Source organism: Eriocheir sinensis, chromosome 61 (genome assembly GCF_024679095.1).
Source record: "Eriocheir sinensis breed Jianghai 21 chromosome 61, ASM2467909v1, whole genome shotgun sequence".
Classification (NCBI taxonomy): Eukaryota; Metazoa; Arthropoda; class Malacostraca; order Decapoda; family Varunidae; genus Eriocheir; species Eriocheir sinensis.
Window position 1 is genome coordinate 164,830 of NC_066569.1, and position 134,435 is coordinate 299,264.

Here is a 134,435-nt window from a genome sequence, read left to right on the forward strand (position 1 = left end):
ATGATATGGGGCTTCATGTCAGGTATTCTTGCTTTCATTTCAGACAATTTGTTTGACGTCAATGTGTCTGCATCTGTATAAACCACCGTTATGTATGGCTTGGCCATGTGGACAAGTGTTTGCTCAGCATTATTAAAAGATGAAGGTACGTGAGGCTTAACTTTACTTACTTTTCGCTGTTCATTTCTTTTTATTTTAGTTGGCAATCCTTTAAGATCATAGCTATATTTACTTATATATTCACCAATCATATGCTGCACTTCTATACTCATATCCTCCAGACCATCAACATCTTTAGGCTTGGATATCACATTACATGCAATTCTGGCATTCTTGAATGACTTAAGTAGTAGTAGAATAACCCCCAGGACTACGTGTCCTTGAAATGACCTGACCCCCCCCCCTCCCTCAGGTTGACCTTCAAATGACCTTGTACCCCCATAACCTCCAAATGACCTTGACCCCCTTTGACACCCTATACCCTTCAAAGGACATTGATGCCCTTAACTTTGCTTTCCCCCCCTTCAGGAGAGAGTTTTATTGATTAAAGCCATCAGGAGCAGCAGCAGACACGTCTAGCAGCGACGACTGTGAATGCTCATATGAGGGGGAAGGGTATTGGCCTGTGTGGGGTGAAATGTGATCCTCCTTCCGGATGGATGGCCATTGAAAACTTTTACGGCTTCACTCCATATTTCACCATATTTATCAAACGTGTTCTGATCATTACGGGTCTGTACATGTCAACAAATGAATAAGAAGCATATAAATATGTTTGTTGTACTAATGGGTTTCGAACCTATACGCCACTGTCACCCCCTTCCGGTCAATTTCCCCCGGCCATATGAGGGAAAGGGTAACGACCTGTGTAGGGGTGAAATGTGAACCCCCTACCGGGATGGACGCCATAGTTTAATTAGGACAGACGTAAGGCTGATAGAACGATAGTTACTGGCTTGTTTTTTATCTCCTTTTTTAAAGATCGGGGTAATATTGGCCTTTTTCCCCTCGAGAGGCACACTGGCCTGTGCTAATGACTTGTTGAATATTAATGTTATGAGTAATTCTAGCTGTTGACTACATTCTCTCAACACGCGAGGAGATAAATTGTCGGGGACCGGAGATTTATTTGGATCTATTTTCTGCAGGTACGCACGCACTTCGCTGATATCAATTTCGGTCAATGCAAGCTTATGTTCTTCAGGGCCTTGAAAATTTTTCTTCGGGGCTGGAATCGATTTCATGTTCTCTTCTGTAAATACGCTACTAAAGGTTGAATTTAGGACCGACGCCATGTCTTTATCATCACTAATCATATTGCCACTTAATGGTAGTGGGTCGATATTATTTTTAACTGTTTTTTGTTTCTTATGTAACTGAAAAATAACCTGGGGTTTTTCTTAGCATCGAGTGATATTTTCATCTCATATTCGCGTTTCTGTTTTCTGATTTTCCTTTCGCACTCTCTCTTGACATTGATGTAATTAGTATGATCCTGTGAATTATGTGACGGCTTATATTGCTTATACAGTTTTCTTTTTTCGACGATGGTTTTTTGTAGGTAATTATTCATCCACAACGGATTTTGATTATCAGTCCTTCGTGGCTGGAGTGGAATGAATTTATTTACACTCGCAGTGATTTGTGCAGTAAAACGATTATACATTTCTTGAACGCTGACGTTGTTGAGCAAATGATTCCAATTTACTGAAGCCATTTCTCTTTTTAGGTCCATAAAATTTGCTTTACTATAATAAGGTATTAAGAGTGAGTTTGCTCGTGTTTTTGTTTTAATATTTAAAACGCATCTGATTATGTTGTGGTCACTGCTTGCAAATGGCTCGCCGACCTCACAGGCGGTTATGAGGTGGCTGTCGGTCGTGAAGACTAAATCCAGAATGTTATTTCCTCGCGTCGGCGCGGTAACTGTTTGATAAAGGAATGTATCTTGCGTAAAATTTAATAATCGAGTTCCTTCCCTGTCGGCAGATAGTGCAGACCAGTTAACAGAGGGGTTATTGAAGTCGCCGCATATTATTGCATTTCTGTTTCTGATAATTTTATTTATCTCTGCGTAGAGATTTCCATCAATGTCTTCATTTGTTTAGGAGGTCGTTAAATTACGCCCAGAACATACTTTTCATTATTGATCGTCGCTTGTACATACAATGAATCATAAGCCTCTGTTTCGGTTGTGTTAAGCTGAATGACTTCTAAATTACTTTTAGCATATATTATTACACCTCCACCTTTTTTGTGTAGACGACACTTAGCAAACGCGTTGTATCCATTGATAGCTACTTCACTTAACTGATGCTTGTCACGCGTATTTAGCCATGTTTCTGTGATCAAAATGAAGTCGGGTTTTTCAGTAATTGCATGAATTATCAAGTGGCTACACTTCTGAATAATGCTACTGTCATTTACAAAGAAGATGTTTTATTTATTCGCCGAGTGTGCGCCATATATCAACTGTCGTTTCACTGGAATAGTGCGTCAGACCCGATTATCTACAACTACCTCTACCTCACCACCCACCTGTGTGGCTGTTGACCTGACCGCTACCTCAGTATCCCCCACCTGGGGGTCCGGTGACCTGACGTCTTCCTCAGCAGTACACACCTCTACTTCCTCCCTCACCTGAGACCTGACACTCCTACCTTCGTGGACCTCACCGTCTGAGTTAAGACTCCTCCCACTCCCAGCCAAGCCGAAAGTTTCCACACCTCGTTCCCGCTGCACCTGACTTTTCTTTAACTCTTTCAAAACCTCCTCATCCAACACTCGGCCCAGCCTCGCCTTGCCTACACAATTTAGGTGAAGTCCATCGTTAGCAAACAAGCTCCTGTCATGAATAAAATGATCCCAGACGTCCACAAACATGACTCCCTCACGACTACACAGATTCCTGACACGTTCGTTAATCCCAAGCATTCTACTGAGAATGAGGGAACTAACATCATGCCGAGGGAGCAATCCACACACAACTGAACGCCGCCTGCTGTCCCTCAACTTCCCGACAAACTTCCTGTACTTGTCTAGAACCTCCTCTGACCTACCCTTAACTACATTGTTTGTTCGACCAGGTAGACAAACATTGTCTCCTCTGAGATAGTGACGACTAAGTCGTCAACCTTCTCAGCTACATGCTCAATTCTACGTCCAGGAAAAACTACATGCCTCTGCCTCGCTCCCTTCCTACAAAACTCCTGGTCCTGCTGTCTAACTAAACTATCACCGACAAGAACGATGCTAGGATCGCTCTCTACTTGGTCTCCTAAGGAACCTGTTCCTCGTCACGACACCACTGTAACTAACATCTGCTGCTACAGCCTTACTCCCTTTTCTAACCTGCTGGAAGGAATCTAAGGTACCTACCTTCTTCTCTACCTCACCTACTCTATCTTCCAACCTCTCTACCTTTTCAACTACCTTAAACTCGCTCTCCCCGACACTACCTACATCCAATCCTAAACCACCCTCCAGAAACTGTACTTTGCTATCTATCGCCTCTAACTAACACTTACCTTGTGTTCAGTTTCACAGAAAAAACATACAGTGTACTCCCCATTTTCCTGATTGAGGAAGTCCTTCGTGAGCTCCCTCCTGCAAGTCAAACACGGGAACCTCGCTGCTGGCGGCATTTGACCTGACTCTGCGAACGGGTCGGGGGAGAGAGCTACAACACGTCCGCTCAGTACGGCTGGCAGAATGCGAGGAGGAGGAGGAGGAGGAGGAGGAGGAAAAGAAGAAGAAGAAGAAGAAGAAGAAGAAGGAGGAGGAGGAGGAGGAGGAGAAGAAGAAGAAGGAGGAGGAGGAGGAGGAGGAGGGGGAGGAGGAGGGGGAGGAGGAGGGGGAAGAAAGATGGAAACATGGACTAGCAGGCGGCAGAAAGCCTGTTGGCTCATTACTTGGCTGCCTGCTTTCAGTGATTTAATCAATCCGTTTGCCATAGGAGTGGCTTGCAGGGTAGGATTAAAGCACTTGTGCACCTAATCTTGGATACGTTCAGTTCACTCCCGTTGCAGCAAAGTGGCGATCAATGCCTTTCTTGAATGAGTTGATGCTATCTGCGCTAACCACTTCTGCAGGGAGGCTGTTCCAGTGGCGAACAACTCTATTCGAGAAATAACTCCTGCCGATGTCGGTATTGCATCGCTTTGCTTGAATTGTTTTTCCATTGTTTCTTGTTCTCAGGTTAGTTTGTAGCGTGAAGAGCTTGCAGTGATCAACGTTGCTGAGCTTGTTCAGGTACTTAAAGACTTGTATCATGTCTCCCCGCAGTCGTCCCTTTTCCAACGTGAAGATGTTGAGTCGCTCGAGTCGCTCTTCATAGGGCTTCGTCCTCAGTGATGGTATCATCTTCGTGGCGCGGCGCTGTACTCTCTCAAGCAATTCAATGTCTTTCCTGTAATTTGGAGATCAGAACTGCACGGCGTATTCCAGGTGGGCCCTTACCAGCGGATTATACAAGGATAACATAACTCCCGGTGTCTTGTATTCGAAGTTCCTCGCTATGAACCCAAGCATTGTATTGGCTCTCTTACAGGCGGACTTGCAGTGTTTCGTTTGTTTCAAGTCACTGCTGATGGTGACCCCGAGGTCTCTTTCCTCTTGCACTACATGTAGTGGTTCGCCACCCATGTGGTATGTGTGATTGCTGTTTCTGGATCCGATATGCATTACTTTACATTTGGTAGTGTTGAAGGACATTTGCCATTTTTCCGACCACCGAGTGATCAGGTCCAGGTCTCTCTGGATAATTTCACAGTCTGCCCTCGTGAGGGCCTTCCCACCCATCTTTGTGTCGTCGGCAAATTTTGAAAGATTGGATATTAATCCTAGTTATAGGTCGTTGATATATATGATGAAGAGTATGGGTCCCAGCACGGACCCCTGTGGTACTCCACTTGTGACCGGGAGCCACTCGGAGGCCTGTCCGTTGAGTACAACTCGTTGTTTTCTTCCAGTGAGCCAGTCTTTGATCCACGCTGTCAGATTGTCGCCTAACCCCGCCGACTTGAGTTTCTTGAAGAGTCTTTCGTGTGGCACTTTGTCAAAGGCTTTTTGAAAGTCTAGATATATAACATCACTGGGGATATGATTATCCCAGTTTTCATAGATACCATGGAAGAAGTCCAGTAAACTGGTTAAGCATGAGCGCTTATTCCTGAAACCGTGCTGAGCATCGGAAATGAAGTTGTTGTCTTCAAGGAACCTAACGAGTTTGTCTCTGATGATCTTCTCGAGGATTTTCCCGGCCACTGAGGTCAAGCTGATTGGTCTGTAGTTTAGGGCCACGCTTTTGTCTTCCTTTTTGAAGATCGGTGTTACTTTCGCTTGTTTCCAGTCTTTCGGGACTTTGTTTTGTTGTAGTGACAGATTGTAGATGGCGGTGAGTGGCTTGAGGATTTGCTGCTTGAGTTCCTTGAGCAGCCTGGGTGACAAGTCGTCCGGTGGATTTGTTTGTCTCGAGTTTGTCTAGGTACTTTTTCACATCCCGTTCGTCGACTGTGCCAGTTTCTAGGGGAGTGATTCCCATCGGTGGGGTAGGGCTCTCGGGTACGGACTGGGTGTTCTCGACCGTGAACACAGACGCGAAGTTTCTGTTTAGGATTTCGACCATTTGTCTGCTGTCCTGTGTTAGTACGTCACTTTCATCTTTTAGGGGACCGATATTGCTTTTTGTCTTCTTTTTGGTTCTTATATACGTGAAGAACTTTTTCGGGTTGGACTTGACTTCGCGCGCAATCTGCTTTTCATAGTCGCGTTTACGCTGGCGAATGAGAGTTCTGCAAGCTCTAAGGCTTTGATGGTACTGTTCGCGAGCCTCGACAGTGCTGTTTTCCCTTAGCAAGTTGTATTTTCTCTTCTTTAAATTAATCGCCTGTCGAACTTGGGTAGTCATCCATGGTGGGCTTGTGGCATTATTTGTTCTCCTAGTCTTCATGGGAACAGGTGTTCTCTCTACCTCTAGGAGTTTGTTCTTGAAACCGTTCCACGCGCCGTCCCAAGTTGTCTGGGTTAGCAGCTCACGAGCGACATTAAAATTGGCTCTTTTGTAGTCTGGAATCCTGGACTTGTTTTCGGTGAGTTCATGGTCTGTTCTGATCTTTAGGCGAATTAGGTGATGGTCGCAACCACTTAGTTTTTCGCCGACCTGACATTCACGTGTAAGATCTGAATCACTCACGAGTACTAGGTCTAATAAGTTATTTTCCCTTGTCGGTTGGGTAACAATCTGAGTTAGAAAAGTGTCCTCTAACATTTTGAGCAGTCTGTTACCCTCCCGATCTCCAATCATCGTGGTCCAGTCAATGTTGGAACAGTTGAAGTCCCGGATAGTGGTATGGAGGAGGAGAAGGAGGAGGAGGGGAAGAAGGAGGAGGAGGAGGAGGAGTAGGGGGGAAGGGGGATGACGTTGAAGGGAAAGATGGAGAGAAGGAGGTGGCGGAGGTGGCGGAGGAGGAGGAGGAGGAAGAGGAGGAGGAGGAGGAGGAGGGGAAGAAGGAGGGGGAGGAGGAGGAGGGGGATGACGTTGAAAGAGAAGGTGGAGAGAAGGAGGTGGATGAGGTGGTGGCGGAGGTGGCGGAGGAGGTGGGGGGGGAGGAGGAGGAAGAGGGGGGAAGAGGAGGGGACTGGGGGGAGGCGGGGGTGGTAGCGGCTGTGGGGGGTGGGGAGGGGAGGCGAGGGTGGAGGAGAGAGGAGAGGGAAGGCAGGGTGAGGCGGATGAGGGGGAAGAAGAGGAGGGAAGGGGGGAGGAACGGATGGGGGAGGGTGGGGGCAGGAGCGAGGAGGAACTCCCGCGAGTGGAACACCTGCTACACTTTGTCGTCAGGAGACCTTCCCTCAAAATTTCAATGTCCCGTGTCAGCGCATGAATGGTATCCTCGAGTTGTCTGATGTTCCTTTCATCGATCGCCCCTTTGCTCGTTTTAAAATACTGGGGTGCTTGCCGGCATCCGCAGTCGACACAGCGTTTTAAGGAGGGCATTTTGCCTTTGTCTATTCCCTGAGATTAGTGACAAAACAAAGGGTCTCTAGGGAATTTCGCCCACCGCGCGGCTGGGTAGACGCCGCGTCAGGAATTTCCGGACCGAAACAAAGAAAGAAAATCAGCCTGAAAAAAAGGACCTCCTAGTACACTTCCTGGAAAACAATATGTAAATTATGTGTAGTTAAGTTAAGAAGAAGCTTAGTACAGTTAGGAAGAAGTTGTATGTGCACCACAGTGTTGTGAGGAGGTGTAGGGTGTAGGCAGAGCGGAAGAGCAAGTGTGCAAGGGAGAATGTGTTTAAGTAAAGTGAATATAACACTGAGCACTTAGCAGAGCAGTGTTGGGCAGTAGAGGTCAGCGAAGCAGCAAAGCAGCAGCAGCAATAGGAAAGCTTCAGGATATTCTGGAGAGCACAAGGAAAGCACAGCTGCCGAGAACAGCGAGCGTAGTTGACATGTGTACCCCCGAGGCTAGGTCGCGGTCAACTGACTAATGAAGAAGATATGGTATCTGGCTTACAGTTTTCTGCACCTCTCGGCCCTAGTGACCATGTATTATTTTCATTCAAATACCACTGCTATACAGATATGACCAAACCTAAAAAAATATTCAGGTACAATAATGGGAATTATGATACTATGAGGCAAACCTTAGCTGAATCCGACTGGGCAGGTAGATTTGATGAGAACATTCTTAACCTAAATACTGAAGATACCTGGCAAATAATTAAAAGTAAGCTTTTGGAACTAAGAAATGAATTCGTACCATCCATGATGATTGGTTGCAAACCTAACTGGAATAATGGTTTTCCCATGCATGCAGAGACAAGAGAATTTCTCCAGAGCAAGAAAAGGGCTTATCGTAAATGGATAGCACACCGATTTCGAGCTGACGCTGACCTTTATAGGCTTGAGTACTTACATGTAAGGAACAAATGTAAACAGAATTCTCGTAAAGCTGAACGTAATTATGAAAAAACGAATCGCAGCACAGGTTAAGACTCAACTCAAAGCATTCTGGAAATTTACCAAGAACAAATTAAAAACCAAGTGTGGAGTGTCACCACTGTTGGCAAATCCCGATGACCCCAATAGCTTATGTCACGATGATCAGGGAAAAGCAGAAATATTGCAAATGCAGTTTTGTTCAGTTTTCAGCAAAGAGCCAGTTGGCCCAGTACCTCAACCTCCGCCTGTACAAACATATTGAGCAACCAATTAATTACCTTACCATATTTGAATCTAGTGTTTTAAGATGTTAACATCTGTTCAAATAGATAAATCTGTGGTCCTGATGAAATTCATCCAAGAATTATTAAGGAACTCGCTACCCAATTGGTCAAGCCTATTTCCATATTGTATCGTACGAGTGTTGAACTGGGAGAAGTGCCACAAGACTGGAAGGAAGCGTCAATAGCCCCAATATATAAGCATGGACTTAAAAAACTACCCTTAAACTATCGACCAATAGACCTTACTGCAATATTATGCAAGATACTAGAATCTCTTATTCGTGAAACTATTATTAGTCACTTTATTATTAACAAAATCCTTTCTAAACACCAATATGGCTTCATTTGGGGAGGCGGTGGCTGAGTCGACAGAGTGACGGCGCCGCGTTCAGGAGGACGCGAGTTCAATCCCCGCCCGGTGCCACCAAGCTGGGATTTTTCAGCCGCCGCCGAGTGGCTTAAAACTACCCACATGCTGTCCAGAAGACCACCTATCAACCTGGACTCTAGATTCTAGGTTTAAAGATGAGCTCCAGGAGGGCATCATGAGCCAATGCAAGATGGCGCCACTATAAACACTCGCCTGCGCCAGAACGGACTGAGCCGACCATCAGGCCCCACCGGGAAGAAGCCTACCGGCGCAATAGGCCGCGACGTAAAAGATACATGGACGTTCAACAGTGTTGCAATTATTGCACTATTTGGAACATTGTTCTGGAATCATGTCTAGAGGAGGAGTACTTGATGTCATATACATGGACTATGCCAAGACGTTCGACTATATTCCTCACCGCCGTCTCCTTTGCAAACTTGAGAGCTGTGGAATACAAGGCCAGTTTCTCAGGTGGATTACTACTTTTTTGACAGATAGGCATCAATCAGTGGTTGTAAATGGGGAAAGATCATCTGCAGCCCTTGTCTTGAGTGGAATTCCCCAAGGTAGTGTCCTGGGACATATCCTTTTCATAATATATATATATATATATATATATATATATATATATATATATATATATATATATATATATATATATATATATATATATATATAATATATATAAATGACCTGCCTGAAACAATCAGTTCACCATTATACATGTTTGCAGATGACGTCAAGATCTTACAGCAAATAACAGAGATATATGATTATATTCAGCTTCAAACTGACTTCAACAACTTACAGCAGTGGTCTGAAACTTGGCTGCTAAGAGTTAATCCACCAAAATGCAAAGTTCTTACATTGGGCTCTCCTAGAAATATTGTATATGAACATTGCTATTATATAAATGATGAGCAATTAGAGCCTGTTGAAGTAATAAAAGATCTTGGTATTATACTGGACTCCGAACTGAAATTTGAGCAACATATTTTGGGTAAGATCAAGATTGCTAACTCGATGATGGGGCTTATTTGACGTGTATTTTCGTACCTTGGTCAATATATGTTTAAATGGTTCATAGACTTCGAATGGTTATATACAGCCTTCGTCCGCAGCCACCTAGAATATGCCCAAGTTATTTGGTCACCTAGATACAGGAGCCTAGAAAGTAAATTTGAACAGGTGCAAATAAGGGCCACCAAGCTAGTTGATGGACTTGGACATCTTGAGTATTCTGACCGTTTCAGGCACCTTGACTTACCAACTTTGAAGTATCGGCGCCTAAGGGGAGATATGATTGAAATGTGGAAACACTTCAGTGTATATGAACAGGGAGTACTCCCTCCATCGTTCACACCTCTGGACAGGCCAAGCCGTCAACACAACAGACAACTGTTTCAGCACCGGCCTACTGATGGTGTGTACGGACCACAGAGTAATAACTTCTATACTTCAGAGGAGTTAATACGTGGAATCGGCTCCCATCTGAAATAGTTGAGGCTCAAGCAATTAATGCACTTAAATGTCGTCTAGATAAGTATTGGGAAACTGCAGACTTTAAATTTGACCCTCAGTTAACTGATGTCAACATCATATGAGCGTAGCATAGAGTCGTTTCATTCGACTGGTCTGCGAAGCGTACTTAAGTGTAAGTGTGAAAACAGCTCTCACATCTCTAATCAGATTCTGGCACTTCACAGAAAGGCTCAAACTATATCTAGTAAAGACAAAGATCCTTCCTAAACTAGACTATTCACCCACCCTAACAAACATGGCTTACCACACCAAGATGTTACAACTACAGAGGCTGCATAACAAACCGCTGAGATTTGCCACGGGACAGAAGTACCCATACACGGAAAACATGGAAGCTCAACACCACCGACTTAAGAGTTCAACTTGTCAGCACAAGGCTACGGGAGGCCGCCGGTAAGATATGGGAGAACCTCGACCAGCAAGACGACATGAACTACACTCACGTCAAGGAGCTTGATGACAGCACGAACTGTACGTGTGGCGACACGTACAGTCATACATACACATGTACATTATAATATACACATTACAACTTGGCCCACCCCTGGTTTACGCCCAGCTTGAAGTCACTACGAGAACATCCGGCCACACACCACTTCACGAAAGTGACACCATAGCTCAGCTTAGCTTTACACACAAACAAATCGAACACACACACACACACACACACACACACACACACACACACATACACACACATCACACCGGGGCTATAAAAATAAGGTGCACGATAAACAATAAACAACACCAGAACAACTAACGAACCTACACCATACAACTGTACACTCCTATCTTTCCTATTCCCCAACCTGTACCTTCGTTACTAACCCACTTCCCCTTCTTACCATACCCTCGATAAAAAAAAAAAAAAAAGTTAAGAATAGCAGTCAACATGAAACTATCGATAGAAGACAGAAAGAAATGCAACATTGCGGCGGAATTTAAGAGGTAGAAAACTGCTAGTAAGAGAAGAGTTGATGAGACGAAGAGCCTTTAACTCCAATCTGTCTAGTACGACTGTGTGTATGGAGTCCCCCCACCCATGAGATACATATTCCATAAGAGGAAGGACAATGCCCCTGCATGTGGACAGCATATGTGCGGGGGAGAAGAACTGGCGAAGACGCTACAGAACGCCACACCTCGAGGAAGCTGATTTAGCGAGAAAAGAAATGTGAAGTTTTCAGTTAAGATTATTTTATTTTTTACAGAAAATGAGACAGTTCAAGGGCGTGAAAAAAGAAAACAACAATGAAAAAAAGCCCGCTACTTACTGCTCCTGAATAGAGTACACAGGAGTGGCCAAAAAGAGATGTCAATTTCGGGAGGAGAGGTGTCCAGCTACCCTCCTCTTGAAAAAGTTCAAGTAGTAGGCAGGAGGAAATACAGATGAAGGAAGATTGTTCCAGAGTTTACCAGCGTGAGGGATGAAAGAGTGAAGATGCAGGTTAACTTCTGCATAAGGGATTTGAACAATATAGGGATGAGCTTGATTAGAAAATCGTGTAGGGCGAGGCCGCGGGAGGGGGGGATGCATGCAGTTACCAAGTTCAGAAGAGCAGTCAGCGTGAAAATATCGATAGAAGATAGAAAGAGAGGCAACATCGCGACGGAATTTAAGAGGTAGAGAACTATCAGGAAGAGGAGGAGAGCTGATGAGACGAAGAGCCTTAGACTCCACGCTGTCCAATAGAGCTGTAAGAATGGAACCCCCCCACACGTGAGATGCGATGCATACTCCATACGAAGGCGGACAAGGCCCCTGTATATGGATAGCAACTGTGCGGAGGGAGAAGAACTGGCGGACACGATACAAAACGCCCAACCTCGAGGAAGCTGACTTAGTGAGAGAGATGTGGAGTTTCCACTTAAGATTTTGAGTTAAGGATAGATCGAGGATATTAAGTGTTGAAGGAGATAGTTATGTGTTGTCGAAGAATAGGGGATAGGTGTTTGGAAGATTGTGTCGACTTGAAAGGTGGAGAAATTGAGTTTTTGAAGCATTGAAGGACACAAGGTTCCTTCTACCCCAATCGGAAATTATAGTAAATCACGCTCGGAGTCACCATCCTCGCCGCCCGTGCCTCAGCTGAGTCCTCCCGCCCCGGCAGAAGCGCCTCTCGTCCCTCCTGCCCTGGAAGAGGGTCTCAGTATGGATATATCAGCAGCTGCAGGTGTTATTGTTACTCAGGGACTGGTGCCCAAGACACGGCGTAGTTTATTGTGGCCCCTCACCACAGGTCAGGCGACGACGGTTGCCAAGCACCTGTGGTTCATGGGACTTCTCAAACAGCACCCAGAGGCCAACCCGCTGTCTAAGGAGGGTAGGAACGTTCCTTTTATCACGCTGGATACTGGGCAAGTGTACGATCAGCTTGTGACGCAGGGCTTTCTGGGGGAGGTCCTGGTCCCGTTGGAAGGGTCACCAGGAACTGTTCTTATTCATGGTGTGCCCACCTATGTGTCGGTGAACTGTCCGTTGGAAGGGTCACCAAGAACTGTTGTTCATGGTGTGCCCACCTACGTGTCGGTAAACCATCCGGGCTTTCTGTCACTGAGGAGGCGGTTTGTGGGTCAGGAGGCGCGCCCACAACTACTTGGTTCGGTGCAGGGCGACATCCCTGATGAAGTGTGGATATGTGGCCTGGGCAGGAAGCTGGTCACTCCTTACCGACATGAGCCTGACCTCTGCCACCATTGCAGTCGCTGGAGTCATAAGAACTGGAAGTGTAGATCCTTGCCTCGGTGACGGTTCCGTGCTGGCCGCCACCTCTCGGAGGAGTGTCAGAAATGTATCCAGGACGGTGCCTCCATTCCTCCTCGGTGCTGCAATTGTGGTGGCCCTTATAATGCTCAATGCAGGGCGTGTTCTGTGAAACCTGCCCCCTTCGGGAGCAGTCGGACCCTTTCACCCGTCAAAATGTCCCTCCTGCAGCCTACTGCCCTGCACCGCCCCCTGCCCACAATGCCTGGGAAACTTCTCTACCAAGCTCTGGACCTCGACAACCCTACGCTGGCACTGTCAGTGAGTCCTCACCTGCCCCTGCTGTCCCCGCTGGGGGTCCACTAGTCTCCGCTTCTGCTGCTGACCTCTCTACTAGTATTCTGCTCTCCCTCCAAAAGGAAATAGCCAACCTCTCAGTTGTCCTGGCTCAAGTTTATGTGCGCCTCACTGATGTGGAAGCTCGCCCTGTTCCCCCTGCTCCATATCCCCCTCCTGTCCCGGCTCCTGTGACTCCTGTGACTGTTGATGCAGCCGATCCCCAGCCTCAGGCAACAGCCAGTACTCCTCTCAGTCCAGTTCCTCCTGTGCAGGCTACGGGAACCCATGTAGCTTCGCACACCTCAAGCAGCGGTGCCCAGATTGTGGGTGACTCTGGCCTGACCGCAGTCTACTCTCGGCTGCTACTCTCGGCTGGATTCGCTGGAGACATCGGTAGCGGGCATGCTTACTACCATGCAGGCCATCCTTGCAAAAATGGATAGCACTCAGCAGTAGCCCCTGGGTATCTCCTTGACCTCGTAATGACCTGCACGACCTATCGCTTCCTGACCTGGAACATTAACGGGCTGCGTGCCTGGTTCACTGATCTCCACTTGTATGCTATACCGCAGAAACCCGACATCATTGCCCTACAGGAGGTCGGGCCCGAGGTGCCACAGTTGAAAGGTTATGTGACTCACTCTCTAGGACCTGGAGATGGTAGCAGTAGAGGGTTAACAACATATGTCAAACATGGACTTCCAGTTACTTTTCATGAGATGGGGGTTACGGGGGGTATGGAGTTTCTTATTGTGTGCTTGTATGTTCCTAATGGTCCCCTGTATTGTATAAATTTGTATGTCCAAGCTTGTGCCTTTCGTGCTGACAACCTCCCAGGTTGCTTCTTGGAAGAAAAATCATTGATAATGGGGGATCTCAATGCTTGTCATAAGGACCGAGGCAGTCATTTGACCACCTATGTAAACGGGGTTCGTTGGAAAGCTTTTCTTGACGCCACAGATACTGTAACGCTCACAGGTGACAGTGTCCCTTCACACACTCAAGGTGGCAGGTTAGACTATGTAGCCCTGTCCAACATGCCCGCGTGCTCTATTGAGACTTGCTTGTTGCCTACTTTACTCAGCGACCACTTTGCTCTGGAAACTACTACTACTGTTCCTGCTGCCCGAGTGCCAAGACTTGTTTTATGTGTTGAGTCTTGGTACACTGTCGCCAAGGCCACCTTTTCTGATGTTAATTCCTTGTATCAGGGCCTTGTTGCAGTTATTGAAGGCTTTGTGTCCCCATCTTATATGGCTCCTAGGGTACATGCCGTCACTCATTGCTCCTCCTCTTATGCTAAGGATCCTGTCATACTTTCTTGCCAGCAAACTCTTGCCACCTACCAGAGGCGGTGGCAGCGTGACCCCACCGACTATGATGCCAGGGATGCAATGGTGACTGACCTTCGTCAACAGACTCGTCAGCGATACTGGGGTGACTTCTTGGGGTGGCTGCGTAAGACTCAGACACTGCAGAGGATTTGGCTCCATGTCAACAGAAGGTTTCACTTTTGATCTTTTTATACATGTAAATACCAATTTGTAGCTTATTTATGCCAAAAAGTTTTAAGGAATTTGTTTCTTTAAAGAGATGTTGTGTGTGGGCAAAGTAGTCACTGTTTTTAATAATTCTTATTATTTTCTTTTGAAGTCTAAACAGAGGTAACAGGTGTGTGGGGTAGGTGTTGCACCAGATTGGTGTACAGTAATACAGGTGTGGTAAGACATGTGCGTTATGTAACATTTTCAAAACATCAATGGGCATTAATTCTTTAATTTTATATAACAGAGATACTAGCCCGGATAATTTAATGATTTGGTTTGTTACGTGATGTTTGAAGGTCATGGTATCATCATACGTTATTCCTAATAATGTATGTTTATTAGTTCTGCTTATAATGTCATGGGAATAAAATAGGGACGGAAGCATTGGTGGTGACTTATTAGTAAATAGCATATAAAATGTTTTGTTTAAGGTTACTGTTAATCTATTACTCAGACACCATTTATGAAAGATTTGTAGGTCAGTGTTTGCTATATGTATCATGTCAGTAGGATTTTCACCAGCAATATTTAGGGTTGAGTCATCAGCAAAAAGGATTGTTTTAAGGTTTGTAAATATGTAAGTAATATCATTTATATATAAGAGAAACAGGATTGGACCTAAGACACTGCCCTGTGGAACACCGTATTGAATAGGTAGAGATGCAGATAGACAAGTGTGGAATTTGGTTGATTGAGTTCTGTGGGATAAGTAATCCTGAAACCAGTCATGAATAATACCTCTAATTCCATAGTAATACAACTTACGTAATAATATATCGTGTCTGACTGTATCAAAAGCTTTGGTGAAGTCAACAAAGATGCTTAATAATGACTGTTTATTATCTAAAGTGTTATAGATTTCTTCTGAATAAGTTCTCAAGGCATCGAAAGTGTTTAGACCACGACGAAAACCAAACTGACTTGGATTAAGTATGTTTTTAGTTTCAAGAAAATGTATGAGGAATTTTTTCATTACTTTTTCAAAGATCTTAGAATAAACATTTAGTAAGGGTATTGGTATATAATTGCTTAATTCATCTTTGGGGCCTTTCTTATGAATGGGGACAACAGTTGCATGTTTTAGGAGTTGAGGAAATTTACCATTATTGTTAGAATTATTAAAGAGTATGGACGAGGGTATTGCAAGTTGTTTTTTGCTGGTTTTTAATACAGATACTGGAATTTCATGCACATTGCACTTTTTGTTTTTAAGGGAATTAATTACAGTAATTACATCTTGGGGGACAATTATAGGAATTGTCATTGAATGAGGAAAGTCACCTTGAAGAAAGCTGAGAGGGTCTGTGGTGGAAGATGGCAGACTGTGATCTAGTTTAGGTGCAACATTTGTGTAAAATTCATTAAAAGCTTGTGCAATTTGTAAAGGTTCAGAGAGTTTTTTACTATTACAGATTATGTTATTTGTGGAACTCTTCTTATGGTCATGACATGACAGCACAAACATTATTGCAAACATGGACGCATACCTCTGCTGTGGCTGGGCTGCCTGCCGCCCATCGAGATGCTCTTGCCAGCCATCAGCTGCGGTGCATGGCCCTTGTACATCATAATGTGGCCCTGGTAGAAGACACTTGTGTTCCTTTTACTTTGGATGAGCTCCTTCGCGCTATTCGGCCTGGCAAGTCGACGGCCCCTGGTCAGGATGGTTTAACCTATGACGTCCTATACCCCCTCCTTGCCCTGCCTGATAAACCCATTCTTGATCTTTTTAACATGTCGCGTATTCCTCCAGTGTTTTGCCTCCTTCATGGAAATCTGCTCTCATTGTTCCCATCCCTAAGGGTGACGGCACTTTTCGTCCAATTTCTCTCACCAGTTGTTTATGCAAGCTAATGGAAAGGGTCATCCTGCAACGTCTCATTTTTAAGGTGGGTGACGATGTCCCCTAATCTCCATGGGTTTATGAAGGGTCGCTCGATCCATTGCCAATTGTTTTGTTAAATGTTTGAGTAATGACACTGTCACCTGCAGAGCTTTTATAGACCTCAAGGATGCTTTTGATAGGGCCAATAAAGATGTTATCATGGAGGAACTCATCACGAAAGGTGTGAAAGGGAAACTTTCAGGGTGGATTAGGGAGTATTTGTATAATAGACGTGTTAGGCCCTAGGGTATGGTTCCAGGGTGCAGTATCAACTGAAGAGTCCTTTGACCTAGGAACCCCTCAAGATGGAGTCCTCAGCCCCATGTTATTCAATATCCTTATGGATAAGATTGGCCGGCACTCCTTTCCTAGGGGCACTGAAATTTTCATTTATGCCGGCGACATCCTCATTCAGTGTGATTCCCCTGGAACCCTGACCACAGCCCTGCAGCACCTTGAAGACCTTTGTGTACATAGGGATCTGGTTGTCAATGCCTCAAAAACTAAATATCAGACAAGTCTCAAAATATGTCGTTCACCGAGCATCAACACTGCCGCATTAGGTCGAGTACAATGTTATAAGTATTTAAGAGTGCAACTTAGTTTTAAGAAGTATACCCATTGCGTTGACTATGTACGCAATCTCTGTCTACCTCGCATTGCCCCGTTACGTGTATTAGCAAACAGGGGTCTTGGAGCAGGAATTCCCATTCTTAGGATGTTCTATCTCTCTGTCATTCGGTCTCTGATTGATTATGCTGCACTAGTTCTGGTGCGTTGTAGCCCTTCTCAACTGAAGCCCTTGGAGCTCATACAAAATGAGGCAATGCGGATTATTCTAGGTTGTCACAGGACGGCACAGCTTGAAGTCTTCCGAGCTGAGTTGGAACTGCCCAGTGTTGTCTGCAGAATTCAGGAAATTACTTGCCGCACAGTCTGCCGCATGATTTGTCATGGGGACACTCAGCTTAGGCAGGCTCTTGGTAACTTTCAGCCCACCCCTAACATTCCAGCCAAGTCGTACCTTAGAAAGCTTCACAAGCTCTTATCTGACCTTGGTGTCCTTGAACCGTGTCTTACCCTCATTAGCAGCCCTTGTTATCTCTCTTGGAAACCTCATAGAGTCAGTGTTGATATAGAAAAAAATAGATAAACCTAAAGATTCTTGGCTTCCTCAAGTCCTGCAGGACCATTTTCTGACCAAATTGTCTGCAAATCCTCTCACCCAGGCTGTCCATGTGTTTTGTGATGGATCTGTCAATGGCACCAAGACTCGTTGTGGATTATTTATTAGGGACTATGCCACCCCCTCTGAATACACTGACACTGAGGTTTCTAAGAGGTTTCCTGATCATCTTATCTTCCACAAGGGCGGAACTCTATGCCATATATGAAGCCCTCCATATCACTGTAGCTCTCGGGAAAGTTGTGTACCTGTTTGTAGATAGTCAATGTGCCTTGTATGCACTTCTGTCTTCCTCCCCTTCTGACTGTGATATAGTCAATAAATGCCTTAGTGCCCTTATAATGAAAAGGCCCCATAATGAAAAGGCAGACAGACTTGCTCGTGCTGCCTCTGATGATCTCAATGTGCACCCAGGTGTTGAATACACCTATAATTATGTTAAGAGTAGACTTAGATCCCTTGTTTGTGAGTCTGTTACCAATCAGCTTGCCTTGAGGTGTCCGGATGGTAGTCCCTCCAGCATTCACTATGCCCAGGTTTCAAGTATCTGCACCCACACTTATGGTAGGCTTAGTGCATCCTCTGATCTGGTGGTGATGCGGCTGAGGCTGGGATACAGATATTACTGGGAGGTCAGTGGGGCTGACCCTGTACCTTGCCGTTTGTGTGCCAGGCCAGGGGGTCACACGCTTAAACACTGTCCTGCAATGTTCTGCTATTAGTGCCTACCGCCCACAGGGCCACTGGGACCTGCCTGAGCTGGTGGGCTGGTTCATCAACAATAATGTTCTTTCAGCTGTGCTTAGTGAGTGTCCTGCATTTGCCCCTAGATTGTAGTTCATAATTATGTCCAGTCCCTTATGTCTGCTCCCTTGACTAAATCAAGGCCTTTATTTTTTGTTTAGCACTTGTCCCCTACCATTGTATCTTTTTAGTTTCCTGGTGCTACTTCCACATGTATCCTTAGTTGTATAATCACACTCTGTACTGCCTGGGGGTTGGGATGGCATGCTCCTCCCTTCTCCTTTGTTGTTTTACTTGCAACAATAAACTATCAATCAATCAATCAATGTTTGCGAGTAATGGCACTTGGTGTGTTTATTGATAATGAAGGGACACATAAATGTAGAAATAAACCCTTTACCAATGAAGTGACATTCTGATCATCCCCAGCAGTGAGGTACAGTCAATTTGACTTATAATATGGCCGTAAACCCCACCATATTATAATATATTATTACCATTATTCATAAATAGCTTGGTTTATGAATTAAATACTGTTAAGCTTGACACTTACCCAATGAGAATGCTTGCTTTCTATATTTGAGAAAAAAACTAATAAAGTTTAGTAACAATGCATGAGTATAAAAAAAATGCATTCTATTAGTAACATTTTGAAAAAAATACCTATCGAGCACAAACGCATAATAAGTTAGGCTTCATGGAATGCGGCAAGTACACGAACGCCGGCAGACATATTGATGACGTCATCACATCCACATTCCACACCCACCACTGAAATTTTGTGAGACACTTTTTTTTAATCTTACGCCATATAGAAAAAAAACCACTCGCAAACCTTTTACGCTCTAGGTAAATAATTCTTGGGCTGGCTCTTTTTTTCTTCTTTACAGGAAAGGAAACAGCTCAAGAGAAAAAAAAATAATAATGAAAGAGCCCGCAAATCACTGATCCTATAAAAAGAGAGTTAAGAGGAGTGGCCTAAAGAGAGGTCAATCTCGGGAGGAGAGGTGTCCTGATACTCTCCTCTTTAAAGAGTTCAAGTCGTAGGCAGGAAGAAATATCGATAGAAGATAGAAAGGCAACATGGTGGAGAAATTTAAGAAGTGGGAGACTGTCAGTAAGAGGAGGGGAGTTGAGAGACGAAAAGCCTTAGACTACTCTGTCCAAGAGAGCTGTGAGTATGGAGCCCCCTCTTACGCGAGATGCATACTCCAAACGAGGGCGAACAAGGCCCTTGTATATGAATAGCAACTGTGCTGGGAAAAGGAACTGACGGAGTAGATACAGAACGCCCAACTTCGAGGAAGCTGATTTGAAATACACTACTACTACCTGAACCACACTACTACTGCTACTACTACTACTACTACTACTACTACTATTACTACTACTTATTAGCATATCGATGCTTACCTGGCCAGCTAGTCATATTCGAAGTTATGTTGCGGCAGGATGGCGGGCTTGGCAACAAGAAGAGGTCTTCCCAGTTTGTTCCGAGGCGATTCTTCACCTCCGCCTTCAGCACCAGGGTTCGGCCACTCTCATAGGCAGCCATGAAGCAGTGGACAACGTCGTGCATCAATGAGCTGACACCTGCGTTCTAAAAGGGGATACGGTTTCATTATTGAAATATGTATTTAGTGCATATTTTTACGTTTGTCATGTTAAACAGTTAAACTGCAGTCATTTAGCTCTTTTTATCTTTAGTTCAGTGCTCCAGGAGAATCAAGAAAGATACTGGAAGCTCATAAGGGAAATGTTTTTCATATACATGCGTCGTTATTGAGCAAATTCATGTAGGTGTAATCTTATTGCATAATTCCAAACATATTTTGCGGTTGCTTTATTCCTTTTTCTACAGATGCAATTTTACTGCTTGGAAATATAATGAGTGAAGCCTACGAATACAGATGTTAGACTGAGAACTGATGACTGGAGACTGCAATCCGTTTGTCAGCTTTGCGGCGGCGTAAACTCCGCCTTGGCCCGTCCGCTATTGCCGACTGAACATCCAACCATTTTGTTAAGATTTTTTCCATATATTTATATATGTTTTAAGGTGAAGAGATATGTATTTATCATATTAACTATATACACGAAGAAAATGTGTAAAAAAAACATAATAACATAAGACTCTATGAATAAATTTCCGATTATTTTTGTGTGCCATCTTGACCTCCGAAACAGGGAAAAATAATGCAAACAAGAATCGCAAGGAAGCAACACTGAGTAGTCATATGGAAATTCATTTATACACCAATGGATTTGTAATTTTCTGGAGACTTTTGAGGCAAATAAAACCAATACGAAAAAAGTGCAACCTGACATGATCCATTTCTCCATGAAAAGTCGACATAGTACAGGCATAGGTAATATAATATGTAATGCAAGTATATATAAATGAAGATAAGGAGGTAGCGAAAAAGAGTAGCGAAACCAAGGAAGACTGAAAAATGTAGGAATGAACGGTGTTGGTAGGAAGACACACACCGAAATGGGCATAAACCCGTTGAGGTCTACATGGGAAGCAATGGGGTGCTGCAAGCCTATCAGACACATTCATTTTTTTCGTTTCCCTATAGTTTCATCAACACTAAAGAGCAGTTCAGCATGGCCTCTAAAGACTGATTATCACACTTTCCACACCACACTTTGTACACGCTACACACACACACCACATCACAAAAATTTCTGAAGATTAATTATTTCTGGTATAAAACGCATGGCCTCGGATTTCCCGATCTTTTTTTTTTTTTTTTTTGGGGGGGGGAGCAAAGCTGCCTGAGTGGACTCCACTACTGGCTTGACGGCCGTGTTACAAGTGTGATGCCATGAAATTGTAGCCAACCCTCCCCACCCCCTGTCGCCTTACAGTCCCTCCCTCCTCCCTGTTTTCCAGACACCGCTAGACATGTCCTTTTCGCTTATGGTTGGCTGCGTCTTTAGCAACCTCATTTTTCCTTCTTACAAAATTTTGCTCACCAAAACAATTAGCCCAAGTCTTTTGTAAACCCTCCCTACCTCACAGATTTGTTCCCGACTTAATTGTTTCCCAGAGAGAGCTAATTTAACACTTCCCTCACCCCCCCATAAATCACGCCTTGAGACACTCCAATTTTCAACCACACACGCGTCCCTCTTTCTCGCCAGGCCCGCGGGCCAGTCTCCGTTCATCCGCCCTATAGGTCCGGTTGGTGATCAGTCAGAGGGTCTCGTCCACTTCAGTTCACACACACACACACACACACACACACACACACACACACACACACACACACACACACACACACACACACACACACACACACACACACACACACACACTTCCGGCCCCCGTTTCCCCAAACGTCTGACCCAAGTATTACTAATATGTAGTCGCGTTCTTGTTACCCTTGTGTGGCAGCCATAGGCTCGACGAGGGAAGTTTGTTAGGATGTAAGGTTTTCAGTAGTAACTTTATATTTTTGTAATTTCACAAAGCCGGCCTAGGGTCTAGAACAAACAATTATATCTTATTTTTGTAACAAATGTCTCAGTAAAATTCCTCTTGTAATTATATTATTCTGTTTATCACTGTTCCTCATTTAATCTTAAGGTTACGAATTGATCAGCCGGACGACACACAAGGAAATCCGTATCTTCACGTCTCCCTCCCTCTTCAGTGTCTACGCTACCCCCTCGAGTGTTTTCTCCCGTTTTTCATCCGGCGTAGTTGAGTGTAGTCAATCAGTCTCCCCATTGAGCAGGGGGTTCCGACCCTCATCGTGGGGTGGTGGCAGCCTACCTTCTATAGTCGTCCGCATTCAATTACACGGGAGTTTATTCAAGTCTTTAATTTGTCCTATACTTAGTAAAATTCAGTAAGATTCAGTAGTTAATTAAAAAGTTTAAGAGCGCCCCCCTCAGATCCCGGGGCACTACACAAGTCGAACCCGATCGTCTTCGGGTCCCCATAGGATGCGTTTAGGGAGGACCGACCAGGTCCCGAAGGTCGGCATTACAAGTAACTAAGGGCCATTCTTACAGTCGTTTCCGAATGATCGGAAGACGGTCCCTAACACGTTCGGGTGGCATCTACAGTAGTAGGAGTATATTAGTAGTAGTCGTACTAGTACTACTACTACTACTACTGCTACTACTACTACTATATTACTACTACTGTAGAAGCCACCCGAACGTGTTAGGGACCGTCTTCCGAACATACGGAAACGACTGTAAGAATGGCCCTAAAGCCACAGTCACACATTCACGACAATGTCTCCCGGCGCTCTCCCGGCGTCAGACCACGCCTCCCACCGTCGGGCCGCACGCCGACAAGAAATTTCAAAACAATAGGGGCACTCCCCGACATCTGTCAGCCGTTACGAATAACCTACGGCCGTCGGATGTCCTTCTCAACAACGTTGTAACAACGTCATTTCGATATCGGCTATGATCGGCACGCAAGGGGATGTACTTACGATGGTCGTTACGTACGTCTGGCTACGCGACATTTCAAAACTGCCAGAGCGTGATCTGATGTCGGGAGGGCGCCAGGAGTCATTGTCGTGAATGTGTGACTGGGCCTTAATATCACGGGCCAGCGGCTGGAGCTGTACAAGGTACCAGCGGAAGTGATAAACATATGAATAAAATTATCGGAATCATTGAAATCCACTTTTTACTGTAGTGCTATGACCCACCTGATGGGGGAGACTTTCATAACTCACTCTGCGAGTGGGGTACATCTCTGGCCTACTGGTTAAAAAGTGGCTTTCCTATCTCGCTGGTCCCCCTTTGGGTCTCGACCTAAGAGATGCCTTGATAGCCCCTCAAACTTTTTCTTTATTAACTTTGCAACATTCGTGGTCTTCGTTCCAATTTTCATTCTGTGGAACACCATCTCTCCTCCTCTAAACCTCACCTTCTCTTCCTCACCGAAGCAAAGGATTCCGGGGCTACTGACAGTAATTTCTACTCTCTTCCCTCCTATTATCTCAATTCTAACCTTCAATCCAAAGATGGATGTTGCGTCTACGTACCTTTTTATCCCCAACTGCCATGTTTTCAGTAAACCAATCAACGGCACGGGGCTGTCGGGCTCCAGGTGCCTCATCCTAAATCGATGAGGACTCTCGTCACCTAAGCGTAAAGCGACTGTGGGTGGTATGTCCTTACTGAAATTTTATTAAACTTAATGTTTAATGCCACCAAGACTTACATTTCGACTAAGTGAGCATTCAGTTGAAGTAAGTAGCGGTCGAGTTTGTTTTTAAACAAATTAAACGTGCTGACTGAACTACTGACGGTGGGAGTTTCTAATATAGAAATATAGAAGAAAAAAAGACATTTCGGAACGTGTCATCGATCAAAAACAATATGGATTTGTCCACATTCATAAAACCATCGAGTATTTTGAAACATTCGATCAGTTTTCCTCGGAGGCAACGTTTCTCAAGAGAGAACAGGTTAAGGGGAAAAAAACTTTCGTCGTAAGATTTGTTGTGCGAAAATGAGAGCATCTTTGTTGCCCTACGTTACACGCCTTCTAATTTTGCAAGATCCTTTGTGTGCTAGGGAGACCAATACTGTACCGCATATTCTAAATGAGATCTGACTAAACTACTGTTCACTGAAAGTATTACATACTTATTCTTAAATGAGAAGGTTTTTTTTAATGAAGCGCAGCATTCCGCTTTGCTTGCTGCGTCAACGTATTACTGTGAGAATTTGAGGCTTGACGTGATTTTGACGCCCAATCCCTTGGCACACTGAACGCTTTTGAGTTTCACGCCACTCATTTCGTAATCGAACCTCTTATTTCTTGTACCAACTTGATGAACTTAGCGCTCATTGGTATTAAAGAGTATCATCTATCTATCAGACCAAGCGGAATTTTTGTGGAAATCTTCTTGGAGGTTTTGTGTCTTCGTCAGCGAGATCCGAATTACCAATCTTTGTGTCGTCCGCAGATTTACTAATGAGATTATGGAGTCCAGCGTCAACGTCATTCATGTGAATTATAAACAGAACTGGGCAAAGAGTTAACCCCTGAGGAACGCCACTAGTGACGGCACCCACTCTTAGTTCAGTCCATTGATCACCACTCTTTGCCGTCTGTTGCTCAACCATTTTGCGATCCATTGGTATCATAATTTCCCATCAATACCGAGTTGCATGATTTTATAAAGTAATTTATGGGGCGGAACTTTATCAAACGCTTTCTGAAAATAGAAAAAAAAATCGAGTTTTTTGACGCGTTGAAAGACACTACGTTCCTGCTACCCCAATCGGTAATGATATTAACGTCTGAAGTTAAGCGTTCTGCAGCCACCAGACTAGAATCATGAAGTTCCTGTTGGAAGATTATTATGTCAACAGATGTTGAGTAGTGCAAAATAGGGTCATGGGCGTTAGAGTGGATAGGACAGTTTGTTGGAGAAAAGTACAGAGAGAATAGAAACCGTAAGAGGGTAGTTTGAAAAGCAAAGATTGGCACAAATCTTTGCTTTCGAGGATGGCCAGGAGTCAATTAGGAACCCAAGAAGATCATCAGTAAAACGCCCTTTGCGGAGTCCAAACTGTCAATCAGAAAGGAGGTCATAAGTTGATAGATGCTTAAGAACTTACCTGTTCAGGATTGCTTCAAAAGCTTTAGAAGGACAAGGACGGTAGTTTGATGGATTAGAGCTCTCACCCTTCTTAATCAGAGGCTGTATGTAGGCGTACTGCCAGCAGGAAGGAAAGGTAGATGTTGAAAGGCAGAAACGAAAGAGTTTGACCAGGCAGGGTGTCATCACGGAAGCACAGTTTTTATGGACAATAGGATGCAATCCATCAAGCCCATAAGCCTTCTGAGGATTGAAGCCAAAAAGAGCATAGAAAACATCATGCTTATGAATTTTGATAACAGGCATAGTGGAGTCAGACAGGGTTGAGTTGGAGGATATGCCCTGAATCGTCTAGAGTGAAGTTTTTACAAAAAGTCTGAGCGAAAAGTTCAGTCTTAGGGACATAGTGACAGCAGTGTTGCCATCAAGAAGAAGGAGAGGAGGAAAAGATGAAGAAGCGAAACTGATGGAGATATGTTTGGCTAGGTGCCAGAAGTCATTAAAAGTAATAGAGAAAACAAGGTATCATCACTTTCTATCAATAAATGAGTTTTTGGTAAGTCGGAGAATAGATTTGCCACGATTCCGAATGTAAATGTAAAGACCTCGATTAGCAGGAGTGCGAAGTGGTATTTTTGAGAGCATCCTCCCTATCTTTGATAGTACGAGAACAAGCGTGATTAAAACCAAGGCTTTTTAGCATGAAGGGTAGAGAAAATGCGTGGATGTGTGCCTCCATTTCAGAGACAATCACCTTAGTAATGCGCTGGGCACACACAGAGGGAAGCAGTAATCATTCTACGGGAAATCGGAAAAGTACATCCTCAGGTCGTCCCACATAGCTGAAGCAAAATGCCAGAAGCACCGCCTGTTCGGTGGGTCCAGGGGCTGTACAGGAACAATAGGACATAATACAGAAGTAAATTTGTGATCGGAGGAGCCCAACGGAAAGGATAATGTACCATAGTAAGCCGAAGGGTTAGGTCAGGACGAGGTGTAGTATATTGGGTGTGCCTCTAAGGTGGTTGGGAATACGTGTAAGGTTGTGAAACATTTCTCTAGATCATTTAGGAGAGCAAAGTTGTAGGCTTGTTCACCAGGCTGGTCAGTGAAGGAGGATGAAAACCAAAGCTGGTGTTGAAAACTGAAATCTCCTATGATGAATATTTCAGCGAAGGGAACGTGAGTCAAGATGTGCTCCACTTTAAGAGTTCAAATAATCAAAGAATTTTACATGATTGGTAGAGTTAGGTGAGAGATAAGAACAGAGTGACAATAAAGTCTTAGCCAGACGGTGGAAAATTCAAGAGACAAGGTCATGGGCAAGTGATGCCGTTGGGTACGTAGACGCAATATCCAGCTTTGGATTGAAATTTAGGATAGAGACAGTGGAAGGGAACAAGGTAGAGTTTACTGTCAGTAGCCTCCGAGACCTGTGTTTCGGTGAGGAAGAGGAGGTGAGGTTTAGAGGAGGCGAGGTTTTGTTCCACAAAATGAAAATTAGAACGAAGACCAAGAATGTTGCAGAAGTTAATACAGACTTTTTTTGCAGAGGTATCAAGACACCTCTAAGTTCGAGAGCTGAAAGTGAAGTCCGCTCTAAAGGCATTTGTGACCCCCCCCCACCCCCGCCCTCCAGACGGGGAATCCGAGGCTGTGTGTTGCCTTGCCCTATTTGATTTTGAATTTTTTGATGAAGAGGTGTGTGTCTAGCGCGTATGTAGTGTGGTGTGGAAGGTAGGAGGATTTGTCTTTAGAAAGCATGCTCAACTACTCTCTGGTGTTAATGTGACAATAGGGAAACGGAAAGTGAAGACACGGGAAGGGTTTTTGGTGGGCTTGCAGCACCCACCTCGCTCTCAGTGTACACCTCACCAGGAATAGTAGGTGTCTTCCTACCACAAGTGTGTTTCTTTTATAGCAAGGATGATTACGATGAGGACTTCCCCGGCTCTTTCCGGGTCTATTATTGCGGTAAGGCCCCTACTGCACCTTCAAAGGACTGTGAGCAGTACAAATCTGAAAGAGAACTACTACCCATCAGTATCAGGGAAAGAGTTATTTCGCTGAGGCAAGCCGACTCGCCCTCAGTATACTCGCCAGCCCCAGAACGACATTTTTTGCCTCAGCCCCTCGATCACATATCCATCACGGCCCTACTACTTTCAGAATTGTCTCTCGCCCCACACCCCTTGTTTTGTCTGCACCGTCTGCTCCATCCCACCTAAAAGTGATGGATACGCATAAATCTACATCTGTTGATGGTTGACCTGAGACCCATCAACAGAAATCCTACGCAGTGAGAAGTCCCTCGAGGACGCTCCAGTTTAAAGTGTCTTCTCCAACGTCTATTTACGGTTCGCTGAAAGATCCCCGGGTGTCGGTTGTGATCGCTGTGTGTCTGCGGCTATTTCTCAGCCGGTCGCCACCAATGCCCAGGCGCCCGTGGACACAACCTCCGGAGAGTCCACTCCGGAGGCTTTCGCAGCTCCTTTACCTCCGGCCGCCGCGGCAGAGTGGCGGACGGTTGGGGGGGAGGAGGGGGGGGAGTAAGGGAAGGAAGTTGCTGGCATCTGGAACGGGGCGGCGACATGTCGGTCCCCAACGCAATGCTGATGGATCCAACGCCCCGTCACCGGACACCGGACAGTACAGGGTCCTAGTACAGGGTCCTAGTCAACAAAACAAGAGTGATGTGGGTGCGGGAAGGTCCCTCTACCGAGGCGCAATGAAACCAATTAAATAATGTCATTCAGCACTGCCGTGGCTTACGTGCTAATTTCGAGGAATAACAGGTTCTTAAAGCCCGCTTTTCACCAGTGCGCATCTGTATCCAGGGTGGGTATGTTCAAACGGTCATACCTCACCATTGGGGACTAACTCCTTGTCATGATTTCATTATTCAAGAAATAGCCCGTGGAAAATACCGCGGGAGTCACCGTCATTTTGATTGAGAGACCGGGAAAATAAGTCCCAGGACAGGCGGGAAAACCAGGCATGCGGGAAACAGGACCTTATTCAAATCCTATTCGTTATTGCTGCCAAAGCTGAACTATGAGTGGGATGCATGACCCACTATTACCTAGTGCATGGTGTTAGGTCATTAATAAATAATAACCCGTAGCCGTTAAAGCCTTTAGTGTAAGTGTTATGCAGAAAGAGAGAGATATCAGTTGTGGTGAGTGCTGGCATCTTGACCGCGGAGCGCGGCAGCTGAGGATTGTGGGTCGGCGGCGCACCCACACCACTTCTTCGAGAGACCCAGCACCATCCAGACGTCCTTCACCAACCTCCCGAGCCATGTGTCCATCGTGGTGGTTTTCCTGCCCTGATAATATCCAAAAGTCAGTGTGACTGCGTACTGCAGGCGAGAGAAGCCTTTGGGAGGTACGAGTAGGCGGCGGTGTTGTTGGAAGGTACGAGAAGAGGACTGAAGGAGGAATCCAGTGAGAACGGACCACGTGGTAGATCAGGTGTGGCTTCTGCTTAGCCCACCTACAGTTAAGTACACTTATTGCATAAGTTGTTTTAAAATAGTTAGCTAGGTTGCTGTGTGCCTGGAATTAATTAATTATTCCTTTTTTTCCAGCGAGTTTTCTTTGTTGTTTTAAATAAACCTAACAGCAGGTTCATCTGGTCTTCCCTTGCCCTATGGTAGTTGTGACTGGTCATAGTAAGAGACGAGAAGGGGCTGTGAGTCTGAGAACTCAATTTTCAGATATTTTATTTTATATTTTTGTTGCTGAGAATTTTACGAGGTCTCAAGAAGTCCAGACCTTTCAAGAACACCACACTCCTCCACTGTGGTCGTAAGTGCTGCCCTGTGCCCTGTGACGTCAGTTTCGCCTCTCAGCCAGGACTGCTGGCGAGCGGGGCTAGTCCTAACGTCCTAGCGTCCTAACCCGTCGCCACTGAAGAAGTGTCTCCGCCTCATCCACATCTCCACCTCTATACACAATATAAGGTACGTGTTTGCACTCCTACATACGTATAGTTTTACATTAAGGTGGCAAGAGTCACAGGAACGTCTTTTACGCATGATGTGTGGGTTAGTTGTGGAGATTTATGTGTAGCCGATTTAGATGGTGGTTTGGTTGGCATACATCAATATTTTTTTTTATCTCATAAAGCTCTTATAGCCTCCATACATGTGTATAGCTTTATTTCAACGTGGCAAGGTGTAGCCAATAAGGCTTTGGCTCGGATAGCTTGGATTAATATTTCTTTTCCCATGCATCTGTAATAGCATTCATGTGTATAGCTTTATTTCAACGTGGCAGGGTCACATAAATGCCACTCATGCATGGTTTGTGCGTTAGTTGTGGAGATTTAGGTGAAGCCAAGAAGGCTTTGGCTCGGGGAGCTGTACTCATATTTTTTAAACAAGTTTCTTTCTTTATTATTATTGTTATTTGCTTTAAGCAAAGTCCTCAATTTATTTTTAGATAACAACAACATTGATATTTCTTTTCCTTTTAAGCGCCATTTAATTAGCTTACAAGTATGTGTCTTAAATAATTACCGTATGTTCTAGTCCTCTCTAGCAGTGTTTTTTTAGATAACAGCAACATTGATATTTCTTTTCCTTTTAAGGGCCATTTAATTAACTTACAATTATGTGTCTTAAATAATTCCCGTGTGTTCTAGTTCATTCTAGTAATGTAGTTATTTCTGTGTTTTACAGATGGAGCTTGTTGCGGCATACATTTTCAATCGCAGACTGTGCAGGGAAAGGAGATATCGGGACCCACTCGACTCACTACACGTCAGTGATGAACACCTGTTGCAGGTGTATAGATTTCCCCGTCAGGAAATCATCAGGCTCTGTGATGAGCTGCTCCCCTACCTGGAAAGGAGAACCAGGAGGGCACATGCACTCCCAACACACGCCCAGGTTCTGGCTACACTAAGGTTTTTTGCGAGTGGCAGCTTTCAAGGTGTTATTGGAAACAGTGTTGGAATGGACCAATCAAGGGCCATTGATAAAGTAACTCAGGTACTTTGTGAGAAGGCCAGTCATGAGATAAAGATGTCAACCACAGCAATAGGTATTAAAAGAATTTTAAGATAGTTTTCATGCATTTCATAATGATACGACTGCCTCACATAAAACCACATTGTCAATGCCACATCATGCTACTTACCAAGCTCGTCTATACATAAAGTCAACAGTAAATGGTAGTGGGGTCCATTATAATGAGGGTCTGGCAGTTCAGCAACTTTCTTAGTCATTATAATCAGCCAGCCACAGCAGGGTTATCGTCAATACAAAAGTAACAAAAGATCGCTGATTTTTTTTCATTATGGACAACACCAAGGAACAGCTACCCTTTCTTAATTTTTTTCTATGCTAAATGGATAATGGATTAATGAATTTTAAATTTCACAGAAGACGGTGAGTATCCACTGGAGCCATTCCTGATGACCCCAGTTGCACGCCCGACAACACCTGGGGAGGAACGATACAATAAGTCATCGCAGGACAAGATGCGTTGTCGAACGGACCTTTGGGATCCTCAAGTCAAGGTGCAGGTGCCTACATAAGTCAGGAGGAAGTTTGCAGTATGACCCCAAGAAGACTGTGAAGATTGCGACTTCTTGTATGCTCCTGCACAACTACTGAGTGGATCGCTGCAGAAGAAGTACCAGTTCAGCCTGTGAGAAACAACAGACTGATTCCTGGTCAAGTTGTCAGGCAGGAAATTATTAGAAACTTCTTTTCCTGATTATAGGTAGGCATATATGTAGACCTTGCAGTTAGTAATAGATTATTTTCAGATGTAAATGTGCAGAACTCACAGTCGGAGGCATAAGAACAAAACAAGAAATCATAATGGCCACATGTTCGGCATTCTTGATCTTACTTTATATGGCGATTATTATTATGTAATTAAAATCAGCTTACACCTGCAGCTTACGTATGGTGTCGAGTGGTCAGCGTGTGGACGTGGTGATCCAGAGGACTTGACTCCCACCGCAAGACACTGAGAGAGTTCAACCATTGACAAAAGTGGCGGAGGGTTACCAGCATGCTGCCCAGCAGAACGTTAGTCAACCCTAACTTCAGCATCTTCGATCAAGAGAGGCACCAGGGGCTACCACTTCCTCACCACACATTCTCATCACCTAGTTTAATACCCTACTTGTCCATCTCACATACCTTATATATTTCAGCACTCTGCACTCTTGACTCCTTATCATCCTCTCCAAGTCTTTAATTGTTGGCCATTTCTCTGCTTCATATAACATAACTAACTTCATATATGCACAGTAGCCATTTAACGTGTTCCTTAACCTTGTGTTTCAGAATGTGTATACGTGGTGATCCAGAGGACTTGACTCCCACCGCAAGACGCTGAGAGTTTTCAACCATTGACAAGTGGCAGAGGGTTACCAACATGCTGCCCAGCAGATCTTCATTCAACCCTAACTTCAGCGTCTTTGCACCACCTCTACACCACACATTCTTATCACCTAGTTTGATACCCTACTTGTCCATCTCACATTCCCCATGTATCTCAGCATTCTGTACTCTTGGCTCCATGCCATCCTCTCCAACTTGTTGCTTCTTATAGCATAACCGGCCTCACGTACATAGAAGTGTTCAATATACCTAGGCTGTAATATTATATTTAAGGACTCTTATACGAGGTATCGCCCCATACAGAGGTGTCGAAGCAAGTCTGTCTGATGGCTGACTGCTGTCGGGACCCAAGCAAGCATGCCCTGGGGGTTGTGTGCGGGAGGAGGAAAGAGGGAAATGGATAAATGGTGTGTGTGTGTCATTCTCAGGGGTAACCACAGTGGAGCGCAAACACTCCCTAGTTGTAGTCAAGGCTTAATTAAGTTGATGAGTGGTGTTAAGAGTGAGTGAGCAGGTTTTTTACCCCATGTTAGTGGGAACACTTGATAGGTTTTCTTCGTGTGTTGGTGCGACTTGTTTCTTGTGTTTACATGTTAGTTTATAATTAGACTAAGTTCTAAGTGTTATGAGCGACAATTTAGTCTCGTATGGCTAAATCATGTCCCTTGACCCTTAGTTCATCATCAAAATCTCTAAACAAATATATTTACTTCAAGTAATATTCTTAAAGTCACGCCCCCCATATTATTTGGTAGATGATAATCCTGTGTACGATAACGGTGCCTTATAAAACTTGGTAAATAAACTACTAATAGAACTCTCTGGTTCAAGGAGAGCGTCTGCCATTAATATTTAAAACAAAAATCGGAAAAATTAAAAAAAAAATCACACGTCTTTGTACACTCCTAAGCTACCTTGTGGCAAAATATTATGAAAAAATAAGCGAAAATGATAAGAGTTATGGTTGAATTCCCACCCACCCCGCCCTCTTCCGCTCGTCACTTAAGGCACTCTAAAACACTTGCCTGCGCCATGACCGGCTGGGAACGACTACCATTTATGCCCCTCAAGAAAGTCTGCCAGTGTTATAGGCTGGCAAGTGACAAAAAAGGAAATACAGTCGTCCATCGAATAGCATGGTTTCCGACAGTACGGTTTCGGCTTTGTACGGATTGTCCCAGATTTTTTTTTCGGATTTTTAAAATTCCCGCGCGTCGCACCAAGTAGCCAGGCGTGAGTGGCAACTCTGTTCTGCCAGACTGCCATCCATGCACTTCCCCTCTGTCCGTGTGTGTGCACAACTTAGGCCACGGTACTCCATTACCACAGAACTTGGTACTCTTTAAAGCACCATGGGCCCCAAGAGACAAGCCAAAACACCTGCTGAAAGCAACCTAAAGCGTTCGAGAAAGGTGTTCACCTTCCAGGGGAAGGCAGAGATTTTGGAGAAGTTGCGTTTAGGAGTGAGTTACGCTGCAGTAGAGAGAGCCTACCACGTGAATGAGAGCAGTGTTCGCTGTATCAAGTGCAGTGAAAAAGAAATTCTTGCTGCAGTAACTGCCAGTGCTACAAGAAATGCCAAACATGTTAGACAAAAGAGGCAAAAGACTTTTGTTCAGATGGAAAATACGCTCTTTTTATGGATTGAAGATCAACACAAGAAAAGTGCAGCCGTGGATTCGAATGTTATTCGAGGAAAAGCTTTGTCCCTTTACAAACACTTCTCTCCAGCATCAGAAGAACCCGTCGCAAGTACCAGTGCTGCTACCACCTCACCTACAACACCTTTTCAAGCCAGTAAAGGGTGATTTCATAAGTTTAAACATCGCTTCGGCTTGAAGAACGTGAAAATGTCTGGTAAAGCTGCATCAGCAGACACCGAGGCTTCGAAAGCTTTCCCAGCCGAGTTGAAGAAAGTAATCGAAGAGAAGGGTTACAGGCCTGAGCAAGTTTGGAATATGGACGAAACAGGTTAGTCACGAATTACATACCCACACTCAGGTCGCGGCCACACAGAAAGAGAGAAAGCTAGCGAGAGCGGCAAGGGAAGTTTCTGTGGCCACACGAAAAGCGAGGCGAGGCGAGGCGAGGGTTGTCATGGCAACGAGGCCCACAGACCAGTATCAACCAGTATAGCCTCGCCTCCCCCACCCCTCCCCCCGTCGGCGCGTCGCAAGCGAGGGTTGAGGTGAGGTGTTTTTATAAATAGTCCCGTGCTTCACTTATTTGGCGTTTTATGAAAAATCTGTATACACCATCGCATTCAGGAGGCTTTTTCCTATAAGATGGAATTGTTTATTTTAGTACTCATTTCATAGCCGCTGCTAAATGGTAGCTATATGTAAAATGTGTTATAAACATTACAGAGTGATTATTTAACTTCAATTCGTCACTATTTATTTAGTTTCTGTTTTATTGAGTTTTCACAAACATATTCGAGTTCTCCAATCACTGCTGCGTCTAATGGTGTTAACCAAAATGTCCTAACTAGTGTATGAGATGAGTTACGGCAAATAATATGGAAGCATGTCTGTGATGTCACACCTTCTGACCGAGCGATCTCGCGCGAGAAAAGTTAATCGTCAACTCTCCTCTCTTTCTCGCTGATCACCTACCGCCATTACCTGCTCGCTGCCAGTGTGGCCACCTCCATTGCTTATTATGTATTAAAGTTTCTCGCTCTCGCCCGCTTTCTCGCTCCCTGTGTGGGCGCGGCCTCACACGTGTGCTCACGTGATCAGTCAGTGAGGACGGGAATCCAGGGCTGGGAAACGTGAGGGAAAACGTGATCTTCATACAGTAACTTTTATGTTTTTATTCCATACATTGAGCTGCACCCATTTTTTTTTTTCTTGTCCAACATGATTGTTCTGGAAGAAAATGCTACAGCCAACATTCATTGCTCAGGAGGAACGTCGTGCGGCAGGATTTAAGGCAGCCATGGACAGATGCTCTGTGCTGTTTGTGGCAATCCTGCCGGCCACCTTATTCGCCCAGGCTTCATTTACAAAGCGAAAAAAACACGGGCATTCAAAGGCCGTGACATGAAGCTGCTGCCTGTGTTCTAGCTGTCCAACGCCAAGGCCTGGACAATGACTGAACTGTTTTTGGATTGTTTCCACCACTTTTCGTCCCAGAAAGTTGGGCGCTACTTGCAAAGCAAGGGTGTTGAATTCAAGGTCCCGCTGTCCCTCGACAATGCTCCCGGTCATCCTCGAACGTTAGGTGTGCTGCATGAAAATGTTGAAGTAATGTTTCTTCCTCCCAACACCACATCATTCATCCAGCCTATGGACCAGGACATAATCAGGATATTTAAAGCGCACTACATCAGACGCGTGATGGCAAGGCTGCATGTTGCCCTGGACGAAGATCCAAGCTTGGGGGTGATGCAGTATTGGAAGACCTTCAGCGTCGCAGAATGTGTCTCTGTGGTGACTGAGTCATTCATGGAGCCGTGAGGCCAGAGACTATGAATTCTTGTTGGAAAGCACTGACGCCTGAGTGGGTGCGAAACTTCACTGTCTTTACTCCTGACGAAGCCATTACAGAGGCAGTGAAGAAAACCCTGATCCTGTCAAGGAAATTAGCAGGTGAAGGCTTCCAAGATATGGCGGAGGAGGAGGTCAGAGAGTTGATCGACACCCATGACAGCGAGCTGACGGCGGAGGATTTGGAGGAAATGATCAAACCACCGGTGTAGCAGTCACCGCTCAAATCGCGTGTTCCTTCCCCTCAGTGACACATAAGAAAATGGTGCACTGCAGAGAAAGACTTTAAAATTCTGTGTTTTCATGTTCATCGTCAGTACTTGTCTCTGTCCGCGTCGTGTCTTCAATGTTTATCTTTCTTGTACTCGTTTACCTTTGACTGTCCGTCTATGTCCTTTTGTTGTTCACCGTTACACATTGTTATACACATACACCAACACTTAAATGTTAACCAACACAAACAACATTCACACAAACGCATACCCACACAAACACTTTTTCTTTTGTGTTGTGTTTGTCTCAATGACGTTGTATTTTTGTCCAATAAAGTAACCCTGACGGATATTGAGTTTCTCTATCCGGGAACCTATTAGCACTTGAGAACACTCGCTACCACCAACACCGGAACAACCACCAGAGACGGAGGAAAAAGAACTTCAAGAAAATACTCTAGACAAGCTGGGGGAAGAGAAACGGTGTCTGGAGACGGCGAAAAACATTGTGTACGTTATGGACCCCTCCATGATTAGATCGCTTAAATTTAAAAGGGACATTGAAGACGCCTTTCTCCCATACAAAACCATCTTGGAGGATATGAAAAGACGACGAAAACAACTCCCCATCACGATGTTTTCAAACGACACACGACACCGACACCAATCACACCATCCATCAGTAGGAGTGAGGAGGATAGACATAGACCTGCCACTACAACCAGCATTAGCGGTGTCAACCCCGTTTTAATGGACGACAATGCCGACGACCCCGATGATTTGCACAGTAGTAGACACTCCTACTTCAGTTGTCAGATATCACCACACACCACCAACTCGGGGATGCAGTTTCTCACTGAACATTTGTGTTTTCGTTGCAGGTAGTGGTAACAGTGGAGGTGACTGCCAAAGTGGAGAGGAAGGCCGTTTTTTTTCTGTTTATTCATAAATAAACCTATTAAAAACATAGATAAAAATTTTCTTACCTTAAATAAGAAAATGGGGGGGGCAGGGGGGGTGAGTGGTTAGCGTGCAGGGCCACGGCCGTGGTCGAGCCCGCATTTGGCGCGTTGTCCATGATGTGGGTTCGAATCTGCCGCTAACCACCTGGGATTTTTCAGTCACCGCCGAGTGGCCTAAGACTACCCACATGCTGTCCTGAAGACCACCTATCAACCCGGACTCTAGAAGAAGCTGTACAGCGCAAGTGAAATCAAGAATGAGCTCCGGGCGCAGCATGACCCAATAATAATGGCGCCATTATAAACAATTGCCTGCGCCATGACAGGCTCGGGCCGACCATCATGCCCCTATGGATAAGCCTACCAGCGCTATAGGCCACATATGTAAAAAAAAAAAAAAAAAAAAAAAAAAAAAAAAAAAGTGTTTCTAGGGGGGCACTAATTTTATACGGATTTTCGAATAGTACGGGGGTCCTGGGTCCGTAACCCCCGTACTATTTGAGGGACGACTGTATAATATAAAAATTTGATTACAAGCAAAAAAATAAAAACAAAATAAAGATAAATAAATAAAAAGCTATATTCATACACAGCTGCATTGTGAGGGCAACTACCAACTTAGCGGGCGAACGACCGGGGCACTGCTGCCGCCCGCCCGCATCTTGCCGTTTGAAGCTGTTCAACTACCGAGGCGCAGCGAACCACCTGCTTCACTCCCGCTGCTCGTTCGCCTGACGCCGTTCGATGCCTCGGTCGACTGAACCACCGAGGCTTCTCAACCCGCTATGGGAGGCGACTTGGTGGCCGCCAGCGCCTTCCACGTCAGACAGCGGCCGAGCCTCGCCCTGAACACTTGATTCTACTAAAGCTCCAGCCCTGCTCTCACTCGGGCTAACTCAGATGCCGTGGGCTCGTTCTAGGTGCTATCTCTCCCCTCTCCACGCCTCGGACTCCCGTTACTGCTGTGAACCTGAAGCCCCTTCTCCTCCCTCGTCTACCACGTCTACACTACTTCCAGGACGAAGCTGTGCTGCCTCGTCATTGCCACTCTGGACGAGACGCCCAGAAGAGGAAGAAGCCGTGCAACAGGTCATTGCTGAGTCCGGCGTACTGAAGCCTTCGTGTTGGAGACTTCAGATTGTGAGGCCTGTTTTGGGGTTTTCTGCTTTACTTAAGTAAACTGGTGTCTAACCATTTATCTTGTTTGTTATCCCTTCCGATTACAGCACCAAACACTGGGACCTTGACATGCATACATAGTCATGCTTACGCGTAGAAAATAGCCTAAACAAATATTCGTATGGTATCTTGAGGCAAGCTAGCATCTGCGATGGCCTTATAGGCAGCAGAGTTGACACATACATCAGTCACCCAGGAGGAGCCAGAGATAATTTTCGCATTTCGGCTCATGACCAGGATTTCCAAGAAAAGGACACCACCAGACACGCGTAGTCCTTCAAAACAAAGATAAAACTGCATTTCAGTAAAGAATACCAACCGGGAAGGCAGCTAAGTTTAAAGGGCAAACTCTATAAATCCACGGACTTAACTCTCTTTCTAGAAAACTGGATTAATTTCGGTTTTTCGGAAATTTCGTCGCCGCTATTTGACTGATTTTTTTTAATAGAAAATGCATCATTGGAAAGAGGAGCTGAAGCGCAAGCTTTTTATCAATGAGTTATGAGTTTTCTTTACAATCAAGGGACAATTCTTGGAAGTAAAATAATATCGTTAGATACACCAACAAAAATGAAAAAAATCTCATTTAACAAAAGCAAAATTGAAGAATTTCATGAAGGATCTTTTGGATTTTGCATTACGTTTCTTTGTTTTTTTTCAGCAGCGTAGGTCATTAGATGAAACTGGAATTTCGCGTTGAAGTTTGTTAAAGTGCATTTTAGTTTTTCCTGCTATTATGTATCGACTTATATAGATTTAAAAAAAGTAAGCGTTTATTACTTCCCCATAGGCATACATTTCACATGAATACAATCAGAATCATACGGTAATTATTTAAGACATGGCGGACGCTCCCCTTAAGTGATTAACAATTGATTCTTCTACTTTGAGGTAATATCAATCATAATATAATTTGTATTTTGCTGCATATCATTAAAATTAAATGTGAACAAATAGTGCGTATTATGATAGTGATAAGTAGGTTATGTTTTGGTTACTTCCCGAGAGCCGCATTAAACTTCCTCGAGGGCCGCATGCGGCCCTCAAACAGTGGGTTGAGCACCCCTGCCCTAGGAGCTTCGTCGTTGGGCGTCGAAACTGAGGGACACACCCGAGCGACACAGCATTGAGCATTGCTCGAAGCCTGGTCGAGACAGCTCCAAAGTTTACCTTTCGACTCTAGAGGTGGTATAAGGCAAGACACAGCGATCTAGTGCGCTACCGCCTCACGCTGCCACCATTACTCTCTCTGCCTGATTCGTCGAGCTGCCTTACACGCTGACAACGCCGGATGTCACTCAGTCACGAGGCAGGCCGCAACGTCGGGTACAGCAGCTCCTTCACGGCGAGGGCGACGACAGCCTAGCCAGAGGCTCAACCCCCTGCTTCCGTCTTCGACTCCACTTCGCGTGCAGCCCTTACGGAGAACTTAAGCTGTGTCATGTGTCTTACCTCAGATGTTCGTGTGTTAATTGGTGTTGGGATTATTTTTGTTGCAATAAAGTTTATACAATGGGTATCCACGCATGTCTATTCCATCGGGGGAGTAGTAACTCGCACGACAGTCTTCCCCACTTTCTGCCTGGGTGGCCATCTTCCTAATGCTTCTTCCATCATACGGCTGAGCTGTCAGCAATTTTACTTGCTCTTATTTTTTATATTTATACTTCCTGAAAATCATTTTATTGTTTTTAGTGACCTTAATTAAGCGCTCGTTTGCTCTGGAGTTTTTTTTTTTAATCACCACACCAACTAGTTTTAAACATAAAAGAGTAGCTCTATGTGCTTCACCACCGCGTCCGTCATAATATTAAGTTTTGTTGGGTCCCGGCACATGTGGGAATTGCGGGGAATGGGTGGGCTGATCGCCTTACCAAGGCAGCGGACGCCCATGATGCACCTCGTCCCAGTGCTTCTAGCCCCCTTCCATATTGAGATATCATTCCTGCCATCCGGTCTGCACTGCTGACCGTTTGGCAGTAGAGTTGGTAGGCCCAGATAGCCTGCATTATGACTGGTGAGATTACGACCAGGTTCTGCGACCCTGGTCTTGCTGCAACATATGTAGCCGCCGCAATGAGAGAGCGTTGACACGTCTGAGGACGGGCCACACACGTTTAACACATGGTGTCTTCATGATCCGGGGAGTACAGACTTACTGCAATGATTGTTTGGTCCCTCTAAATGTTCGGCATTTGCTGTTCGAGTGCCCCAGTCTGGAGGACCCACCAGAGCAGTGCCTTTCCCGATGCCAGGGTTGGGATGGAGCTTTTCATCTCGCCCTGATGCTGGGGAATGAGTGTCACTGCACTGGACATGAGGTACTACTGTTTGTAGAGGGCTGGTTTGCTCTACAGATTTTAAACATGTTCTAGTCATTCCTTACTTTTATTTTGTTTCTACTTAGTTTTTTTTGTTTGTTTTTTTGTAGTTGCTATAATGAAATACTCAACACAGTGTTATGTCTTGAACTCTGATTTTTGTTGCATATGATAAATTGTTTTCGGTGCCTTTTGACTAGTGCTGTTGCAGCGCCAAGAAATATTGACCAATTAATAAACTTATTAACAAGGTAAATAAGTATTTATTAGAAGAGAGACCTAAAAAAACGATATACAATAGCACCCTCAAGATAAATTGCTAGAACTGGGAGTTTGTCGGTAAATGTGTACCTAGGGAAAACTGGGGAAGTTAACTATGGTAACCCAGATGTCACACTTGTCCTGTGTTCCAGGGTAGTGGCCTCTTACTCTGCAAGGCTCAAAGAGATGGAATGAACACAGACTCCTCGTGCAGTATAGCATATACGTGCTGTTACTCATAATTATTTCTAACAATTAGTTCTCGAGGTGGTCACATGACATTCATTCACAGGAAAGGAGATGAACGCGTACACAACACTCTGCTCTGCATGTGGACCCCATTTTTCTTTAACAAGAGTTGATTATTTTGTGGCATAGAGGTTAGAGTTCTGAGGTAATAATTACCAGGAATCGGCTTAATTCTGGAAAAAGGCATTCGGAGCACTACTCGCTCAGCTGGACATCCTCGTTCGTCCGTTGTCGAAAAATCAATAATTGCATTGGGAACCTGACAATGCCCTGAGACCTTGGGCAAGATACTTTTTCACCACATGATCACCGGCAAAAAACGGCGGAGCTGAGCGCCTAGCTGGCACGCAGCTAAACATTCATCTTTCACTCAATCTTGCCACTGATAAACTTTTTTTCCGTTTGTCACACGGCTGTTTTATTATTTTACCATTCGATGTTCACGAATAATCTAATAAATATGATATACATTTTTCTTCTCTTTCACCCACCCGCCACGAGCACACACACGCACCTACCCTGTCTGCTTGGCATATGAGTTTCTTGGCGGTGTGGCAATCGACGGGGTTTTGCAGTGTGTGGAGGCGCTGCTGCACCACTTGACTAAGAGCTGCAGCTTCTCGGTCCCTCCACGCCGACAGCCCAGCCAGACGATCAAGACTTGACAGGTCAAGCTGGGTCACCCTGTAGGCCAGGTAAACCATCGGAATGATGATGATGGTGATGATGATGACGAGTCCCATGAGTATGATGATGATAGGGATGACAATGACGGCGGTGATGGTTATTATGTTATCAGTGTTGTGAACTACCGAATCAAAAGAAAATGGTGCCACTATAAACACTCGCCTGCGCCACAACGTGCTGGGCCGACCATCAGGCCCCCACCAGTGAAAAAGCCTAACGGCGCAATAGGCCGCGACGTGGAAAAAAAAAAAAAGAATATGGACTTGTGCAAAGCGCACTAGTAAACTTTTCGGTATTTAAATTTAAAGAATAAGTATTATGATTGATAATTATTTTTTCGATGTATGGGTTTCTAATATTAATGCTTCACTATAAATAGAAACTTATCTTGAATCGTTACTTGTTAAAATTTGCTGGCAACAACGACGGTTGGATTTTGACCAATCATTACATGCAAGGCAATGGGAATTTAAGACTTTGTTTGAATATTTCAAAAGTAGCAGCTTGAAAAATCTGGTATTGCAGGAAACACTCACTCCAAGCTTTATTTTTTAACGTGTTCGCCTATAGCGACGGTAGGCTTTCTTCAGGGGCCTAGTGGTCGGCCCAAGCCCGTCATGGTGGAGGCAGTTTTTTTTATAGTGGCGCCATTTATTCTCGGGTCATGCTGCCCCCCGGAACTCATTCTTGATTCACTTGGACGGTTTCTTCTAGAGTCCGGGTTGATGGGTGGTCTTCAGGACATGTGGGTAGTCTTAGGACACTCGGCGGTGGCTGAAAAATCCCAGGTGGTAGCGTTGGGATTCGAACCCGCGTCGTCCAGCACGCGTTCAATGCAGGGCCCGCACGCTAACCACTCAGCCACCGCCTTACCCTTACCTTACCTTGACAAGCCGCAGCGTCGAGAAGGAAACCGTCGGGGTAACTTAAGAATCTTGACAGCAACAAAACCACCACACAGCCCAAGTGAACGCAAAGTAACATATGAAAATGTCGATAGCTCATGGTTGACTCAATGTCTATCTCATTGTTGCTGAAGATCTTGCTAGTGACGCTTTTATGAATGCAGCAATTATGGTCACACGGAAAGGTTATTATGTACAGCTCTACACTACTACAGGATGTGTTTGAAACGTAGAGGACTGCTTCACTATCTTTGTCATGTGTCTTTTGACATTGTAAATATGAATTATAAATTACAGGCAGCAAATCACCATGTGCTGTAATAGCACTGATGCTATTTTTTTTCTGACAATTCTGTTCATGAACGATTTATATGTGTAAAACAACAAGGGAAGTTAAGATCTGTTTTCTCTTTTCTTCTCCAAGATGAGCTAAAATGAGGGTTCTTAATTCCTCTTTTCAAATGTCAGAAGGAAACGGGATATTAAAGTTCTGAGCGATATATTTTAAGTCATTTTTCGTCAGTTTTGCCTCTTTCAGCTCAGCGACCGACGGGTTACCGACAAATTCATCCAAGTTGAGAGCGTGCGCCATGATGAATCAAGTTGCCAATCCAAGGAAGCTTTATAGTAAGATGTCGAGGAATCAATCTTATGTACTTCCGAATCCTTACCCAAAGTTAATTCGTGACATAAGTTTCGTTGACTTCGAGTCGAGTTAGGATTAAGTTGAACTTGATTCAATTGAAGTTAGTTTAGTAAGACTGACTCGAGTCAAAACGATTTAAGTTAAAGAGTGACTCGTATTTAGGAGAGTCAAGTTGAGTCAATTGACTCAGGATGAGGCGAGTTGAGTTGCCTGGAGTTGAGGGGAGCGACCCCTAAGTGTTTGCTTTTTAAGAGGTAACGAACCAGTAGAATATTAGCAATAAATCGATAACCCGAGCTAACATTAAGTACTCTTGAGAGTTTGAGGACTGTGAAAGCTACTTTCAAGCTTAAAGATTTGATTTGGAACGTCGCTAGTTCCGATAAGTTAGTCGGAGTCTCGAGTTTTAGGGTGAAAGGCAACATCACTGGGGAATAATCCGACGCGACGTCAACACTTATCTCTTACCGTGTGCACGCGCGAAGATGTCTAACGCCTCTACACCAGACCTTCGTGTAGTGAAAAATTTAAAGGCACAACTCGCACGATCACCAGCAAGAATGTGAACAACCAGAAACACTATGGGCTGAAAGTGTAACAATGTGTAAGTTATGTGTATATCCCGGACAGAGGCACCCAAATGTTATGAATACAGTTAACTGACGTCTAGGGGTTGAGTTGTGTTGAAAAGAGAGCTAACTGTGCCATAACATAATTGTAAGGTTAATTGAAAGTAAATGGTGATTTTACTTATCATTAATACTTAAGCTAATAAGAAATATCATTAATACTTAAGCTAATAAAAAATAATTATTTGACATCAAAAGAGAACATATCAGACAAAATAGGTAATGCTACAATAACAAGGATAAGTGGTTTGGTTCACTGAAGTGCTTAGTTAGAGTTAAAATTACAAATGAGGAACCAAATATATATACACGTGAGAATGTGTGTGTGTGTGTGTGTGTGTGTGTGTGTGTGTGTGTGTGTGTGTGTGTGTGTGTGTGTGTGTGTGTGTGTGTGTCAGACCCCTTGGTGATTCCCGGTTGCTCACGACAGTGAGGAGTCCTTGCGTCCTCGGGAGAATGAGCTACAACCGGTTGAGACTACTGGGGTGAGCAGTGGAAAGTATATTTATAACCTTGGCGGGCGAGACGGTCCGCGAGGGTGAGGCTTCGTGACATTCAACTGAATGGTGGGTGAAGCTTCGATGTGGAGAGTCACGAGTCCTCGAGTGAATGAGCTGGTGCTGTTGGAGCTTCGAGGATTCGTGCGTGAATTAGTTATTGGTGAGGTGATGTTTTTTGATAGCGCGCTTCGAGGCTCGGTTGGACGAGGGTACCATAACACTAAGTAATTACTTCAGTCCAAATATGTTTAATGTGTGGGGTTCTTGAAAAAGTCTGGACTTCTGAAGATCTCTTAAAATTCTCAGCAATAAAAAAATATAAAATAAAGTATCTGAAAATTGAGTTATCAGACTCACAGCCCTCTTTTAGTCACACTACTAATAGGGTAAGCAAAGGCCAGATGAACCTGCTCTTAAGTTTATTTAAAACAACAAGGAAAATTCGCTGGAAATAAGGAATAATTAATTAATCCACGCACACAACTGCCTCGCTAACTATCTTAAAACATCCTAGGCAAGGTATCTACTTAGCTGTAGATGGGCCAACCTGTAGACACACACACTGCTGCCACGTGGTCCGTCCGCGCAACGTTGAAGTCCTCCTTCAGTCCTCGTGTAACCTCTCAACAACACGCCGTCTTCTCGTAGCCTCCCAAGGGCTTCCCTCGCCTGCAGTACACAGTCATCTGACTTGTGAATACTTGAGGACAGGAAAATCACCACGATACACGTGGCGCGGGAAGCAGCGAAGCGACGTCTTGGTGGGGCTGGGTCACTCGGAGAAGTAGAAGGAGCGGCCGCCGACCCAAGGTCACTCAGCCGCCTCAGCCCGCGGCCAGCACTCGCCACAGTTGACATCTCTTGATCTGCATAACACCCTAACGGCTATGGGTTATTATTCATTAATAACCTAACACCATGCACTAAGTAATAGTGGGTCATGCATCCCACGAATAATCAGCATTGGCAGCGATAAACGATAAGTATATGAATAACCTCCTGCGCCCGCTTGGTCTGGGTCTGGGTCTGGGTAGGTAGAAATTTCCCGCCTTCTAGAGACTTATTTTCCCGCTCTAAATAAAAATGGCGGGGACTTCCACGGTATTTTCCACGGGCTATTTCTTAAAATAATGAATTCATGACAATGTGTTGCTAATTTAGAGCAATACGTCAAGACCGAACTCACACCCAGCCAACTCACCTCATAAATAGTGTTAGATCACCTTGCTAAGCGCCCATGAACAATTATTTCTTCCCCCAGGGCCCCGCAAGAGAATAACCTGCGAGTCGCTGAGCTTCGATGTTGAGGGATTTCAGGTTTAGTGTTCTGAATCGGTCGGCGTTGTGTGAGGCCGGCCCTTATTGTAGTAGCAAGTTGTAGCCATGAGCGTGCTGCAGCCGAGGCAAGGAAGGAGTTATGAACAGGCCGCTTGCTATGAGAGACTGACCAAGTGGTAACGAGTTGCCATCTCATCCTTTCCGGAACAACCTCAGAGCCTCCTCTCCGAGCCCGGTTGCAGTGTCAGTAATACTTCTTTTTAGATATCGAACTACCCGTACCTCCCTAAACAACCCTTAATTCCTAACACATTCCCCACAAAAGATTGCAATTCTAAAATTGCATTGAACAATTTGTGGAATTAGAGATTTTCAATGAGTTGCTTAAGTCTGAAATGAGAATTAGGACTACTTAAATTTTGACTGAAGTTACTAGGGTCTCCTTTATTGTGGGAAATGGCACCTTCCTCCAAATAATTTTTATGGAGTTGCATTAAATGATTACGCATCTTTATTTTAAAGTGAAGTGAAGCTTCCTCACCTTTTATTTTAAAGGAAGTTGAAGCTTTATTTTTAGGCAATCCTCACTCTGACTATGATAGATCACGAGTGTAGCATGCATAGGGTAAGTCCTCACTGACTCTATTTTGTCATAATGTGGTATATTGACTTTACCTCTATATAGTTTAGCCCTTACCCTGCCTTTTATTTTAAAGGAAAGGTGTAGCATAATTATTTTAGAGCATCACTCTGAATATGGTATACAGAGTGTAGCATTTTAAAGTGAAGAATATTTATTTAGGAGGAGAAAAATAATAAAAACAGCTCGGGGGGGTAGAGGACGCTGCATCCCTCTTCCAGAAAGATTAGCCCCTAACCCTTACAGTTAGCTTGGTGTATGTGACGCCACAAAGGCAAACCGCTAACTGGGTGTTTACACCGGCTTGTAGATTCAAGTATTCATGAGGAAAGCAACTCTTGCAATTTTCCAAGATTGTCCCTAAGCATCCTTTGAATTCTGTAGCCTTCCCTTTGGGCCTTACAGATTGACTAGAGTCTTGTTTACTATTATTGCTGGCCTCTGCACCCCCGTTTTCTGTGCCCCTTATTGGATGAGTCACTGATAATTCTAATGGGTAGAGCTTGCAGATAGAGTGGTATTGTGTAGACCCATTACTTTGCTTAAGCTTGACAGTTCTTATTTTGCCATCACAACCAGCAATTAATTCCAAAACCTTGCCCATCATCCAAAAGGGTCTAGGTTTGTTAAAGGGCCTGAATTAATACCATGTCTCCTACTTTAATTATATTTTCCCAGCCACTCTGATATAAATTTCTACTATGTTCTCTAAGGCTCAGCAAATAGCTCTCATATCACAGCTTCTTAAAGTTTTCTGTTACTTCCTCTTGTACTTCCAAGGTCTTTTCTAGTGATGGTTGGCTTTGATAATCAGTCCAGACCTCACTAGCATCTTCTCTTATTATTAGCGAGGAATTGCCATGTAGTCTAAGGAAGGAATTAGGTGTTATGAACTCTAGACTATCAGAGCTAGATCTGTATGTCAAAGGCCTTGAATTTATAGCAAGTTGAATGTTAGAGAGTGTTATTAAAAGCTCGAAGTATGTCAACTTGGCTCGTCCTACTGCCTTATAAAGGCTGCTTTTCAATACTCTGATAAGTCTTTCCCAGGCTGAGCCAACCCAAGCTGATTATAAAGGTACAGTATTCTAATGTGTTTTATGTTACACTTCTCTGGCTCAGATTGAACTTCCTCAGACCGAAGAGAGTTTTTAAGTACAGATCCACCTTTTAAAAATGACGCCATTATCACTATACAAGTACTGTGGAATGGAGTACCTACTGCAAAATCTTTGAAAAGCCAAAATAAAGTTTTTAGAGGACATATCAGGGAGTAGTTCAAAGTGGATTGCTCCTATGTTGAGGCAAATAAATACCAGAATATATATATATTTTTTTTTTTTTTTTTTTTTTTTGTATTTCCACTGCTTTCTTCTTTAACCCAAAAGTGACATGTGTAATCTACACCTACGTGTAGGAAGGAGTTAACCAGGTTCATGTGGTGCTTGGGCATGTTAGTAAATTTGGGATACTTGAACGCTAATGCATTATACTTGGTACATATGGTGCAGTTGCTCAACTCGGACTTGACAGCTGCCCTACCTCGAAGAATCCAGTATCCTAATTTCCTTAAGTAATTCGGAGTAGTGCCTATGCCTAAATGTTGTACTTTCAAGTGGCAGTAATTTATTACTAAAGATGTGAGCCTGTGCTTTCTGGAGAGCATTATTGGGTTATGCACATATAAATTGATGTACAAACACTTTGCTATCCTGCCTCTAGATCTCAGGATTCCCTTTCCATCTAGGTATAAGTTAATATTCATTACTAAAGGAGGAACTTTAGCATTATGGTTGGCATTATTGTTGGCACTCTCTTCCAGATCGGCAATTTCATCAGCAAAACATTCTGCTTGAGCTACTTTGATCCAGTATTCATTGGCTTCCCTTCTCGTATCAAATCCATTTTAATGCTTAGGAACTTAAATAAATATTATGTGCTTCTCATTAATTGATCATAATCATAATATTTATTTATATTAAGTATGGCTGCATTTACTTTATTACTTTGGGAAGTAAAGGCAGTACTTATCTGATATTTATGATCAGTAGAAATACTTAGCATAGGGTAGTGAGGCCACTTCTCAAAATGATTCGTTAGCCAGTCTGGACCTTCAAGCCAGAATTTCAGTTTGCTTAAGTACTTGCTGTACGTTAATCCCTTGGTGGTCATATCAGCAGCACTGTCTGCAGTGTTTACATAGTGATATACCACTGAGAGTTTGAATTGTTTAGTTATTTCACTCTTCAGGCCTTCTACCTCTAATACTCTGTTCCTGACAAACTTGGAGTTTACTCTGGGTTCCTTGGTAATTAGCCAATTTAGGACAAATTGGGCATCAACTGAGATTATGAGAAATTGGAAATTTATATTGCTGTAGGCTTCTAAAATTATTGGTAAACATTTAAAGGCTAAAATTACACCCATCAATTGTAGAGTAGGTATGCTATATTCATTTCTCGTATTTAGAGGAGTTACCTTTGCTTCAGAAAAGAGGTAGGAGGCCTTATGTTCACTCAGAGCATAGGCTACAAAGCCATAGGACTCTACTGAGCGATCACAAAAGATATGCAATCCATAAGTATTTTTTACTCGTTGAGTTCTTGTCTGGGGAAGGTCAGTTCAGACAACATTTCAAAGTCTCTGCTCAAAATTTTAATTTCGTCAGTTATTTCTTTGGGTAGTTTTTCATCCCACCCAAAATTTAGCTTCCAGATTTTTCTCATTAGGATTCTACCCCTTACTGTGACAGGAAGTACTATATTTAATGGATCAAATACTTTGGATGATTTTTTCTTTTAGTATCTGCCTCCGAGTCTATCTTACAAGGGGCAAGACTCATTGTATCCTTTATTACATTGTATCTGTTCCTAGTACTTTGTCCTCTTCACCAGTGTGCTCTGCTAGTTTACCATGAGTAGCCATTAAATGTTGGTCTCTCAATTCAGTTGAATTGGAGTTGCAAGACCTTAATATAAATGCACCTTGGCTCATCCTTTCAAATGCTAGATCATACAAGTCTTTTATTTCAGTTAGATCATCGCCAGTTATTAGTAAATTGTCCACAAAAATTATTTGTTAGTGTTTGCTTGCATTTGTCTTCTGGAAATGTATCTGTATGATGTTTCATGACATAGTTTAGTATGAAAGAAGACGGAGTATAACCAAACACCATACTTTTATAAAGATAAGTTTCTCGTTTGTCTCCTCTCTTCCAGAAGCAAAATCTATTTTGGTCAGCTTCATTCTTTGATTTGACCATAAGGTTATTATTACATTATGTTACCTGTTCTTCCATCTTAATGACTGCCCTATGAGGAATCCAAATATATTTATCATAATCAGAAGGTTTCACCTTAATCTCCTCTATTATATCATCTCTTGGTGTCTGTTGATGAGGCTTTTTCCTTTTAGGTGATCCACAGTCCGGTTTAATACCTTTAGAGCAACACATTTATTTGAAGGGACTGATTTTATTTTACCAGGATACCAGGGCAACTCTACATTGTAAAATCCGTCCTTGAAAGTTATACCTTCTTTAAACTTATCAATTTGGTCTTTATTATAGGACAACAGTTCTAGGTCGTCCTTTTTTATGCCCATGGACTCTAGACTAAAGAGATTTTCTAGTCCATTATCAACCTCACTATCCTCCAAGATATGTTCTAATAGGTTAAAGTATGATTTAAGAGGATCCATTACCAGGTTGATCTTAGTTCTGGTTTGAGGGCGTAATGACTCTCCATTGCTCTTTTTCAAGGACTTTATCATAGTTACTCTGGTTGTCGCTCAAAAAGAAAATATTGTGCCCACAGGGACTGCTTTGTTATTTAATACCAGGCAGGAACCACCTAAGAGTTCCTTCCATGTTACTGAGGACATGTACTGGAAGATATATATTCTACTGTTATTATTTCATGCTTTCGTTTTTTCATAAAAAGGTCTCATCTAAAAGGCCCAATGTGCTTATGTTTGAAGTTATTAATGAAGTCATTCATTCCTGGGACTTCAAAGGTTATATTTAGAGTTCTGTCAACTAACAAAGGGACAAAAACTTTTTTTTTCTAGTTTTATCCCCGTGAACATTTGCTTAAACTCCCTTGTCTCTTGGCCAAGGGATGTGCCTACTTCACATTCCAAGGCATGTAATTCATTAACATCCTGGCATAGTCATTTAGCAGCTGTTTCTGATATGTAAGACCTTTGGCTTCCTGTGTCTATTAAACATCTTACTTTCCTACATTTCCTTCCATTTTTTAAATTCAATGCCATAGTAGGAAGCAACTTAGATGAATCAAGGCTTCTCTGAGCCAGACACAAACTTACGCTGGTCTTCGGTTTGGGGTCTAATTTGTTATTCTGCAAAGGACACAGAGGAGTGGCGCGCTCTTTCTTTTTACATAACTGACACGCGAACTTTAATTTATTTTGCTTGCCGTAGCAAGCACATTCAACGTGTCCTGAACCGGCACACCTTGTACATAAGGACAAATCTCTAAGTCTTTCGACTTTATTTTCATATTTGGGGAAATTAGTGCATTTCCCCAGAGAATGTCCTTTTGAATCACACAACTTTCAAGTAGATATTTGAGCCTTATTAAATAATTTAAAATTTTACATTGTGCTCTTACTTTCTTTATCATCCTTAATTTTACTAGGACTAACTGGTTTGGCATATTTGCTTGAAGGCTTATTGTTGGGTTTATCAAAGGACTTCTTTCTAACCGGTGCAGTATTAATTAAAGTTTTTATGGCATCGTTGCTATTCGCAAAAATGTCAGTTAAGGTAGGATTATTATTGGACAACCTATGTACCAACTCTCTCTTTACGGCCACAGGTAGTTTATTAAAAACAATGTGACTGATCGAACAAAGAGCGTCCAGCAGTTTCTTCTGCAAGTAGGTCAACATCATTAACCTTTAACTCATATAGGTAAGACCTCATTTCATTCAGATAAACTTTAACAGAAGTATAATCAGAGTCAAACTTTAACAGAAGTATAATCAGAGTCAAATTCCCCAGTAGGTGCTGCTTTCAAAATGTTTTTTGTAAGTTTCATCTATGATGTATTTCACATCTAGAAACTCTTGTTTGAACATCTGGCCTCTGAGATGGTTAAGTGTTTGACTACCGAAAGAGCGTAATACCTTAAGTACCCATACAGGTACGAATGTTTGGCAGAGTCCGTTAAGTTTTTTTTTTTTTTCTTAAACCAATAACAGTATCAAACTGTGTTAGGAAGGTATTGAATTCAAATTTATCTTTCTCCTTCCCTGTAAAGGTTCCACACTGAAGTGGAGGGGTCTTACCTCCACCTAGGTTTAAATTAGTCGTTACGTCCAGGAGTTTATCGGCTGAAGCATTGCTAACAAGTTCAACTTGAGCATTTACAGAATACTGATCCAAGTCATCGCTAGTTTGCACCGAATAATCTACTTGGGAATGAAGTTCTTTATAAAAGTACTTCTCGTCATGAACACTCACATTATGCTGTTCCATAAGGTCATTAATTTCCTTGTTATAATTCTTGATTTGTTCAAGCTCAGCTTCAATCTCCTTTAAACGGTTTTTACGGAAAGAGGGTGTCAACTGGATAGCTTCATTCAACCCATTTAACTTATTTACGTTAATGGTGATCTTGCGTTTGTGAACACTCCTTTTTCTGCGCAATGAACTAATTAACTCTTTATGGTCAACCTCATTCAGTTTTTCCTCCCTAGATCCAGACATGATAAAAAAAATATATAAAAGTGCGTTACCAATAAAATTTTACTTAAAATTTACCTACAAATTCCTCAAATATTCATTGCAGGGGAGCTAACTGGTCCGACCCCCAATTAAGGGCCGAGGTACGGAACGAGCACGCACCCAGCCAAGGCAATCCTCAGGGCCCAATGCAAAGACCGCAGCACATTCAGTTGAATGAAGCTAGAGTTCGCCGCACTGGATCCTAATTACTTGCGATGGCTGAGCGCGTATTTAATCCCACCCATAATGGCCATCCTGTACCTTTTTAAACCCTCCTGTTTCAAGTGAACCCCGTCTACAAAATACTTGGGGTGGTTCAGATAGTTGCCCGCCCCTAGCAGTATCACATTATCAATCAGCTTATGTTTTTTGAGGGTCTTACTAAGGAAGTTATTTCAAAACCTGTCTCCGGCGGTTGTATTCTACTGGTTCAGGGGTTTCAAATTTGTTACCCGCGGACCAAAACCTGGGTTCAATCTTAACTGCCAGAGTTAAACAATTGGGGCCAACTATTTGACGCAGCCTTTTATAAAGTTCACTTGCTCTGAGGTTTATTTCGTTATTACCCACTGTATCGACTATGGAGTTTCCCCAAGATTAGTGACCAATACGTCAAGGTTTTGGTTGCCTAAGGTTTCAAGTACCTCCTGGTTGCTCAAGAAATGTAAGTAGTCCTTGCCGGACTGAGCCAAGAATTCAAATTCAAAGCTTATCTCCTCCCCCCTGTCCAAGGTCAGTGTTGCCACTCGGGGAGTCTCTCTAAGTACTTAACGTAAGAGTGGCCCACTAATGCCACCCGCATAGCGCAGGTTAAGTTGGAGGTTTAAAAACAAGGAAGCAATGTAAATTAATACAGAGGGAGGTGGCCTTATGTGAAGAGGAGTCAGTTCAACAACTTGTGTTTACTGGGCAACGTGGCCTGGCAGGCCGTGCTGGGTTACCGAGCAATTTATGGTTAAACCTGAAATATATTGGCTCGGTAACTACTATTAAATCTGAAATATGTTGCTAATTTAGAGCAACACGTCCAGACCGAACTCACACCCAGCCAACTTACCTCATAAATAGTAGAATATCACCTTGCTAGGCGCCCACAAACATTTAGTTCTCCCCTCAGGGACCCGCAAGAGAATAACCCGTGAGTCACTTAGCTTGGATGTTGAGGGATTGCAGATTTAGTAGTCTGAATTGGTCGGCGTTGTGTGAGGCCGGCCCTTGTTGTAGTAGCAAGTTGTAGTTATAAGCGTGCTGCAGCCGAGGCAGGGAGGAAGGAGTTGTGAACAGGCCGCTTGCTACTGAGAGACTGACCAAGTGGCAACGAGTTCCCAACTCATCCTTTCAGGAACAACCCCAGAACCTCCTATCCGAGCCCGGTTGCATTGTCAGTAATACTTATTTTTAGCTATCGAACTACCTGTACCTCCCTAAACAACCCTTAATTCCTAACAAATTATTATTTTACACAGTAATGTACTAGTATAGTAGTGTAAATTGGCCCACCTCTCACCTGTATTATTAACTAAGTAAACAATAAGAACAAGGAGAATAGAGATATAAATAACTTTTTAATCTTACTACTTATATATATGATTTTTTTTTAAATAATAATGGTACATTTGCAGTTAATAAAGGAAAAATAGTATGACTGAAAAGGTAGTATACAGTGGACTAAATAAAACAATGCAAGTCACCCATCAATTACTCCGTTTTCTGTCATCGGAACCACTGAAGTAATATGACGTCACCTCGCCTGCCACTTCCCCTGCGCGTGAACAGACTTGTTATAATTAGATTTTGAACTTTACCGCTCCAATATGGAGGCCGTCCGTATTTTTTTTTTTTTACAACAAAGGAGGCAGCTCAAGGGCACACAAAAAAAGAAAACAATAATAAAAAAAAGCCCGCTGCTCGCTGCTCCTAAAAAAAGAAACAAAAGAGGTGGCCGAAAGCAAGATCAAATACGGGAGGAGAGATGTCCTGATACCCTCCTCTTGAAAGAGTTCAAGTCGTAGGCAGGAGGAAATACAGATGAAGGAAGATTGTTCCAGAGTTTACCAACGTGAGGGATGAAAGAGTGAAGATGCTGGTTAACTCTTGCATAAGGGGTTTGGACAGTATAGGGATGAGCATGAGTAGAAAGTCGAGTGCAGCGGGGGGAGGCATGCAGTTAGCAAGTTCAGAAGAGCAGTCAGCGTGGAAATATCGATAGAAGATAGAAAGAGAGGCAACGTTGCGGCGGAATTTAAGAGGTAGAAGACTATCAGTATGAGGAGGAGAGCTGATGAGACGAAGAGCCTTAGCCTCCACTCTGTCCAGAAGAGCTGTGTGAGTGGAGCCCCCCCACACATGAGATGCATACTCCATACGAGGGCGGACAAGGCCCTGTATATGGACAGCAACTGTGCGGGGGAGAAGAACTGGCGGAGACGGTACAGAACGCCCAGCCTCGAGGAAGCTGATTTAGTAAGAGATGAGATATGAAGTTTCCAGTTGAGATTTTGAGTTAAGGATAGACCGAGGATGTTTAGTGTTGAGGAAGGTGATAGCTGGGTGTTGTCAAAGAATAGGGGATAGTTGTTTGGAAGATTGTGTCGAGTGGATAGGTGGAGAAACTGTGTTTTTGAGGCGCTGAAGGACACCAGGTTCCTCTTGCCCCAATCGGAAATAATAGTAAGGTCTGAGGCTAAGCGTTCTGCAGCCTCCAGCCTTGAGTCGTTAAGTTCCTGTAGGGTGGGTCTTCTATTAAAAGAAGTTGAGTAATGCAGAGTGGAATCATCGGCGTAGGAATGGATAGGACAGTTCGTTTTGGAAAGAAGATCATCAATGAACAACAGAAAAAGAGTGGGAGATAGGACAGAACCCTGTGGGACACCACTGTTAATAGATTTAGGGGAAGAACAGTGACCATCTACCACGGCAGAAATAGAATGGTCAGAAAGGAAACTGGAGATAAAGATACAGAGAGAAGGATATAAACCGTAGGAGGGTAGTTTGGAAAGCAAAGATTTATGCCAAACCCTATCAAAAGCTTTTGATATGTCCAGCGCAATAGCAAAGAAACTGCTAAGAGAGGATGACCAAGAGTCAGTTAAGAAGGCTAGGAGATCACCAGTAGAACGCCCCTTGCGGAACCCATACTGGCGATCAGATAGAAGGTCAGAAGTGGAAAAGTGCTTTTAAATTTTCCGGTTAAGGATTGATTCAAAAGCTTCAGATAGACAAGAAAGTAAAGCTATAGGACGGTAGTTTGAGGGATTGGAGCGGTCACCCTTCTTAGGCACAGGCTGTATGAAGGCATACTTCCAGCAAGAAGGAAAGGTAGATGTTGACAGGCAGAGGCGAAAGAGTTTGACCAGGCAGGGTGACAGCACGGAGGCACAGTTTTTAAGGATAATAGGAGGCACTCCATCAGGTCCATAAGCCTTCTGAGGATAGAGGCCAGAGAGGGCATAGAAAACATCATTTTGAAGAATCTTTATAACAGGCATAAAGGAGCCAGAGGGGGGATGAGTAGGAGGAATATGCCCAGAATCGTCCAGAGTGGAGTTTTTAGAAAAAGTTTGAGAGAAGAGTTCAGCCTTAGAGATAGATGAGACGGCAGTGTTGCCGTCAGGACTGAGGAGTGGAGGGAAAGATGAAGAAGTGAAATTGGAGGAGATGTTTTTGGCTAGATGCCAGAAGTCACGGGAAGAGTTAGAGAAAGCAAGGTTTTGGCATTTTCTATTAATGAAAGAATTTTTGGTTAGTCGGAGAATAGATTTGGCACGATTTCGGGCAGAAATGTAAAGTTCATTATTAGCATTAGTTTGAAGGCTCTGGTACCTTTTGTGAGCTGCCGCTCTATCATTGACAGCACGAGAACAAGTGTGATTAAACCAAGGCTTTTTAGCGTGAGGAGTAGAGAAAGAACGAGGAATGTATGCCTCCATTCCAGAGACAATCACCTCTGTGATGCGCTGAGCACACACAGAGGGGTCTCTATCCTGGAAGCAATAATCATTCCACGGGAAATCGGAAAAGTACATCCTCAGGTCGTCCCACCGAGCTGAAGCAAAATGCCAGAAGCATCGCCTCTTCGGTGGGTCCAGAGGGTGTACAGGAGCGATAGGACAGGATGCAGAAATAAGATTGTGATCGGAGGAGCCCAACGGAGAGAACGGTTTGACAGAATAAGCAGGAGGGTTTGAGGTAAGGAAGAGGTCTAGAATGTTGGGCCGGTCTCCAAGACGGTCGGGAATACGTGTGAGGATAGCAAAGTTGTAGGCTTGTTCACCAGGATGGTCAGTGAGAGAGGATGAAAGCCAAAGCTGGTGGTGAACATTGAAATCTCCTAGGATGGAGATTTCAGCGAAGGGAGAGTGGGTCAAGATGTGCTCCACTTTAGAATTCAAATAGTCAAAGAATTTTACATAGTTGGTAGAGTTAGGTGAGAGATAAACAGCACAGATGTATTTAGTAATAGAATGACAATGAAGTCTTAGCCAGATGGTAGAAAATTCAGAAGAGTCAAGGTCGTGGGCACGAGAGCAGGTGATGTCGCTGCGCACGTAGGCGCAACATCCAGCTTTGGATTGAAATTTAGGATAGAGATAGTAGGAGGGAATAGAGTAGATATTGCTGTCACTAGCCTCAGAAACCTGTGTTTCGGTAAGGAAGAGAAGGTGAGGTTTAGAGGAGGAGAGATGATGTTCCACAGAATGAAAATTAGAGCGAAGACCGCGAATGTTGCAGAAATTGAGAAGAAAGAGGTTCGAGGAGTTATCAAGACACGCCTGCCACCAACCAAGTGCACAGCATCTACTCTACCAGAACCTCCTAAAGCGTGACGTCACGCCGTACGCGAAATGGCCGGTGTGGAGGTACCTTCCGTTCTCTTTACCTTACAAATTATGACGGTGGTTAGTCATTGCGGCCATGAATGCTTGCTTACCTGAGACGGTCCGCGGCCTCGGCAAGCACCGCCTTCACCTGGGCCGCTTCTTTGCCTGATTTTTTCTTGGCAATCTGCTCCAGGTGATACAGGACAAATACATGTGTGGTCTGCATGCCAGTTGCAACTTGGCGCCGAATCTCCTCCAACTGACTGAGAGTCAATAATACTTGCTGTTGCCCTGCGTCCGATGCTGCTTTGTCTGTCGGTCTGTGAAGTAGAAGAGAGGAGGCTAGGTGTGACATTTCTGGGTCTATGCCTGGTATGCATGTCTTCACCAAACGCATTGACTACGTATATCACAAGGAAGTAATGGTCGTGTGGTCTTTGAACATTGTCTGCTTAGTGACTGGAAGGGGCTGTAGTATGTATCAGCGAAACAATACCTGAATGTTGTTTGATTCTAGCGTCCTCTTTCAAAAGCGCTTACGATGCCCCACAAAATATCACCACTGTTTCACCTTAACTGATCTCCGCCCCCATCATCACCAAGCCACTATAACCCAAAATTCTATCTGTCATCATGATCATTATAACCCAAAAATCTACAAGTTAATTGATCACAACAACTCCAAATTCTATGAAGTTTCACGATCACCATTACCAGTGACGGGATTCAACCGGTTCGCACCGGTTCGCAAGAACCTGTTCTCTTCAATCCCGAGAACCGGTTGATACTGTTAGCTTAAATCAGGGGTTCTCAATTTTTCCCCCATGAACACCGTTTACTTATAACTTATTTTGGTAAACCCCTCATAGATCTGTTTCTAGCCTTTGATAAGTCAAACACACGACTAAACCAGATTTTATGTCGGGTGGAGCCGAACACGGGTTCAAGACGGATGTGGTATCACCGATTCGAACGATAGCGCCGTTACAAAGGCTACACCGACAGCAACCGCTGCCAGCTGGTTTTGTTTACTTGAATTACTTCCCCTCACGGCAACCAGCTGTCATCCGCCTCACCTGTGTCTTCCTGAAGAACACAGGCCAGCTGTCACGCCTGTGATAACCTCACAGGACTTCCCCAGGGCTCATAATGATCTTCAGATCTTCGCGGCCCTGACAACAACAACAACAACATTTCTGCCGACACCACTGTAACTGGTAGTTTTTTCTTTTTCTTTTTGAGAGGCTGTAGGTATTATTTTCTGTAGTCACGCATCACGACACAAAGAATGGCGATCTTAAATATGTCAAGATCACTTTGATAACCGTTTGAATCTATTAATATGCCATATATAGTATAGGCATAGGGCCGAGACACAAAAATAAGCTCAATAGACTTTTGATGCATTCTGATCAACCGTATAGTTATTGACGACATTGCCGTGCTGATGGATGGGGTCAAATAGAACAAAAAATGGAAGAGGTAAGACTGACAAAATATTTATTGAAAGTAGGATGTGCATGGATTTAACCATATCAGTATTGTTTGCTTCTAGAGACTGTGATAGTGCGATAACCTGTTGTTAGCGAGTACTGGAGTGAGAGAACCTGTTCTTAAAAAAATTGAATCCCACCACTGACCATAACCCGAAATTCCACCTGATACCACCACTACCGCACCTCATCCACCACTACTACTACCACCAACAACATGATAATGCCTCATATTTTACGATCACCACGCCGCATCCACAACCACCGCCACTGCCACTTCAATGGCGCAGTGGTTAGTACACCAAGCTACGAATCTGTGGGCTTGGCTTGGAATCTCGGCCTGGTCAGTCGGGGCGAAGCTCACCCAACTTCATCTTCCATTCCGTACTGGTCGATAAATGGATACCTGTAGAAACCAGGGAAAAGCCAAACACTGGTAACTTGGATTTCACCCTGGTCCCACCACAGACTCAAGGGCCAACATGAAGGAGGTGAGCATCGAGGCAATGTGTATCCATGACGTATGCCCCACTACAACGACGTCCACTATCATTGCCGCATCACCACCTATGGTGTCCGGAAAAGTTCTGCTAGCCACTATGTATTACCGTAGATTACGTTATGCTGATCAGGATGTAAGTTTTCGTATTACAAGGTAGAATCATTCATGCTAACAAACATCCATTCCGCTCCAAGTAAGCCTTGGTCCTATGAGATAATATACAATATTACACAAGGGTCGCATCTACATAATAAATATTTTATTTTCGTGATTTCATTGTTATCCTCTTTTTCTCTTTTTTTTCTCTCTCTGAAAGACATTCAACGCGGGAGCAAATCATGTTAGTGTCCCGTAGTCCCCAACACCACCTTTTTTTTTCCCTATTACCTCCCCTTCCTACCCTGTCTAGACAGGGCCCAAAGGGCCTGAATTCACGTGTCTTATTTATAGCAGCTATACCGTATGCCCCCACCTTAACTAGGGAGATCACTTGTTTGACTCGTGATCGCCACTCCATCCATGAGGAGTCACCTTGCCATAGTGACGGGGCATGAAGTGGGTCGGTGGCACCTAGGGTTGCCACCTTGAGCTTTTACTTTGAACCAAGCTGAGTCGAACTATTCAGTAACGCATCAGAAAACCCTAGTGGTTGTTTGGGCTCTTAAACGTTTTAGAGATATTATCCTTGGATATCATATCACTGTATTTACAGACCATGCGCCAGTCACCGAGCTTTTTAAGGGTCGAGACCTCACCGGTCGATTTGCACCATCCAAGAATTGGGCCAACCTTTAAATTTACCAGGACTCGCAAATGTCGTCGGGGATTCCTTGTTTAGAAATATATCTGTTGGCTCAGTGGCAGAAACGTTCACTGCAATTGCAAATATTACTCTAAAGGATTTAGCAGCAGCCCAGCGCCGACTTGACGTTTGGAGTAAAGTAATATACGCTCTAGAGTCGAGTGATGAAACAAGTCTCCCACCATTACCTGTGTCTTTTTCACAATTTTTCTTGTCACAGGACGACGTTTTGTGCCTCTACTGGCCCCATAAAAAGGAGTCTGTCTCGCAGTTTGTGATACCGGAGTGTTATGTGCCTGCGGTGCTGAACTTAGTTCATGATGCGGTGATTGCTGGTCACCCGGAGAGGAAGGCACTTTTACAGCGGCCCGAGTGGTCTATTTTTGGCCAACCAATGCGTGTAGATATTGACGCGTATGTGGCTAAGTGTGTTAAGCTTGCTCAACATAAAGGAACGGTGCCTAGGCCTGCGCCAATCCTGGAATATCCTCCCCCTGACCGACCTTGGGATGTAGTTTCTATTGACTTGCTACAACTTCCCGCCATACACCAGGCGCTGGATCCGAGAAGCGTTAGCGAGCTCGCTAACTGAGATACCGATGTAAACATTCGTTAATGGCATCCAAGAAGCTAAACTATGACGTCACAGCGTGGTTAACTTAACGAGAGCCCCAGACCACTTGTAAACGTAGCGAAGTTCATCATGATAAACATAGTTGTGATTTTTTACCATCAATATAGGTTTTAGAGTACACAGAGCAAATTAAATTATAAAATGATGATCTGTACACACTGCACACGACTAAAATATCAACACAAGCGCTGCCTCGCTGCTGATCACCTGCATCCCGGCCCCTCCCCGTTAAAGAAAATGTCACAAGAAAATCTGGCATCTCTAAGCACCATTGCCAGATTGTCGTACTCGGAGCATCGTATTTACCGGTTTCTTACCCTTAACTATTGCCCAGAAGCATTACTAATCAATCATTATGACTATAACAATATATGAATCCAATTATCGGGGCCCAGGAGAAAGTTTCTGTGTCGGAAATCGGCAACCATAAGAGGCTGAGGACGACTTGCTGCCAGCTATAGGCTGCTGCTTCTTCCGTTATACCCCGTAGTCATGTTTCCCCATGATGACTGCCTCTCTCTTCTCTACCTCCTCAACCATTGTCAACAGCTCAGACTCACTGAACCTCGGCCGCCGCATTTTCCTTAGTGGTTCAACCATTTTCTGGGTAAAAGTACTTTCCTGCCGTGTGTAAGGTGAGGGTTATCGTACTCAGAGCATAGTATTTACCGGTTTTTAACGCCTAAGTTGCCTAACTATTTCCAAGAAACATCAGGAGCTAACTCTTTTAACGATAACTATAAATGAGTTTCGTTGCTGCAGCCCAGAGGACCGTTTTGGGGTAGGAAGTCGGAAATATAAGCGACTGAGCACTACAATCTGGCAACGTTGGCCGCCACAGCTGAGCGAGGCAGCCGTATGTTTGGCTGAAAATTTTTCAAAGAATTGCTGTGATTGGCTGTCGAGTCTGATGGCATCATCGTGGCGCTTACCCAATCAGTTGGCTTTCTGCAGTAGCGAGGCCCGAGCGATATCATTAAGTCTCCTCTTTGGATCTGAATTTAGCGATGTCGTCCGGGCAAACGCTTGGTAAAGCTACGGTCACACTTGCTATTATTAACGCTAGCCTGGCTTTTGTTTCCGCTGGCTTGCCAGCGATACGCGCGGCAGTCTGGTCACACCACAGGCAAAATCCGCTAGTTAGCTAGCTAGCTGATCATATCATAACACTAGCCGCTATGGAGGAAGCACTTTTTGGATTCGCTCTGTCCACAATTACTCTTGCCACTTGTTTTGTAGCCAGTGAGGACTTAAAGAAGAAAAGTGAAACGAAAGTGGATAAGACCATGGCTGGGAAGTGTGTTTGCTCTTGCTGTACAGGTGACCCGTTGGAAAGTCACCGAGGTCAAATTCTTCCATTAAAGAAAAAAAATACATTTGGAAATTTTCTTGTATTGTCGTCTAGCTCTTTTATTACGCATTTAAAGTACTTCCCAAAAAAAGAAATGGAATATTTTTTGATTGCACATATGCTGAATAAACGATAGTTTCTTATTACCTTCCATTCGGCTATCGCTAGCAGTACGGCCGGTGAAAACGATCCGTATCGATAGCTCAGAGCAGCCGGTATTAATCGCTTGTGCTGCCCGATCAAGCCGTACCGCTGGATCCAGCGATATCAGTAGCTAGTGTGACCGCACCTTAACAATACCGATGTCGGTAAGCAGCCTTCTCTTTGGATCCGGCGCTTGGCAGGGCTCTAGTATCTTTTGGTTTGTGTAGATCACTTGTCTCGGTACGTTATTTTAGCCCCGGTGAAAGATAAATCTGCTAAGTCCATTGCTCAAGCCCAAGTAACTCATCTGTTTTGTCCATCCTCCACGCCTCGAGTGTTGGTAAGTGATAATGGGGCTGAGTTTCGCAATCAACTTTTAGAAGAAATATGCAATCAATTTGGCATAAAACAAAGCTTTACAGTCAGTTATCACCCAGCCAGCAACCGCCTTGTTGAACGCACTAATAGGAAAATTTTAGATTACTAATTTATTATGTTTGGTTTCAGAGCTTTTGCCTGCATCTTTTTCATGCGAGAGGGGAGTGCTTGAGTAATACTTTTCACTCTAACTCACTATTTTCTTTTTTTATTGCTGATGCAGGGCAATCTTGTTTGTTTGGAACCGTAATAACAGAGGGTGTTGAATAATATAGAGATAGGTACATATAACCTTTGAACCTCATTTGCTACTGCTTGAAACAAAGACATTATTCCTGCATAGACAGACTTCATTAAACTTGAGCAGATGCTGTTTTGCTTTTAATACTACTTTCTGAGGTTTCTCCCTGACTTTGCTTGATGTCCGTCATCCACGTTCGTTCCGATCGGGGGATAGGTGGAAATTTAGTGGCTTGACCATTTTTCTTTTTTAATTGTTGTATATTAATGCTGGAATTACATTAATCAACTATTAATGCTGGATTTAAATATTTCAGTGAGGTTAGTTACAACGGTGATTTCACAACTTTGTGACAGGATTTTCTTTTATAGTACTGTAGCCCTGAAAAACGGGGTATCGCTTTCATTATTCAGTTTCCCTTTTTGCGTTGATGTTTGCGCAGTGGTGCTGATCCAGACGATGCTTTCAAGGCTCTACAGACTTTTCCTTGTCATTACATTGTAACTATTATTCTTCCTTGGGAGACTTTACGGATAACACTACCTCTTTTCACACTTCCCTATTGTGACAGTTTTGTATCGGTAGTGTGTCCCGAAAGTTCAACTTATAGAGGAGCTCCTTCAAGGATATTTGTCACTTTTCCCAATAGCTCTTTTACAATGTATCCTGATGACAGTTTAGTCAATTTTTTTTTTCTAGGATGAAATATGTAAATATTAATCTTTTCGAGCTAACTTTTTATTATGTTTTCTCGGAATTGGAATCAGCTGTCCATGTCCATGGCTCTAGACCAGTTTACCTCACCCCTTATGTACATTACCCATTTCTTGTTACTTATATTATTATTTATGTTATCATTGTCATTTCCCTGTGTTGTATCGTTAGGCGGGCTCTGACTTGTATAATCATCTTTAAAGCAAATGTTACAAGACCACGCTGAACTAGTACACAATGGAAATAATGTAACATGGGTAGGTACATGCCTTTAGGGGTACGGTGGGTCGGGAGGTCGCGACTTTTAATTGACCGAGCAATGTAAGGCACTAATGTATATAATATCCTGTACATATTAATATAGGAATGTAAGTGTCGAAACACAGCTCGGTATCGTGCCACCGGATGTTTTATGAAAGGTAGCAGTTTAAGGCCTTGAGAGGGAGTGGCATGATACTAAAATGTGCTATTCTCTTTTTTTTTCTCTTTTTTTCTGAAAGACATTTAACGTGGGAGCAAATCATGTTAGCGTCCCATAGTCCCCAACACCACCTTTTTTCCCTATTACCTCCCCTTCCTACCCTGTCTAGACGGGATCCAAAGGGGCTGAATTCGCGTGTCTTATTGATAGCAGCTATACCGTATTTTTTTTTATTTTTTTTTTTACAGCTAAGGAGACAGCTCAAGGGCGTAAAGAAAAAAAAAGTAAAAAAAGGCTCGCTACTCACTGCTCCCGAACAGAGGTTAAAAGGAGTGTCCAAAATCAGAGGTCAATTTCGGGAGGAGAGGTGTCCTGATACCCTCCTCTTGAAAAGGTTCAAGTCGTAGGCAGGATAAAATACAGATGAAGGAAGATTGTTCCAGAGTTTACCAGCGTGAGGGATGAAAGAGTGAAGATGCTGGTTAACTCTTGCATAAAGGGTTTGGACAGTATAGGGATGAGCATGAGTAGAAAGTCGTGTGCAGCGGGGCCACGGGAGGAGGGGAAGCATACAGTTAGCAAGTTCAGAGGAGCAGTCAGCATGAAAATATCGATAGAAGATAGAAAGAGAGGCAACATGCCGGCGGAATTTGAGAGGTACAAGACTATCAGTATGAGGAGGAGAGCTGATGAGACGAAGAGCCTTTGATTCCACTCTGTCAAGGAGAGCTGTGCGAGTGGACCCCCCCCCCCACACATGAGATGCATACTCCATACGAGGGCGGACAAGACCCCTGTAAATGGACAGCAACTGTGCGGGGGAGAAGAACTGGCGGAGACGGTACAGAACGCCCAGCCTCGAGGAAGCTGATTTAGTAAGAGATGAGATATGAAGTTTCCAGTTGAGATTTTGAGTTAAGGATAGATCGAGGATGTTTAGTGTTGAGGAAGGTGATAGCTGAGTGTTGTCAAATAATAGGGGATAGTTGTTTGGAAGATTGTGTCGAGTGGATAGGTTACGAGACTGTGTTGTTGAGGCGTTGAAGGACACCAGGTTCCTCTTGCCCCAATCGGAAATAATAGTAAGGTCTGCGGCTAAGCATTCTGTTGCCTTCAGCCTTGAATCGTTAAGTTCATGTAGGGTGAGTCTTCTATTAATATAAATTGAGTAATGTAGAGTGGAATCATCGGCGTAGGAATGGATAGGACAGTTCGTTTTGGAAAGAAGATCATCAATGAACAACAGAAAGAGAGTGGGGGATAGGATAGAACCCTGTGGGACACCACTGTTAATAGGTTTAGGGGAAGAATAGTGACCGTCTACCACAGCAGAAATAGAACGGTCAGAAAGGAAACTGGAGATAAAGGTACAGAGAGAAGGATAGAAACCGTAGGAGGGTAGTTTGGAAAGCAAAGATTTGTGCCAAACCCTATCAAATTGGAACGGTCACCCTTCTTAGGCACAGGCTGTATGAAGGCATACTTCCAGCAGGAAGGAAAGGTAGATGTTGACAGGCAGAGGCGAAAGAGTTTGACCAGGCGGGGTGACAGCACGGAGGCACAGTTTCTAAGGACAATAGGAGGCACTCCATCAGGTCCACAAGCCTTCTGAGGACTGAGGCCAGAGAGGGCATAGAAAACATCATTTTGAAGAATCTTTATAACAGGCATAAAAGAGTCAGAGGGGGGATGAGTAGGAGGAATATGCCCAGAATCGTCAAGAGTGGAGTTTTTAGAAAAAGTTTGAGAGAAGAGTTCAGCCTTAGAGATAGATGAGACGGCAGTGTTGCCTTCAGGACTGAGGAGTGGAGGGAAAGATGAAGAAGTGAAGTTGGAGATGTTTTTGGCTAGATGCCAGAAGTCACGGGAAGAGTTAGAGAAAGCAAGGTTTTGGCATTTTCTATTAATGAAAGAGTTTTTGGTTAGTCGGAGAATAGATTTGGCACGATTCCGGGCAGAAATGTAAAGTTCATAATTAGCATTAGTTTGAAGGCTCTGGTACCTTTTGTGAGCTGCCTCTCTATCATTGACAGCACGAGAACAAGCGTGATTAAACCAAGACTTTTTAGCGTGAGGAGTAGAGAAAGAACGTGGAATGTATGCCTCCATTCCAGAGACAATCACCTCTGTGATGCGCTGAGCACACACAGAGGGGTCTCTATCCTGGAAGCAATAATCATTCCACGGGAAATTGGAAAAGTACATCCTCAGATCGTCCCATCGAGCTGAAGCAAAATGCCAGAAGCATCGCCTCTATGGTGGGTCCAGAGGGTGTACAGGAGCGATAGGACAGAATGCAGAAATAAGATTGTAATCGTAGGAGCCCAACGGAGAAAACAATTTGACGGAATAAGCAGAAGGGTTTGAGGTAAGGAAGAGGTCTAGAATGTTGGGCCGGTCTCCAAGACGGTCGGGAATATGTGTAGGGTGCTGGACCAACTCCTCCACCTTAACTAGGTAGATCACTTGTCTGACTCGTGATCGCCACCCCTTTCAAGGGGAGTCAGCTTGTCGTGGTGACAGGGCAGGAAGCGGGTCGGTGGCACCTAGGGTTACCACCTTGAGATCATAAAAATAAGGAACGCAACACCTCGCTCACCAATACGGAACGAACCTATATTTTCAGAAACGGGTGGCAACCCTAAAATTTCTCTGGCCTGTCATGACTGACAGCAGCTGCCCGCTGCTGGTGAGGGCAGGAGGGAGGGAGGAGGGACGTTATGTCGCGTACTTAACACGTATTTTATGTCGACCCTTGACAAATACATAATTATACGGACTGGTTTTGTGATTAACCGAAAAATGCGCTCACTACAAGTTTAAAGTACTGAATTTTATCTGCTTAACCATTCAGACAGCCAAATACGGAACAAGTAGGGTTCTTATCAATTTCTGCAACATTCGCGGTCTTCGTTCTAATTTTCATTCAGTGGAACACCATCTCTCCTCCTCTAAACCTCACCTTCTCTTCATCACCGAAACACAGGTCCCTGAGGCTACTGACAGCAATCTCTACTCTGTTCCCTCCTACTATCTCTATCCTAAATTTCAATCCAAAGCTGGATGTTGCGCCTACGTGCGCAACGACATCATTTGCTCTCATGCCTACGACCTTGACTCTTCTGAATGTTCCACCATCTGGCTAAGACTTCATTGCCATTCTATTACTAAATACATATGTGCTGTTTATCTCTCATCTAACTCTACTGACCTTGTAAAATTCTTTGACTACCTGAACTCTAAAGTGGAGCACATTTTGACCCACTCTCTCTTCTCTGAAATCTCCATCTTGGGAGATTTCAATGTTCACCACCAGCTTTGGCTTTCATCCTCTTTCACTGACCAGCCTGGTGAACAAGCCTACAACTTTGCTCTCCTCAACGATCTATAGCAGTTGGTTCAGTACCCTACACGTATCCCCGACCGTCTTGGAGACAGGCCCAAAATAATGGACCTCTTCCTTACTTCTAACCCCTCTACGTACTTACTCTGTCAAACTGTTCTCTCCGTTGGGCTCCTCTGATCACAACCTTATTTCTGTATCCTGTCCTATCACTCTTGTACACCCCCTGGACCCACCGAAGAGGCGATGCTTCTGCCATTTTGTTTCAGTTCGGTGGGACGACCTGAGGATGTACTTTTCTGATTTCCCGTGGAATGATTACTGCTTCCAAGAGAGAGACCCCTCTGTGTGTTCCCATCGCATGACAGAGGTGATTGTCTCTGCAATGGAGGCATACATTTCACGTTCTGTCTCTACTTCTCATGCTAAAAAGCCTTGGTTTAATCATGCTTGTTCTCGTGCTATTAAAGATAGAGAGGCAGCTCACAAAAGGTACCAGAGCCTTCGCACTCCTCCTGATCATGACCTTTATATTTCTGCCCGGAATTATGGCAAATCTGTTCTCCGGCTTACCAAAAACTCCTTCATCAATAGAAAATGCTAAAACCTTGCTTTCTCTAATTCTTCCCGTGACTTCTGGCATCTAGCCAAAAATATCTCCTCCAGTTTCATTTCTTCCTCTTTTCCTCCTCACCTTAACCCTAACGGCAGCCCCGCCGTCTCATCGATCTCTAAGGCTGAACTTTTCGCTCAAACGTTCTTTAAGAACTCCACCCTGGACGATTCTGGGCATATTCCTCCTACTCATCCCCCCTCTGACTTCTTTATGCCTATAATTAAGATTCTTCATAATGATGTTTTCTATGCCCTCTCTGGCCTCAACTCTCAGAAGTCTTCTGGACCTGATGGAGTGCCTCCTATTGTCCTTAAAAACTGTGTTTCCGTGCTGACACCCTGGTCAAACTCTTTCGCCTCTGCCTATCAACATCTACCTTTCCTTCCTGCTGGAAGTACGCCTTCGTGCAGCCTGTGCCTAAGAAGGGTGACCGTTCCAATCCCTCAAACTACCCCCCTCCCCCTATACCTTTACTTTCCTGTCTATCTAAAGTTTTTGAATCAATCCTTAACCGGAAGATTCAAAAGCACCTTTCCACTTCTAACCTTCTATTTGATCGCCAGTATGGGTTCCGCAAGAGGAGTTGTACTGGCGATCTTTTTGCTCTCTTAACTGACACTTGGTCATCCTCTCTTAGCCGTTTCGGTGAAACTTTCTCTGTTGCGCTAAACATATCGAAAGCCTTCGATAGAGTCTGGCACAAATCTTTGCTTTCTAAACTGCCTTCTTTCGGATTCTATCCCTCTCTCTGTTCCTTTATCTCCAATTTCCTTTCCGGTCGTTCTATCTCTGCGGTGGTAGATGGTTACTGTTCTTCCCCTAAACCTATCAACAGTGGTGTTCCACAGGGCTCTGTCCTATCACCCACTCTCTTCCTGTTATTCATCAACGATCTTCTTTCCAAAACAAACTGTCCTGTCCACTCATACGTCAACGACTCCACTCTGCATTATTCAACTTCTTTCAATAGACGACCATCCCAACAGGAAGTACATGACTCCAAACTGGAGGCTGCAGAACGCTTAACCTCGGACCTTGCTATCATTTCCGATTGGGGTAGAAGGAACCTTGTGTCCTTCAGTGCCTCAAAAACACAATTTCTCCACCTATCAACTCGACGCAATCTTCCAAACACCTATCCCCTATTATTCGACAACACTCAGCTGTCACCTTCTTCAACACTAAATATCCTCCGTCTATCCTTAACTCAAAATCTTAACTAGTAACTTCACCTCTCCTCTCTCACCAAATCAGCTTCCTCGAGGTTGGGCGTTCTGTATCGTCTCCGCCAGTCCTTCTCCCCCGCGCAGTTGCTATCCATATACAGGGGCCTTGTCGGCCCTCGTATGGAGTATGCATCTCTTCCTTACCTCTAATCCTTCTGCTTACTCTGTCAAACTGTTCTCTCCGTTGGGCTCCTCCGATCATAACCTTATTTCTGTATCCTGTCCTATCGCTCCTGTACATCCTCTGGACCCACCGAAGAGGCGATGCTTCTGGCATTTTGCTTCAGCTCGGTGGGACGACCTGAGGATGTACATTTCAATTTCCGTGGAATGATTATTGCTTCCAGGAGAGAGACCCCTTTGTGTGTGATCAGCGCATCACAGAGGTGATTGTCTCTGGAATGGAGGCATACATTCCACGTACTTTCTCTACTCCTCATGCTAAAAAGCCTTGGTTTAATCACGCTTGTTCTCGTCCTATTAAAGATAAAGAGGCAGCTCACAAAAGGTTCCAGAGCCTTCGAACTCCCACTAACTTTGATCTATACATTTCAGCCCGGAATCGTGTGAAATCTATTCTCCGACTTACCAAAACTTCTTTTATAAATAGAAAATGTCAACACCTTGCTTCTTCTAATTCTTCCCGTTACTTCTGGCATCTAGCCAAAAATATCTCCTCCAATTTCACTTCTTCCTCTTTCCCTCCTCTCCTTAACCCTGACGGCAGCACTGCCGTCTCATCTGTCTCTAAGGCTGAACTCTTCGCTCAAACTTTCTGTAAGAACTCCACCATGGACGATTATGGGCATATTCCTCCTACTCATCCCCCCTCTGACTCCTTTATGCCTGTTATTAAGACTCTTCCTAATTATGCTTTCTATGCCCTCTCTGGTCTCAACTCTCAGAAGGCTTATGGACCTGATGGAGTGCCTCCTATTGTCCTTAAAAACTGTGCTTCTGTGCTGACACCCTGCCTGGTCAAACTCTTTCGTCTCTGACTATCAACATCTATCTTTCCTTCCTGCTGGAAGTATGCCTTTGTACAGCCTGTGCCTAAGAAGGGTGACCGTTTCAATCCCTCAAACTACCGCCCTATAGCTTTACTTTCATGTCTATCTAAAGGTTTTGAATCAATCCTTAACCGGAAGATTCAAAAGCACCTTTCCACTTCTAATCTTCTATCTGATCGCCAGTATGGATTCCGCAAGTGGCGTTCTACTGGCGATCTTCATGCTCTCTTAACTGACTCTTAGTTATCCTCTCTTAGCAGTTTCTGTGAAACTTTCTCTGTTGCGCTAGACATATCGAAAGCCTTCGATAGAGTCTGGCACCAGTCTTTGCTTTCTAAACTGCCCTCTTCCGGATTCTATCCCTCTCTCTGTTCCTTTATCTCCAGTTTCCTTTCCGGCCGTTCTATCTCTGCGGTGGTAGACGGTCACTGCTCTTCCCCTAAACCTATCGACAGTGGCGTTCCACAGGGCTCTGTCCTATCACCCACTCTCTTCCTGTTATTCATCAAAGATCTTCTTTCCATAACAAACTGACCTGTCCACTCGTACGCCGACGACTCCACTCTGCATTATTCAACTTCTTTCAATAGAAGACCATCACAACAGGAAGTACACGACTCCAGACTGGAGGCTGCAGAACGCTTAACCTCAGACCTTGCTATCATTTCCGATTGGGGCAGAAGGAACCTTGTGTCCTTCAATGCCTCAAAAACTCAATTTCTCCACCCATCAACTCGACACAATCTTCCAAACACCTATCCCCTATTCTTTGACAACACTCAGCTATCACCTTCCTCAACACTAAACATCCTCGGTCTATCCTTAACTCAAAATCTCAACTGGAAACTTCATATCTCCTCTCTCGCTAAATCACCTTCCTCGAGGTTGGGCGTTCTGTATCGTCTCCGCCAGTTCTTCTCTCCCGCGCAGTTGCTATCCATATACAGGGGCCTTGTCCGCCCTCGTATGGAGTATGCATCTCACGTGTGGGGGGGCTCCACTCACACAGCTCTTCTGGACAGAGTGGAGGCTAAGGCTCTTCGTCTCATCAGATCTCCTCCTCCTACTGATAGTCTTGTACCTCTTAAATTCCGCCGCGATGTTGCCTCTCTTTCTATCTTCCATCGATATTTCCACGCTGACTGCTCTTCTGAACTTGCTAACTGCATGCCTCCCCCCCTCCCGCGGCCCCGCTGCACACGACTTTCTACTCATACTCATCCCTATACTGTCCAAATCCCTTATGCAAGAGTTAACCAGCATCTTCACTCTTTCATCCCTCACGCTAGTAAACTCTGGAACAATCTTCCTTCATCTGTATTTCCTCCTGCCTACGACTTGAACTCTTTCAAGAGGAGGGTATCAGGACACCTCTCCTCCCGAATTTGACCTTGCTTCTGGCCACCTGTTCTGATTCTTTTATGGAAGCAGCAATTAGCGGGCTTTTTTTATTATTGTTTTTTTTGTGTGTGTGCCCTTGAGCTGCCTCCTTTGTTGTAAAAAAAAAAAATTCCTCCTGCCTTCGACTTGAACTCTTTCAAGAGGAGGGTATCAGGCCACTCCTATGTACTCTATTCAGGAGCAGTGAGTAGCGGGCTTTTTTTTTTCATTCTTTCTTTCTTTTTTTACGCCCTTGAACTCTCTCCTCTGCTGTAAAAAAAAATAAGAAAAAAAAGCTGTATGTAGGCGTACTTACAGCAGGAAGGAAAGGTAAATATTGAAAGGCAGAGACAAAAGAGTTTGACCGTGCAGGGTGTCAGCACGGAAGAAGTTTTTCGGAACAATAGGAGCCACATTAATGTTAATAATTACATAATGTTACTTATTATATCGGTTAAATAATATAACAGTTAAAATCTATACCGGAATGCCTTCAATAAAAAAAAAAAACATAAAGGTTCTATATTAAAAAAAAAAAAATATGTTGAAAAGAATATTGGAGTATTTTTAACTCGTTTTCAGCCAGTTTTTCGTTTGGTGCGAGTACATTTTTTTTTCTTTTACACCAAGGTAGACAGCTCAAGGTCACAAAAGCAAAACAGTAACAAAAAAAATGCCAGGCATGTTAGCCCTTTTTTGTTAGCTGTTTTTAAGTGTTTTTACTTTTCAAATTAGTTGGTGTTAAGTGTTACTTTTAATGTTTAAGGCTCGAACTGCTATCTCAGGTTAGGTCCGGTGTACCGTTGCCTGCTTTCACAAGTTGATTGTAGTAGGTGAGGTAACACAATAGCCTTTTAGTTGGCCGAGCGGTAGTCGTTATAAGTTCACTTTAGTTCTCTCTCTCACAGGGCAATAGTGTTATAGTAGGATATCAATGTATTATTATTATTTAATATCACCACGAATTAGGCATACAATTATCAATGGAAAAACCCACGACAGATAGATCACGCCACCTTATAGGAATGTCGTCCGTCAGTGTTTACCGTCTCAGTTTTGTATACTTCGCACTCCGATGGTGCGTGGAGGTCACCTTGACATACGTGACCAATTGTAACAATTATTTTCCAACCTGTAACTCGCGACTCCTTCACGAGAGTCCGACTGACACACAACGACAGTCGCTCTCGCTCCGTCGCTTCTTGTACATAAAGGCTACGAATATAATTCGCCTTAAGGAAGCTGAAGTCTTAATCAACACCCTTTAAACGCCCCCCGACAAGCCAGGCTCAAAGTAAGCTCTCTCTCACCTGTAGTTTTTGCAAACAATCAGGACATTCTGAACATTCTTGTTTCGCGCAACGTAGGGAGTCAACACATTCAAGACAGGGCTCAGATAGGAGGTCAGGAGGTTACAGGGGCGGGCATCATTCATCACACAGGAACCCTAGGCCAAACCATCAGCGGAAGGCTGCCTTTTGCCTTGTCCACGGGAATTGTTTTCATGATTCAGACAGTTGTTCTGCAATACAAAAGGCCAAGGAGTAACAGAAGTACAAGTCCTCAGCGGACAGTAAGCCACACTCCTCTTCTCAGAATAAAAAGACATGACTTCGTGACAGCCCCGAGGCGTACATCCAAGTGTCCCTTAAGGAAAATACTAATTGGGAGCAACTTGACTCCGTCATTGCCGCCTTGAGACGGACAAGCATAATTGCCCTCCCTTGCAAGGTGGGCAAAATTTCACTCACCTTAGCGGTTGACACAGGTGCCACAGTCAATGTCATCTCCGACTCCGCTTACAGGTCTCTAACACGACAGGCGAGTGGGAAAATTGGCCGCTCCAAGAGAACGACCTGAATGTGGTAGGCGTGACGGGCACCACTTTGGGAATCCTTGGGCGAGTACCACTAACAGTCAGCTTACATGAAAAAGTATGTCCCTGTCGAGATTTTTTTTTATGTATCTAGCAGGTTTGCCTTACCTGTGGATGGGATCTTAGGATTAAACGCCATGAAAGACCTGCACATAACCATAAACCCTGAAAGCAACGCGATCGTGTATCAAGGCCGACGCATACAGGGGATGGTAAATCCATTGCCTCTGTCAACTGTAATCTCACCCTCAGAGGTGGAAAATGACCAACCCACCACAGACTCAGGGACTGCCACCGCCCAAGTGTCACCTCTTACGGTCAAACCACACGAAACCATTGCAGACTTGTGGCGGACAATAACGGCAGTCGTAGAAGGTCCTCATATAGTTCCGGATCGTGCTGCAAAACTTGTTAAAATCCGTTTGCCTAACGCCCCTCCGACGGGCAGTGATGTGTGTATCGACGGATTCCTCACATACACCGCGTGACGGTGGAGGTAACTCTTGCGACAGTCAAGGAAGGAGGTTTTGCAGAGGCATTGGTAATAAACACGTCTGGATCCCCTGTATCCTTAAGACACGGTGTTAGATTATGCCAGTGTCTAGTGTATGGGAGAAATGTCGCCCCGGAACTAGCTGAATACCCTTCAGCCCAAGTCTCAGGCATAACCTCGGCGTGTCAGGCTTCTCCCGAACAAGACACAGCTAATTTAGAGGCATTCCTAAAAGTTGCACACTATTCCGAAATTAAGCTAACCTTAGTCCAGCTTCTGGAACATTACAAATACAAATCCTGTATATATCAATGCGTACAAGCTCCCCCACAGTCAGAGGGAGGTGGTGCAACAACTTATCTCTGAAATGTTAGAACAAGGTGTCATCAAAGAATCGAATTCCCCGTGGAATTCACCCTTGTTCCTGGTTCCGAAAAAAGACGGCTCTTATCGTCCTGTGATTGATTTCCGGCGTGTGAACACCGCGACCGTGGATGATCATTTTCCGCTTCCCGTTCTTCGAGATCTTCTGGTGTGTCTCGGTAGAGGAAATAAAGTCTTTACGAGTCTTGATCTGGTCAGTGGCTACTGGCAACTGCCCATGGCCCCCGAGTCACGTGAAATAACGGCTTTCAGCACGCCTCATGGCCACTATGAGTGGACGAGGATGCCGTTCGGGCTCAAAGGAGCTCCCTTGACCTTCAAGGACAATGAACAGTATGTTTGGTGACTTGCTGGGCAACTCTGTCTATGTGTATTTAGACGACATCATCATAGCAAGTAAAGACGTGCATGCACACATGGAAACACTAAAAGCAGTCCTACACAGACTTCAAGAGGTCGGATTAAAGCTCAAAATCACCAAATGTGAATATTTAACGCCTCGGATCAAGTTCTTGGGGCATGTCGTGGACGAATTCGGCATCCACACAGTGGACGACAAAATAAAGGCTATTGCCGAGTTCCCTCAGCCAACGTCTGCGGACAAGGTACGGTCTTTCTTGGGTGTCGCAGGTTATTACAGGCCTTTCATTAAGGACTTCGCAGCACGCGCGAGTCCCCTAACCCATCTTTTAAAGAAAGACGTACCATTTCAGTGGCTCCCAGCTCAACAAACGAGTTTTGAGGATTTAAAGAAAGCGCTTACACAGGCTCCGGTCCTTGTCTTTCCGGATTTCAAGGACCCCTTTCAGCTTTGTACCGACGCTTCGGCTAGTGGAGTAGGAGCCGCGCTGATGCAAACAGATAAGTCCGGCAAAAAGCATGTGATAGCGTTCGCCAGTCGAGTACTTACAGCTCCGGAAAAGAACTATTCTGTTACCCACCTAGAGGCTCTTGCCATTGTGTGGGCTCTGAAGCATTTTCGTGACATAGTGATGGGGTACAAAATTGTGGTGTATACGGACCACGCGGCCATAACTGATCTTTTCAAGGGAAAAAACCTACACGGTCGTCTGGCAAGATGGTTCTTAACGATCCAAGCATATAATCCGGAGATAAAATATATTACCGGGAAAACAAATGTGGTCGCAGATGCCTTATCTCGGAATATTCCGATACGCGCGATTACCACCCCAGAGGTCATCCACAACTTCACTTCACCTGAGCTACACACTGCTCAGCGAGACCACCCTGTGTGGAAGAGGTTAATTTGCGCCCTCGAGTCGGGAGACGAATCAAACCTTCCTGAATTGCCAGTTCCCTTTTCACAATTCTTCCTATCAGAGGACAACCTCCTTTGTAGGTCATGGCCAACCAAACCGGTACCTATAGACCAACTGGTCATCCCAGACAAATACGTCCCCGTGACGCTTAAGCTGGTCCATAACACACCCATTGCGGGTCACCCAGGAAGAGACAAGACGCTATCTGTCACCAGACGAAAATTCTACTGGCCCACATTACGGGTTGATGTAGAAAAACATGTCGCACATTGCGTCGTTTGTGTTAAGCACAAGGGGTCCGTCAAAGGGCCAGCACCTATGTTGCAATACCCAGTACCAGAGGCGCCATGGGATGTTGTTAATATAGACTTATTACAGCTCCCCCAGAGCCAACATGGCTCGCGCTACTTATTGGTGTGCGTCGACCAGTTCTCTAGGTTTCTAGTTCTAGCGCCTCTCAAGGACAAGACAGCCACACGCGTGGTCCATGCCCTGTGACTCACGTGTTGTGTCCACATTCGTCTCCTCGAATTCTCTTGGTGACAATGGCACCGAGTTTAGGAACTCAGTATTGAGCGAAATATGCGCTCAGTTTAACATCACGCAATCCTTCATCACCGCTTACCACCCGGCTGCTAATGGGTTGGCGGAGAGGGCTAATAGGAAAATCTTACAGGTCCTCAGGCCTATCGTGAACGATCTCCACGATAACTGGGAGGATTGGCTATCGCATATAGCCGCTTCCATAAATACGTCGGTAAACGGCTCTACGGGGAAGTCTCCCTACTACATCTTGTATGGGGTGGAGAAACGTCTTCCGTACGACTTCCTAACACCCCCACAGCAACCTCTCTACAACATTGATAGGTACGCACAACAGCAGATGTATATGTTTTCCAAGATACACTCAGAAGTTAGGTGTACGTTAAAAGCTACGAAGGTTGAAATGATGTCAAAACAACACAAACAGGCCGTCCCGGTGAATTTCAAAGTGGGTGACACAGTCATGATTAAGCAAGCGGAAAGGAGTTCGAAACTGGGGGCTAAATTTGTGGGTCCTTACCGAGTTGTTCGGAATGTCAGGGAAATCGGTTCGAGGTTCTCGAGTCGAATAGTGGAGTCAGTCTAGAAGTTCACAGTGATCGTCTGAAAGTAATTCCTCACCTTTGGACCTTGATATTGGTACTTCCCCCTCAGAGTCAAATGTTCAACAAGATAATCCCAACACCCATAGCTATACTTTGAGACCACGGGTTTAAATACTTCATTCCCACCACTTTCAGATCATGATGTTGCGTTTTCTGACCATCTTGTTGTCCCTCGGCTCCCTGCTTGCAACAACACCCATCCACCTGAAGCCTGGTGCCCTCACGGCACACATAGGAGAGGTCTTCCTCATAGAAGATGTGCTCCTCGTAAAATATCCATATACTTCCTTGACCAACACCACGGACACAATCAGGATAGTCTCAGAATAACTACTCGGCATGGCAGACGCCATACGGGCTACCAAGACTAGGGAATCAAAGGCACCTTCTAGTACCAACTCTCTGACTCTTTTTCAACTACTGGAGGATAGGATTCTGTTCTTACGGGGAAAAGTTGATGAGGTAAACATGGATTATAGTTTTCACTCAGTTCACTCAGGTAAAGAGGGGTGGCTCACCATCGTTCGGTCCGCCTCAACGTTTCTTGTCGGGACGGCACCCGACGAGGACGTTCTCGATTTGCGGGACCACTCCGCTCATGTACTTTCCTTTGCTGCTCGAAATCGCAGGGTGATCAACGCCAATTGTGGAAAACTTGCGCAATTGCATACTAACATTGAGGAACTGCTAGAGCAGACAAATAAGATGGTAGAGGTTATCAACATAGTTGTCAAACAGATCGACCAGGTGAATCAGTTTCTCCTCCTAGATCAGGCCTTGCATGTATTGGAAAACGTCATTAACTCTGTCGCAACGGCTAATCAGCAGGTTATTAGCAACATGGTTGATGCAGCGCACGGTAGAGTCACACCTGCCTTGTTCCCTCTACACGATTTGAGAACGACTGTCCAGATCGGGTATCAAAATTATAGCCTGACGCCCTTATTCACCCCGGACATGAGTCAATGTTTTTACCCCTTGATTGAGTCCAGCCTCACCCTGATGCCATAATCATTCATGTTCCATTTCAGACGGCGGACGTGTTTGAGACACACGAAATTGTCCCGTTCCCTTTTTCAGCAAAGGACAGTGTGTTAGCCCTGGACACGTCCCCGTCTCTTGTTCTAATCGCGAAGGATTTCGCTCTGTATTCAACGGGTAGCTACTCACTCTTGCAGTATTGCAAGGAGACGGTCTTCGGGCGATTCTATTGCTCTGCGTCTCTCTTTGCCTTCCTACCAGTTCGGGGGGGGGGTTTGCGAGATCGCCCTCACCCGCGTGAACGCGTCTGACGCTCTTTCCCTGTGCCCTTACAAGCAGCTAACACCAACGCCTGTTTTCCATAAGAACTTTCAGGGTCTGCATTATTTTTATTTCCCTCAGTCATTCTATGTTTCGGTCATCTGCCGGAGGTACCACTTATCAACGGGTTACTGGTCACTATGCCATAGCGGAAGCATGCTATATCCGCTCCACTAACATAACTACGTACCCGTCCCGGATCCGTCTGGTTTTCACGGCCAATATTTCCCATCGAGTGTTTCCTCTACGGTCTCTCGATGACATTCATTTCTCCAGCATCTCGTATGTGACTAATTCCCTTAATTCATTGTCTTTCGCAAACAAAACAGAGTTTGCGGAAACCCTGGAGGAAACGCTGCCTGATTATTTGCATCTCCCCTACCTGTACCCTGGATTTTTTGTACCAATGTTTCTGATGTTCGTCAGTCTCGTCGTCATGTGCTACCTTATTAGGAGAAACTCTGTCCTGCACGATTATTTGGTTGTGCAGACACGGCGACTGGATGCAGGAGGCCACTTGCAAGGTATTTTTTCCTTTTCTCAGACAAGTAATGGGACAGAAACCTGGCTGCTCCTATACTTAACATTGTACTGTGTTTCACTACTGTATTTTTTTTTTTTTTGGAGATAGATGAACCTTTCATTGTCTGTAACTATGCCAGTTGATAGTTTCTTATACATGTGTCCTTATATTTATCTTTTGAGAGGTTTCTTATGTTTCATGTCACACACGTTGTGGTTTCCCTCTCACTTTTTATATTATACCTCCACATCTGTTCTTACATAGCCAGTGTTTTAATGTAATTGTATCATAGGCAGTCTGCTTGACAAACTCCCGCTATGTATGTTCATGGTAACTAGACTGCTATTTAGATTTTTGTATATCGCGAGGTCGCGATCACTGGTAGGTGACCGAGCAGTGTTATAGTAGAATGTCAATGTATTATTATTATTTAATATCACCACGAATTATGCATACAATTATCAATGGAAAAACCCACGACAGATAGATCACGCCACCTTATAGGAATGTCGTCCGTCAGTGTTTACCGTCTCAGTTTGTATACTTCGCACTCCGATGGTGCGTGGAGGTCACCTTGACATACGTGACCAATTGTAACAATTATTTTCCAACCTGTAACTCGCGACTCCTTCACGAGAGTCCGACTGACACACAACGACAGTCGCTCTCGCTCCGTCGCTTCTTGTACATAAAGGCTACGTATATAATTCGCCTTAAGGAAGCTGAAGTCTTAATCAACATCCTTTAAACGCCCCCCGACAAGCCCGTTACAATACCAATACAAAATGTAATTTTAACTATATTAACAGTTGTACATAAAGTTTACAGAAATGACAATGATATCGGTAGAGTGGGAAGCGAAGAGATATCTAGGCGCTTTAGGGAAACGTTCGCTGAAGTGAGAGACTTCGGAGGGGTGCCTGCAGTTTGTGGTGTTTTGCCTAGATGGGGGGAGGTAGGTGAGGGATGGCTTTCCAGGGCCTTAGCAGTAAACAGCAGGCTGGCGGCTCATTGTAAGCGAAATGGTGGGCTTTTCGTTGATAATTGGGACCTCTTCTACGATACAGGTACCTTGTATGCCAAGGATGGTGTGCACTTGTCACTCCAGGGGGTGGAGGTTCTCGCAGACTCCCTCGAGCGATCACTTAGCACTGCAGGAATTTTTTGAGTAGGCGAGGGGGGAGGGCCTAACATCAGTGGATATGCATCGCAGACTGGGACTAGGGTGGTGAGGATTAATCGAAAGGTTGTAACAAAGGATGGTCTAACGGCTTATTACACCAACAGTAGGAGTCTCAGGAACAAGATAGATCTACTGACGGGGAAAACATGTGTCGAGAAATTCGACATTATAGCTATCACGGAAAAATGGGTGGATACTGCAAACAAAAACTTCATGTCGGAGTATGAAATATATGGTTATCAGATGTTTCACAAAGATAGAAAAGTTTATCGGCTGAAGCATTGCTAACAAGTTCAACTTGAGCATTTACAGAATACTGATCCAAGTCATCGCTAGTTTGCACCGAATAATCTACTTGGGAATGAAGTTCTTTATAAAAGTACTTCTCGTCATGAACACTCACATTATGCTGTTCCATAAGGTCATTAATTTCCTTGTTATAATTCTTGATTTGTTCAAGCTCAGCTTCAATCTCCTTTAAACGGTTTTTACGGAAAGAGGGTGTCAACTGGATAGCTTCATTCAACCCATTTAACTTATTTACGTTAATGGTGATCTTGCGTTTGTGAACACTCCTTTTTCTGCGCAATGAACTAATTAACTCTTTATGGTCAACCTCATTCAGTTTTTCCTCCCTAGATCCAGACATGATAAAAAATATATATAAAAGTGCGTTACCAATAAAATTTTACTTAAAATTTACCTACAAATTCCTCAAATATTCATTGCAGGGGAGCTAACTGGTCCGACCCCCAATTAAGGGCCGAGGTACGGAACGAGCACGCACCCAGCCAAGGCAATCCTCAGGGCCCAATGCAAAGACCGCAGCACATTCAGTTGAATGAAGCTAGAGTTCGCCGCACTGGATCCTAATTACTTGCGATGGCTGAGCGCGTATTTAATCCCACCCATAATGGCCATCCTGTACCTTTTTAAACCCTCCTGTTTCAAGTGAACCCCGTCTACAAAATACTTGGGGTGGTTCAGATAGTTGCCCGCCCCTAGCAGTATCACATTATCAATCAGCTTATGTTTTTTGAGGGTCTTACTAAGGAAGTTATTTCAAAACCTGTCTCCGGCGGTTGTATTCTACTGGTTCAGGGGTTTCAAATTTGTTACCCGCGGACCAAAACCTGGGTTCAATCTTAACTGCCAGAGTTAAACAATTGGGGCCAACTATTTGACGCAGCCTTTTATAAAGTTCACTTGCTCTGAGGTTTATTTCGTTATTACCCACTGTATCGACTATGGAGTTTCCCCAAGATTAGTGACCAATACGTCAAGGTTTTGGTTGCCTAAGGTTTCAAGTACCTCCTGGTTGCTCAAGAAATGTAAGTAGTCCTTGCCGGACTGAGCCAAGAATTCAAATTCAAAGCTTATCTCCTCCCCCCTGTCCAAGGTCAGTGTTGCCACTCGGGGAGTCTCTCTAAGTACTTAACGTAAGAGTGGCCCACTAATGCCACCCGCATAGCGCAGGTTAAGTTGGAGGTTTAAAAACAAGGAAGCAATGTAAATTAATACAGAGGGAGGTGGCCTTATGTGAAGAGGAGTCAGTTCAACAACTTGTGTTTACTGGGCAACGTGGCCTGGCAGGCCGTGCTGGGTTACCGAGCAATTTATGGTTAAACCTGAAATATATTGGCTCGGTAACTACTATTAAATCTGAAATATGTTGCTAATTTAGAGCAACACGTCCAGACCGAACTCACACCCAGCCAACTTACCTCATAAATAGTAGAATATCACCTTGCTAGGCGCCCACAAACATTTAGTTCTCCCCTCAGGGACCCGCAAGAGAATAACCCGTGAGTCACTTAGCTTGGATGTTGAGGGATTGCAGATTTAGTAGTCTGAATTGGTCGGCGTTGTGTGAGGCCGGCCCTTGTTGTAGTAGCAAGTTGTAGTTATAAGCGTGCTGCAGCCGAGGCAGGGAGGAAGGAGTTGTGAACAGGCCGCTTGCTACTGAGACTGACCAAGTGGCAACGAGTTCCCAACTCATCCTTTCAGGAACAACCCCAGAACCTCCTATCCGAGCCCGGTTGCATTGTCAGTAATACTTATTTTTAGCTATCGAACTACCTGTACCTCCCTAAACAACCCTTAATTCCTAACAAATTATTATTTTACACAGTAATGTACTAGTATAGTAGTGTAAATTGGCCCACCTCTCACCTGTATTATTAACTAAGTAAACAATAAGAACAAGGAGAATAGAGATATAAATAACTTTTTAATCTTACTACTTATATATATGATTTTTTTTTAAATAATAATGGTACATTTGCAGTTAATAAAGGAAAAATAGTATGACTGAAAAGGTAGTATACAGTGGACTAAATAAAACAATGCAAGTCACCCATCAATTACTCCGTTTTCTGTCATCGGAACCACTGAAGTAATATGACGTCACCTCGCCTGCCACTTCCCCTGCGCGTGAACAGACTTGTTATAATTAGATTTTGAACTTTACCGCTCCAATATGGAGGCCGTCCGTATTTTTTTTTTTTTACAACAAAGGAGGCAGCTCAAGGGCACACAAAAAACAATAATAAAAAAAGCCGCTGCTCGCTGCTCCTAAAAAGAAACAAAAGAGGTGGCCGAAAGCAAGATCAAATACGGAGGAGATGTCCTGATACCCTCCTCTTGAAAGAGTTCAAGTCGTAGGCAGGAGGAAATACAGATGAAGGAAGATTGTTCCAGAGTTTACCAACGTGAGGGATGAAAGAGTGAAGATGCTGGTTAACTCTTGCATAAGGGGTTTGGACAGTATAGGGATGAGCATGAGTAGAAAGTCGAGTGCAGCGGGGGGAGGCATGCAGTTAGCAAGTTCAGAAGAGCAGTCAGCGTGGAAATATCGATAGAAGATAGAAAGAGAGGCAACGTTGCGGCGGAATTTAAGAGGTAGAAGACTATCAGTATGAGGAGGAGAGCTGATGAGACGAAGAGCCTTAGCCTCCACTCTGTCCAGAAGAGCTGTGTGAGTGGAGCCCCCCCACACATGAGATGCATACTCCATACGAGGGCGGACAAGGCCCCTGTATATGGACAGCAACTGTGCGGTGGAGAAGAACTGGCAGTACAGAACGCCCAGCCTCGAGGAAACTGATTTAGTAAGATTGAAGATATGAAGTTTCCAGTTGAGATTTTGAGTTAAGGATAGACCGAGGATGTTTAGTGTTGAGGAAGGTGATAGCTGGGTGTTGTCAAAGAATAGGGGATAGTTGTTTGGAAGATTGTGTCGAGTGGATAGGTGGAGAAACTGTGTTTTTGAGGCGCTGAAGGACACCAGGTTCCTCTTGCCCCAATCGGAAATAATAGTAAGGTCTGAGGCTAAGCGTTCTGCAGCCTCCAGCCTTGAGTCGTTAAGTTCCTGTAGGGTGGGTCTTCTATTAAAAGAAGTTGAGTAATGCAGAGTGGAATCATCGGCGTAGGAATGGATAGGACAGTTCGTTTTGGAAAGAAGATCATCAATGAACAACAGAAAAAAGAGTGGGAGATAGGACAGAACCCTGTGGGACACCACTGTTAATAGATTTAGGGGAAGAACAGTGACCATCTACCACGGCAGAAATAGAATGGTCAGAAAGGAAACTGGAGATAAAGATACAGAGAGAAGGATATAAACCGTAGGAGGGTAGTTTGGAAAGCAAAGATTTATGCCAAACCCTATCAAAAGCTTTTGATATGTCAGCGCAATAGCAAAGAAACTGCTAAGAGAGGATGACCAAGAGTCAGTTAAGAAGGCTAGGAGATCACCAGTAGAACGCCCCTTGCGGAACCCATACTGGCGATCAGATAGAAGGTCAGAAGTGGAAAAGTGCTTTTAAATTTTCCGGTTAAGGATTGATTCAAAAGCTTCAGATAGACAAGAAAGTAAAGCTATAGGACGGTAGTTTGAGGGATTGGAGCGGTCACCCTTCTTAGGCACAGGCTGTATGAAGGCATACTTCCAGCAAGAAGGACAGGTAGATGTTGACAGGCAGAGGCGAAAGAGTTTGACCAGGCAGGGTGACAGCACGGAGGCACAGTTTTTAAGGATAATAGGAGGCACTCCATCAGGTCCATAAGCCTTCTGAGGATAGAGGCCAGAGAGGGCATAGAAAACATCATTTTGAAGAATCTTTATAACAGGCATAAAGGAGCCAGAGGGGGGATGAGTAGGAGGAATATGCCCAGAATCGTCCAGAGTGGAGTTTTAGAAAAGTTTGAGAAGAGTTCAGCCTTAGAGATAGATGAGACGGCAGTGTTGCCGTCAGGACTGAGAGTGGAGGAAAGATGAAGAAGTGAAGTTGGAGGAGATGTTTTTGGCTAGATGCCAGAAGTCACGGGAAGAGTTAGAGAAAGCAAGGTTTTGGCATTTTCTATTAATGAAAGAATTTTTGGTTAGTCGGAGAATAGATTTGGCACGATTTCGGGCAGAAATGTAAAGTTCATTATTAGCATTAGTTTGAAGGCTCTGGTACCTTTTGTGAGCTGCCGCTCTATCATTGACAGCACGAGAACAAGTGTGATTAAACCAAGGCTTTTTAGCGTGAGGAGTAGAGAAAGAACGAGGAATGTATGCCTCCATTCCAGAGACAATCACCTCTGTGATGCGCTGAGCACACACAGAGGGGTCTCTATCCTGGAAGCAATAATCATTCCACGGGAAATCGGAAAAAGTACATCCTCAGGTCGTCCCACCGAGCTGAAGCAAAATGCCAGAAGCATCGCCTCTTCGGTGGGTCCAGAGGGTGTACAGGAGCGATAGGACAGGATGCAGAAATAAGATTGTGATCGGAGGAGCCCAACGGAGAGAACGGTTTGACAGAATAAGCAGGAGGGTTTGAGGTAAGGAAGAGGTCTAGAATGTTGGGCCGGTCTCCAAGACGGTCCGGAATACGTGTGAGGATAGCAAAGTTGTAGGCTTGTTCACCAGGATGGTCAGTGAGAGAGGATGAAAGCCAAAGCTGGTGGTGAACATTGAAATCTCCTAGGATGGAGATTTCAGCGAAGGGAGAGTGGGTCAAGATGTGCTCCACTTTAGAATTCAAATAGTCAAAGAATTTTACATAGTTGGTAGAGTTAGGTGAGAGATAAACAGCACAGATGTATTTAGTAATAGAATGACAATGAAGTCTTAGCCAGATGGTAGAAAATTCAGAAGAGTCAAGGTCGTGGGCACGAGAGCAGGTGATGTCGCTGCGCACGTAGGCGCAACATCCAGCTTTGGATTGAAATTTAGGATAGAGATAGTAGGAGGGAATAGAGTAGATATTGCTGTCAGTAGCCTCAGAAACCTTTCTTTCGGTAAGTAAGATAATGTGAGTTTTAGAGGAGTAGAGATGATTTTCCACAGAATTAAAATTAGAGAGAAGACCGCGAATGTTGCAGAAATTGAGAAGAAAGAGGTTCGAGGAGTTATCAAGACACGCCTGCCACCAACCAAGTGCACAGCATCTACTCTACCAGAACCTCCTAAAGCGTGACGTCACGCCGTACGCGAAATGGCCGGTGTGGAGGTACCTTCCGTTCTCTTTACCTTACAAATTATGACGGTGGTTAGTCATTGCGGCCATGAATGCATGCTTACCTGAGACGGTCCGCGGCCTCGGCAAGCACCGCCCGCACTTGGGTCGCTTCCTGGCCTGTTTTGCTCTTGGCCATCTGCTCCAGGTGATACAGGAGAAATACATGTGTGGTCCACATGCCCGTGGCAACCTGGCGCCGTACCTCCTCCAGCTGACTGAAAGGCAACAATACTTGCTGTCGCCCGGCGCGGAATGCTGCTCTGTCTGTCGTTCTGTGAGGTGGAAGAGAGGAGGCTAAGAGTGTCACATTTCTGGGTGACGCCTAGTATGCATGCATTATCTCAACCGAACGCACTGACCATACCACAAGGAAGTGCTGGTCGTGTGGTCTTTGAACATTGTCTGCTTAGTGACTGGAAGGGGCTGTAGTATGTATCAGCGAAACAATACCTGAATGTTGTTTGATTCTAGCGTCCTCTTTCAAAAGCGCTTACGATGCCCCACAAAATATCACCACTGTTTCACCTTAACTGTCTGTCATCATGATCATTATAACCCAAAAATCTACAAGTTAATTGATCACAACAACTCCAAATTCTATGAAGTTTCACGATCACCATTACCAGTGACGGGATTCAGCCGGTTCGCACCGGTTCGCAAGAACCTGTTCTCTTCAATCCCGAGAACCGGTTGATACTGTTAGCTTAAATCAGGGGTTCTCAATTTTTCCCCCATGAACACCGTTTACTTATAACTTATTTTGGTAAACCCCTCATAGATCTGTTTCTAGCCTTTGATAAGTCAAACACACGACTAAACCAGATTTTATGTCGGGTGGAGCCGAACACGGGTTCAAGACGGATGTGGTATCACCGATTCGAACGATAGCGCCGTTACAAAGGCTACACCGACAGCAACCGCTGCCAGCTGGTTTTGTTTACTTGAATTACTTCCCCTCACGGCAACCAGCTGTCATCCGCCTCACCTGTGTCTTCCTGAAGAACACAGGCCAGCTGTCACGCCTGTGATAACCTCACAGGACTTCCCCAGGGCTCATAATGATCTTCAGATCTTCGCGGCCCTGACAACAACAACAACAACATTTCTGCCGACACCACTGTAACTGGTAGTTTTTTCTTTTTCTTTTTGAGAGGCTGTAGGTATTATTTTCTGTAGTCACGCATCACGACACAAAGAATGGCGATCTTAAATATGTCAAGATCACTTTGATAACCGTTTGAATCTATTAATATGCCATATATAGTATAGGCATAGGGCCGAGACACAAAAATAAGCTCAATAGACTTTTGATGCATTCTGATCAACCGTATAGTTATTGACGACATTGCCGTGCTGATGGATGGGGTCAAATAGAACAAAAAATGGAAGAGGTAAGACTGACAAAATATTTATTGAAAGTAGGATGTGCATGGATTTAACCATATCAGTATTGTTTGCTTCTAGAGACTGTGATAGTGCGATAACCTGTTGTTAGCGAGTACTGGAGTGAGAGAACCTGTTCTTAAAAAAATTGAATCCCACCACTGACCATAACCCGAAATTCCACCTGATACCACCACTACCGCACCTCATCCACCACTACTACTACCACCAACAACATGATAATGCCTCTTATTTTACGATCACCACGCCGCATTCACAACAACACACCACTGCTTCCGTGGTGCAGTGGTTAGTAAGCCTAGCTACGAATCCGTGGGCCTGGCGTCGAATCTTGGCCTGGTCAATCGGGGCGCAGCTCACCCAACTTCATCTTCCATTCCGTACTGGTCGATAAATGGATACCTGTAGAAACCAGGGAAAAGCCAAACACTGGTAACTTGGATTTCACCCTGGTCCCACCACAGACTCAAGGGCCAACATGAAGGAGGTGAGCATCGAGGCAATGTGTATCCATGACGTATGCCCCACTACAACGACGTCCACTATCATTGCCGCATCACCACCTATGGTGTCCGGAAAAGTTCTGCTAGCCACTATGTATTACCGTAGATTACGTTATGCTGATCAGGATGTAAGTTTTCGTATTACAAGGTAGAATCATTCATGCTAACAAACATCCATTCCGCTCCAAGTAAGCCTTGGTCCTATGAGATAATATACAATATTACACAAGGGTCGCATCTACATAATAAATATTTTATTTTCGTGATTTCATTGTTATCCTCTTTTTCTCTTTTTTTTCTCTCTCTGAAAGACATTCAACGCGGGAGCAAATCATGTTAGTGTCCCGTAGTCCCCAACACCACCTTTTTTTTTCCCTATTACCTCCCCTTCCTACCCTGTCTAGACAGGGCCCAAAGGGCCTGAATTCACGTGTCTTATTTATAGCAGCTATACCGTATGCCCCCACCTTAACTAGGGAGATCACTTGTTTGACTCGTGATCGCCACTCCATCCATGAGGAGTCACCTTGCCATAGTGACGGGGCATGAAGTGGGTCGGTGGCACCTAGGGTTGCCACCTTGAGCTTTTACTTTGAACCAAGCTGAGTCGAACTATTCAGTAACGCATCAGAAAACCCTAGTGGTTGTTTGGGCTCTTAAACGTTTTAGAGATATTATCCTTGGATATCATATCACTGTATTTACAGACCATGCGCCAGTCACCGAGCTTTTTAAGGGTCGAGACCTCACCGGTCGATTTGCACCATCCAAGAATTGGGCCAACCTTAAATTATTTACCAGGACGCGGAAATGTCGTCGTGGATTCCTTGTCTAGAAATATACCTGTTGGCTCAGTGGCAGAAACGTCCACTGCAATTGCAAATTTTACTCTAAAGGATTTAGCAGCCGCCCAGCGTCGACATGACGTTTGGATTAATGTAATATACGCTCTGGAGTCGGGTGATGAAACAAGTCTCCCATCACTACCTGTGTCTTTTTCACAATTTTTCTTGTCACAGGACGACGTCTTGTGCCGCTACTGGCCCCGTAAAAAGGAGTCTGTCGCGCAGTTTGTGATACCAGAGTGTTATGTGCCTGCGGTGCTGAACCTAGTTCATGACGCGGTGATTGCTGGTCACCCGGAGAGGGAAGGCACTTTGACAGCGGCCCGAGTGGTCTATTTTTGGCCAACCAATGCGTGTAGATATTGACGCGTATGTGGCTAAGTGTGTTAAGCTTGCTCAACATAAAGGAACGGTGCCTAGGCCTGCGCCAATCCTGGAATATCCTCCCCCTGACCGACCTTGGGATGTAGTTTCTATTGACTTGCTACAACTTCCCGCCATACACCAGGCGCTGGATCCGAGAAGCGTTAGCGAGCTCGCTAACTGAGATACCGATGTAAACATTCGTTAATGGCATCCAAGAAGCTAAACTATGACGTCACAGCGTGGTTAACTTAACGAGAGCCCCAGACCACTTGTAAACGTAGCGAAGTTCATCATGATAAACATAGTTGTGATTTTTTACCATCAATATAGGTTTTAGAGTACACAGAGCAAATTAAATTATAAAATGATGATCTGTACACACTGCACACGACTAAAATATCAACACAAGCGCTGCCTCGCTGCTGATCACCTGCATCCCGGCCCCTCCCCGTTAAAGAAAATGTCACAAGAAAATCTGGCATCTCTAAGCACCATTGCCAGATTGTCGTACTCGGAGCATCGTATTTACCGGTTTCTTACCCTTAACTATTGCCCAGAAGCATTACTAATCAATCATTATGACTATAACAATATATGAATCCAATTATCGGGGCCCAGGAGAAAGTTTCTGTGTCGGAAATCGGCAACCATAAGAGGCTGAGGACGACTTGCTGCCAGCTATAGGCTGCTGCTTCTTCCGTTATACCCCGTAGTCATGTTTCCCCATGATGACTGCCTCTCTCTTCTCTACCTCCTCAACCATTGTCAACAGCTCAGACTCACTGAACCTCGGCCGCCGCATTTTCCTTAGTGGTTCAACCATTTTCTGGGTAAAAGTACTTTCCTGCCGTGTGTAAGGTGAGGGTTATCGTACTCAGAGCATAGTATTTACCGGTTTTTAACGCCTAAGTTGCCTAACTATTTCCAAGAAACATCAGGAGCTAACTCTTTTAACGATAACTATAAATGAGTTTCGTTGCTGCAGCCCAGAGGACCGTTTTGGGGTAGGAAGTCGGAAATATAAGCGACTGAGCACTACAATCTGGCAACGTTGGCCGCCACAGCTGAGCGAGGCAGCCGTATGTTTGGCTGAAAATTTTCAAAGAATTGCTGTGATTGGCTGTCGAGTCTGATGGCATCATCGTGGCGCTTACCCAATCAGTTGGCTTTCTGCAGTAGCGAGGCCCGAGCGATATCATTAAGTCTCCTCTTTGGATCTGAATTTAGCGATGTCGTCCGGGCAAACGCTTGGTAAAGCTACGGTCACACTTGCTATTATTAACGCTAGCCTGGCTTTTGTTTCCGCTGGCTTGCCAGCGATACGCGCGGCAGTCTGGTCACACCACAGGCAAAATCCGCTAGTTAGCTAGCTAGCTGATCATATCATAACACTAGCCGCTATGGAGGAAGCACTTTTTGGATTCGCTCTGTCCACAATTACTCTTGCCACTTGTTTTGTAGCCAGTGAGGACTTAAAGAAGAAAAGTGAAACGAAAGTGGATAAGACCATGGCTGGGAAGTGTGTTTGCTCTTGCTGTACAGGTGACCCGTTGGAAAGTCACCGAGGTCAAATTCTTCCATTAAAGAAAAAAATACATTTGGAAATTTTCTTGTATTGTCGTCTAGCTCTTTTATTACGCATTTAAAGTACTTCCCAAAAAAAATGGAATATTTTTGATTGCACATATGCTGAATAAACGATAGTTTCTTATTACCTTCCATTCGGCTATCGCTAGCAGTACGGCCGGTGAAAACGATCCGTATCGATAGCTCAGAGCAGCCGGTATTAATCGCTTGTGCTGCCCGATCAAGCCGTACCGCTGGATCCAGCGATATCAGTAGCTAGTGTGACCGCACCTTAACAATACCGATGTCGGTAAGCAGCCTTCTCTTTGGATCCGGCGCTTGGCAGGGCTCTAGTATCTTTTGGTTTGTGTAGATCACTTGTCTCGGTACGTTATTTTAGCCCCGGTGAAAGATAAATCTGCTAAGTCCATTGCTCAAGCCAAGTAACTCATCTGTTTTGTCCATCCTCCACGCCTCGAGTGTTGGTAAGTGATAATGGGGCTGAGTTTCGCAATCAACTTTAGAAGAAATATGCAATCAATTTGGCATAAAACAAAGCTTTACAGTCAGTTATCACCCAGCCAGCAACCGCCTTGTTGAACGCACTAATAGGAAAATTTTAGATTACTAATTTATTATGTTTGGTTTCAGAGCTTTTGCCTGCATCTTTTTCATGCGAGAGGGGAGTGCTTGAGTAATACTTTTCACTCTAACTCACTATTTTCTTTTTTTATTGCTGATGCAGGGCAATCTTGTTTGTTTGGAACCGTAATAACAGAGGGTGTTGAATAATATAGAGATAGGTACATATAACCTTTGAACCTCATTTGCTACTGCTTGAAACAAAGACATTATTCCTGCATAGACAGACTTCATTAAACTTGAGCAGATGCTGTTTTGCTTTTAATACTACTTTCTGAGGTTTCTCCCTGACTTTGCTTGATGTCCGTCATCCACGTTCGTTCCGATCGGGGGATAGGTGGAAATTTAGTGGCTTGACCATTTTTCTTTTTTAATTGTTGTATATTAATGCTGGAATTACATTAATCAACTATTAATGCTGGATTTAAATATTTCAGTGAGGTTAGTTACAACGGTGATTTCACAACTTTGTGACAGGATTTTCTTTTATAGTACTGTAGCCCTGAAAAACGGGGTATCGCTTTCATTATTCAGTTTCCCTTTTTGCGTTGATGTTTGCGCAGTGGTGCTGATCCAGACGATGCTTTCAAGGCTCTACAGACTTTTCCTTGTCATTACATTGTAACTATTATTCTTCCTTGGGAGACTTTACGGATAACACTACCTCTTTTCACACTTCCCTATTGTGACAGTTTTTGTATCGGTAGTGTGTCCCGAAAGTTCAACTTAAAGCGGAGCTCCTTCAAGGATCTGTTTCACTATTACCAATAGCTCCATTACCATGTATCCGAATGACAGTTTAGTCAATTCAAATTTTCTAGGATGAATTATATATATAATAATCTTTTCGAGCTATTATTTTGTTTTCTCGGAATAGGAATCAGCTTTCCATGTCCATGACTCTAGACCAGTTTACCTCACCCCGTATATACATTACCCATTTCTTGTTACTTATATTATTATTTATGTTATCATTGTCATTTCCCTGTGTTGTATCGTTAGGCGGGCTCTGACTTGTATAATCATCTTTAAAGCAAATGTTACAAGACCACGCTGAACTAGTACACAATGGAAATAATGTAACATGGGTAGGTACATGCCTTTAGGGGTACGGTGGGTCGGGAGGTCGCGACTTTTAATTGACCGAGCAATGTAAGGCACTAATGTATATAATATCCTGTACATATTAATATAGGAATGTAAGTGTCGAAACACAGCTCGGTATCGTGCCACCGGATGTTTTATGAAAGGTAGCAGTTTAAGGCCTTGAGAGGGAGTGGCATGATACTAAAATGTGCTATTCTCTTTTTTTTTCTCTTTTTTTCTGAAAGACATTTAACGTGGGAGCAAATCATGTTAGCGTCCCATAGTCCCCAACACCACCTTTTTTCCCTATTACCTCCCCTTCCTACCCTGTCTAGACGGGATCCAAAGGGGCTGAATTCGCGTGTCTTATTGATAGCAGCTATACCGTATTTTTTTTTTTTTTTTTACAGCTAAGGAGACAGCTCAAGGGCGTAATGAAAAAAAAAGTAAAAAAAGGCTCGCTACTCACTGCTCCCGAACAGAGGTTCAAAGGAGTGTCCAAAATCAGAGGTCAATTTCGGGCGGCGAGGTGTCCTGATACCCTCCTCTTGAAAAGGTTCAAGTCGTAGGCAGGATAAAATACAGATGAAGGAAGATTGTTCCAGAGTTTACCAGCGTGAGGGATGAAAGAGTGAAGATGCTGGTTAACTCTTGCATAAAGGGTTTGGACAGTATAGGGATGAGCATGAGTAGAAAGTCGTGTGCAGCGGGGCCACGGGAGGAGGGGAAGCATACAGTTAGCAAGTTCAGAGGAGCAGTCAGCATGAAAATATCGATAGAAGATAGAAAGAGAGGCAACATGCCGGCGGAATTTGAGAGGTACAAGACTATCAGTATGAGGAGGAGAGCTGATGAGACGAAGAGCCTTTGATTCCACTCTGTCAAGGAGAGCTGTGCGAGTGGACCCCCCCCCCCACACATGAGATGCATACTCCATACGAGGGCGGACAAGACCCCTGTAAATGGACAGCAACTGTGCGGGGGAGAAGAACTGGCGGAGACGGTACAGAACGCCCAGCCTCGAGGAAGCTGATTTAGTAAGAGATGAGATATGAAGTTTCCAGTTGAGATTTTGAGTTAAGGATAGATCGAGGATGTTTAGTGTTGAGGAAGGTGATAGCTGAGTGTTGTCAAATAATAGGGGATAGTTGTTTGGAAGATTGTGTCGAGTGGATAGGTTACGAGACTGTGTTGTTGAGGCGTTGAAGGACACCAGGTTCCTCTTGCCCCAATCGGAAATAATAGTAAGGTCTGCGGCTAAGCATTCTGTTGCCTTCAGCCTTGAATCGTTAAGTTCATGTAGGGTGAGTCTTCTATTAATATAAATTGAGTAATGTAGAGTGGAATCATCGGCGTAGGAATGGATAGGACAGTTCGTTTTGGAAAGAAGATCATCAATGAACAACAGAAAGAGAGTGGGGGATAGGATAGAACCCTGTGGGACACCACTGTTAATAGGTTTAGGGGAAGAATAGTGACCGTCTACCACAGCAGAAATAGAACGGTCAGAAAGGAAACTGGAGATAAAGGTACAGAAGGATAGAAACCGTAGGAGGGTAGTTTGGAAAGCAAAGATTTGTGCCAAACCCTATCAAATTGGAACGGTCACCCTTCTTAGGCACAGGCTGTATGAAGGCATACTTCCAGCAGGAAGGAAAGGTAGATGTTGACAGGCAGAGGCGAAAGAGTTTGACCAGGCGGGGTGACAGCACGGAGGCACAGTTTCTAAGGACAATAGGAGGCACTCCATTAGGTCCATAATCCTTCTGAGGATTGAGGCCAGAGAGGACATTGAAAACATCATTTTGAAGAGTCTTTATAACAGGCATAAAAGAGTCAGAGGGGGGGTGAGTAGGAGGAATATGCCCAGAATCGTCCAGAGTGGAGTTTTTAGATAAAATTTGAGAGAAGAGTTCAGCCTTAGAGATAGATGAGACAGCAGTGTTGCCGTCAATACTGAGGAGTGGAGGGAAAGATGAAGAAGTGAAGTTGGAGGAGATGTTTTTGGCTAGATGCCAGAAGTCACGGGAAGAGTTAGAGAAAGCAAGGTTTTGGCATTTTCTATTAATGAAAGAGTTTTGGTTAGACGGGGAATAGATTTGGCACGATTCCGGGCTGAAATGTAAAGTTCATAGTTAGCATTAGTTCGAAGGCTCTGGTACCTTTTGTGAGCTGCCTCTCTATCATTGACAGCACGAGAACAAGCGTGATTAAACTAAGGCTTTTTAGCGTGAGGAGTAGAGAAAGTACGTGGAATGTATGCCTCCATTCCAGAGACAATCACCTCTGTGATGCGCTGAGCACACACAGAGGGGTCTCTATCCTGGAAGCAATAATCATTCCACGGGAAATTGGAAAAGTACATCCTCAGATCGTCCCATCGAGCTGAAGCAAAATGCCAGAAGCATCGCCTCTATGGTGGGTCCAGAGGGTGTACAGGAGCGATAGGACAGAATGCAGAAATAAGATTGTAATCGTAGGAGCCCAACGGAGAAAACAATTTGACGGAATAAGCAGAAGGGTTTGAGGTAAGGAAGAGGTCTAGAATGTTGGGCCGGTCTCCAAGACGGTCGGGAATATGTGTAGGGTGCTGGACCAACTCCTCCACCTTAACTAGGTAGATCACTTGTCTGACTCGTGATCGCCACCCCTTTCAAGGGGAGTCAGCTTGTCGTGGTGACAGGGCAGGAAGCGGGTCGGTGGCACCTAGGGTTACCACCTTGAGATCATAAAAATAAGGAACGCAACACCTCGCTCACCAATACGGAACGAACCTATATTTTCAGAAACGGGTGGCAACCCTAAAATTTCTCTGGCCTGTCATGACTGACAGCAGCTGCCCGCTGCTGGTGAGGGCAGGAGGGAGGGAGGAGGGACGTTATGTCGCGTACTTAACACGTATTTTATGTCGACCCTTGACAAATACATAATTATACGGACTGGTTTTGTGATTAACCGAAAAATGCGCTCACTACAAGTTTAAAGTACTGAATTTTATCTGCTTAACCATTCAGACAGCCAAATACGGAACAAGTAGGGTTCTTATCAATTTCTGCAACATTCGCGGTCTTCGTTCTAATTTTCATTCAGTGGAACACCATCTCTCCTCCTCTAAACCTCACCTTCTCTTCATCACCGAAACACAGGTCCCTGAGGCTACTGACAGCAATCTCTACTCTGTTCCCTCCTACTATCTCTATCCTAAATTTCAATCCAAAGCTGGATGTTGCGCCTACGTGCGCAACGACATCATTTGCTCTCATGCCTACGACCTTGACTCTTCTGAATGTTCCACCATCTGGCTAAGACTTCATTGCCATTCTATTACTAAATACATATGTGCTGTTTATCTCTCATCTAACTCTACTGACCTTGTAAAATTCTTTGACTACCTGAACTCTAAAGTGGAGAACATTTGACCCACTCTTCTTCTGAAATCTCCATCTTGGGAGATTTCAATGTTCACGACCAGCTTTGGCTTTCATCCTCTTTCACTGACCAGCCTGGTGAACTAGACTACAACTTTGCTCTCCTCAACGATCTAGAGCAGTTGGTTCAGCACCCTACACGTATCCCCGACCGTCTTGGAGACAGGCCCAAAATAATGGACCTCTTCCTTACTTCTAACCCCTCTACGTACTTACTCTGTCAAACTGTTCTCTCCGTTGGGCTCCTCTGATCACAACCTTATTTCTGTATCCTGTCCTATCACTCTTGTACACCCCCTGGACCCACCGAAGAGGCGATGCTTCTGCCATTTTGTTTCAGTTCGGTGGGACGACCTGAGGATGTACTTTTCTGATTTCCCGTGGAATGATTACTGCTTCCAAGAGAGAGACCCCTCTGTGTGTTCCCATCGCATGACAGAGGTGATTGTCTCTGGAATGGAGGCACACATTTCACGTTCGTTCTCTACGCTTCATGCTAAAAAGCCTTGGTTTAATCATACTTGTTCTCGTGCTGTTAAAGATAGAGAAGCAGCTCACAAAAGGTACCAGAGACTTCGCACTCCTTCTAATCATAATCTTTATATTTCTGCCCAGAATTATGGCAAATCTGTTCTCCGGCTTACCAAAACTCCTTCATCAATAGAAAATGCTAAAACCTTGCTTTCTCTAATTCTTCCCGTGACTTCTGGCATCTAGCCAAAAATATCTCCTCCAGTTTCATTTCTTCCTCTTTTCCTCCTCACCTTAACCCTAACGGCAGCCCCGCCGTCTCATCGATCTCTAAGGCTGAACTTTTCGCTCAAACGTTCTTTAAGAACTCCACCCTGGACGATTCTGGGCATATTCCTCCTACTCATCCCCCCTCTGACTTCTTTATGCCTATAATTAAGATTCTTCATAATGATGTTTTCTATGCCCTCTCTGGCCTCAACTCTCAGAAGTCTTCTGGACCTGATGGAGTGCCTCCTATTGTCCTTAAAAACTGTGTTTCCGTGCTGACACCCTGGTCAAACTCTTTCGCCTCTGCCTATCAACATCTACCTTTCCTTCCTGCTGGAAGTACGCCTTCGTGCAGCCTGTGCCTAAGAAGGGTGACCGTTCCAATCCCTCAAACTACCCCCCTCCCCCTATACCTTTACTTTCCTGTCTATCTAAAGTTTTTGAATCAATCCTTAACCGGAAGATTCAAAAGCACCTTTCCACTTCTAACCTTCTATTTGATCGCCAGTATGGGTTCCGCAAGAGGAGTTGTACTGGCGATCTTTTTGCTCTCTTAACTGACACTTGGTCATCCTCTCTTAGCCGTTTCGGTGAAACTTTCTCTGTTGCGCTAAACATATCGAAAGCCTTCGATAGAGTCTGGCACAAATCTTTGCTTTCTAAACTGCCTTCTTTCGGATTCTATCCCTCTCTCTGTTCCTTTATCTCCAATTTCCTTTCCGGTCGTTCTATCTCTGCGGTGGTAGATGGTTACTGTTCTTCCCCTAAACCTATCAACAGTGGTGTTCCACAGGGCTCTGTCCTATCACCCACTCTCTTCCTGTTATTCATCAACGATCTTCTTTCCAAAACAAACTGTCCTGTCCACTCATACGTCAACGACTCCACTCTGCATTATTCAACTTCTTTCAATAGACGACCATCCCAACAGGAAGTACATGACTCCAAACTGGAGGCTGCAGAACGCTTAACCTCGGACCTTGCTATCATTTCCGATTGGGGTAGAAGGAACCTTGTGTCCTTCAGTGCCTCAAAAACACAATTTCTCCACCTATCAACTCGACGCAATCTTCCAAACACCTATCCCCTATTATTCGACAACACTCAGCTGTCACCTTCTTCAACACTAAATATCCTCCGTCTATCCTTAACTCAAAATCTTAACTAGTAACTTCACCTCTCCTCTCTCACCAAATCAGCTTCCTCGAGGTTGGGCGTTCTGTATCGTCTCCGCCAGTCCTTCTCCCCCGCGCAGTTGCTATCCATATACAGGGGCCTTGTCGGCCCTCGTATGGAGTATGCATCTCTTCCTTACCTCTAATCCTTCTGCTTACTCTGTCAAACTGTTCTCTCCGTTGGGCTCCTCCGATCATAACCTTATTTCTGTATCCTGTCCTATCGCTCCTGTACATCCTCTGGACCCACCGAAGAGGCGATGCTTCTGGCATTTTGCTTCAGCTCGGTGGGACGACCTGAGGATGTACATTTCCGGTTTCCCGTGGAATGATTATTGCTTCCAGGAGAGAGACCCCTTTGTGTGTGATCAGCGCATCACAGAGGTGATTGTCTCTGGAATGGAGGCATACATTCCACGTACTTTCTCTACTCCTCATGCTAAAAAGCCTTGGTTTAATCACGCTTGTTCTCGTCCTATTAAAGATAAAGAGGCAGCTCACAAAAGGTTCCAGAGCCTTCGAACTCCCACTAACTTTGATCTATACATTTCAGCCCGGAATCGTGTGAAATCTATTCTCCGACTTACCAAAACTTCTTTTATAAATAGAAAATGTCAACACCTTGCTTCTTCTAATTCTTCCCGTTACTTCTGGCATCTAGCCAAAAATATCTCCTCCAATTTCACTTCTTCCTCTTTCCCTCCTCTCCTTAACCCTGACGGCAGCACTGCCGTCTCATCTGTCTCTAAGGCTGAACTCTTCGCTCAAACTTTCTGTAAGAACTCCACCATGGACGATTATGGGCATATTCCTCCTACTCATCCCCCCTCTGACTCCTTTATGCCTGTTATTAAGACTCTTCCTAATTATGCTTTCTATGCCCTCTCTGGTCTCAACTCTCAGAAGGCTTATGGACCTGATGGAGTCCCTCCTATTGTTCTTAAAACTGTGCTTCTGTGCTGACACCCTGCCTGGACAAACTCTTTCGTCTCTGACTATCAACATCTATCTTTCCTTCCTGCTGGAAGTATGCCTTTGTACAGCCTGTGCCTAAGAAGGGTGACCGTTTCAATCCCTCAAACTACCGCCCTATAGCTTTACTTTCATGTCTATCTAAAGGTTTTGAATCAATCCTTAACCGGAAGATTCAAAAGCACCTTTCCACTTCTAATCTTCTATCTGATCGCCAGTATGGATTCCGCAAGTGGCGTTCTACTGGCGATCTTCATGCTCTCTTAACTGACTCTTAGTTATCCTCTCTTAGCAGTTTCTGTGAAACTTTCTCTGTTGCGCTAGACATATCGAAAGCCTTCGATAGAGTCTGGCACCAGTCTTTGCTTTCTAAACTGCCCTCTTCCGGATTCTATCCCTCTCTCTGTTCCTTTATCTCCAGTTTCCTTTCCGGCCGTTCTATCTCTGCGGTGGTAGACGGTCACTGCTCTTCCCCTAAACCTATCGACAGTGGCGTTCCACAGGGCTCTGTCCTATCACCCACTCTCTTCCTGTTATTCATCAAAGATCTTCTTTCCATAACAAACTGACCTGTCCACTCGTACGCCGACGACTCCACTCTGCATTATTCAACTTCTTTCAATAGAAGACCATCACAACAGGAAGTACACGACTCCAGACTGGAGGCTGCAGAACGCTTAACCTCAGACCTTGCTATCATTTCCGATTGGGGCAGAAGGAACCTTGTGTCCTTCAATGCCTCAAAAACACAATTTCTCCACCTATCAACTCGACACAATCTTCCAAACACCTATCCCCTATTCTTTGACAACACTCAGCTATCACCTTCCTCAACACTAAACATCCTCGGTCTATCCTTAACTCAAAATCTCAACTGGAAACTTCATATCTCCTCTCTCGCTAAATCACCTTCCTCGAGGTTGGGCGTTCTGTATCGTCTCCGCCAGTTCTTCTCTCCCGCGCAGTTGCTATCCATATACAGGGGCCTTGTCCGCCCTCGTATGGAGTATGCATCTCACGTGTGGGGGGGCTCCACTCACACAGCTCTTCTGGACAGAGTGGAGGCTAAGGCTCTTCGTCTCATCAGATCTCCTCCTCCGACTGATAGTCTTGTACCTCTTAAATTCCGCCGCGATGTTGCCTCTCTTTCTATCTTCCATCGATATTTCCACGCTGACTGCTCTTCTGAACTTGCTAACTGCATGCCTCCCCCCCTCCCGCGGCCCCGCTGCACACGACTTTCTACTCATACTCATCCCTATACTGTCCAAATCCCTTATGCAAGAGTTAACCAGCATCTTCACTCTTTCATCCCTCACGCTAGTAAACTCTGGAACAATCTTCCTTCATCTGTATTTCCTCCTGCCTACGACTTGAACTCTTTCAAGAGGAGGGTATCAGGACACCTCTCCTCCCGAATTTGACCTTGCTTCTGGCCACCTGTTCTGATTCTTTTATGGAAGCAGCAATTAGCGGGCTTTTTTTATTATTGTTTTTTTTGTGTGTGTGCCCTTGAGCTGCCTCCTTTGTTGTAAAAAAAAAAAATTCCTCCTGCCTTCGACTTGAACTCTTTCAAGAGGAGGGTATCAGGCCACTCCTATGTACTCTATTCAGGAGCAGTGAGTAGCGGGCTTTTTTTTTTCATTCTTTCTTTCTTTTTTTACGCCCTTGAACTCTCTCCTCTGCTGTAAAAAAAAATAAGAAAAAAAAGCTGTATGTAGGCGTACTTACAGCAGGAAGGAAAGGTAAATATTGAAAGGCAGAGACAAAAGAGTTTGACCGTGCAGGGTGTCAGCACGGAAGAAGTTTTTCGGAACAATAGGAGCCACATTAATGTTAATAATTACATAATGTTACTTATTATATCGGTTAAATAATATAACAGTTAAAATCTATACCGGAATGCCTTCAATAAAAAAAAAAAACATAAAGGTTCTATATTAAAAAAAAAAAAATATGTTGAAAAGAATATTGGAGTATTTTTAACTCGTTTTCAGCCAGTTTTTCGTTTGGTGCGAGTACATTTTTTTTTCTTTTACACCAAGGTAGACAGCTCAAGGTCACAAAAGCAAAACAGTAACAAAAAAAATGCCAGGCATGTTAGCCCTTTTTTGTTAGCTGTTTTAAGTTTTACTTTTCAAATTAGTTGGTGTTAAGTGTTACTTTTTAATGTTTAAGGCTCGAACTGCTATCTCAGGTTAGGTCCGGTGTACCGTTGCCTGCTTTCACAAGTTGATTGTAGTAGGTGAGGTAACACAATAGCCTTTTAGTTGGCCGAGCGGTAGTCGTTATAAGTTCACTTTAGTTCTCTCTCACAGGGCAATAGTGTTATAGTAGGATATCAATGTATTATTATTATTTAATATCACCACGAATTAGGCATACAATTATCAATGGAAAAACCACGACAGATAGATCACGCCACCTTATAGGAATGTCGTCCGTCAGTGTTTACCGTCTCAGTTTTGTATACTTCGCACTCCGATGGTGCGTGGAGGTCACCTTGACATACGTGACCAATTGTAACAATTATTTTCCAACCTGTAACTCGCGACTCCTTCACGAGAGTCCGACTGACACACAACGACAGTCGCTCTCGCTCCGTCGCTTCTTGTACATAAAGGCTACGAATATAATTCGCCTTAAGGAAGCTGAAGTCTTAATCAACACCCTTTAAACGCCCCCCGACAAGCCAGGCTCAAAGTAAGCTCTCTCTCACCTGTAGTTTTTGCAAACAATCAGGACATTCTGAACATTCTTGTTTCGCGCAACGTAGGGAGTCAACACATTCAAGACAGGGCTCAGATAGGAGGTCAGGAGGTTACAGGGGCGGGCATCATTCATCACACAGGAACCCTAGGCCAAACCATCAGCGGAAGGCTGCCTTTTGCCTTGTCCACGGGAATTGTTTTCATGATTCAGACAGTTGTTCTGCAATACAAAAGGCCAAGGAGTAACAGAAGTACAAGTCCTCAGCGGACAGTAAGCCACACTCCTCTTCTCAGAATAAAAAGACATGACTTCGTGACAGCCCCGAGGCGTACATCCAAGTGTCCCTTAAGGAAAATACTAATTGGGAGCAACTTGACTCCGTCATTGCCGCCTTGAGACGGACAAGCATAATTGCCCTCCCTTGCAAGGTGGGCAAAATTTCACTCACCTTAGCGGTTGACACAGGTGCCACAGTCAATGTCATCTCCGACTCCGCTTACAGGTCTCTAACACGACAGGCGAGTGGGAAAATTGGCCGCTCCAAGAGAACGACCTGAATGTGGTAGGCGTGACGGGCACCACTTTGGGAATCCTTGGGCGAGTACCACTAACAGTCAGCTTACATGAAAAAGTATGTCCCTGTCGAGATTTTTTTTTATGTATCTAGCAGGTTTGCCTTACCTGTGGATGGGATCTTAGGATTAAACGCCATGAAAGACCTGCACATAACCATAAACCCTGAAAGCAACGCGATCGTGTATCAAGGCCGACGCATACAGGGGATGGTAAATCCATTGCCTCTGTCAACTGTAATCTCACCCTCAGAGGTGGAAAATGACCAACCCACCACAGACTCAGGGACTGCCACCGCCCAAGTGTCACCTCTTACGGTCAAACCACACGAAACCATTGCAGACTTGTGGCGGACAATAACGGCAGTCGTAGAAGGTCCTCATATAGTTCCGGATCGTGCTGCAAAACTTGTTAAAATCCGTTTGCCTAACGCCCCTCCGACGGGCAGTGATGTGTGTATCGACGGATTCCTCACATACACCGCGTGACGGTGGAGGTAACTCTTGCGACAGTCAAGGAAGGAGGTTTTGCAGAGGCATTGGTAATAAACACGTCTGGATCCCCTGTATCCTTAAGACACGGTGTTAGATTATGCCAGTGTCTAGTGTATGGGAGAAATGTCGCCCCGGAACTAGCTGAATACCCTTCAGCCCAAGTCTCAGGCATAACCTCGGCGTGTCAGGCTTCTCCCGAACAAGACACAGCTAATTTAGAGGCATTCCTAAAAGTTGCACACTATTCCGAAATTAAGCTAACCTTAGTCCAGCTTCTGGAACATTACAAATACAAATCCTGTATATATCAATGCGTACAAGCTCCCCCACAGTCAGAGGGAGGTGGTGCAACAACTTATCTCTGAAATGTTAGAACAAGGTGTCATCAAAGAATCGAATTCCCCGTGGAATTCACCCTTGTTCCTGGTTCCGAAAAAAGACGGCTCTTATCGTCCTGTGATTGATTTCCGGCGTGTGAACACCGCGACCGTGGATGATCATTTTCCGCTTCCCGTTCTTCGAGATCTTCTGGTGTGTCTCGGTAGAGGAAATAAAGTCTTTACGAGTCTTGATCTGGTCAGTGGCTACTGGCAACTGCCCATGGCCCCCGAGTCACGTGAAATAACGGCTTTCAGCACGCCTCATGGCCACTATGAGTGGACGAGGATGCCGTTCGGGCTCAAAGGAGCTCCCTTGACCTTCCAAAGGACAATGAACAGTATTTTTGGTGACTTGCTGGGCAACTCTGTCTATGTGTATTTAGACGACATCATCATAGCAAGTAAAGACGTGCATGCACACATGGAAACACTAAAAGCAGTCCTACACAGACTTCAAGAGGTCGGATTAAAGCTCAAAATCACCAAATGTGAATATTTAACGCCTCGGATCAAGTTCTTGGGGCATGTCGTGGACGAATTCGGCATCCACACAGTGGACGACAAAATAAAGGCTATTGCCGAGTTCCCTCAGCCAACGTCTGCGGACAAGGTACGGTCTTTCTTGGGTGTCGCAGGTTATTACAGGCCTTTCATTAAGGACTTCGCAGCACGCGCGAGTCCCCTAACCCATCTTTTAAAGAAAGACGTACCATTTCAGTGGCTCCCAGCTCAACAAACGAGTTTTGAGGATTTAAAGAAAGCGCTTACAGGCTCCGGTCCTTGTCTTTCCGGATTTCAAGGACCCTTTCAGCTTTGTACCGACGCTTCGGCTAGTGGAGTAGGAGCCGCGCTGATGCAAACAGATAAGTCCGGCAAAAAGCATGTGATAGCGTTCGCCAGTCGAGTACTTACAGCTCCGGAAAAGAACTATTCTGTTACCCACCTAGAGGCTCTTGCCATTGTGTGGGCTCTGAAGCATTTTCGTGACATAGTGATGGGGTACAAAATTGTGGTGTATACGGACCACGCGGCCATAACTGATCTTTTCAAGGGAAAAAACCTACACGGTCGTCTGGCAAGATGGTTCTTAACGATCCAAGCATATAATCCGGAGATAAAATATATTACCGGGAAAACAAATGTGGTCGCAGATGCCTTATCTCGGAATATTCCGATACGCGCGATTACCACCCCAGAGGTCATCCACAACTTCACTTCACCTGAGCTACACACTGCTCAGCGAGACCACCCTGTGTGGAAGAGGTTAATTTGCGCCCTCGAGTCGGGAGACGAATCAAACCTTCCTGAATTGCCAGTTCCCTTTTCACAATTCTTCCTATCAGAGGACAACCTCCTTTGTAGGTCATGGCCAACCAAACCGGTACCTATAGACCAACTGGTCATCCCAGACAAATACGTCCCCGTGACGCTTAAGCTGGTCCATAACACACCCATTGCGGGTCACCCAGGAAGAGACAAGACGCTATCTGTCACCAGACGAAAATTCTACTGGCCCACATTACGGGTTGATGTAGAAAAACATGTCGCACATTGCGTCGTTTGTGTTAAGCACAAGGGGTCCGTCAAAGGGCCAGCACCTATGTTGCAATACCCAGTACCAGAGGCGCCATGGGATGTTGTTAATATAGACTTATTACAGCTCCCCCAGAGCCAACATGGCTCGCGCTACTTATTGGTGTGCGTCGACCAGTTCTCTAGGTTTCTAGTTCTAGCGCCTCTCAAGGACAAGACAGCCACACGCGTGGCCCATGCCCTTGTGACTCACGTGTTGTGTCCACATTCGTCTCCTCGAATTCTCTTGAGTGACAATGGCACCGAGTTTAGGAACTCAGTATTGAGCGAAATATGCGCTCAGTTTAACATCACGCAATCCTTCATCACCGCTTACCACCCGGCTGCTAATGGGTTGGCGGAGAGGGCTAATAGGAAAATCTTACAGGTCCTCAGGCCTATCGTGAACGATCTCCACGATAACTGGGAGGATTGGCTATCGCATATAGCCGCTTCCATAAATACGTCGGTAAACGGCTCTACGGGGAAGTCTCCCTACTACATCTTGTATGGGGTGGAGAAACGTCTTCCGTACGACTTCCTAACACCCCCACAGCAACCTCTCTACAACATTGATAGGTACGCACAACAGCAGATGTATATGTTTTCCAAGATACACTCAGAAGTTAGGTGTACGTTAAAAGCTACGAAGGTTGAAATGATGTCAAAACAACACAAACAGGCCGTCCCGGTGAATTTCAAAGTGGGTGACACAGTCATGATTAAGCAAGCGGAAAGGAGTTCGAAACTGGGGGCTAAATTTGTGGGTCCTTACCGAGTTGTTCGGAATGTCAGGGGAAATCGGTTCGAGGTTCTCGAGTCGAATAGTGGAGTCAGTCTAGAAGTTCACAGTGATCGTCTGAAAGTAATTCCCTCACCTTTGGACCTTGATATTGGTACTTCCCCCTCAGAGTCAAATGTTCAACAAGATAATCCCAACACCCATAGCTATACTTTGAGACCACGGGTTTAAATACTTCATTCCCACCACTTTCAGATCATGATGTTGCGTTTTCTGACCATCTTGTTGTCCCTCGGCTCCCTGCTTGCAACAACACCCATCCACCTGAAGCCTGGTGCCCTCACGGCACACATAGGAGAGGTCTTCCTCATAGAAGATGTGCTCCTCGTAAAATATCCATATACTTCCTTGACCAACACCACGGACACAATCAGGATAGTCTCAGAATAACTACTCGGCATGGCAGACGCCATACGGGCTACCAAGACTAGGGAATCAAAGGCACCTTCTAGTACCAACTCTCTGACTCTTTTTCAACTACTGGAGGATAGGATTCTGTTCTTACGGGGAAAAGTTGATGAGGTAAACATGGATTATAGTTTTCACTCAGTTCACTCTCGGGTAAAGAGGGGGTTGCTCAACATCGTTAGGTCCGCCTCAAAGTTTCTTTTCGGTACGGCAACCGACGAGGACGTTCTCGATTTGCGGGACCACTCCGCTCATGTACTTTCCTTTGCTGCTCGAAATCGCAGGGTGATCAACGCCAATTGTGGAAAACTTGCGCAATTGCATACTAACATTGAGGAACTGCTAGAGCAGACAAATAAGATGGTAGAGGTTATCAACATAGTTGTCAAACAGATCGACCAGGTGAATCAGTTTCTCCTCCTAGATCAGGCCTTGCATGTATTGGAAAACGTCATTAACTCTGTCGCAACGGCTAATCAGCAGGTTATTAGCAACATGGTTGATGCAGCGCACGGTAGAGTCACACCTGCCTTGTTCCCTCTACACGATTTGAGAACGACTGTCCAGATCGGGTATCAAAATTATAGCCTGACGCCCTTATTCACCCCGGACATGAGTCAATGTTTTTACCCCTTGATTGAGTCCAGCCTCACCCCTGATGCCATAATCATTCATGTTCCATTTCAGACGGCGGACGTGTTTGAGACACACGAAATTGTCCCGTTCCCTTTTTCAGCAAAGGACAGTGTGTTAGCCCTGGACACGTCCCCGTCTCTTGTTCTAATCGCGAAGGATTTCGCTCTGTATTCAACGGGTAGCTACTCACTCTTGCAGTATTGCAAGGAGACGGTCTTCGGGCGATTCTATTGCTCTGCGTCTCTCTTTGCCTTCCTACCAGTTCGGGGGGGGGTTTGCGAGATCGCCCTCACCCGCGTGAACGCGTCTGACGCTCTTTCCCTGTGCCCTTACAAGCAGCTAACACCAACGCCTGTTTTCCATAAGAACTTTCAGGGTCTGCATTATTTTTATTTCCCTCAGTCATTCTATGTTTCGGTCATCTGCCCGGAGGGTACCACTTATCAACGGGTTACTGGTCACTATGCCATAGCGGAAGCATGCTATATCCGCTCCACTAACATAACTACGTACCCGTCCCGGATCCGTCTGGTTTTCACGGCCAATATTTCCCATCGAGTGTTTCCTCTACGGTCTCTCGATGACATTCATTTCTCCAGCATCTCGTATGTGACTAATTCCCTTAATTCATTGTCTTTCGCAAACAAAACAGAGTTTGCGGAAACCCTGGAGGAAACGCTGCCTGATTATTTGCATCTCCCCTACCTGTACCCTGGATTTTTTGTACCAATGTTTCTGATGTTCGTCAGTCTCGTCGTCATGTGCTACCTTATTAGGAGAAACTCTGTCCTGCACGATTATTTGGTTGTGCAGACACGGCGACTGGATGCAGGGAGGCCACTGGCAAGGTAGTTTTTCCTTTTCTCAGACAAGTCAGGGGACAGAAACCTGGCTGCTCCTATACTTAACATTGTACTGTGTTTCACTACTGTATTTTTTTTTTTTTGGAGCTAGATGAACCTTTCATTGTCTGTAACTATGCCAGTTGATAGTTTCTTATACATGTGTCCTTATATTTATCTTTTGAGAGGTTTCTTATGTTTCATGTCACACACGTTGTGGTTTCCCTCTCACTTTTTATATTATACCTCCACATCTGTTCTTACATAGCCAGTGTTTTAATGTAATTGTATCATAGGCAGTCTGCTTGACAAACTCCCGCTATGTATGTTCATGGTAACTAGACTGCTATTTAGATTTTTGTATATCGCGAGGTCGCGATCACTGGTAGGTGACCGAGCAGTGTTATAGTAGAATGTCAATGTATTATTATTATTTAATATCACCACGAATTATGCATACAATTATCAATGGAAAAACCCACGACAGATAGATCACGCCACCTTATAGGAATGTCGTCCGTCAGTGTTTACCGTCTCAGTTTTGTATACTTCGCACTCCGATGGTGCGTGGAGGTCACCTTGACATACGTGACCAATTGTAACAATTATTTTCCAACCTGTAACTCGCGACTCCTTCACGAGAGTCCGACTGACACACAACGACAGTCGCTCTCGCTCCGTCGCTTCTTGTACATAAAGGCTACGTATATAATTCGCCTTAAGGAAGCTGAAGTCTTAATCAACATCCTTTAAACGCCCCCCGACAAGCCCGTTACAATACCAATACAAAATGTAATTTTAACTATATTAACAGTTGTACATAAAGTTTACAGAAATGACAATGATATCGGTAGAGTGGGAAGCGAAGAGATATCTAGGCGCTTTAGGGAAACGTTCGCTGAAGTGAGAGACTTCGGAGGGGTGCCTGCAGTTTGTGGTGTTTTGCCTAGATGGGGGGAGGTAGGTGAGGGATGGCTTTCCGGGGCCTTAGCAGTAAACAGCAGGCTGGCGGCTCATTGTAAGCGAAATGGTGGGCTTTTCGTTGATAATTGGGACCTCTTCTACGATACAGGTACCTTGTATGCCAAGGATGGTGTGCACTTGTCACTCCAGGGGGTGGAGGTTCTCGCAGACTCCCTCGAGCGATCACTTAGCACTGCAGGAATTTTTTGAGTAGGCGAGGGGGGAGGGCCTAACATCAGTGGATATGCATCGCAGACTGGGACTAGGGTGGTGAGGATTAATCGAAAGGTTGTAACAAAGGATGGTCTAACGGCTTATTACACCAACAGTAGGAGTCTCAGGAACAAGATAGATCTACTGACGGGGAAAACATGTGTCGAGAAATTCGACATTATAGCTATCACGGAAAAATGGGTGGATACTGCAAACAAAAACTTCATGTCGGAGTATGAAATATATGGTTATCAGATGTTTCACAAAGATAGAAAGGGAAGAAGGGGAGGGGGGGGGGGGAACTTTATGTTAAAGGCACTCTTAAATGTTCCGCTAACAATTCTGTTCAAACAAATGGCGACTCAGAATCAGTTTGGGTGGACGTCCCCAAAGGAAAAAACAAACTAACTCTATGGGTTCTTTACAGGCCACCCAACCTTAGCAGGCAGGACACTGATATATTAATGCAAGAGGTTGGCAGGGCGAGCAGGAGCAATAATGTCTGCATAATGGGGGATTTTAACTATAGACATATAAACTGGGAAAGCGTGGTGGGTGACCTAGAATCTGAGGATTTTCTGAAAGTAATACAATATAATTTCCTCAAGCAAACGGTCACTGAGGCCACCAGAGGTAACAACATATTAGACTTTTAGTCTTAACCAACAACGAGAATATGATCAGTAAGCTAGACGTTGGGGGAGAACTGGGTAGTAGTGATCACAAGGAAATTAGGTTTAACTTAGACTGGGCGATGACCCATGAACTCAACCCTGTGTTGGTGCCAGACTTAAAAAGAGCCGATTACGAGAATGTTAGAAAACACCTTAAGGAGGTAAATTGGGGATTCTTAGGGCTAGATGAGATCCGGATCTCAGGGCTGGAATCTAAAGGGCAGGGGAAGCATGTAGAAATGACCTAATAATCCGTAATGACCGTAATAATTTTGTTAGAATAATGGCGGAGGGTCAGAGACAGCAAATCCCTTACCAAGCACGTAGAAAGGAAAATAATGACCCAAAATGGATGACCCGCAGACTCAAGCACGAGACTGGCTTGAAGAGAGAAATTTATAGGAAAGTAAAGAGCGGAGAAACCCACCTCAGGGGTGGCCAGATCGGTGAAGAGGAACACCCGTTTAGCAAAAAGAAATGTTGAGATTAGGGTAGACAACGAGGCCAAGAGCGATCCCAAGGGCTTCTTCAAATTGTACAGAACGAAAACAAGGGAGAGTATTGAACCGATGAAAACAAACACAGGTGAGCTCGTTGAGAATGGAGAAGATATGAGTCATATGATGAATGACTATTTCCTCTCAGTTTTCACGCAGGAAAATCTAACAACCATTCCGGAGAGAGTTCAGGTGTATGAAGGCGAAGATAACGACGAGTTGAGGGATGTGATCATCACTAGGCAGGTAGTCCAGAATGATATTGGTAGGTTGAAGAAAAACAAATCGCCGGCCCCAGACGAAATATTCCCACGGGTTCTAAAATAATGCAAGGAGGTTCTCAGTGGCCCACTTACAGATATATTTAAGATGTCGGTAAATTCTAAGCTTCTAAGGCTCTAAGCTAATGTGACGCCGATTTTCAAAAAGGAAGACAAGTCAGCCACCTCAAACTATCGCCAAATTATCTTGACATCTGTTGTAGGCAAGATGTTGGAGTCAATTATAGCCGGGAGGATTCGGGACCATTTTGAGAAGCATAATTTCATTCATGACTCACAGCATGGGTTCACGAAGGGTAGGTCTTATCTTACTAACCTGTTGTCCTTCTGCACTAAAGTATTTGAGGCGGTTGATAGAGATGAAAACTATGATATACTGTATCTCGATTTTAGTAAAGAGTTCGACAAACTCCCTCATCACCGGCTTTTACTAAAATTACAAGCTCACGGCGTAGATGGGAAAGTTTTGAACTGGATTAGGGCATGGTTTAGTGGTAGGGAGCAGAGAGTGCAAATCAATGGTAAAAAATCTGAATGAGGCAGTGTTACGAGTGGAGTCCCACAGGGGTCGGTGCTTGGTCCGCTGATTTTTATTATTTACATTAACGATTTAGACACATGAATTAGTAGTGATATCAGTAAGTTCGCAGATGATACCAATTTCGGTAGAGTAATCCAATCAGACCAGGACGCTAGCGTTCTCCAGGATGAGCTTGACAGACTATATGATTGGACAGGGAAGTGCAAGATGGAATTCAATGTCGGGAAGTGTAGTATTCTGAGTGTAGGCAGGAATAACACCTCACACAATTACTCCTTAAATGGCACTCCTTTAAGCAGGTCTGGATGTGAGAGAGACTTAGGAGTCCTAGTGAGCGCTGACCTCCGTCCTAGGGCTCAATGCATTCAGGCAGGGTACTGGGTTTCATCTCAAGGAGTGTAAGCAATAGGAGCGCTGAAATCATCGTCAAACTATACTGAACACTAGTTAGACCTCAATTCGATTATGCGGTTCAGTTCTGGTCACCCTACTATAGAATGGATATCAAGATGTTAGAATCTGTACAGAGGAGGATGACAAAGATGATTCAGGGGGTGAGAAACTTGCCTTATGAAGACAGACTGAAACATTTAAATCTACACTTTCCAGAAGAGCGAACGTTGCGAGGAGACCTGATCGAAGTCAATAAATGGATAAAGGGCTTCAATAAAGGGAACGTCAATAGGGTTTTGGTTGTAAAAGAACCAGGTAAGAGACGTAGTAATGGTTTCAAATTCAATAAATCCAGATTCAACAAAGACATGGGCAAGAATTCGTTTACTAATAGAGTGGTGGATGAATGGAACAGGCTTGCCAGCCATGTTGTGGGTGCCAATACCATAGATAAATGTTGGGGTTGAGAGTACGTACAGGAGCTGCCTTGTATAGGCCAACCGACCTTTTGCAGACTCCTTACGTTCTGATGTTCTTATGTTCTGTACACTCCTCTCTTGAAAGAGGTCATGTTATAGGCAGTAGAAAATACAGATAGAGGATGGCTATTCTTGAGTTTACCAGCAGAAGGGAGCAAGAAGGAAGCAGAAGAAAGCAAGAGTAGAAAGTCGAGTGCAACGGGTCTAGGGAGGGGAGAGGCATACAGTTAGCAAGTTCAGAAGAACAGTCAGTATAAAACTATTCGTAGAAGATAAAAAGAGATAAAACATTACGGCAGAATAAGAGGAAGAAGATCGTCAGTTAAAGGAGGGGAGTTGATCAGACGAAGAGCCTTTGACTCTACCCTGTCCAAATGTGCTGTGTGTGTGGAACCCATCCCCCCTACACACACACGTAAGATGCATACTCCATACGACGGCGGACAAGGCCCCTATATATGGACAGCATCTGTGCCGGGGAAAATAAATTGCGGGAGACGATACAGAACGCCCAACCTCGAGGAAGCTGATTTAGTAAGAGAGGAGATGTGAAGTTTCCAGTTGATATTCACAGATTTCTGAGGCTACTGACAGCAGTCTCTACTCTGTTCCCTCCTACCACATGTATCCTAAATTTCAATTCAAAGCTGGATGATGCGCCTACGTGCGCAACGACATCACTTGCTCTCGTGCCCACGACATTGACTCTTCTGAATTTTCCACCATCTGGCTAAGAATTCATTGTTAATCTATTACTAAATACATCTGTACTGTTTATCTCTCACCTAACTCTACTAACTTTGTAAAATTCTTTGACTTCTTGAACTCTAAAGTGGAGCACATTTTGACCCACTCTCCCTTAGCTGAAATCTCCATCTTGGGAGATTTCAATGTTCACCACCAGCTTTGGCTTTCATCCTCTTTCACTGACCAGCCCGGTGAACAAGCCTACAACTTTGCTCTCCTCAACGATCAATAGCATTTGGTTCAGCTCCCTACACGTATTCCCGACCGTCTTGGAGACCGGACCAACATACTAAACCTCTTCCTTACCTCTAACCCTTCTGTTTGCTGTCAAACTGCTCTCTACGTTGGGTTCCTCCGATCACAACCTTATTTCTGTATCCTGTCCTATTGCTCCTGTACATCCTCTGAACCCACGGAGGAGGCGATGTTTCTGGCATTTTGCTCGGTGGGACGACCTGAGGATGTACTTTTCCGATTTCCCCAGAAAATAACTACTGCTTCCAGGAGACAGACCCCTCTGTGTGTGCCCCGCGCATCAAAGAAGTGATTGTCTCCGAAATGGAGGCATACAATCCACGTTCTTTCTCTACTCCTCATGCTAAAAAGCCTTGGTTTAATCATGCTTGTTATCGTGCTATTAAAGATAGAGGCAGCTCACAAAAGGTACCAGAGCCTTCGCACTCCTGCTAACCATGATCTTTATATTTCTGCCCGGAACCGTGTTAAATTTGTTCTTCAACTTACTAAAAGATTTTTCATAAATAGACACTGTCAAAACCTTGCTTTTTTTCTTCTTCCCGTGACTTATGGCACCTAGCCAAAAATATCTCCTCCAATTTCACTTCTTCCTCTTTTCCTCCTCTTCTTAACCCTGACGGCAGCACCGCCGTCTTATCTATCTCTAAGGCTGAACTCTTCGCTCAAACTTTCTGTAAGAACTCCACTCTGGACAATTCTGGGCATATTCCTCCTACTCATCCCCCCTCTGACTCCTTTATGCCTGTTATTAAGATTCTTCCAAATGATGTTTTCTATGCCCTCTCTGGCCTCAACTCTCAGAAGGCTTATGGACCTGATGGAGTGCCACTTATTGTCCTTAAAAACTGTGCTTCCATCCTGACACTCTGCCTAGTCAAACTCATTCGTCTCTGCCTATCAACTTCTACCTTTCCTTCCTGCTTGGAGTACGCCTTCGTACAGCCTGTGCCTAAGAAGGGTGACCGTTCCAATCCCTCAAACTACCGTCCTATAGCTTTACTTACTTCTCTATCTAAAGCTTTTGAATCAATCCTTAACTGGATGATTCAAAAGCACCTTTCCACTTCTAACCTTCTATCTGATCGCAAGTATGGGTTCCGCTAGGGGCGTTCTACTGGCGATCTTCTTGCTTTCTTTACTGACTCTTGGTCATCCTCTCTTAGCCGTTATGGTAAAACTTTCTCTGTTGCCTTATACATATCGAAAGTCTTCGATAGAGTCTGGCACAAGTCTTTGCTTTCTAAACTGCCCTCTTTCGGATTATATCCCTCTCTCTGTTCCTTTCTTTTCCGGTCGTTCTATCTTTGCGGTGGTAGACGGTCACTGTTCTTCCCTTAAACCCATTAACAGTGGTTTTCCACAGGGCTATGTCCTATCACCCACTCTCATACTGTTATTCATCAATGATCTTTCCATAACAAACTGTCCTGTCCACTCATACGCCGACGATTCCACTCTGCATTATTCAACTTATTTCAATAGAAGACCATCCCAACAGGAAGTGCATGACTCCAGACTGGAGGCTGCAGAACGCTTAACCTCAGACCTCGCTATCATTTCCCATTGAGGCAGAAAGAACCTGTTTCCTTCAATGCCTCAAAAACTCAATTTCTCCACCTATCAACTCGATACAATATTGCAAACACCTATCCCCTATTCTTCGACAACACTTAGGTGTCACCTTCTTCAACACTAAATATCCTCGGTCTATCCTTAACTCAAAATCTTAACTGGAAACTTCACATCTCTCTCACTAAATCAGCTTCCTCGAGGTCGGGCGTTCTGTATCGTCTCCGCCAGTTCTCCCCCCGCACAGCTGCTATCCATATACAGAGGCCTTGTCCGACCTCGTATGAAGTATGCATCTCACGTGTGGGGGGGCTACACTCACAGAGCTCTATTGGAGAGAGTGGAGTCTAAGGCTCTTCATCTCATCAACTCTCCTACTCTTACTTATAGTCTTCTACGTCTTAAATTCCGTCGCGATGTTGCCTCTCTTTCTATCTTCTATCGATATTTTTTTTCACGCTGACTGCTCTTTTGAACTTGCTAACCGCTGCCCCCCCCCTCTCCCGCGGCCTCGCCTCACACGACTTTCTAATCAAGCTCATCCCTATACTGTCCAAACTCATTATACAAGAGTTAACCAGCATCTTCACTTTTTCATCCCTCACGCTGGTAAACTCTGGAACAATCTTCCTTCATCTGTATTTCCTCCTGCCTACGACTTGAACTCTTTCAAGAGGAGGGTATCAGGACACCTCTCCTCCCGATATTGACCTCTCTTTTTGGCCACTCCTCTGTACTCTATTCAGGAGCAGTAAGTAGCGGGCTTTTTTTTCATTATTGTTTTTTTTACGCCCTTGAACTGTCTCCTTTTCTGTTAAAAAAAAATCTGAGGTAAGGATAGACCGAGAATATTTAGTGTAGAAAAAGGTGACAGCTGAGTGTTGTTGAGGAATAGGGGATAGGTGTCTGGAAGATTGTGTCGAGCTGATAGGCGGAGAAATTGAGTTTTTGAGGCACTGAAGAACACCAGGTTTCTCCTGCCCCAATCAGAAATGATAGAAAGGTCTGAGGTTAAGCATTCTGCAGCCTCCAGTCTGGAGTCTTGTATTTACAACTGAAAGGGTCTGCTGTTGAAAGAAGTTGAATAAATCAGAGGAGAGTCATCAGCGTACGAGTGGATAGGACAGTTTGTTATGGAAAGAAGATCATTGATGAATAATAGGAAGAGAATAGGAGATATGACAGAGAATTGCAAGACACCACTGTTGATAGGTTTTAGGGAAGAACAGTGACCGTCTACCAGAGCAGAGATAGAACAGCCGGAGAAGGAAAGTGGAGATGAATGTACAGAGAGAGGGATAGAATCCGTAGGAGGGTAGTTTAAGAAGTAAAGACTTGTGCCAGACTCCATCGAAAGCTTTTTATATATCTATGGCAACCGATAAATGTTTTACTGAAATGGCTGAGAGAGGATGACTAAAAGTCAGTTAAGAAAGCAAGATCACCAGTAGAACGCCTCTTGCGGGACCCATACTGGCGATCAAATAGAAGATCAGAAGTGGTTTGATGATTATGAATCTTCCAGTTAAGGGTTGATTCAAAAGCTTTAGAAAGACAGGAAAGTAAAGCTATAGGACGTTAGTTTGAGGGATTGGAACTGTCACCCGTCCTAGGCACAGGCTGTATGAAGGCATACTTCCAGGAGGAAGGAAAGGTTGATGTTGAAAGGCAGAGGCGAAATAATTTGACCAAGCAGGGTGTCAGCACTGTAGCACAATGTTTATGGACAACAGGAGGCACTCCATCAGGCCCATAAGCCTTCTGAGGGTTGAGGCTAGAAAGGACATAGACAGCATCATGCTCAAGATAACAGGCATAGTATAGTCAGAGAGGGATGAGTAGGAGGAATATGGCCACAATCGTTCACAGTGGAGTTTTTGCAGAAAGTTTGAGCCTTAGAGATAGATGTGACGGCGGTGCTGTTGTCATAAAGGAGAGTAGGGAAGATGAAGAATTGAAATTAGAGGAGATATTTTTGGCTATGTGCCAGAAGCCTCTGGAAGAATAAGAGAAAGCAAGGTTGCGGCGCTTTCTATTGATGAAAGAGTTTTTCGTTACTCGAAGAATAAGAATAGATTTGGCACGATTCCAGGCGTAAATGTAAAGATCGTGACTAGCAGGAATGCGAAGGTTTTGGTACCTTTTGAAAGCCGCCTCTCACTATTTGATAGCATGAGAACAAGCGTGATCGAACCAAGGGTAGAGAAAGAACGTGGAACGTGTGCCTCCATTAAAGAGACAATCATCTCAGTGAGGTGCTGGGCACACAAAGAGGGTTCTCTCTCCTGGAAACAATAATCATTCGACGGGAAATCGGAAAAGTACATCCTCAGGTCGTCCCACAGAGCTGAAGCGAAAATTAATGCCAGTAGCACCGCTTCTTTGCCGGTTCCTAAAGATGTACATAAGCGATAGGACAGAATACAGAAATAAGGTTGTGATTGGAAGATCACAATTGTCACGGTTTTATGTGAAGCCAAGGGCGTAAACTTATGTTGCGCTGATAAAGAACGAGGCTCAGTCTCCGTTCAGCATCAATAGTCCGTATAAGAGTAACCCCAAACGAATAAAGGCGTAAATAATACGGCTTAACCTGTTTCTTATCCTGTTCAGGGCCAACTTAGGCTGAGAGGCTAACTAACACACATGTGGCACCTCCGTCTCTCTGCAGAAGGCCACGGCAACTAAACACACAGAACTCACAGTAAGACCGTTAAGGATTCTTTGATACTCCTTATGGGGCTGATAGGGAAACAAAAATCAACCACCTGCTCGACAGGGGCTGCGGAACCACAAGTACACACAGGCACACAAGGGAAAAGCGCATAGACTTGTACACTATGTGCAATGTTATTACAAGAGTCTTAAATACACCATGTGCACCACTCGGCAGATATCCTACGACATACGCACGAACACACTACAGTGCAGGAACGTGAGCAGAGTTATGGCGAGATGATGTGGTACTCGTTACTGCAGTCTTCAGAGCCCTAATCTAAGTATGACCCAGGCCATGGGTCCCGGCGTAGGGCACGTGGTGATGCTCCCGTACTCTTCAGCGCAAAAGTGGAGCCACGTAAGCCCACGAGGCAGAGAGACACGTCTGCCCCCCGTGCCGGAAATGGAATCCGGGCGGTTGAGGTCCTGGTAACCAGCAGGACGCTCAAGCCTCCACCGAGTGAACCTTGAGGCTGGCTGGAGAAGCAACAAAATAGTTATCTCTCTCTCTTACAGGCACGGGAGGCATGGGCAGAACAACGCTCGGGGCCGCGGGTCACCGTAGACAGGAGCCACCTCGCACGGGCAGAAGAATACAAGTCCCTGCCGAAGCTGGCATTTCAGGCAACTATAAAGGGAATATTACACTGGGCAAATTTTCCGTGGATCTTCAGTCATAAATCGCCGATTTTTGCCTACGTAGACACTACCGTCGTCTTCCAATCACTCTTGCCCCGCGCTCCGTGGTCTTGCCAACGTTGCCAAATTGTCTTACTCAGCCTCTTACATTTACCGACTTCCGACCCAAAAACTGTCTCGTGGACCCCAATAAGGATATTTACTTATAATTATCGTTAAAATAGTTAATTTCTGATGTTTCTTGGGAATAGTTAGGCGTCAGGAACCGGTAAATACTATGCTCTGAGTACGATATAATCTGGCAGCGGTGGTCTTGACGGACACATTCTCACAAAAACAAATATGGCTGACGCCTGACGTCCCTGTTTGCACCCCCGTTTTCACTCAAAGTGACACTCAATTCATACAAGCAACGGAAATAGAAATGACTGTGGAGGCGGCAATGGATTGCAAGAAGAGAGGAGGGCAGTGAAGTGATGCAACTTTTGCAAGAACTACGTCTAGAAGACGAGGAAGGCATGTCCCGTATTTTCTCAATTAAAGTAACCTCGGCGGCCTTCGTCCAGGCAACAACACTCATAGCTGAGCGAATGAATAGGGACTGTAGGGTGTAGCATCCTCTTCTTCTCTTTTCTTATTATTGCTGATGATGATGATTATGAATTCTTAACATAACAAACACTCAGGTTGTTCCAGGACTTAGTGACCATGACATACTCATCGTTGACGCTGACCTCCGACCGATTAGACATAAACAGAGACCCAGACAGATTTTCCTTTTTTCAAGGGCTGACTTAGACATGATCAAACAAGACCTAACTGCCTTCAGCACCGACTTTTTTGCGACAGACCCACACACAAGACTTCCGTCCACCAACTGGAACAACCTGAAACACGCCATACACAACTCTATGAACAGACACATACCACAAAAAAACACTTTCTAGCAGGTACACACTCCCCTGGTTTTCCAGGGATCTGCGCAGACAACATCGCAAGAAACAAAGATTCTACAGACGCGCGCAGACATACAACACAACAGATAATTGAACCGCCTACAAAAACCACCAAAAGACATTTGCCAAAAACATAAAAGTAGCGGAACGCAAACACATAGCAACTTATCTCGCAGACAACGTAAAAAATAACAAAAGAAACTTTTCAGGTTCTTTTAGACGCGCAAACATGACACTAACACGATTACATCGCTTAAAGACAACACACAGTTCCAATCGGTATACACACAAGAACACAACCTGACACCAAACATGCCACGCAGCCCCTTCCCCTCTATAGCCACCCTTGACATCACGACTAACGGAAAACAGAAATTACTGGAAGGACTCGATACAACTAAATCCACTGGCCCCGACAACATTCCCGCCTTCATCCTGAAATCCTTTGCCCCCATCCTTCAGGCCATATTGACCCAATCACTATCATCCACCTCATTACCCTCTGACTGGCTTTTGGCAAATATTAATCCTTTATTCAAGACAGGTGACCGGACTGACCCAGCCAATTATCGCCCCATCTCACTAACATCGATTCCATGTAAAATTTTCGAACACATAATACACAAACACATAATGAATCACCTTGACGCAAACAACACCCTTACTGACTCACAACACGGCTTTCGACCTAAACGCTCATTACTACATATCATTACTACATATCACGACATTACGAGGCTACGAGGCGGGGAGGCGGTGGCTGAGTCGTCAAAGTAACGGCCTCGTGTTCAGGAGGACGCGAGTTCAATCCCCGCCCGGTGCCACCAAGTTGGGATTTTTCAGCCGCCGCCGAGTGGCTTAAAACTACCCACATGCTGTCCAGAAGACCACCTATCAACCCGGACTCTAGATTCTAGGATCAAAGATGAGCTCTGGGAGGGCAGCATGAGCCAATGCAAGACGGCGCCACTATAAACACTCGCCTGCGCCAGAACGGGCTGGGCCGACCATCAGGACCTACCGGGAAGAAGCCTTGGACCGACCATCAGGATCCACCGGGAAGAAGCCTACCGGCGCAATAGGCTGTAATGTAAAAAAAAAAAAAAAAAAAAAAAAACTTGACCGACGTGACATTAAACAAGTTGACACTATTATGTTAGATTTTGCCAAAGCCTTCGACAAAGTCCCGCACAAAAGACTGACATTAAAATTAAAATACTACGGTATTTCAGGACCTATTCTTCACTGGATCACTGCATTTCTTACTAACCGGACTCAACGGGTTCTTCTTGACGGATCTTCATCTGACACTGTCCCTGTTTCTTCAGGTGTCCCACAAGGCACCGTTCTAGGCCCCCTTCTTTTCCTTCTGTACATTAACGATCTTCCACTGTCAACGCCTAACTCTTCCACTAGACTATTTGCCGACGATAGTTTACTGTTTGTAGCAGTAAAGACTAGTGACGACTGCAGACTACTACAAAACGACTTGGACGCCCTCAAGCGGTGGGAACGCACCTGGAAGATGCACTTCCGACCAGACAAATGCAAACCAGAGCACAGCCCCATCCATCACACTTACACTCTCCACAATTCAAATTTAGAATCAGTTCACACACACAAGTACCTTGGTATCCATCTCTCAACTAACTTGAAATTCAACACCCACATAGACCATATCAGTGCCACAGCCAACAGAACACTGGGGTTCCTGAGGAGGAATTTACATAACTGCACACCTGACATTAAACACATAGCTTTTGACACACTTGTGAGACCAACACTGGAATCCTGCCCCACGGTGTGGGATCCTTACACACACAGAAACATTGATAGGTTAGAGCAAATCAACACCAAGGCGGTAAGGTTCATTACAAACAATTACACTCGAACGCCTGGAATCACAACACGGATTAAACAACATATAAACATGGAACCTCTTCACATACGCAAACAAGCACACAGACTTACACTTGTGTACAAGATCACAAACACTCACATTGATATTGACCCACAAACATACCTACACAACGCAAACAGTCAACGTACTCGTAACACGCACATCCATAAATACCAAACATATCATACTAACACTGACGCATACAAGTACTCATACTTGCCACGCACCATACGTGACTGGAACAGCCTCCCTCAACAGATTTTAGACTGCGATACAATAGACTCATTCAAAAAACAAATACATACTCAATTGTCACCACAACACACCAACACTAACAATTACACTTGATTCACTTCACTCCCCTGCACACTCGGCTCCCCCGTCCCCCCAACAGCCAACCAATATGCGTGTTATGCACCTTCTTTGGTGCCCTGTGCATTATTATCCAGATCCAGATCCAGAATACCGTCGTCCTTCGGTGAAATCTACCGTAGCTACGAAAGACCGTGGACACGTCAGAAAACCACGGAAATGAGAACCACGCCAGCGGAAATCGTGGTTTGACTGAAGGTCCACGGGAAATTTACCCAGTGTGATAGCCCCTTTACAGGGCCTCTGACAAAACAAGACCTCGGCTGGTTAGTTAGCTATCAACATACAGCCTTACACAATGCCAGAATACAGTGAAACAACATAACAAGTGCGCAAGGCTTAATTGAGAATGTCTCAACAGAGGAGAAATGCAACGTTTGGCAACTTCTGGCCGAGCCAGGAAGCGGCGAGAGGCAGGATGGCGACAGTTGCGCCCACGCCAGCGCGGGAAACTCAACACACCTAATACACCCCCTCGGTTGTGGGAAAAGCGGGCGACCCACACTAAAATACTCTCTGGCACCCTCAAACAAGAACCTAGTCATAAGGAAACGACGTAGTCATGGTGCTAAACCGTGACATCAACGGAGAAAACAGTTTAACAGTAAGCCAAAGGGTTAGAAGTTAGAAAGAGGTCAAGAATGTTGGGCGTGTCTCCAAGGTGGCCGGGAATACGTGTAGGGTTCTGAGCCAACTGCTATAGATCACTGAGGAGAGCAAAGTTGAAGGTTTGTTCACCAAGCTGGTCAGTGAATGAGGATGAAAGCCAAAGCTGGTGCTGAACATTGAAATCTCCTAGAATGGAGATTTCAGCGAAGGGAGAGTGAGTCAAGATGTGATCCACTTTAGAGTTCAAATAGTAAAAAAAAAAATAATACATAGTTAGTAGAGTTAGGTGAGAGATAAACAGCACAAACGTGTTTAGTAATAGAAGGATAATGAATTATTATCAAGATGGTGGAAAATTCTGAAGAGTCAAGGTCGTGGGCACGAGAGCAATGATCATCAACATCCAGGTTGAATTGAAATTTAGGATAGAGATCGTAGGAGGGAACAGAGTAGAGCTTTCTGTCTAGCCCCAGAGACCTAGGTTTTAGTGAGGAAGATGAGATGAGGTTTAGAGGAGGAGAGATGGTTTTCCACAGAATGAAAATTGGAACGAAGACCACGAATGTTGCAAAAGTTAATAAAGAAAAAGTTCGAGGAACTCTCAAGACACCTCTTCGGCCGAGAGCCAAAGGGAGAGTCCGCTCTAGGGGCATTTGTGGTCGCTCCCTCCAGACGGTGAGTCCGAGGCTGTGAGTTGTCTAGCCATTATGATTTTTTTTTTGGGGGGGGGGGGGAAATGATGTGTGTTACGTGAATGTAGTATGGTGTGGAAAGTAAGAAGATTTGTCTTTAGAGAGCATGCTGAACTACTTACTCTCTGGTGTTAATGAGACAACATGGAAACGGAAAGAGAGGACACGGGAAGAGTCTTTGGTGGACTTGCAGCACCATCCTCGCTTCCCGTTTATACCTCACCGAGAGGGGCTTACACCCGTTTCGGTAGGTGACTTCCTCCATATTTCTTGGAGCTTGGAAGGATGGAGAGGCCGGGATCCGCGCGGCTTGTAGGTCGGAAGGAATGTGTTGCAAGTTAGCCAGTTGACATATCTGGAGGGTATAATTTTACCCATGGAGGAAGGATGGGGTAGGGTGGTGGGGTAAGGCCATAGCTGGGCGTTATCGCGATAAGTTATTGCGATACTTCATCGCTGATAAAAAAATTTGGTTATCGGCCATCCGCTACTTATTTAAATATATATCGGTATCTTCGTTACTTTTTTAACCAAACTAGCGATAATCGCTACTTTTCTCCGCCTCTCAGAAAAAAAAAAAAACGTTGTCTCCCTACTGCGCGTGCGATTTCATACTTAGATCATCACCATTCAAATACTAGGTTATTTTTTTATGTTACTCAAAAATCAATATATCAAAGAGAAAAATCATTTAACTTTGCCCCCAAAATGATTATTCACTGCCTCAAATTTGATATTCCATATTCGTTTGTGAGCATGCCATGGTATTGAAGGCGCCCGGTGTTGTTTTATTTGGTGTCCCATCGTCAAGAGCTGGCGCTTTTGTTTACAAACACTGGTCTCTCGTGAACTGCGCATGCTCAGACCAGTAAGCGTAGACCTGTACAGTCTCACAAAGCTTTTTAACACATTAAGAGTTGCTGGAAAGCTGAATCAGACATACAGTACCACCATCCTCGCTGTTTCTAGAACGACACTCTGTACATATAAATACAACTCGTACAGAGTGTCGTTCTAGAAACAGCGGGGATGGTGGTAGTGGTACTGTATGTCTGATTCAGCCTTCCAGCAACTCTTAATTACGGTAAAAAGCTTTGTGAGACTGCACAGGTCTACGCTTGCTGGTCTGAGCATGCACAGTTCACGAGATCAGTGTTTGTAAACAAAAGCGCCAGCTTTTGACGGTGGGGACGCCAAATAACACAACACCGGTTCAGGCGTTTCTAGTATTACCGTCCATATGTACGTGTCAACGTGTGGTTTTCAGGTTTTGTAAGTTTTCTAAAATACAGATAATGAATATTTGAATTCATCTATGTTTTTCTATCTGAGATATCAATCTAGTATCGTTTTCGCCTATTGGACTTATCGCTAGCTAGTATTGGAATTGTGGATTTATATCGGGTATCGGTTATCGGTTATCGCCTATATTTGTGTGTCCAGTTAACGAATATCGGTTATCACCGATAAGGTTTTTCATTATCAGTTATCGGTTATCGGGAATAAGGTTTTCTGTTATCGTGCCCAGCTATGGGTAAGGCACTGATACTGTAAGAGTATGTAGACTTCGCTTTGCCTACTACCAAAATGTGGCGGATGAGGCTAACAAAATTCGCTTCATTTGTGAGTATTGCAGGCGCTGCTCCTGGCAATTCATCCTTCTTACCTCCATGTGTGTGTGTGTGTTTGTGTGTGTGTGCGCATGGCGAAGGCTCACCCCTGGATGGCGTGTGTTATCCTGCAGTCGCGATACATCAACTGGGCCAAGCCCAGTAGCAGCAAGGCAGCAAACAGTGTGACCCAGCAAGTCCTAACCGTCCGAAAGCCGTAGGAAGCCATGCCAACACCTTGTTCTTTAGTACAGTTGCCAGTGACACCTCCTACAAGAAGCAGAAATAGATTAAACTACATTAGTCGTTATAGATAGTGACGCTGTTTCATGTTACCTTACACAATAAAACATAGGCGACTATGATATAAAGGATATTTTTTTTAAACAAACGAGACAGCTCAAGGGCACAAAAAAAGGAAACAATAATAAAAAAAACCCGCTACTCGCTGATCCTACAAAAAAGAACCAAAAGAGGTGGCCGAAAGAAAGGCCAATTTCAGGAGGAGAGGTGTCCTGATACCCTCCTCCTGAAAGAGTTCAAGTCGTAGGCAGGAGGAAATACAGATGAAGGAAGATTGTTCCAGAGGTCACCAGCGCGAGGGATGAAAGAGTGCAGATGCTGGTTAACTCTTGCATAAGGGGTTTGGATAGTATAGGGACGAGGATGGGTAGAAAGTCGTGTGCAGCGGGGCAGCGGGAGGGGTGGAGGCATGCAGTTAGCAAGTTCAGAAGAACAGTCAGCGTGAAAATAGCGATAGAAGATAGAAAGAGATGCAACATCGACGGAATTTAAGAGGTAGAAAACTATCAGTAGGAGGAGGAGAGCTGATGAGACGAAGAGCCTTAGACTCTACTCTGTCCAGAAGAACAGTGTGAGTGGAGCCTCCCCACACGTGAGATGCATACTCCATACGAGGGCGGACAAGGCCCCTGTATATAGATAGCAACTGCGCAGGGGAGAAGAACTGGCGGAGACGATACAGAACGCCCAACCTCGAGGAAGCTGATTTAGTGAGAGAGGAGATGTGAAGTTTCCAGTTGAGATTTTGAGTTAAGGATAGACCGAGGATATTTAGTGTTGAAGAAGGTGACAGCTGAGTGTTGTCGAATAATAGGGAATAGGTATTTGGAAGATTGTGTCGAGTTGATAGGTGGAAAAAATGAGTTTTTGAGGCATTGAAGGACACAAGGTTCCTTCTACCCCCAATCGGAAATGATAGCAAGGTCTGAGGTTCAGCGTTCTGCAGCCTCCAGTCTGGAGTCATGTACTTTCTGTTGTGATGGTCTTCTATTGAAAGAAGTTGAATAATGCAGAGTGGAGTCGTCGGCGTACGAGTGGACAGGACAGTTTGTTATGGAAAGAAAATCATTGATGAATAACAGGAAGAGAGTGAGTCATAGGACAGAGCCCTGTGGAACGCCACTGTTGATAGGTTTAGGGGAAGAGCAGTGACCGTCTACCACCGCAGAGATAGAACGGCCGGAAAGGAAACTGGAGATAAAGGAACAGAGAGAGGGATAGAATCCGGAAGAGGGCAGTTTAGAAAGCAAAAACTGGTGCCAGACTCTATCGAAGGCTTTCGATACGTCTAGCGCAACTGAGAAAGTTTCACCGAAACGGCTAAGAGAGGATGATCAAGAGTCAGTTAAGAGAGCAAGAAGATCGCCAGTAGAACGCCCCTTGCGGAATCCATACTGGCGATCAGATGGAAGATTAGAAGTGGAAAGGAGCTTTTGAATCTTCCGGTTAAGGATTGATTCAAAAGCTTTAAATAGACAGGAAAGTAAAGCTATAGGGCGGTAGTTTGAGGGATTGGAACGGTCACCCTTCTTAGGCACAGGCTGTACAAAGGCATACTTCCAGCAGGAAGGAAAGATAGATGTTGATAGGCAGAGACGAAAGAGTTTGACCAGGCAGGGTGTCAGCACAGAAGCACAGTTTTTAAGGACAATAGGAGGCACTCCATCAGGTCCATAACCCTTCTGAGAGTTGAGGCCAGAGAGGGCATAGAAAACATCATTAGGAAGAATCTTAATAACAGGCATAAAGGAGTCAGATGGGGTATGAGTAGGAGGAATATGCCCAGAATCGTCCAAGGTGGGGTTCTTACAGAAAGTTTGAGCGAAGAGTTCAGCCTTAGAGACAGATGAGACGGCGGTGCTGTCGTCAGGGCTAAGGAGAGGAAGGAAAGCGGAAAAAGTGAAATTGGAGGAGATATTTTTGGCTAGATGCCAGAAGTCACGGTAAGAATTAGAAGAAGCAAGGTGTTGACATTTTCTATTTATAAAAGAAGTTTTGGTAAGTCAGAGAATGGATTTGGCACGATTCCGGGCTGAAATGTATAGATCAAAGTTAGTGGGGGTTCGAAGGGTCTGGAACCTTTTGTGAGTTGCCTCTCTATCTTTAATAGCACGAGAACAAGCATGATTAAACCAAGGCTTTTTAGCATGAGGAGTAGAGAAAGTACGTGGAATGTATGCCTCCATTCAAGCGACAATCACCTCTGTGATGCGCTGAGCACACACAGAGGGGTCTCTCTCCTGGAAGCAATTGTTATAGTAGGATATCAATGTATTATTATTATTATTATTATTTAGTATCACCACGAATTAGGCATACAATTGTCAATGGAAAAAACCCACGGCAGATAGATCACGCCACCTGATAGGAATGTCGTCCGTCAGTGTTTACCGTCTCAGTTTGTATACAAAGCATTTCATCAAGCTTGAAAGTCACCTTGACGTACGTGACCAATTGTAACAATTATTTTCCAACCTGTAACTCGTGACTCCTTCACGAGAGTCCGACTGACACACAACGGCAGTCGCTCCTTGTACATAGAGGCTAACAATATATTCGCCTTAAGGAAGCTGAAGTCTTAATCAACGCCCTTTAAACACCCCCTGGTACCCCGTTACATTTGGTGGCAGCGGTGGGACGATTTTTTTTTTGCCTGACGATCCACCTCCCCTCCCTCCTGCCGGGGCCCCATCCCACTTCCCCCCTCCCCCGATTCGGGTCATTCCAACTCACGCCAGTATTCGGCAGTTCTCTGGCGGCGAGGCCGATTTTTCGGCGAGACAGTTCCTAGATCTTTGTTAGTCTGCCATCGTAAATTCCTCCATTACGGAAGATCACGATAAAATCGCTTTCATTCGGTTCCGGTTACTTCCAGGCTCTCGGGCACTAAATTTGATGCAGTCCTCAGCGTTCGCTTCGGGGGACATTGGAGTAAACTATGACGTTTTTAAAAGGAATTTCATAAAAATCTTCGGGTGCGGAAGTAAACCAAGCATCGTTAGACAGATGGCACACACGGTTGAGTCCCTCCATAAAAATTCCTCAACAAAGCCGATTTGGGACGCCATGATTGAGGCAAAGCAACTGGCGGTTGACAGTGTCAAAAGCCTAGAAGACGCGCAGTGGCTTCCAGGAGGCTGTATGCAAAAGCACCAGGTGAAGACAGCCCTCTTTTTTTTTTACTTATTTCATATTTCAGAGAAGAACCGCCGTTCTGCCCTTCCTTTGACCTTCAAACCAAGCGGGAAGTTGGTTGACTTCGTCTCAGAGTTAGAAGTCAAGGTTCAAGAACACATTCACCATCAACCCCTCGCAACAGCCGCAGCATTGCAGGCACAAAGTAAGGCATCTCTCACCTGTAGTTTTTGCAAACAATCAGGACATTCCGAACATTCTTGCTTCGCGAAACGTAGGGAATCAACACACTCAAGACAGGCCTCTGATAGGAGATCAGGAGGTTACAGGGGCGGGCATCATTCATCACACAGGAACCCTAGGCCAAACCATCAGCGGAAGGCTGCCTTTTGCCTTGTCCACGGGAATTGTTTTCATGATTTAGACAGTTGTTCTGCAATACAAAAGGCCAAGGAGGAACAGAAGTACAAGTCCTCAGCGGACAGTAAACCACACTCCTCTTCTCAGAATAAAAAGACATGACTTCGTGTCAGCCCCAATGCGCACATCCAAGTGTCCCTTAAGGACGATACTAATTGGGAGCAACTTGACTCCGTCATTGCCGCCTTGGGACGGACAAGCATAATTGCCCTCCCTTGCAAGGTGGGCAAAATTTCACTCACCTTAGCGGTAGACACAGGTGCGACAGTCAATGTCATCTCAGACTCCGCTTACAGGTCACTGACACGACAGGCGAGAGGGGTAAATTGGCCGCTCCAAGAGAACTACCTGAATGTGGTAGACGTGACGGGCACCACTCGGACGCCCCTCCAACGGGCAGTGATGTGTGTATCGACGGAGCTCCTCACATACACCGCGTGACGGTGGAGGTGACTCTCGCGACAGTCAAGGAGGGAGGTTTTGCAGAGGCATTGGTAATAAACACGTCTGGATCCCCTGTATCCTTAAAACACGGTGTTAGATTATGCCAGTGTCTAGTGTATGGGAGAAATGTCGCCCCGGAACCAGCTGAATACCCTTCACCCCAAGTCTCAGGCATAACCTCGGCGTTTCAGGCTTCTCCCGAACAAGACACAGCTAATTTAGAGGCATTCCTAAAAGTTGCACACTATTCCGAAATTAACCCAACCTTAGTCCAGCTACTGGAACATTATAGGGGGGCGCTTGCTCTAACAGGCGAGCCGCTTGGAGTTACGCAGTGTGCTGAACACCACATTAATTTAAAACCCAATACCAATCCTGTATATATATATATATATATATATATATATATATATATATATATATATAGATATATATATATATATATATATATATATATATATATCAATGCGTACAAGCTCCCCCACAGTCAGAGGGAGGTTGTGCAACAACTTATCTCTGAAATGTTAGAACAAGGTGTCATCAAAGAATCGAATTCCCCGTGGAATTCACCCTTGTTTCTGGTTCCAAAGAAAGACGGTTCTTATCGTCCTGTGATTGATTTCCGGCGTGTGAACACCGCGACCGTGGATGATCATTTTCCGCTTCCCGTTCTTAGAGATCTTCTGATGTGTCTCGGTAGAGGAAATAAAGTCTTTACGAGTCTAGATCTGGTCAGTGGCTACTGGCAACTGCCCATGGCCCCCGAGTCACGTGAAACAACGGCTTTCAGCACGCCTCATGGCCACTATGAGTGGACGAGGATGCCGTTCGGGCTCAAAGGAGCTCCCTTGACCTTCCAAAGGACAATGAACAGTATTTTTGGTGATTTGCTGGGCAACTCTGTCTATGTGATTTAGATAACATCATCATAGCAAGTAAAGACGTGCATGCACACATGGAAACACTAAAAGCAGTCCTACACAGACTTCAAGAGGTCGGATTAAAGCTCAAAATCACCAAATGTGAATTTTTAAAGCCTCGGATCAAGTTCTTGGGGCATGTCGTGGACGAATTCGGCATCCACACAGTGGACGACAAAATAAAAGCTATTGCCGAGTTCCTTCAGCCAACGTCTGCGGACAAGGTACGGTCTTTCTTGGGTGTCGCAGGTTATTACAGGCCTTCCATAAAGGACTTCGCAGCACGCGCGAGTCCCCTAACCCATCTATTAAAGAAAGACGTACCATTTCAGTGGCTCCCAGCTCAACAAACGAACTTTGAGGATTTAAAGAAAGCGCTTACACAGGCTCCGGTCCTTGTCTTTCCGGATTTCAAGGACCCCTTTCAGCTTTGTACCGACGCTTTGTCTAGTGGACCAGGAGCCGCTCTTATGCAAACAGATAAGTCCGGCAAAAAGCATGTAATAGCGTTCGCCAGTCGAGCACTAACAGCTCCGGAAAAGAACTATTCTGTTACCCACCTAGAGGCTCTTGCCATTGTGTGGTCTCTGAAGCATTTTCGAGACATAGTGATGAGGTACAAAATTGTGGTGTATACGGACCACGCGGCCATAACTGATCTTTTCAAGGGAAAAAACCTACACGGTCGTCTGGCAAGATGGTTCTTAACGATCCAAGCATACAATCCGGAGATAAAATATATCACCGGGAAAACAAATGTGGTCGCAGATGCCTTATCTCGGAATATTCCGATACGCACGATTACCACCCCAGAGGTCATCCACAACTTCACTTCACCTGAGCTACACACTGCTCAGCGAGACCACCCTGTGTGGAAGAGGTTAATTTACGCCCTCGAGTCGGGAGACGAATCAAACCTTCCTTAATTGCCAGTTCCCTTTTCACAATCCTTCCTATCAGAGGACAACCTCCTTTGTAGGTCATGGCCAACCTAACCTGTACCTATAGAACAACTGGTCATCCCAGACAAATACGTCCCCGTGACGCTTAAGCTGGTCCATGACACACCCATTGCGGGTCACCCAGGAAGAGACAAGACGCTATCTGCCACCAGACGTAAATTCTACTGGCCCACATTACGGGTTGATGTAGAAAAACATGTCGCACATTGCGTCGTTTGTGCTAAGCGCAAGGGGTCCGTAAAAGGGCCAGCACCTAGGTTTGCAATACCCAATACCAGAGGCGCCTTGGGATGCTGTTAATATAGACTTATTACAGCTCCCCCAGAGCCAACATGGTTCGCGCTACTTATTGGTGTGCGTCGACCAGTTCTCTAGGTTTCTAGTTCTAGCGCCTCTCAAGGACAAGACAGCCACACGCGTGGCCCATGCCCTCGTGACTCACGTGTTGTGTCCACATTCGTATCCGAATTCTTTTGAGTGACAATGGCACCGAGTTTAGGAACTCAGCATTGAGCGAAATATGCGAACAGTTCAACATCACGCAATCCTTCATCACAGCTTACCACCCAGCTGCTAATGGGTTGGCGGAGAGGGCTAATAGGAAAATCTTACAGGTCCTCAGGCCTATCGTGAATGATCTCCACGATAACTGGGAGGATTGGCTATCGCATATAGCCGCTTCCATAAATAAGTCGGTAAACGACTCTACGGGGAAGTCTCCCTACTACATCTTATATGGGGTGGAGAAACGTCTTCCGTACGACTTATCAACAAAACCACAACAACCTTTCTACAACATTGATAGGTGCACACAACAGCAGATGCATATGTTTTCCAAGATACACTCAGAGGTTAGGTGTACGTTAAAAGCTACGAAGGTTGAAATGATGTCAAAACAACACAAACAGGCCGTCCCGGTGGAATTAAAAGAGGGTGACACAGTCATGATTAAGCAAGCGGAAAGGAGTTCGAAACTGGGGGCTAAATTTGTGGGTCCTTACCGAGTTGTTCGGAATGTCAGGGGAAATCGGTTCGAGGTTCTCAAGTCGAATAGTGGAGTCAGTCTAGAAGTTCACAGTGATCGTCTGAAAGTGATTCCCTCACCTTTGGACCTTGATATTGGTAATTCCCCCTCAGTCAAATGTTCAACAAGATAATCCCAACACCCATAGCTATAACTTGAGACCACGGGTTTAAATACTTCATTCCCAACACTTTCAGATCATGATGTTGCGATGTTGCGTTTTCTGACCATCTTGTTGTCCCTCGGCTCCCTGCTTGCAACGACACCCATCCACCTGAAGCCTGGCGCCCTCACGGCACACATAGGAGAGGTTTTCCTCATAGAAGATGTGCTCCTCGTAAAATATCCATATACTTCCTTGACAAACACCACAGACACAATCAGGATAGTCTCAGAAAAACTACTCGGCATGGCAGACGCCATACGGGCTACCAAGACTAGGGAATCAAAGGCACCTTCTAGTACCAACTCTCTGAATCTTTTTCAACTACTGGAGGATAGGATTCTGTTCTTACGGGGAAAAGTTGATGAGGTAGACATGGATTATAGTTTTCACTCAGTTCACTCTCGGGTAAAGAGGGGGTTGCCAAACATCGTTGGGTCCGCCTCAAAGTTCCTCTTCGGTACGGCAACCGACGAGGACGTACGCGATTTGCGGGACCACTACGCTCATGTACTTTCCTTTGCTGCCCGAAATCGCAGGGTGATCAACGCCAATTGTAGAAAACTTGCGCGGTTGCATACTCACATTGAGGAACTGCTAGTGCAGACAAATAAGATGGAAGAGGTTATCAACATAGTTGTCAAACAGATCGACCAGGTGAATCAGTTTCTCCTCCTAGATCAGGCCTTGCATGTATTGGAAAACGTCATTAACTCTGTCGCAACGGCAAATCAGCAGGTTATTAGCAACATGGTTGATGCAGCGCACGGTACATAAGAACATAAGAACATAAGAACGCAGGAGTCTACAAGAGGCCGGTAGGCCTGTACGAGGCAGCTCCTTTGACCCTAAGCTCCCGTGTATCTAACCCCACCTAATATCGCTGTCCATGAATTTATCTAGTCTATTTTTTAATGTGACAATTGTATTGGCACTCACCACATGACTGCTAAGCCTATTCCACTCATCCACCACCCTGTTAGTAAACCAATTTTTGCCTATGTCCCTGTTGAATCTGAATTTATCCAGTTTAAACCCATTACTTCGTGTCCTACCCGGTTCTCTTACCAACAAAACCTTATGAATGTCTCCCGGTAGAGTCACACCTGCCTTGTTCCCTCTACACGATTTGAGAACGACTGTCCATATCGGGTCTCAAAATTATAGCCTCACACCTTTATTCAACCCAGACATGAGTCAATATTTTTACCCCTTGATTGAGTCCAGCCTCACCCCCGATGCCATAATCATTCATGTTCCATTTCAGACGGCGGACGTGTTTGAGGCACACGAAATTGTCCCGTTCCCTTTTTCAGCTAAGGACAGGGTGTTAGCCCTGGACACGTCCCCGTCTCTTGTTCTAATCGCGAAGGATTTCGCTCTGTATTCAACGGGTAGCTACTCACTCTTGCAATATTGCAAGGAGACGGTCTTCGGGTGATTCTATTGCTCTGCGTCTCTCTTTGCCTTCCTACTAGTTCGTGGAGGGGTATGCGAGATCGCCCTCACCCGCGTGAACGCGTCTGACGCTCTTTCCCTGTGCCCTTTCAAGCAGCTACCACCAACACCTGTTTTCCATAAGAACTTTCAGGGTCTGCATTATTTCTATTTCCCTCAGCCCTTCTATGTATCAGTCATCTACCTGGAGGGTACCAGTTATCAACGGGTTACTGGTCACTATGCCATAGCGGAAGCATGCTATATCCGCTCCACTAACATAACAACGTACCCGTCCCGGATCCGTCTGGTTTTCACGGCCAATATTTCCCATCGAGTGTTTCCTCTACGGTCTCTCGATAACATTCACTTCTCCAGCATCTCTTATGTGACTAATTCCCTTAATTCATTGTCTTTCGCAAACAAAACAGAGTTTGCGGAAACCCTGGAGGAAACGCTGCCTGAATACTTGCATCTCCCGTACCTGTACCCTGGATTTTTTGTACCAATGTTTCTGATGTTCGTCAGTCTCGTCGTCATGTGCTACCTTATTAGGAGGAACTCTGTCCTGCACGATTATTTGGTTGTGCAGACACGGCGACTGGATGCAGGGAGGCCACTGGCAAGATAGTTTTTCCTTTTCTCAAGCAAGTCAGATGACAGAAACCTGGCATTCCCCTGCTCCTATACTTAACATTGTACTGTGTTTCACTACTGTATTTTTTTTTTTTAGGAGCTAGATGAACGTTTCATTGCCTGTAACTATGCCAGTTGATAGCTTCTTCTACTTGTGTCCTTATATTTATCTTTTGAGAGATTTCTTATGTTTCATGTCACACACGTTGTGTTTTACCTCTCCCTATTTATATTATGACTACACATATGTTCTTACATAGCCAGTGTTTTAATGTAATTGTATCATAGGCAGTCTGCTTAACAAACTCCCACTATGTATGTTAATGGTAACTAGACTGCCAGTTAGATTTTTGTATATCGCGAGGTCGCGATCACTGGTGGGTGACCGAGCAGCGTTATAGTAGGATATCAATGTATTATTATTTAGTATCACCACGAATTAGGCATACAATTGTCAATGGAAAACACACACGACAGATAGATCACGCCACCTTATAGGAATGTCGTCCGTCAGTGTTTACCGTCTCAGTTTGTATACAAAGCATTTCATCAAGCTTGAAAGTCCCCTTGACGTACGTGACCAATTGTAACAATTATTTTCCAACCTGTAACTCGTGACTCCTTCACGAGAGTCCGACTCACACACAACGGCAGTCGCTCTCGCTCCGACGCTCCTTGTACATAGAGGCTAACAATATATTCGCCTTAAGGAAGCTGAAGTCTTAATCAACGCCCTTTAAACGCCCCCCGGTACCCCGTTACATAATAATAATAATTTATTGCCATGAGCATACATAACTTTCATATTATTGGATTTCATACATATACATTAGAACACATGGCAATGAGGATTGATACCTAAAAGGTATATTTTGCCCTCATTACTTTTAATAGTTTACTATACCCTGTTCAGTTATGAAATATATTTCCGCTTCATTTGCTAAGATATGGAAGACATTAGATTTCATATTTACCCCCAAAAGTTTAACTTTGCAAAAGAGTATAATTTCAATATCCAACATTAACTCGTACTTGAGAATAATATAATTATTGAAAATCCTAAATGAACAGAGTACACATTATTGAAGCGACAGGTACTTTATAACAGTAATAATAATGCATGTCCCATGTACAAATTAGCAAGCTACAAAATACATTCCTAATTTTCCTGTAAGTATTCTTTAACTTTACGTTTGTAAGTTGACATTGAACACTGATGGTCTACATTTAATGTTATTTTATTCCAAATATGAAAACCCATGTAGCGGAAGGTCCTGTGTATTAGCAAGGTTCTTCCCTGAGGCACACGCAGGTTTCCCCGCTGCCTGGTGGGGTAGGAGTGAATGTTTTCGTTGGTGGAAAACATGTCCCTCATGGAGCTAGGAACCATCTGTTTTGCAAATTTGAACATTAGTTTTGCGATACAATATTGATAGACTTTTTTGAATGGCAAAATATTAAGAGCCTTAAATAATTCGGCAGTATGATCTCTAACTCCTGAAGAAGTTATTATTCGTATGGATCTTTTCTGAATCTTCTCTATTACTTGGATGTGACAACTGCTGGCAGACCCCCAAACCTCTAGTCCATAGGTTAAATATGGGTACACAAAAGAATTATACAGAGTAACTAACGTTTCAGAATTTAGATATTTCCTAGCTTTGCATAATACCCCAATACTTTTTGCAATTTTATTTTTAATATGTACAATATGATTAAACCAATTTAGTTTTTCATCAGTATAATGCCTAAAAATGTTGTAGACTCTACTCTCTTCAGTTTTGTCTGACCAATATACACATTCGTGTTAGTATTAAATTCTTTGCCTCTAGCTCGAAATACCATATAATGGGTCTTAGATATATTCAATGAAAGCTTGTTAGCCTGTATCCACTTAACCAGAGTCTTCATTTCAGAATTAATGGAATGAAACAAATCGACTAAATTTGATCCCCTTACAAATAAATTTGTATCATCTGCAAAAAGTATTGTTGTAACATTTGGGGAAATATTTGCAATATCGTTTACATATAGTAGAAACAACAGTGGTCCCAAAATGGATCCCTGCGGTACACCAGATTTAATGTGCAAAGTACTGGATTTGTTTTCATTATAAACTACAAATTGATTTCTATGTGACAGATAACTTTGTAACCATTTATGAGCTGTGCCCCTGATCCCATATGTTTCTAGTTTATTTAACAGTATTTCATGACTAACTGTGTCAAAGGCTTTGCTTAAATCTAAGAATACCCCTAATACATAATCACCCTCATCCAATGCCTTTGATATCTTGTCTATTAGAGTGATTAATGCAAGATCAGTACCATGCTGCTCCTGAAAACCAAATTGATATTTGTATAACAAATTGCATGATTTTACAAATTCCATCAACCTTTTGTACATGATTCTTTCAAAAATTTTAGAGAATACTGTGAGTACCGATACTGGTCTGTAGTTCGACATCAAAGTAGCATCGCCGCCTTTATAAATGGGAATGACTTTGGCAGTTTTGAGTTCTTGAGGGAATACTCCTTGAGACAGAGACTGATTGATTATATGAGTCAATGCACTAATATAATTAAGATTAGACAATCTAATGATTTCTGTAGTAATGCCATCATATCCTGGGCTTTTCCTTGTCAATGACATTATGATATTTATTACTTCATTATTGTCAGTGGGATACAAAAACATTGATTTAGGATTTGGTGGTGGCATAAAAGCAGCATGGCCTTGAATTACAGAAGGTATAGAATTGCATAAGTTAGTCCCTATATTCACAAAATATTCATTAAAACCATTTGCTATATTTTCGGGGCATACTTCCTTTTTATTGTTAATAATTATTTCCCTTGTTAAAGAATTACACTTTTTCTTTTTATTAATAATTTAATTAATTAAGTCCCATGATTTCCTAACATTACTAATGTTATCGTTAAATGCTTCCTTATAGTGATCCCTTTCCGCTTGTCTGAGTGTTTTTTGAAGGTATCTTTTATAGGTAGAATATTTTCTCTTATTTTCTGGTGTTGGTCTCTTAACCTGGATCAGATAAAGTTTGTTATTCATTTTGATTGACTTTTTTAACCCTGCTGATAGCCAATCTTTTCTTGTTTTATAACCTAACTTCATTTTGACAATTGGAAATGCTTCTTCATAACAATTTGTAAAGTAGCTTTGAAATTTTGAAAAAGCTTGTTGACAATCAGTTATGTCTATAATGTTATTCCACTCAATGTTATTCACCAATACTCTAAATTTATTAATGTTACTGTCATTAAATATTCTCTTATTTACATATTTAACCTTTTCTTCATTTTGCTGAATCGTCTTTTTAATGCAAAATATAGGTAGATGATCGGAAATATCTGTACAAAGAATACCATTAAGAAAATTATTATTGTGAGCACAATTACATAATATATTGTCAATAAGTGTGGCAGAGGAACTGGTAATTCTGGTTGGTTTGTTAATAAGTGGCAAAAATGAATAGCTCAAAAATGTATCTATAAAATTAGACACTTGCTTATTACTTTTGTTCTTTAGTAAATCCATGTTGTAATCCCCCATAATATAGCTCTCCTGCTCAGTTTGCACTTTACTTAGAACATCACTTAGAGCTTCCAGGAAGGAATCCACTGCTGCTGACGGAGGCTTATACAGTACACCAATCAAGGTTTTGTTGTTAAGTTTCTTTCCGGAATCCAGCTCAATGAATAATGACTTAAGGTGACTGTTACTGATT

General features: G+C 44.4%; 1 protein-coding gene across 1 annotated transcript; it reads right to left on the reverse strand.

Moving 5' to 3' along the window:
* Nucleotides 1–22,762: 22,762 nt before the first annotated feature.
* On the reverse strand, nt 22,763–121,563 carry LOC126986054 (alpha-(1,6)-fucosyltransferase-like). Its single transcript, XM_050841733.1, has 4 exons — nt 121,351–121,563; nt 56,142–56,351; nt 40,696–40,861; nt 22,763–30,587 (listed from the first exon to the last, which is right to left on the reverse strand). Exons 1-4 carry the CDS (start codon nt 121,470–121,472, stop codon nt 30,522–30,524), a joined length of 564 nt encoding a protein of 187 aa, XP_050697690.1. The 5' UTR covers nt 121,473–121,563; the 3' UTR covers nt 22,763–30,521.
* Between the last annotated feature and the right edge of the window lie 12,872 nt (nt 121,564–134,435).

Coding starts and splice junctions, on each gene's coding strand:
- LOC126986054 (XM_050841733.1), bottom strand. CDS start 121,472: ATGGCTTCCTACGGCTTTCGGACGGTTAGGACTTGCTGGGTCACACTG. Junction 56,352..121,350: donor ATAACACACGCCATCCAGGG/GTGAGCCTTCGC, acceptor TCTACTTCACAG/ACCGACAGACAAAGCAGCAT. Junction 30,588..40,695: donor TCATATGCCAAGCAGACAGG/GTAGGTGCGTGT, acceptor GTTCCTCCCCAG/GTGTTGTCGGGCGTGCAACT.